The 144,179-nt window shown below is 43.4% G+C and overlaps 1 protein-coding gene and 1 pseudogene across 10 annotated transcripts; one reads left to right on the top strand and one right to left on the bottom strand.

Moving 5' to 3' along the window:
• The first annotated feature begins 3,818 nt into the window (after positions 1-3,818).
• LOC130295729 (putative N-acetylated-alpha-linked acidic dipeptidase) lies at positions 3,819-119,521 on the top strand. Of its 10 annotated transcripts, none has more exons than XM_056546777.1 (20): positions 3,870-4,214; positions 9,645-9,791; positions 10,322-10,444; positions 21,037-21,253; positions 29,485-29,773; positions 30,434-30,559; positions 30,640-30,823; positions 34,962-35,052; positions 35,947-36,042; positions 44,924-45,009; positions 50,819-50,938; positions 59,333-59,415; positions 62,413-62,476; positions 65,766-65,833; positions 80,256-80,356; positions 87,619-87,709; positions 96,870-97,122; positions 98,510-98,591; positions 104,705-104,797; positions 119,083-119,520. In XM_056546777.1, the coding sequence occupies exons 4-20, from the start codon at positions 21,060-21,062 to the stop codon at positions 119,297-119,299; spliced, it is 2,238 nt and encodes a 745-aa protein (XP_056402752.1). In that variant the 5' UTR covers positions 3,870-4,214; positions 9,645-9,791; positions 10,322-10,444; positions 21,037-21,059; the 3' UTR covers positions 119,300-119,520. The 10 variants fall into 10 exon arrangements, 9 of the variants coding, with proteins under 9 accessions (XP_056402754.1, XP_056402752.1, XP_056402757.1 ...); XR_008848974.1 differs by lacking the exons at positions 3,870-4,214; positions 9,645-9,791; positions 10,322-10,444 and adding exons at positions 14,951-14,987; positions 20,104-20,180; positions 117,991-118,067 and having other exon boundaries at positions 119,083-119,221; XM_056546782.1 differs by lacking the exon at positions 10,322-10,444 and having other exon boundaries at positions 9,645-9,770.
• Positions 19,627-19,734, bottom strand: LOC130296031 (U2 spliceosomal RNA; annotated as a pseudogene).
• Positions 119,522-144,179: the final 24,658 nt, after the last annotated feature.

Here is a 144,179-nt window from a genome sequence, read left to right on the forward strand (position 1 = left end):
CGTCACAATATAGGGATAATAAATACACTGATGTCACAGCACAGGGTACCGTAATAAACAAAGTAACATTTCAATATACAGATAATAAAGTAACATCACAACATAATGGTAAATAAACCAAGGTAAATAAATCCATTAATGTCATTATATAGGCATAGTAAATCAGTGATGTCACAATACAGGAATAAAATATGGATGTCACAGTTCAGGGATAATAAACTAGGCAATGTAACAAATATGTTTAGTAAATACACTGATGTCACAGTACAGGAATAATAAAAACAGTGATGTCACAATACAGGAATAAAATATGGATGTCACAGTTCAGGGATAATAAACTAGGCAATGTAACAAATATGTTTAGTAAATACACTGATGCACTGATGTCACAGTACAGGAATAATAAAAACAGTGATGTCACAGTAAAAGGATCAGAAACACAATGACATCACTGTACAAAAGTAACAAACACAGTGGTGTCATAGCACAGGGATAATAAATACAATGATGGCACAGTTTAGTATAACAAACCATGTGACGTCACAATACATGCATAGTAAACTCTGTCACCGCACAGGGGTAAGAAACATAGTGACATCACAAAGCAAGGATAATACTAACAAACTTTGATGCTACTATACATGTAAAGTAAATACAGCGAAAACACATTACAGGGATTATAAACACTGATGTTACAATCAATGTATGATAAACACAGTAATGTCACAGTACTTGGGTGATAAGCACAAATATGACATAGTGCAGATGAAATTAACATAGAAATACACAGATACTTTATACATGTTCCTGTAAAAGAATTAATAAAATCCTATAGGAATGTCAAAAGTTTTTATCGGCTGGGGTCTCAGCTCAGGCGCCAACCGATTATGCGAATGAGCCAGGAGAAAACCCCCTGGCAGTACGTTCCTCTGTCTCCTGTGTGTCTGAAACCTGGATGGCCCCACATATTCACATTGCAAGTCTGTCCAGGTCATGTGACACAAAGCCAGGAGAGAACATGCTAAGCACGCATTTCCCCTGGCTTGTTGTCGGGGTCTGAACATTCCGACTAATCAAAATTTTGGCATGCCTCTATGACATATCAAAGTTATTCAACATGAAAGTGCCTATGTCAAATTCTACTTAAACCTTCTTAGGACGATTCTTATACAGCAGGGGTGTCAAACTCAAATTCATCGGGGGCCGCTTCAGCAGTTTGGTCACCCTCAAAGGGCCGGTTGTATCTATAGGACAACTCCCCCCCCCCCCCCCACATACCATATATGCCGGCATATAAGACGACTGGGTGTATAAGACGACCCCCAACTTTTGCAGTTAAAATGTAGAGTTTGGGATATACTCGCCATGTAAGACTACCCCTCCTACCGCAATGTACAGTACCTTGTAGTTCCCCCCACATTAGGTAGGCAGCATGTTCCCCCACATTAGTAGGCAGCATGTTCCCCCACATTAGGTTGGCAGAATAGTTCCCCCCACATTAGGTAGGCAGTATAGTTCCCCCCACATTAGGTAGGCAGCATGTTCCCCCACATTAGGTTGGCAGTATAGTTCCCCCCACATTAGGTTAGCAGTATAGTTCCCCCCACATTAGGTAGGCAGCATGCTCCCCCACATTAGGTAGGCAGCATGTTCCCCCACATTAGTTGCCAGCATGTTCCCCCGCATAAGTTGGCAGTACAGTTCCCCCCACATTAGGTTGGCAGTATAGTTCCCCCCCACATTAGGTTGGCAGTATAGTTCCCCTCACATTAGGTTGGCAGTATAGTTCCCCCCACATTAGGTTGGCAGTATAGTTCCCCCCACATTAGGTAGGCAGCATACTCCCCCCACATTAGGTTGGCAGTATAGTTCCCCCCACATTAGGTAGGCAGCATGTTCCCCCACATTAGTTGCCAGCATGTTCCCCCACATTAGTTGGCAATATAGTTCCCCCCACATTAGATTGACAGTATAGTTCCCCCCACATTAGGTTCTCAGTATAGTTCCCCCACATTAGGTAGGCAGTATAGTTCCCCCGACATGACGTAGGCAGTATAGTTCCCCCCACATTAGGTAGGCCGTATAGTTCCCCCCCACATTAGGTAGGCAGCATGTTTCCCCACATTAGTTGCCAGCATGTTCCCCCAAATTAGTTGGCAGTATAGTTCCCCCCACATTAGGTTGGCAGCACCCCCCCCTCCCTCCCCACAGACATACAGCCTCCAGCCATATACAGTGGCTGGAGGCTGTATGTCTGTGTGCTGCCCCCACTGTGATCCAGTCACCGCTCCTCCAGACCGGGTCACATTTACTGCTATGGCCTATGGACCATAGCAGTAGGTGCCAGGACCGGTCGAGTGTTGACCGGAACACTGAAGAAGATAACGAGCCGCCGGTCACTTACCAGGGCCTGCGCGCATCCTCCTGCAATGATCCTGCCGTCCTCTTGTTCCTCCCGTGTCGGGACATCCCTGACGTACAACCATAGAGGCGGAGGACCAGGAGGTCCGAAGGAGGATCGCCGCGTATTCGCTGAAGAGGCGGCTTTCTTAAAAAAAAAAAAAAAACGAGATTAAAGGTGAAGGCTGGCGGCCGGCGGCGGGCCACATGACGAGGTCTGGCGGGCCGGGTGTTTGACACCCCTGTTATACAGGTACCTCTATACTCCTTCACAACTAAAGATATAGCAGTGTACTCCTTTTTATACTTGTTAATTATGTTCAAGTTTATTAATGTTTATGGTAAATGGTAATAACGCTGTTATAACCAGTTACACTGTGCTTGGCAGCCAGAGAAGTACCAGTTATTTGCTCTTACCACAATCACAACCCAGGAGAATTGCAGCCCCATCTAGTGGTAGCTTTTATTACTGTCTCCATTTTTACTTTTTTCTATATGCCCTGGTTATATCTGATTCATGCAGGTTGCAGGGTTTGCTATAGCAAAGTGTAAAAAAAAAAGTGTAAATCAGAGTATGATCTCAGGAATGTGGAGGCCAAGTCAACAATTATAACATAGTAACATAGTTTGTAAGGTTGAAAAAAGACAAGAGTTCAACCCAAAACCCTACTGTGTTGATCCAGAGGAAGGCAAAAAAAAACAGTGGAGAGCCACGGGGTGCGATGTGAGGTATTTGGGCAGATGGTGTTGCCCAGGGGTAGATGGTGTAAACCCCTTAGTGTTAGTGATGCCAGGGCGGTTTCAGCTTAGTAAATGAGGCCCTATGACTTTTTGGTGTACAACAAATTATATACATTTTATTATACTATAACAATTATAGTACAAGTCCGAAAATATTTCCCTTGTGCATAACTGTGGGCAAAATATATAACTATGGCATATTTACACAGATGTCCACGTATAGCTCAGTAGTCCAGATACACTATAGAGTTCAGGTTTCTGAAAATCATGGCCGAAGCCAGGCACAACACTTAAGAGATTGGTTACCACAAAATTTTCTTGACTAGTCCGTCAGGCACTGTGCTTAAACGTTGCTTGGAAACCTGGAACAACAAAAATTGTGTTTGCACACAGAAGTCAGTTAGTCTTACGACCAAGTTTGGTAAAGTAACTGTACACGAGTACACAAATAGAACATTTATTTTATGTAGGTACTCTTCCATTCCAACCTCATCGGTCAAGCTGCTTTCTAGGCTGTCACATATACCTAAGACCACGAGACTGGGTCTCCTCCATGGGGTTGACATGTGTGTTCCATGAGACATGGGACAAACAGGATTCAGTGATGGTCGGACTCATAGTGACCTCCACTTGTACAGCAGCAGCTTGCGCCACTAGTGGAATGACAGTTGGTGCCTGTTGGGCTGAGATACCCTGGGTGGTGATTCCCCACATGATGGCAAGTACCCAGGAACACTGCTGGGCACTAAGGGGTTAATGTGACTCACCACCGGTACTGGAGACTGACTTGCGAGCATTGGTGTCTGCGTCTCATTTGCCATCTGCATGTCACTTGCGACCGTTGGGTGTCTGCAGAGTTTGCACTGCAGCGGGCACCTGGTCGGAATTTTCGGAGCTGGACGCAGCCACCGGGATTCGCAATATGGCTGCGCCCAGGGAACTTCCTGTTTTTGTCCCCTCGGCAACGGGCTCCAGCAAAATGGCCACCGGCTGGAAACACGTCATCAGCGCAACACTGACTTCCGGTCCCCTGGCAACAAGAGGCGGATCTTCACAGTTCCACTTCGGACTGGGTACTGCAATGTGATTTCCAAGCCCAGGGGCGGGCAGACATTTTGGCGCATAACATGGCTTCAGTTCTGCTTTTGCACAGGCAGAAAAACTTTCTTCACCTCCCCCTCTACTTTATCAGCACCACAGTAAAAACACATTACAGTAACAAAGTCTCGTACACTTTTCTCGCGCAAACTTTTTCGCTTCGGCATGCGATTTCTCTTGGACACAGTTCAGACTCAGACTAGAGGACTAGTGGCACACACCCATATCCTGTTCCTGATGACAAAAAGATTGTGAAGAGCCACAGGGTGCGATGTGAGGTGTAGGGGCAGGGCAGATGGTGTTACCCAGGGGTAGATGGTGTTAACCCCTTAGTGTTTGTGACACCAGGGCGTGGTTTGCCTATGTAACCACCTGAAGGAAGTCCTGTTAGTCCTAGGTTAGGCAGGGGTAAATAATAGTCCAAGGCCAGGTTAAGGTTAATGGTAGCTTTTACTGATGTAGTCAGATGGTAACAGTCTTTACAGCTGGGCCAGGATCCCAGAGAGGTGACCAGTAAGACAGGGGACCTCGCAGCTTGCTGGGACTTGCAGTGACTTGACAGACTTTAACACAGCCACGCTAGCTATAATTGACTTGACTGAAGATAGTGACAGCAGACACAGATGACTTGACTTACTGACTTGTGGCTGCAATTTAGGCTTGAGGCCTCCAGATGTGTGGACACTGGCTCTGACACGTCTGGACTGGACTTGACCTCAGCAGAAAGTGTGTAGAAAGAGAGATTGTAGTACCTCCCCCTCTTATAAAGGGGGGCTGAGCAAGGAGCCCATAGGCTAGCTGCGGGTCATCTGGTCACCTGGTGCCCTCTGGGTAACAAAACATATGACTTAAACATATGACAACCCTTATGTGACTAACAACCATGTGACCATATCAAAGGTCCTTTACCCTTAGCACATAACTTATACACATTAGGGGGAACACTGCAGGTGAGCCCAGAGGACGTACAGGGACTCAAGCTAATAAGACTGAGGGATGAAATCCTGTACTGAGACATCACAGCCCCATGAGGCGGATACCAATTGCCGCATAACAGAGGAAAAATTCCTTCCCGACTCCAATATGGCGATCAGAATAAATCCCTGGATCAAAGTTCTATCCAAATAAATCTACTATCCATAACCTGTAATGTTATTACTTTATAGAAAAACATCCAGGACCCCCTTGAACTTGTTTATTACTAATTCTTATGTTCCTTAAACTATTTCTGAACAAGTTTTGCAGCGTGGCAATTATCCTGCGGAAAGTGGCACTGACAGTAGGAAATACCACAACTAGGAGGTAAACCTAGTCTGTGACAAAGTGAAAGTGTACCTGTCATTAAATTTTTTTTTATAAATAAAATAAAAAACTTTTATTATATCATATAGATATATCAAAAGTTTTTATTGGTCAGGGTCTTAATCAGTAGAACAAATCATGCTTATTGTGTTCTCTCCCTGCTCTGTGTCATGTGACCAGGATGGGATTGTCTCATGATGTAAGGCTATGGGACCGACAGTCTTGCTTACATAAACACAACGTGGGGAGACAAGTGCCCATCAGGACGGTTCACTCAGCCCCCAACTAATGACAAATGTTGTTATTATAATGACAGGTACATTTTAAGGTAGGGGGTATGTGTTGAAGTAAATCCACACTAATACGGGAACCCGAAATTTCCCAGTAGAATGTTGTACAGAGAATCAGATTGAATTAATCAAATTTACTCCTCCTTATAGTGCATACTGCTGCCATCTCTTTCCCAAGAAACGGACACAGGCCCAAGAACACTCAAATAGAAATGTCATTCATCCGACCAGGCTACTTCCAGGACTCCATGGTCCTTCTAGTATGTGCCCATTGTAGGCACTTATGACAGTGAAAAGCATAGTAAATGCACTGCGACGTATCTGCAATTATGCAGCCCTTTACTAAGCCAGCTGCTATAGCTTGTGTGTTCTGACTCCTATTATATCAAGTACACTGCTCAAAAAAATAAAGGGAACACTAAAATAACATATCCTAGATCTGATTGAATGAACTAATCGTATGAAATACTTTCGTCTTTACATAGTTGAATGTGCTGACAACAAAATCACACAAAAATTATCAATGGAAATCAAATTTATCAACCCATGGAGGTCTGGATATGGAGTCACACTCAAAATCAAAGTGGAAAACCCCACTACAGGCTGACCCAACTTTATGTAATGTCCTTAAAACAAGTCACAATGAGGCTCAGTAGTGTGTGTGGCCTCCACGTGCCCGTATGACCTCCCTACAATGAGGTGGCGGATGGTCTCCTGAGGGATGTCCTGGACAGTCTGTGGTGCAATGTGGTGTTGGTGGATGAAGCGAGACATGATGTCCCAGATGTGTTCAATCAGATTCAGGTCTGGGGAACGGCCGGGTCAGTCCATAGTATCAATGCCTTCCTCTTGCAGGAACTGCTGACACACTCCAGCCACATGAGGTCTAGTATTGTCTTGCATTAGGAGGAACCCAAGGCCAACCGCACCAGCATATGGTCGCACAAGGGGTTTGAGGATCTAATCTCGGTACCTAATGGCAGTCAGGCTACCTCTGGCAAGCACATTGAGGAGCACTGGAGGATGTTGCAGGCAGAAGAACATTCTCCATGGCGTCTCCAGACTCTGTCACATGTGCTCAGTGTGAACCTGCTTTCATCTGTGAGGAGCACAGGGTTCCAGTGGCGAATTTGACAATCTTGGTATCTCTGGCAAATGCCAAACGTCCTGTACAATGTTGGGCTATAAGTACAACCCCCACCTGTGGACGTCGGGCCCTCATACCACCCTCATGGCCTGCTGGAGGTCATTTTGCAGGGCTCTGGCAGTGCTCCTCCTTGCACAAAGGTGGAGGAAGTGGTCCTGCTGCTGGGTTGTTGCCCTCCTACGGCCTCCTCCACATCTCCTGATGTACTGGCCTGTCTTCTGGTAGCGCCTCCATGCTCTGGACACTACACTGACAGACACAGCAAACCTTCTTGCCACAGCTCACATTGATATGCCATCCTGGATGAGCTGCAATACCTGAGCCACTTGTGTAGGTTGTAGACTCCATCTCAAGCTACCACTAGAGTGAAAGCACTACCAGCATTCAAAAGTGACCAAAACATCAGTCAGGAAGCATAGAAACTGAGAAGTAGTCTGTGGTCACCCCCTGCAGAACCACTCCTTTATTGGGGGTGTCATGCTAATTGCCTATAATTACCACCTGTTGTCTGTTCCATTTGCACAACAGCATGTGAAATTGATTGTCAATCAGTCTTGCTTCCTGAGTGGACAGTGTGATTTCACAGAAGTGTCATTGACTTGGAGTTACATTGTGTTGTTTAAGTGTTCCCTTTATTTTTTTGAGCAGTGTATTTACTTCATTAGTAATTTGTTCTACAATAGTTCTTCTGAAGGATTGCCTACGCTCTTAGAAATCATTGACCTGGTAATGGGCCACTGGTTGTCCTTCTTTGGACCACTTTAAATAGGGGCTAACTACAACATACCAGGAAACCCCACTAAACCTGCTATTTTGGAGATTCTGTGACCCAGATGTATAACCATCACAATTTGGTCCTTGTAAGAGTCACTCAGAACCCTACACTTGCCCATGGAGGCGTGAATGTCCGAAAAATTCCTTCTTGACACTTGAGCTTAGTGCATAATAAAAAATAATCCAGCTTTTGCCCTAAAAGGCTGCTCAAACTGTGATATGGGTGTTTAAATCCTCATTTCTACCATGTCCTTGGTATATCCCTGTATGCTAATAACTACAAAGTAGCTATTAGGGTGTAACTGGTCACAGGCCTTGTTAGTCATGATTTACAGGTAATGAGCAGCCAGTCAGCTTCAGGGTATCACTGCAGTTAAACACAGTTAAAGAAAACAACATCTTCCAGGACTTTGTGCTGGCCAGGTGTATATAATACCTATTCTGACCAACAAGGTGAAAGGCTGCCATGCCAGGGTGATCCCCGACTCCTAGAATGTGTCACAAGGTGATCCTCTTACATGCAGATGCAGTGATGCCCTGAAAGCTGACTGGCTGCTATGAGTGACATCGGAAGCTCCTAGCTTGTCAATCATGCTTGACCAGGCAAACACCGGTGACTTGTGATGGCCCCAATCATTACTTGGTAGTCATTAGCATATGGCGCAGGACTCGATCGAAGTCCTTTTTCTTTGGATTGCAAGAACGGCCTAATATAATTCGGACATGGTATGAAGGATGATGTAGTCATCAATAGAACAGTGTGAGCAGTCTTGGGGTAGGAGGGCATATAAAAAGAGAACAGGACAAATAGCGCTGCCTTGTGCCGTTACCTTTGGTAATACAGGCATTATGTGAGATATCACTATCTACGTACCTGATGGTGTTGGGCTCAGAGAGTCATATGATATGACTTGAAAAAGAGAGCAGGTGGCTCTCGAAATGCATTGTCGCCTTTTAACAATAAAATAACGTATTTATTTTATACGGAATTCCCAGTGAATTCCCTTACTGCGCCCGGAACAAACCTGATTTTTTCTTCTTTGGATGTCCTCCATCGGTTCCTAGAGATCAGTCTTAGGGTAGGGTCACACATAGGGTATACACAGCTAATTTCACAAGGGCTGCACAAAATCTGCTGCACAATGGGAATATGCTGCTTATTCTCCTATGAGCAGACACACAGGGCTATCCATTGCAGCCCTGTGTGCAGTACGTTTTGGAGGCAGGCTGAGTGCCCCATCCTGACTGTGACCCGAGGCCTCGTCTCCATGCCTCACGGCACACACAGGGCTGCCCTTAGGTAACTCTGTGTGTCGACTTACTGGAGAATAAGCAACGTATTTCCCACTTTGTGCAGCATGAAATACGCTGCTTATACGCTATGTGTAACTGTACCCTTATAGGGTAAAATCTGGTGACAGGTTCCCTTTCAAGAGGTTGTCCGGGGTTAGAAAAACATGGCTCCTGTCTTTCAAAATCAGAGCCATACCAGCCCACAGCTTGTGAACTCAGAGACAGGTGAACATTCTGTTTAAATTGTCATATTGATGTGACATACTAATCTCTCCACATATTGTATTATCTTGGATTTTCTTTTTTATGCATAGTTCTTCACAACTGCAGTTTTCTTTGCTTTTCCTTCCCCCTTGAGAAGGTCTTTTGAATGAAGCCGGTGCTTTCGGGGTGGAGTTCTTTACTATAAACAATTACTGGCAACTTTGCCCATAGCGTTATTGCAAAATTTGGCAATGAGAATATTTCCTTCTCTTTTACTAATCCACTTGGCTCTTCACCTGCCCTTTCTGTTACTTATCAACGCTGCAATGTATCATCATTCAATGAAGTCTGAATAATAGTAAATTGTTGACAGTAAGTCATATGTGAAAATACAGAGATCCATAAAACAATAACCAGGAGATAAACAGAGCAACTCCAGGAGAGAGCGAGGAGAGTGTCCACAGCTTAAAGGCATCAGAAGGCTGAATATACGAGACCTCGACAGATTGCTGGATCAGAAAGTAACAACGCTTTACTGGACGGTATATTATATTTGCAACGTAATGTGTTTTTTTCTTTTACTGTAAGTTTTTGGTAAAACATTATAGAGGCAGAGCACTCAATTTTAAACAATTTTGCCTCAACAGGATATACTTTTTTTTTGTCACTTTTTTGTCATTTAAAATAAAACATTTTTTTTTATTTAACGTCAGAAGTTTAACTCAGTTAGGGTCTGAGTGCTGAGACCCCCAACCATCTGAGACCCCCGACCAAAAATAAGCAGGGAGAAGAGTCCAGCTAAGCGCTTCTCTTCCCATCTCTTCCCTCACTGCAGGAGATTGATTCTATAAAAAAAAATCTCCTGCAGCAGGGAGAGAAGCACTTAGCATGCACTTCTCCTAGCTCCTTTTTAAGATGGTTGGGCATCTTAACACCAAGACCCCGACCTATCAAAACTTTTATCTTTAAAGTTTCTGATACAGAACTCAAGATCTCAATTGACACTAAGTTTCCTTAGTGGTAGAAGAAGACATCCAGCGTGTCATCTTTTAAATCAGTCTTTTCCAAACAGGGTGTCTCCAGCTGTTGCAAAACTACAACTCCCAGCATACCCAGACGCTTTGGCTGTCCAGGATTGGATGCAAGTGTGGAAGATCAAAAGCAAAAACCGCATCCCTCTTGTCTCTGGGCTGTGGTTGGTATTGTAGCTCAGCACCTCTTATTTGCTTTCTTCAAAAATAGCACCACACCTGTCCTCAGGTTGTGTGTGGTATTGCAGCTCAGTTCCATTGAAGTGAAAGGAGCCAAGTTGTAATACCAAACAGAACCTGAGCACAGGTTTATGGAAGACATTTGCTTAATTCTTCTGATAGCCCCTTTAATTCTAATCCCAGGCAACTCCTTTAATGCAATTTTTACTTTTTAATAGCATCTATAGAAAATAGATAATACAGCATTGTAATAGCACATTGCATACAGCTACTTAGAACAATTATTCATTGTGTCAAGGTTTTTATAGTATAGTATAGTTAGTATAATATGAAGATTGTAGATCAACTAGCATTGGAGAAAAGCAGCTACACAGCGTGGCCTATTATTACTGCTTATAATACCCCCCCCCCCCCCCTTATTATTCTATAGTGATAAATATGATGAATGGTAAAGGAAAGAGATACAATATATACAATATAGCACGGCGGAAAATTACTATGGAGTATGAAGTGAGCCTCCTACACCTTCCTTTATCTTGGATTATAGACAAAATGGATTGGATGTGGGAAACAACGCACATATGGGAACAAGCCCTTACTGTGCAGAAGTAATCTATATTTTCATCCCAGTTGCACAAAGGATTTTATTGTTTGTTACGGTACACCGGGGCGAACAATGTGTTCTTGTTGATCGCATGGCCCGGGGTAATGACTAGTGATATGGTGTCAGAGTAAACTAACACGATGCGTTCAGACAGGAAGACACCCGTCATGCAGTACATTATACCAAAGCAAAAAAAGGAAGAAGTACACCATGTAGCGCACACCCAATCAATGTACAAAATGCATAAATCACTTTAGACAACAAGAAACTAGTGTTGAGCGGCATAGGCCATATTCGAATTCGCGAATATTCGCGAATATATGGACGAATATTCGTATATATTCGCGAATATTCGCATATTCGTTATACTCTCGTTTTATTTTTGCATACGCGAAGATTCGCGTATACGAAAATTAAAATATGTGAAAATTCGCATACACAAAATTAGTACGTGCGAAAATTCGCATATGCGAAAAGTAGCATATGCTAATTTTCGCATATTTGAATTTTCGCACGCCAGTCTCACACAGTAGTATTACAGCCTTCTTTACACCACACAAGCTGGAAGCAGAGAGGGGTGATCACTGTGATGTGTACTGTGAAGGAAAAAAAAAAAAAAAAAAACGAATATTCGTAATTACGAATATATAGCGCTATATTCGCGAAATTCGCGAATTCGCGAATATGCGATATTCGCGAATAATATTCGAATTGCGAATATTCGCGAGCAACACTACAAGAAACCCCCATAAAAACATTTAAAAGAGGCATAAACATGCCCTCCCACAACAGGGGGGAGCCCGTAGGACCCCTCCCAGGACACCTGTATAAATATATAAGTTCTAACACCACCTCTGAATATACATCCAAATAACAAGATAGTTCAATATCTATACAATCTGCATATGTTACCACAGACTCCCTGCCAAATATAATATACAATATACAACCTGATTAAAGGGAAATCCCCATGTATAGCAGACAGGAGGCTGGGAAAGGCAAGAATCAAGAAGCAATGTAATGCAAGATCCCTATACAGGCGTCCCCCTGAACCCCACGCGTTCTGTCACCTACTGGTGACTTCCTCAGGCGTTAACACGTTATCACGTAGGTGACGGAACGCGTGGGGTTCAGGGGGACGCCTGTATAGGGATCATTCATTACATTGCTTCTTAATTCTTGCATTTCCCAGCCTCCTGTCTGCTATACTTGGGGATTTGCCTTTAATCAGGTTGTATATTGTATATTATATTTGGCCGGGAGTCTGTGGTAACATGTGCAGATTGTATAGATATTGAACTATCTTGTTATTTGGATGTATATTCAGAGGTGGTGTTAGAACTTATATACAATGGGGATCAAAAGTTTGGGCACCCCAGGTAAAAATTTGTATTTATGTGCATAAAGAAGCCAAGGAAAGATGGAAAAATCTCCAAAAGGCATCAAATTACAGATTAGACATTCTTATAATATGTCAACAAAAGTTAGATTTTATTTCCATCATTTACACTTTCAAAATAACAGAAAACAAAAAAATGGCGTCTGCAAAAGTTTGGGCACCCTGCAGAGTTAATATCTTGTACTGCCCCCTTGTACTACCACAGCTTGTAAACGCTTTTTGTAGCCAGCCAAGAGTCTTTCAATTCTTGTTTGAGGTATCTTTGCCCATTCTTCCTTACAAAAGTCTTCCAGTTCTTTGAGATTTCTGGGCTGTCTGTCACGCACTGCTCTTTTAAGGTCTATCCATAGATTTTCAATTATGTTGCGGTCAGGAGATTGTGAAGGCCATGGAAAAACCTTCGGTTTACGCCTCTTTATCCCCCGTGGATTTCGAGGTGTGTTTAGAATCATCCATTTGTAGAAGCCACCCTCTCTTTAACTTCAGCTTTTTCACAGATGGCGTCAAGTTAGCATCCAAAATTTGCTGAAATTTTATTGTATCCATTTTTCCTTCTACACGTGAGATGTTCCCTGTGCCACTGGCTGCAATACAACCCCAAAGCATGATTTATCAACCCTCATGCTTAACAGTTGGACAGAGGTTCTTTTCATAAAATTCTGTTCCCCTTCTTCTCCAAACGTACCTTTGTTCATTTCGGCCAAAAAGTTCCATTTTAACCTCATCGGTCCACAGAACTTGTTTCCAAAATGCATCAGGCTTGTCTATATGTTCATTTGCAAAGTTCAAATGCTGATTTTTGTGTTGAGGACGTAGAAGAGGTTTTCTTCTGATGACTCTTCCATGAAGACCATATTTGTACAAGTATCTCTTTATAGTGGAATAGTGTACCACAACTCCAGTGTCTGCCAGATCTTGCTGGAGGGATTGTGCAGTCAAACATGGGTTTTGAATTGTTTTTCTCACAATCCTGCGAGCTGTTCTGTCTGATATTTTTCTTGGTCTTCCAGATCTTGCTTTAACTTCCACTGTTCCTGATGACTGCCATTTCTTAATTACATTCCGAACAGAGGATATTGACATCTGAAAACATTTTGCTATCTTCTTATAGCCTTCTCCAGCTTTGTGAGCGTCAACTATTTTCAGTTTCAGATTTCTAGACAACTGCTTAGAAGAACCCATGTTGCTGATTGTTGGGGCAAGGTCAGATGTGTCTGGGCATTTAAAACCTTTGAGATTGACATCACCTGGTCTTCCCAGATGATGATTGAGAACAATCCATGACACTGGCAGGTCTCAGCTTTGCAAGGGGGGCAGTGTATGTTATAAATTCTGCAGGGTGCCCAAACTTTTGTTGACATATTATAAGAATGTCTAATCTGTAATTTGATGCCTTTTGGAGATTTTTCCATCTTTCCTTGGCTTCTTTATGCACATTAAAACAAATTTTTACCTGGGGTGCCCAAACTTTTGATCCCCACTGTATTTATACAGGTGTCCTGGGAGGGGTCCTACAGCCTCCCCCCTGTTGTGGGAGGGCATGTTTATGCCCCTTTTAAATGTTTTTATGGGGGTTTCTTGTTGTCTAAAGTGATTTATGCATTTTCTAATAAAGATTTTTTTGTACATTGATTGGGTGTGCGCTACATGGTGTACTTCTTCCTTTTTTTTGCTTTGACTATTACATGGTACACATGGTAGCACCCCTGTTTACTATTAAGAACATTATATATATATATATATTACACACATATATATATATATATATATATATATATATATATATATATATATAGCTGAGCCTGCTAGTGTTTTAGTGTTGCATTACATTATACCAACACATAACCAACTTCAAGTGACAGCTGCTCTATGCCGTACTGTGTATGACATAGAGAATCACCTCCATCCCTGCTCTGGGCTGTGATAGTCTATGGAAAGTGTGAAGATTAGATGTGACAATACTGAAAGCTGTGCCAAGAGGTAACAGAGGATTTCTGGTCATAGACAAATATTACATATCTAACAAGTACATGATTAGGAAGAAAAGAGGTCAATCCAGAAAATGTATAAAAAGGGCAAAAAAATGGCAATTGTACTAAAAACGGCATTAAAATGAGAAATGTACAATGTGTACAACAGTCAGATTACAAGACATAGTTTGCCCCCATGGCAGGTGCCATAGTGATCCCTTCCATAAAGTAGCCAGGCATTGGTACATCGCTCAGTGCAAATAAGAGGTGCTAACAGCTTTTGCAAAACTACAACTCCCATCATGCCCGGACAGCCTTTGGCTGTCCGGGCATGCTGGGAGTTGTAGTTTTGCAACAGCTGGAAGCACACTGAATGAGAAACACTGATTAGAACATCTACTCACCTCCTCTGTGTTTTCTGCAGGCTCACTTTCCTTCCTCAATCCCAAAGACAAGGCACATCTATATCTCTGGATAACATATGAGGGCTTTAGAAAAAAAAAAAAAAAAACAAGAATAAACATTATAATTGATCAAATGGGATCTACAGTAAGGTTTGTGCTACATCTGGGTGTTTCTTGGACTATTATACACGTTGCACAAGTTATGATACTAGACCAGTGTTTCCCAAGCGCGGTCCTCAAGTCCACCCCAACAAGCCATGTTTTCAGGATTTCCTTTGTTTTTCACAGATTATATAATCATGGTCAGTGCATCAGGCATCACCACAATGATATCACCTGAAAGACTATGGAAATACTTCAAACATGACCTGTTGGGAGGACTTGAGGATCACGCTTGGGAAACACTATACTAGATAAGAAGAATATGGTATGGTCAAATGAAGTCAAAACATAAATCACTAGGTTTCTAGGGAGATTGATAGGGACTGCCTGACTTGCAGTAAATGCTATTTTTAAATCTTGTTACTGAAAAGATGACTAGATGATCTGCCATCTAACCTTGGGTCTCTGCAGCAGAGTATACGACATGTATTTTGCTGTGCTCTATCTGTACTGCCCTGCCTTCTACTTGTGCTACATGTACTGCCCTGCCATCTACTTGTGCTACATGTACTGCCCTGCCTTCTACTTGTGCTACATGTACTGCCCTGCCCTCTACTTGTGCTACATGTACTGCCCTGCCCTCTACTTGTGCTACATGTACTGCCCTGCCTTCTACTTGTGCTACATGTACTGCCCTGCCTTCTACTTGTGCTACATGTACTGCCCTGCCATCTACTTGTGCTACATGTACTGCCCTGCCTTCTACTTGTGCTACATGTACTGCCCTGCCCTCTACTTGTGCTACATGTACTGCCCTGCCTTCTACTTGTGCTACATGTACTGCCTTGCCATCTACTTGTGCTACATGTACTGCCCTGCCATCTACTTGTGCTACATGTACTGCCCTGCCATCTACTTGTGCTACATGTACGGCATGCCCTCTACTTGTGCTACATGTACTGCCCTGCCCCCTACTTGTGCTACATGTACTGCCATGCCATCTACTTGTGCTACATGTACTGCACTGCCCTCTACTTGTGCTACATATACTGCCCTGCCCTCTACTTGTGCTATATGTACTGCCCTGCCATCTACTTGTGCTACATGTACTGCCCTGCCATCTACTTGTGCTACATGTACTGCCCTGCCATCTACTTGTGCTACATGTACTGCCCTGCCCTCTACTTGTGCTACATGTACTGCCCTGCCCCCTACTTGTGCTACATGTACTGCCATGCCATCTACTTGTGCTACATGTACTGCACTGCCCTCTACTTGTGCTACATATACTGCCCTGCCCTCTACTTGTGCTACATGTACTGCCCTGCCCTCTACTTGTGCTACATGTACTGCCCTGCCTTCTACTTGTGCTACATGTACTGCCCTGCCATCTACTTGTGCTACATGTACTGCCCTGCCCTCTACTTGGGCTACATGTACTGCCCTGCCATCTACTTGTGCTACATGTACTGCCCTGCCCTCTACTTGTGCTACATGTACTGCCCTGCCTTCTACTTGTGCTACATGTACTGCCCTGCCCTCTACTTGTGCTACATGTACTGCCCTGCCTTCTACTTGTGCTACATGTACTGCCCTGCCATCTACTTGTGCTACATGTACTGCCCTGCCTTCTACTTGTGCTACATGTACTGCCCTGCCCTCTACTTGTGCTACATGTACTGCCCTGCCTTCTACTTGTGCTACATGTACTGCCTTGCCATCTACTTGTGCTACATGTACTGCCCTGCCATCTACTTGTGCTACATGTACTGCCCTGCCATCTACTTGTGCTACATGTACGGCATGCCCTCTACTTGTGCTACATGTACTGCCCTGCCCCCTACTTGTGCTACATGTACTGCCATGCCATCTACTTGTGCTACATGTACTGCACTGCCCTCTACTTGTGCTACATATACTGCCCTGCCCTCTACTTGTGCTATATGTACTGCCCTGCCATCTACTTGTGCTACATGTACTGCCCTGCCATCTACTTGTGCTACATGTACTGCCCTGCCATCTACTTGTGCTACATGTACTGCCCTGCCCTCTACTTGTGCTACATGTACTGCCCTGCCCCCTACTTGTGCAACATGTACTGCCATGCCATCTACTTGTGCTACATGTACTGCACTGCCCTCTACTTGTGCTACATATACTGCCCTGCCCTCTACTTGTGCTACATGCACTGCCCTGCCCTCTACTTGTGCTACATGTACTGCCCTGCCTTCTACTTGTGCTACATGTACTGCCCTGCCATCTACTTGTGCTACATGTACTGCCCTGCCCTCTACTTGGGCTACATGTACTGCCCTGCCATCTACTTGTGCTACATGTACTGCCCTGCCCTCTACTTGTGCTACATGTACTGCCCTGCCTTCTACTTGTGCTACCTGTACTGCCCTGCCCTCTACTTGTGCTACATGTACTGCCCTGCCCTCTACTTGTGCTACATGTACTGCCCTGCCCTCTACTTGTGCTACATGTACTGCCCTGCCCTCTTCTTGTGCTACATGTACTGCCCTGCCCTCTTCTTGTGCTACATGTACTGCCCTGCCATCTACTTGTGCTGCATGTACTGCCCTGCCATCTACTTGTGCTACATGTACTGCCCTGCCATCTACTTGTGCTACATGTACTGCCCTGCCATCTACTTGTGCTACATGTACTGCCCTGCCATCTACTTGTGCTACATGTACTGCCCTGTTCTCTACTTGTGTTACATGTACTGCCCTGCCCTCTATTTGTGCAACATGTACTGCCCTGCCCTCTACTTGTGCTACATGTACTGCCCTGCCCTCTTCTTGTGCTATATGTACTGCCCTGCCATCTACTTGTGCTACATGTACTGCCCTGCCATCTACTTGTGCTACATGTACTGCCCTGCCATCTACTTGTGCTACATGTACTGCCCTGCCATCTACTTGTGCTACATGTACTGCCCTGCCATCTACTTGTGCTACATGTACTGCCCTGCCATCTACTTGTGCTACATGTACTGCCCTGCCATCTACTTGTGCTACATGTACTGCCCTGCCATCTACTTGTGCTACATGTACTGCCCTGCCATCTACTTGTGCTACATGTACTGCCCTGCCATCTACTTGTGCTACATGTACTGCCCTGCCATCTACTTGTGCTACATGTACTGCCCTGCCATCTACTTGTGCTACATGTACTGCCCTGCCATCTACTTGTGCTACATGTACTGCCCTGTCCTCTACTTGTGCTACATGTACGGCATGCCCTCTACTTGTGCTACATGTACTGCCCTGCCATCTACTTGTGCTACATGTACTGCCCTGCCCTCTACTTGTGCTACATGTACTGCCCTGCCCTCTACTTGTGCTACATGTACTGCCCTGTCATCTACTTGTGCTACATGTACTGCCCTGCCATCTACTTGTGCTACATGTACTGCCCTGCCATCTACTTGTGCTACATGTACTGCCCTGCCATCTACTTGTGCTACATGTACTGCCCTGCCCTCTACTTGTGCTACATGTACTGCCCTGCCATCTACTTGTGCTACATGTACTGCCATGCCATCTACTTGTGCTACATGTACTGCACTGCCCTCTACTTGTGCTACATATACTGCCCTGCCCTCTACTTGTGCTACATGTACTGCCCTGCCCTCTACTTGTGCTACATTTACTGCACTGCCATTCAACTCTGCCACATGTACTGTACTACTCTCTGTGTGTACTATTCTCTACACTACATACAATAAAGTACTGTATTCTCTGTGCAAACGTGCACGTCTACTTATCTATCTCCTTTACTGCTATCTACATGTACTGCACAACATACAAGTACATCCATCTACCTATACTATAACTGTATATACACGCACTGTACTGCACTATGCCTTATGTACTGTCCTGCCATGTGTCTACAGTACTGGCATCTACTTTTTTTTTTTTTTATCTAAAGCCAAGGAACGTGCTCTCGATTCACCCAAAGTGCAAGAAAAAGTGCAAACGTGTTACACTAAAAAAACGTGCACAAAGGATGCGGTCTATCGCAAGCCCTTCTCCGATAGGAGAGAGGCCCCCCAACAAACCTTACCCTTCGCCTCTGGACCAAAAGGTACCTGCGAGGTTCCAGGTTCGATGTCCCTTTTCGCCGAAGCTACTAGGGGACCACAAATGCTCCCGGCATCCCCCTTGGCGTTAGCCAAGGTATCTGCCCGCAGAGCCGATAACGGTAGGTACCCTGCCAGTACCCGGAGTGTTTGCAGGGAGGTGCGGAACCTAATGGCCACACACACCTCCCCTAGACCGCCAGGAGGGACACCCAGAAGGGCTACCGCATCCTGATAAATCCTGTGAACACACAACACGCAAAAAATGACACAGTGAGACAAAAAGAAATAAATAAGTGAATGTGTGCAGATATACTGCCCGGACATCTGTCCGGATCTATAAAAATTTCTCTGATCCTAGCCAGAAGGCCGGGAAGGTGAGTGCCACAAGGTGAAGAGATTATGGTGCCCGTGCTTCAACTCAGTGAGCCCATCCTCCCAGTGAGTTTCGGCACCTCAGGGTCACCACTCCCCGAGGCACAAAAGTACCTCGGCTCTAGACCCTCTCAGCCTCATGGCGAGACCCGGAGGGAACAGGTCACATCGGGGCAGCCGTCAAGCTGATTCCTCAGAACCAGCCCCGGTACACCTGCATCCTCCATGCAGCACCCATCCCCACCAGCCCCATACCGGCGTAGTGTACACCAGCATGAAAACTGATAAGAACAGATACTACACTTGATCTTAGCCAAAAGGCCGAGAAGCGAAGTACTGCCATCTACCTTACTGTACCACATGTACTATACTGCTCTCCACTTATACTGTCCTCTATCTGTACTACATGTACCGTACTGCTTCAGCTGTGCCACTTAAAACACCAAGTGAGAGTAATGCCCTTTTATTATTACTACACACTGGGTACTCCTGTCTTGAATATACAATTTACACCATACCACAGATGTAACTAGCTTGTATATGTAAGAACTTACAATACCTCTATTAGTTATTAGTGTTGCTCGCGAATATTCGCAATGCAAATTTTATTCGCGAATATTCGCGAATATTTGCGAATATAGCACTATATATTCGTAATTACGAATATTCTTTTTTTTTTCTTTATTTTTTTTTTCTTCACAGTACACATCACAGTGATCACCCCTCTCTGCTTCCAGCTTGTGTGGTAAAGAAGGCTCTAATACTACTGTGTGAGACTGGTGCGTGAATTTGCATATGCTAATTTCCGCATTTGCGAATTTTCACTTATGCTAATTTTTTATATGCTAATTTTCGGATATGCTAATTTTCGCATATGCGAAAATACCTCTATTAGTTATTAGCATATGCGAAAATAAAACGCAAATATTACGAATATGCGAATTTAGCGAATATATGACGAATAGTCGTCCATATATTCGTGAAATATCGCGAATTCGAATATGGCCTATGCTGCTCAACACTATTAGTTATCTACTTAATTGTGCTTAATGATGATTTTTTTTATTATTTTAGGTGACATCGTTATATTGAAAGTTAAAGCCATAATTCTAAGTTACAATAGTCATTGTTGAACAAATGTTTTGTGTAATTTTAGGAACTACAGTATAATGTTATAGCTACAGAAAAGACAATGTCAAACCAACAATATATATTTCTATATATTGGCTGAATGACCGGTCATCTAAGTGACCAGCTCTCCGTTAATAAAGTTCTAATGGTTGTTTGTTAACCCCAATGGTGTAAATCAGCAGCGCACATTATATGTGGTTGGGAGCGCCTACTTGGTAAGATGCACATAACCTAAGCCTGGGATCATAAGTGTTCAAGACAAATGATTACCCACATGGCTAATGGATAACTTCTTAGATGAAGAATAACTAAAGAAAATAATTTTTTTTTAAGTTTACATTTAATTTGATTTGCTCTGTTACGTATATTAGAAGCTGCTCCAGCTCAGATCTCTTTAATGGACACTATTTTTAAGAAGATGCATTATACATCTTTACACATGCATACTATGAAAATGTACATCCCAAAAGTTATCCATGACCATTGATAAACTTACTCTTTTAGGTCAGGAAACATTGCTAGATACAATGCACCGGATGAAAATTCTGGGACTGATCTCTTTAGCAGTGGCCTCCCTGGTAATTGGGATTTTGATCGGACATTTTGCAATTATTCCTCCACAACTTTCATGGCTGAGGAAAACAAGCAAAGATGGTGATCCCAAGTACAGTCAACAGCTTCATGAAGAGATCAAGGCGGAGGAGATCCACAAAAACTTAAAGTAAGACTACAGATTTACAACATACTGTCCCAGAGTCATTTATGTTAGGTAGAGTAACAGCAGTGCCCCAGACTCTTAAAGGGGCATTCCGCCCCTAGACATTTTATCCCCTATCCAAAGGATAGGGTATAAGATGTCAGATCGCCGCGGTCCCGCTGCTGGGGACCCCTGGGATCCCCGCTGCGGCACCCCGCCATCATTACAGCACAGAGCGAGTTCGCTCTGCGCGTAATGACGGGCGATACAGGGAACGGAGCCGCGTGACGTCATGGCGCCGCCCCTCGTGACATCACGTCCCGTCCCCTTAATGCAAGTCTATGGGAGGGGGAGTGACGACCGCCACGCCCCCTCCCATAGACTTGTATCGAAAGGGGCGGGCCGTGACATCAAGAGGGGCGGGGCCGTGATGTAACAATGCTCCGGCCCCTGTACCGCCCATCATTACGTGCAGAGCGAACTCGCTCTGTGCTGTAATGATGGCGGGGTGCCGCAGCGGGGATCCCAGGGGTCCCCAGCAGCGGGACCGCGGCGATCTGACATCTTATCCCCTATCCTTTGGATAGGGGATAAAATGTCTAGGGGCGGAATACCCCTTTAAAAACCTCTCCTTGGTCATGCACCCTGCCTGACCATAAGTTTACATTTATTTTTACTTCCTTAATCGTAATCTGTATAGGGCTGAATGTAATTTCAAGGGCTGCAGACGGATTCCCTGTAACAAACTAGAAAACATCTAAAGACACAAAAATAATACTATATGAAATATGTGTATTATTATAATCATCACAAAAAATAAAATCAAAAATAGAAAATGGAATAGAAAAGAGGCCAGAATATGTGTACAAGGGTGGATAGGTAGAAAAAATAGTAAATACAGCGATCCCTCAACTTACAATGGCCTCAACATACAATAGTTTCAACATACAATGTTTTTTTCTGGACCATCGTAACTTGAAAGCAGACTCAACATACAATGCTACAGACAGTCCAGATCTGTGATACCTGTCACAACTGGAGGAACTGACCAATCAGAATGGGCATTTTACTGTTAAATCACCTCTATTACTGAAGTACATGCACTGACCGGCTGTGTGGTAGCGCCCCCTACATTACAGGGAGGAACTACAAGTTCTGTACTACTCCTTACCTGTGCCAGGGTTATCTGCTCTTTTGGACACCAAGTAAGGTCGGCTCCATTTGGGACACTGTGTGTACTGTATAGGACCCTGAAGAAGCTCCTGTCCTCTACATAATCTATTGTTTCCCAACCAGGATGCCTCCAGTTGTTGCAAAACTACAACTCCCAGCATGCCCGGACAGCCAACGGCTGTCCGGGCATGCTGGAAGTTGTAGTTTTGCAACAGCTGGAGGCACCCTGGTTGGGAAACACTGACATAGACAGTGATTTACAGCTCCCAGCAGATCTTTCTTACTTTTATATGTAAGGATTTGCTTTATCTATATTAGTTATCTACTTATTTATCTTTAATCCTCACTTTTTCCTATTTTTGAATGACATTTTGGTGGCTTCAGAACCAATTACCAGGTTTCCATAGAGTTATGGTCTCAACATACAATGGTTTCAACATACAATGGTTTCAACATACAATGGTCATCCTGGAACCAATTAATATTGTAACTTGAGGGACCACTGTATAAAAGTTTAGTGTCACAAATAGAGATGAGCGAACTTACAGTAAATTCGATTCGTCACGAACTTCTTGGCTCGGCAGTTGATGACTTTTCCTGCGTAAATTAGTTCAGCTTTCAGGTGCTCCGGTGGGCTGGAAAAGGTGGATACATTCCTAGGAAAGAGTCTCCTAGGACTGTATCCACCTTTTCCAGCCCACGGGAGCACCGGAAAGCTGAACTAATTTATGCAGGAAAAGACATCAACTGCCGAGCAGAGAAGTTCGTGACGAATCGAATTTACTGTAAGGTCGCTCATTTCTAGTCACAAACAGAAGAATAAATATGTATAAAAGAGTTAACTGCAATGAAAGTCCAGGTGCCAACTGCATTTTATGTATATATATATATATATATATATATATATATATATATATATATATATATACATACATACGACTAATGAAGATGTGGATAAAGATGGATATATGGAGGATACAAGTTCACAAATAAAGCTGCCACACAAGTGAAACAAGCCAAATAGGAAAAAAATCAATCACAGACCATGGTCAAAGAGACAGCAACCACACTGTCCCAATACCCACCACTGGTGTACTCACCCCTATGCCATTTCACTTCTGTTTTGCACATTGATATACATAGAATGCCATTGGCAGCTTGACTTTCATTGTAGTGCACTGCAGTGAACTCGTATGCACATTTTTGTACATGTTTTTTTGCTTGGGATTCTAGACTGTGCTTGGGATTCTAGACTTCTACTCTGTTTTATAGATTTTATTCCTTGTGATGAAAAAAACAATAAAAACATTTCATATATTATGCTTTTGTATCTATGATGATGCTTTTTGGTAGTTGTTTTAAACTTGAAGACATAGGGGGGGTATTTATCAATTTTGCCTGTTGACAGTTACTTTTTACCCTTTTTTTTTCACTTTGGTTTTCGTGGACATGCACCAAATTTATAATTTGGTGCAAGTTGTTAGTCATTTTGGCGCAAATGTTGAAATCAGCTGTTCACAGCGCCTTTTACACAGAACTTACCCCCACAGAGGACGCGTATTTTACCCTGTAGAGCAGCCATTTCGGAGTCCCTCCTGCAGTATATCAGCAAGCGACGTGAGTTATTTTCTTTTGTGGGGTTTATAGTCACCATGTGAAATGGATTTTATTTTCAACTTGGGTATTTTTTTTTTGTTACTTTAGGGCAGTGGTCTTCAACCTGCGGACCTCCAGATGTTGCAAAACTACAATTCCCAGCATGCCCGGACAGCCGTTGGCTGTCCGGGCATGCTGGGAGTTGTAGTTGTGCAATATCTGGAGGTCCGCAGGTTGGAGACCACTGCTTTAGTGCTTTACCTTTCCTGAACCTGTGCGGCCATGTCCAATGCTGGCTCAACGGAGGGTGAAGGTTCCTCAGAGACAACTATGTCGCAGGATAGTATTGAGCAGCCCCGGAGGCGTCGCCGCTTTCACAAAAATTTTTTTTAAATGTATTTTGACGCCTTTACATTTTCTGACATTGGTAAGTGTGTTTTCCATGTGCAAAATTTCTTGGCGGGGATTTGCGCCAAAATTGCGCCAAAGATCAATTGGCGCAAATGATGAATTACTGAATAAAGTTGAAATCACACATAGGACCGTGTGATTTTGAGAAAGTTGTAAAAATGACAGTAGAGAAGATGCGCCAAACTTTGGCGCAAAAAGACACTGCGCCTAAATTATTGCGCCAAAGTTACGTGAAAAAAAACACACATAAATCCTTTGATAAATACCCCCCCTACAGTACAGGAACTTGTACACAAAAGGGAACATTAACCTTCTAGATTACCTTTAAACTTTCCTTTGTTTTTTATGATCTTCCACTGCTTAGCTACTTAAAAGATATTTCATTTCCAGAGGTGTTTGTCCATTCTTAGGATTTATACGCTTAGAATAACTATAATTATTATTTTTTTTATGTCATACATTCAACCCAGAAATATGGCTAAGGTATTTTACCCTAGAAGGGGAAATATGGTGCCCCAAGGAGGCATTAAATGGTAGAATCTTGCTCTTGCCAAACTGAAACATTCTCTTCTTGCAGCATGGACATTGCCAAGTTTACAATCTGTTGCATCAGTGTTTGTAAACAAAGCTGATTGGACCTTAAAGGGGTACTCCGGTGAAAACCTTTTTTCTTTTAAATCAACTGGTGGCAGAAAGTTAAACATATTTGTAAATTACTTCTATTAAAAAATCTTAATCCTTCCTGTACTTATTAGCTGCTGAATACTACAGAGGAAATTCTTTTCTTTTTGGAACGCTCTCTGATGACATCACGACCACAGTTCTCTCTGCTGACGTTATTATAATAATAATAACGCTTTTTTAATTGTTGTCCTTAGTGGGATTTGAACCCAAGTCCCCAGCGCTGCAAGGCAGCAGTGCTAACCACTGAGCCACCATGCTGCCCTCAGCATACATACCTTGCTAAAATGGACAGAGATGTCAGCAGAGAGCACTGTGCTCGTGATGTCATCAGTGTTCCAAAAAGAAAGGAATTTCCTCTGTAGCATTCAGCAGCTAATAAGTACTGGAAGGATTAAGATTTTTTAATAGAAGTAATTTACAAATATGTTTAACTTTCTGCCACCAGTTGATTTAAAAGAAAAAAGGTTTTCACCGGAGTACCCCTTTAATAAACAAAGAAAAAGTATAATGGCACTATTTCATTTCTAGTTTTGGCAAACAAAGATATAAAACACAGACCAACATTCTCCTGTGAGAAAGTGGCTTTATAAAAATAAAAATTTGGCTTTTAAAAGATTGTGAAACATCTTCTTGTTCCTTAGCATTTATTTGTAGACTATGGATTTTAGCACGTTCTTCCAGTTCGGCAACTTTCCCTGTTCCAATTTTTAAAGGGGTACTCCCACTGGAAAACATTTTCTTTTAAAATCAACTGGTGCAAGTTAAACAGATTTGTAAATTATTTCTAATTTATTTCAGCTGCTGTATAATACGCAGGAAGTTCTTTTCTTTTTGAATTTCCTTTCTGTCTGACCACATTGCTCTCTGCTGACACCTCTGTCCATGTCAGGAACTGTCCAGAGTAGGAGCAAATCCCCATAGCAAACCTATCCTCCAATGGACAGTTCCTGACATGGACAGAGGTGTCAGCAGAGAGCACTGTGGTCAGACAGAAAGGAAATTCAAAAAGAAAAGAACTTCCTGCGTATAATACAGCAGCTGAAATGTACTGGAAGGATTGGGATTGTTTAATAGAAATAATTTACAAATCTTTTTAACTTTCTGGCACCAGTTGATTTAGGAAAAATAAATGTTTTCCAGTGGAGTACCTGTTTAATGGTATTGTTCATTTGTTTACATTTCTAAATATCTGTTTAAAAAGTTTCCTCCCTTGAGATGGGATGTGATTTCCCAATTCAGTATGGAGAAACAGGTAAATATTATTTTAAGAATATATTTTACCATTCATTTGAAACATGTAAACATTAACATTGTGTTCACAGTTGATCTATTTATATAACTACTTTGGACTGGTTCCTACATGGCCATAGCTGGTAGATGATATTTACGCTTTGGGTTTCAAGGTCATAGTAGGTACATCTCACAGGAGTTCTTTCCGTTCTATTGATTATACTGCATTTTGCAGTGTTTGGATGAGCTATACATTAGGAGACTCCTCAATTTATACCTATTACCAGAAGCATGGCAAGGGGTTCAACACGGGGGAGAGTGATACTGCAACCATCACATTATGTACAGTATTTCCCATAAGTGAGTCCACCACACACATTTTAGTAAATATTTTCTCTCTTTTCATGTGACAACACTGAAGAAATGACACTCTACTACAATGTAAAGTAGTGAGTGCGCAGCCTGTTTAATGTTGAGTAGAGCAGTGGTCGGTAACCTAGAGAGCGAGCTGCCAACATGGGGGGGGGGGGGACGGAATAGTAATTTCAGGAGACAAGTTAGCTAAATGAACATATTTGCATAAATATTGAACTTGAAGTGCCCTACAAGTTTATCTATGTTAGTTGAGATGAGAATAGCCCTTTACGGGTACATTGATTGACTTAAAGGGGTACTCCAGTGGAATTATTTTTTTTTAAATCAACTGGTGGCAAAAAGTTAAACACATTTGTACATTACTTCTATTTAAAAACTCTTAATCCGTCCAGTATTTATCGGCTGCTGTATGCTGCACAGGAAGTTCTTTTCTTTTTGAGTTTCTTTTCTGTCTGGCCACAGTGCTCTCTGCTGACTCCTCTGTCCATGTCAGGAACTGTCCAGAGCAGGAGAGGTTTGCTATGGAAATTTGTTCCTGCTCTGGACAGTTCCTGACATGGACAGCGGTGTCAGCAGAGAGCACTGTAGACAGACAGAAAAGAAATTCAAACAGAAAAGAACTTTCTCTGTAGTAAACAGCAGCTGATAAGTACTGGACGGATTAATAATGTTTAATTGAAGTAATTTAAAAATCTGTTTAACTTTCTCTTTAACTAACCAACTCTAGATGCATTAATGGGAAAAGAAGTTTGCTATATATATCTATTTTTGGAGTATTTTTACATTTAGCAGTCCTTTCTAAGCAGATCATAGGTTATAGTGATCTAATGCCTGCTGGGTATACCAATATGCTCAGCATTAAAGATTTCTGTCCACAATCACAAATTGACAGTGTTATCAAGGGGGTGTCCCCACAGATCACTGGTAGAGGGGTCCAAAATCTCCCATTCCTCCTCACCAGCATGTGCTGCTCTCATTAGCTGTACCCATAACTTCCATAGAGTTTGTATCATACAATGGCACACATACTGGACCACAGCTGTGCTGGTGAGGAGGATAGAGACTTGGGACTTTGTACTAGTGACTGTGGGGCCCCAAGTGATCTAACATTTATTCCTTCTGGATGTTCTTTTTGGGAAACATCTTTATATACTCTATTACAAGGTGGTAAAACTCTTACTGGCAATACCATAGCTTGGTGCTTGTATAAAATATATAATTAAAATGATGTAACTTTGTAGCTTATATATAACTTTTAAAGTGTATTTACATATGGCAGATGCCCTTTATGTAAATCGCACCAGATAAAAACGAAAAAGCGGTGTCTCAAGGAGCACAACTGTAAACCAGTAGTTTCCCAAAAGGCAATTAATATTTATTTAGTCCAATATAAAACGTGCTTTTCAGAGGGTTTACCTCCTTCCTCATATAACAGGACTGAGAACATGCTTTCAAGCTGAAGTTCACAGTCACAAATAAAATAAGAGTAGCACATACTTACAATGAGGTTAATTGACGACACCTACCAATTACTTCTAATACAATAATTTAGTGTAAACAGGTAGTAATAACTTTCTTAACTTACCATCTGTAGTTATCTCAGAGGTTGCACCTGCCCGCCAGCATTGGCATTATGTTGCGGTCCGTATCCACAGCCAGAGTCACATCACCTCCTGCATAGGATGGAACACACAACCATCACTGGTGAACCACAAGCCAAAGAGAAGATATCCCCGGTTGTCATTACAGCACCCTGACGAGAGGTGCAGATTACAATAAACACTGGCAATAATTAAACATTGTGGGTGGCAATAACTATACCATGCACTACTTACACTATGTGAGAAGTAGTGTCAGGCAATGTTAATGCCCCCATCCCAAGGGGCAACAAGCAGTGGAAACAATAAATATAAAATACTATAAAATGGATGCCTAGATAGATTAGGGAAACAGAGATATAGTACATAAGAGGTGCTATAAAGTCAGTTGGGCATCTGTATAGAAAAATCCAGTAAACCATATAGTTGTGGCTACACCACAACCCACCCAGGTAAGTAGCTCTATTGCTAACTGGTATTTTTATCAGCTTCTGTGACGTTATTACCATATGTGCTTGGGCATCTGTATTGGACATGGGCTGATTGGGACACTTATCCCTCCTTCCTCCGTCTCTGGATCGTCCACTGTGTTTGTATATTAGTGTGCTGTGTTTTACATCCTTGCACCTGCTTCCCTGTCGCATTGTATCATTTATTATTTGGGGGCTGGCATGCACCGTTTGTTGACTGTCCACTACTTTTTTGTCATCCGAGTTTTATTGTTATTCATTTGGTGAGTGATAGGAGGGATCCCTTCCATTTTTCTTCCCATGTCCTGTGGTGACCACAATTGGTCCCACTGTTGTAGTGTGGCTCTTCTGAGCCTTTTTAAGTGTTTTTAGAGTGTTTTTCCTTGCTTTGTGCCATATGTGTTATAATAAAGCTTACATTTTCTTACATTATATGATACTGGGTGTGCATCCTTTATGGCTATTTAGTCTGGTTTCTATTGTGGTTATTACCCTATGTGGCGCTCCGCACGTGTGTCTCTTTATGTAAATGGAGTTCTTCCTGCACCAGGTGCATGAATTTCTGCAGATCCCATTCATATAAATAAAACAATCAAAGACATTACTTCAATGAATTTTCCACAGGAATTTAGCATACGCTGGATTATGATCTGTAGAGCAAGATGACTCTATGGGCATTAGTTACAGATGAGATAAGATTTAATTTTTTTCTCTGCAGGTTTTTTGCTAGCAGGCCTCATATAGCTGGAAGTGTCCAGGAGGAGGAGGTGCTTGTGAAGCATATACATGACACTTGGAAGTCAAGTCTCCATGGATCCAAGATATACAACTACAAAGTTCTTCTCTCTTACCCCAATGCAAGTGATCCCAATTATGTGTCGATCTTGTCTTCCGATGGGGTTGAAAGCGATATCGCTGCTAAAGTCGAAAAGATTCTCAGTCCTGACCAGAATGATTCTACAGTAGTAAATCCTTTCAATGCGTATTCACCATCCGGTGTTATTGTGGTAAGATGATGTGCTGTGGATATTTATTAAGAATTAGCATATCCCGAAAACAATTTAACAATTTAGAAATGACCCTAGTAAAGGGTTGCTGAGGAGTTTGTATTTTATAGATTTTTATTAAATAAGATAGGGTGCCCTGGTCAAACACCTTTTTACAGTTTCTTGATACGCCCTCCCGTTCCTAAGATATGGGCATTTATAGTTTGTCTGACAATTCAGGTGATGACCGGAATTAAACAAACAGTCAGGGGGTGTGAATGTTTTACATTGAGGGGCATGTATAATTTATTGACACCCCCTGATTGTATAATCCCGCTTATTAATTATCAAAAGTCACGCCTATCTGACGATATCCTGAATGACAAATAATAAATCCACATATTTTGGGATTGTACCTAAGGGGACCCAAAGAAAACTGGGGCAAAAAACGTATTTAGTCAGCCACCAATTGTGCAAGTTCTTTCACTTTAAAAGATGAGAGAGGCCTGTAATTTTCATCATAGGTATACCTCAACTATGAGAGACATAATGAGAAAAAAATCCATAAAATCACATTGTCTGATTTTTGAAGAATTTATTTGCAAATTATGGTGGAAAATAAGTATTTGGTCACCTACAAACAACCAAGATTTCTGGGCCGAGCAGACTTTCTTTCCATAGGGAGATCCAGTTTATGTGAACTATGGTACAGTTGAAGACTTCCAATACCTAACACGGAATCTCACAATGAATCTTACTGGGACTGTAGCAATTGCCAGATATGGTAAAGTTTTCAGAGGAGACAAGGTTAGTAAGTAAAATATATACAAACAGTAGTCATTTATTTACAAGTAGGATTATTGCTACTTCTCAATTTTTAACCTTAGGTGAACAATGGAGCGAAGTTTGGCTGCGCTGGAATGATTTTATATTCTGATCCAGCAGACTATGTGGTTGGTAGCCTTGACAGAGTATACCCTGTGGACTGGTGGCTGCCAGGAACGGGGGCACAGAGAGGAACTGTTCTTATACCTGATGGCGATCCCTTAACACCATTCTACCCATCTACTAGTAAGGAGCATGTAATCATAATAGTCTGTAGATGGAGATCACTGATGGTTTATATGTGATTTGTATTTTTAAAAAGTAGAAAATCAAACTTACATCTATAGTATCAGACGACTGATGCCTCACATAAATATCATACTTCAGTCCCACGGTTAGAAGTTATGGCCTTAAAGTGATCTGTGACCTCACTATACCCATTATATCTGTACTATGATATTCTTTTAAATATTATATGTGCACTATGACATCATTACATTGTTTTCTTTACTGTAATACAATATTATCCAGTATTATGAGAACATTGTGTTGATTATTCCTGTACTGTGACATAACTATTTTCCTTGTTCTGTGACATTACTGGGACATGTAGTGTACATTGTATGCAGGACAAGGGTTTCTTCTCGAATGACCCTTTTATTCTAGGGACCCTCTTTTAGGTCACAATATTCATGCTTAGGCCACTATCTCTTACAGTACTTATATAAATTCAGAATACAGGGGCTGCCACACCAAGCCAGCATTTCCTAACCTCAGGGTCCCTAACAGGCTCTTAAATGACCCCCGCACTGTTGCTAGTCAATTACTCGTCACTTGCTTCAGCTTCTAGATCACCACAATTCTTCAGCAGACAAACCCAGACCTTGTCTACGTCACAGGCCACATCAGGTCCTCTAGTCCTCACACACTCCCCTTCTGATTCCTTCTTACATCACAGGCCACACCAGGTCCTCTAGTCCTCACACACTCCCCTTCTGATTCCTTCTTACATCACAGGCCACACCAGGTCCTCTAGTCCTCACACACTCCCCTTCTGATTCCTTCTTACATCACAGGCCACATCAGGTCCTCTAGTCCTCACACACTCCCCTTCTGATTCCTTCTTACACCCCTTGCAGATGATTCTAAGTACATACACAAGTCTAAACATAGAAAAAAACCACACCTGCACTCACCGCAAGGGTACCGCAATTCCGGCCTCACTCAAACGGTGCCTACAATCCAAGATCGGGCATATCAGAAGTGATATCTGATATGCCCGATCTTGGATTGTAGGCACCGTTTGAGTGAGGCCGGAATTGCGGTACCCTTGCGGTGAGTGCAGGTGTGGTTTTTTTCTATGTTTGCTCTTTTACTGATATCGTTCTGTTTCACCTAGCACCTCCGATGGGACCCCATGTGCAAGTACCTATCTGTTGTATACCTCCAAAGTGTATCCTTTGTTTTTAGACCCTGTGGTTACTAGCAGTGCCACTTGTTCTTCTTCTACATTGGTTGACATACACAAGTCTACCTGTGAATATATGAGGCAAAAAAGGAATTTGGCTTGGTTCTTTAATGAGCCAATCTACTGTGAAGTGATATGACACAAGCTGTACAGTGGGGCAAAAAAGTATTTAGTCAGCCACCAATTATGCAAGTTCTTCCACTTAAAAAGATGAGAGGTCGATCTTTTTCATCATATGTGTACCTCAACTATGAGAGACATGATGAGAAAAAAAAATCCATAAAATCACATTGTCTGTCTGATTTTTAAAGAATTTATTTGCAAATTATGGTGGAAAATAAGTATGTGGTCACCTACAAACAAGCAAGATTTCTGGCTCTCACAGACCTGTAACAACTTCTTTAAGGGTCTCCTCTGTCCTCCACTCGTTACCTGTATTAATGGCACCTGTTTGAACTTGTTATCAGTATAAAAGACACCTGTCCACAACCTCAAACAGTGACACTCTAAACTCCACTATGGCCAAGACCAAAGAGCTGTCGAAGGACACCAGAAACAAAATTGTAGACCCGTACCAGGCTTGGAAGACTGTGTCTGATACAGGCAAGCAGCTTGGTGTGAAGAAATCAACTGTGGGAGCAAATATTAGAAAATGGAAGACATATAAGACAACATCATGCTTTGGGGCTGTTTTTCTGCAAAAGGACCAGGACGATTGATCCGTGTAAAGGAAAGAATGAATGGGCAGGGGCATTGAAGATGAAACGTGACTGGGTCTTTCAGCATGACAATGATCCCAAACACACCACCCGGGCAACGAAGGAGTGGCTTCGTAAGAAGCATTTTAAGGTCCTCGAGTGGCCTAGCCAGTCTCCAGATCTCAACTCCATAGAAAACCTTTGGAGGGAGTTGAAAGTCCATGTTGCACAGCAACAGCCCAAAACATCACTGCTCTAGAGGAGATCTACATGGAGGAATGGGCCAAAATACCAGCAACAGTGTGTGAAAACCTTGTGAAGACTTACAGAAAACATTTGACCTCTGGCTTTGCCAACAAGTATGGAGATGAACTTTTGTTATTGACCAAATACTTATTTTTCACCATAGTTTGCCAATAAATTCTTTAAATATCAGACAATGGCCCTCATTTACTATTGCAAACCCGACATGTTTTGTGGGGTTGTGTGCCAGATTCTGTCGCAATGCACCAGAAATTTTGTGCCAGAATTTGCGCCAGAATTGAAAAAAACCCTGACTCACTCTCCATTTTGCTAAGAAAATCCGAAAAAGGGGCGTGGCTGCAAGGGGCGTGGTCTCCAAAAAGGGGCGTGTTCCCGACATTTTCACAAAAACCCAACATATTTACTAAGGTTTCCACATAAAATGTGGTGGATTTCAGCTGAGGAAAACCCTACAGATCAGAGCATGTGTAAAAAAAAAAAAAGCAAAGTGTAGGGAAAGTGGGAAATGTAGGGAAACCTTAGTAAATACCGTGGAAAATAAATTGTAGGGAATTAAAACCCACAAAGAAACCAAAACTCCACTCTTCGTAAATAAGGGCCATTGTCTCACAATCAGACAGTTTTTCAACTCAGATTTCTGTTTCCAAAAAACATAGAAATGATGCACTAAGAGGAATTGCACCACATAAATCCACTGTGAATATTCATGATAATTTGTGACAGAAATCTACATCTGAACTTTGATGCCTGTTGCAGATTAGTGACTAAATTTACATATGGATAAGATCCATGGCAGAATTAAATCCACAGTAATGCATATACTCTGGATTTTAAAATCTGCAGCACATAGGGGGAGATTTATCAAAACCTGTGCAAAGGAAAAGTTACCCAGTTACCCATAGCAACCAATCAGATCGCTTCTTTCATTTTACAGAGGCCTTGTTAAAAATGAAAGAAGCGATCTGATTGGTTGCTATGGGCAACTGGGCAACAATTCCTCTGCACAGGTTTTCATAAATCTCCCCCATAGACTTTTTCTGGAGCATATAAAAAGGACATAACTAATGTCCCATTCACATGCATTGATGGAAGAATGTTAGCGGGCTTTGTCAGGATTCTGGGATGCACATGGCCTAAATGTGATAAATAAGCAAACACGTGTCAGGCTGGGTTCACACTACGTTTTTCAACTACGGTTCCCGCATACGTTTTCTATCAAAAACCGTATGGGAAAAAAACGGATGGAACAGTATGGGAAAAAGTAAACCGTATGTGTTTTTAAACAGTATACTGTTTTTAAAAGTGCATACAGTTCCGTCAGTTTTTATAGAAAAAAAACCCATATGTTTTTCCCGTATGGAACCGTATACATGTGCGTTTCCCATTGACGTCCATGTAAAAAAAAATGTATGCAGTTGGGTTTTTAAACCGGAGTCAAAACCGTGGTTGACCACGATTTTGTCTCCGGTTTAAAAACCGTACTGCAACCGCATACTTTTTTTTAACATGGATGTCAATGGGAAACGCACATGTAAACGGTTCCATACGGGAAAAACGTATACATTTTTACTTTGCACATGCGCATTTGAATCCTAAAGTCCCCACCCAAAACCCCTCCCATTAAAAATGGACCAAATTTTCAAAAACGTAGGGTTTTTTTTTTCTATAAAAACGGACGGAACAGTATGCACTTTTAAAAACAGTATACTGTTTAAAAACGCATACGATTTACTTTTTCCCATACTGTTCCATCCGTTTTCTTGCCATATGGTTTTCTTTAGAAAAACGGATTGAAAACAGTATGGTAAAAACGTGAAGATTGAACAGAACATAGAAGATTGTATGAAAAGATTTCTTTACTAGTCCACAGCTGTCAGATCTTTATATTACATGTAATTTTTATTTTATAAAATTGCCATTTAAATATAGTGGTTATTTTTTTTTTTACTTTTAGAGTCTGCATTTTTCTTAGATGAAAAGGATATCAAACTGCCCCAAATTCCAGTGACACCAATTGGTTACAATGATGCTGTCAAATATCTCAGGTATACTTAAAGGGTGTGTTCATCTAATATGACATCAGACCTGTGCATGAACATCTCTCTATGAATGACCCATGTGTACTCTTACCTTCCGAATGATACGACTAGTGCGCTTGAATCCAATGTGCTGTGTATGTAGAAGCTCCACAGCCAAAAACCGCAAAGCCATAATAAACTAACATTTTTCCCCACCAAACTATAAACTTTAGAGAGGTTTTCTGTGACTTTAATATACTGTAGAGGCCAATTTTTAGGATACCCAATATATCAAATAAATTCATTCCAATCCATTTATTCAGTTATTCCCATTCATTTGGAGAGGCTTCCAGAAATAGACCCTCACTATCAAATAACAATTGCCTATCCTGAGTGGCATTGTTTCTGGATAAAGATACCGCGCAGAACTTTTTGCAAATTTTTTTTTTATGTATAACGTAAATCTTATGTTAAAGGGGAACTCCGGTGGAAACAAGTGGAAAACAAATGTTTTCAAATCAACTGGTGCCAGAAAGTTAAACAGATTTGTAAATTACTTCTATTAAAAAATCTGAAGCCTTCCAGTACTTATCAGCTGCTGTATAATACCTCTGTCCGTGTCAGGCACTGTCCAGATTAGAAGCAAATCCCCATTGAATACCTCTCCAGCTCTGGAGTTCCTACCTGACACGGACAGAGGTGGCAGCAGAGAGCACTGTTGTCAGACTGGAAAAAAATTCACAAATTTCTCTGTAGTATATCTGTAGTTTAGGCAGCTGATAAGTACTGGAAGGGTTGATATTTTTAAATAGAAGTAATTTACAAATCTGTTTCATTTTCTGGAGCCAGTTGATTTGAATTTTTTTTTCCCCCACCGGAGTTCCCCTTTAATTTAATTTGACTTATATTTATGTCTTCTAGTAAGATGTCTGGAATGGAGGTGCCTAATACATGGAAAGGCAGACTGAATATCACATATAGGGTTGGACCAGGGTTCGTTCCACCTTATGAGGACAGGTATGGACGTTTTAAATCAGCATACAGACTAATAACAATATACTTGCATTCATTTTACAGTGGGTTTATTAAAGCACAATTTTATTCTGGCATATCAGCCTTGTAATGGAGCTAGGAGAGAGCTTTGCTCAGCTTTTTCTGAGAATAGTTTGTCGTTGGCTAGAATGAACTTTCTATGTAGGGGAAGCCGACAGGAAGCTGTCATACTGGTGAGTTCGTACATCAGCTGCAATTTTCATGAAAGCACAGCTAGATTACATAACATTGCCAAGAGTTAGAGTCAAATCACTGTTTTCACCACTGCAACTTTTTTTCTAGCAATTAGTAAAGGCAACATTGTAGGGAAATGAGTCAATCAGGTGATTAATGAAACTGCCTTAACATTTATGGCAAATGTGTGTGAGTGTGTATATATATGTGTATATATATATATATATATATATATATATATATATATATATATGTGTGTGTATATATATATATATATATATATATATATATATATACGCACACACACACACAGAACTTAATGTGTGTATATGTATGTTCCAGGATCACTTCTAAACTGATATTTCGACCAAACTTGTTACGCATGTTACTTATTTGTCAACTAAGAATATGGTATAGTTAAATTAACCCTAACCCACCTCGTTACGTGAGGGGGGCAAGTCCCTTGGCATCTCAGGGAGAATGAGTCAGTCCAGCTTTCAAGCCCTGCCCCTGCTGACAGCCACGCCATAAGCCATACCCTTTATATTTTCGGCTCTTTTTTTGTTTCTGCTCAAGGTCGAAAACACCATTTTGCCTGTTTTACCCACATCACAGGTCCTTCAACCACAATCTCTTCACAACAGCTCAGCCCCACCTTACTCCACAAGCTCCACATCTCTAGGTGAATATCTTGGTCTGGCTTAAAAGCCATGCCTCTTCCCAAAAGCCATACGCCCTTCTACTTTGGTCCTTTATGGTGCTTTGTTCTGGCTCGCACACCACGCATCTCTAAAAAAGCCATGCCCCCCTGCAAAGCCACACCCCCTACTATTTTCAACCCTTTTTGTGTGTTGGTCTGGCTTACAACTACAAGTCCCAGGATCCCTTGTTTGTAAGTGTGAGTTCAATTTTCTACCTCACACGCCTCAGTCACCCCACCCACTGCAGCACACCTGAGCTATGCATGCTGTTCATGGAACTACAATTCCCTGCAGCCTTGTAGAAAATGATCTCCTTACCACTCAGTGGTCACTCCCCCCCTCCCAATCGAAGCACTGCTATTTTCCTTTTCTACACCTGATGTAATGTCTCGGGCTGCACTGCAACCTGGGAAAACGAGACAACACTCATTTTGTATGCTGTTAAAAATAAACATTGGGGAAAAGATCACATAAAAATTGTGAGACTATCCATCAAATACAGGTACAGACACTATATTATGAACTGCACTAATTACACAGCCCCTGTAGCATAGTCAAATAAATAAAAAAAATCCTGGAATACTCCTTAAATAAAACAGATTTTGGGATGAAAAATGTTGGCAAGTATAAATTAGTTGGCTTATCCTAATATAGTGAAGAGCACCTCAGCTGTGACTCTAATGCTAAAGCAACCAAACAAAAAATATTCAGCAAGCGCCAAGATATCAAATACATTGATTATTTTATATTGCATGACAGCTTTATCCACTATAATTCTTAAAGTGCGCCTGTCGTCAAAAAAACTTTTTATATAATGTAGATAATAACATTATATGTATATTTGTAATATACAAGCATGAAAGAAGATGGGCTTCACTCACCGGTCTGAAGGTAAAGGAATTCTTTATTTCATAAGTGCAGATAAAACAGGGTGCAGACACGGACGGGACTACGGGAATGCCGCAGGTCAGCACCATGTCGGGTAACAGCTGTTTGCCTGTGCGTCCGCACGGTTCGTCAGGCCCATCAGACCCATCATGGGTCTGACAAAGCGTCTGGATGCATGCACAAACAGCTGTTAACCGACATGTTGCTGACCTGCGGCGTTCCCTGAGTCCCGTCCGTGTCTGCACTCTGTTTTATCTGCACTTATGAAATAAAGAATTCCTTCACCTTCAGACTGATGAGTGAAGCCCATCTTCTTTCATGCTTTCATATTGGAACTGTGTCTCTGGGGCTTTTGAACCACGGTCATCGGTTTAGGACAGTCAGGAGCTGTATGCTGTGTGAAATCTCCGCATTGCGGATAGTCTGCTGTAAGTGAGGAGTTGCTGGGGTAGGAGTGCCGACTACTATTATCTATTTTGCTGGATATTTGTAATATACATTGGTTAAAAAATATGTATATTTTTGGGTGAAAAAATGTTGTCCCTGCAGCTATTGCCTGTGTGTCTCTGTGAGGAGTCCAAATAAAGGAAGTGAGGGCAGGACAAGCAGGGCTCTGTGCAGGCTCCTGGCTTGTCAATCATTCTCATGTGTGCGCCGGGAGCATTTCACAGAGCCTCACTTCACAGAGCCCTGCTTGTCCTCAGTGCACAGAGCCCTGCTTGTCCTCAGTGTACAGAGCCCCGCTTCTCCTCAGTGTACAGAGCCCCGCTTGTCTTCAGTGTACAGAGCCCTGCTTGTCCTCACTGCACAGAGCCCCGCTGGTCCTCAGTGTACAGAGCCCCGCTGGTCCTCAGTGTACAGAGCCCTGCTTTTCCTCAGTGTACAGAGCCCCGCTTGTCCTCAGTGTATAGAGCCCCGCTTGTCCTCAGTGTACAGAGCCCCGCTTGTCCTCAGTGCACAGAGCCCTGCTTGTCCTCAGTGTACAGAGCCCCGCTTGTCCTCAGTGCACAGAGCCCTGCTTGTCCTCAGTGCACAGAGCCCTGCTTGTCATCAGTGTACAGAACCCTGCTTGTCCTCAGTGTACAGAACCCTGCTTGTCCTCAGTGTGCAGAGCCCTGATTGTCCGCCCTCACTTCCTGTATTTGGACTCCACATAGAGACACAGAGGCAATAGCTGCAGGGACAAACATATACATATTTTTTTAACCAATGTATATTACAAATATACATATAATGGTATTATCTACATTATATAAAAAGTTTTTGTTGACGACAGGTGGACTTTAAGAATTATAGTACATAAAGCTGTCATGCAATATAAAATAATCCATGTATAAAGGTGCACTTTAATGCATCCAGTCAGAATAGATCACATATATTTAAAAATAAATACATACGGAAAGCAGGGAAACAAAGGCTCCATAGAAATCAGAGGTAGGGGGGGGGCACACTAAAAGAAGGTTTGGCATTTACAAAGTGTAAGTAATGTAGCACATAGCTGGCACATCGATGGTTTGATGTTATTTCTACATTCTATATTTTCTATACATAAAGTGATTCATTTAGCCTTTATATAGCCTGTATTCATCTCTTGCTATTGGCACTTTACTTACTGGGAAGCAGAAATCTTCTTTTAGCCTGAAATCTCATACAATTTTTTCTCTCCCACGTGCTGCGGTGATATGTCCATTATTTCAGCCTCCAGAGAAGATTCAATTTCCCGCTTTGCTGCTGCCATCCTAAGGATCAGGGTTTATCGGTGACTTACTGCAATAGATATTTGAGCCTCATTTACGAAAAAGTAGAGAACCTCTTTGGCAAAGTAAAACTTTTGTTGAAATGCTCGGGAATAGTTTAATATTTTGTTTCGCCAGCAGAGAGAGTCCTAAAACCTTTGCTCCATAACATGACATGTTCGCCTCGGAAAACACAAATCCTTTAGTACAGTGGTCTCCAATTTGCGGCCCTCTAGATGTTGCAAAACTACAACTCCCAGCATGCCCGGACAGCCGTTGGCTGTCCGGGCATGCTGGGAGTTGTAGTTTTGCAACATCTAGAGGGCCGCAGTTTGGAGACCATTGCTTTAGTACATCCATTTTTAACTCTTCCTTTACATGTTGTTCATCTTTTGAATGGGGCTTTTGAATAAGACTGAATGTACACAGGCAGTTTTTAGTGTAGATTTTTATTAAAGGGTACCTCTCATCAAATAAACTTTTGATATATTTTAGATTAATGAATGTTGAATAACTTTCCAATAGCATGTTAATGAAAAATATGCTTCTTTCTATTGTATTTTTCCCGATCAGTCCTGTCAGCAAGCATTTCTGACTCATGCTGGAGTCCTAAACACTCAGAGCTGCCAGCCTGCTTTGTTCACAGCCAAACAGGCTGTGAACAAAGCAGGCTGGCAGCTCTGAGTGTTCCCCTTTGTGAACAAAGCAGACTGGCAGCTCGTAGTGTTTAGGACTCCAGCATGAGTCTGAAATGCTTGCTGCCAGGACTGGTAGGGAGACCCCTAGTGGTAATTTCTTCAAAGTGGAAAATTAAATAGAAAGTAGCATATTTTTTAATAACATGCAATTGTAAAGTTATTCTGCATTAATCTATAATATATCAAAAGTTTTTTTGATGAGAGGTATCCTTTAAGCCAAACACAGAAACAAACAAAAGAGAGCAGTGTAAGAATTAGAGGAAGGGGAGGATGTGGAGGGCATCTGTGTGAGAAAGGGGGCATCTAGATTTGAGAAAAAAGGGGCAAATTGTGAGAAAGTGGGGAGAGATTGATACAGTCTTTATAAGAAAAGATGGTTAGCTCCATAGAGATACCTGGAGGTACCTGGTTGCTGTAAGATGGTTGGTTGTGGTTTGGAGTGCTTTGTAAGGCATGATTAAAGCAATATTATTTCATGTTATTAAAAAAAATAATAAAATAAAAAAGCAATATTAGGCCGACTTCACACAACGGAATCTCCAGACGTCTATGGGGACGGTTCTAGCACAGACTGCTGTCTGCAACTTGGGATCTCCGGTCGGAGATTCCATTGTGCGAACCCAGCCTTACTGTATGAGGTCCAAAGGGGCTTTATTGATGTGTGGACCCCAAACAAAGGTACTTTTTTTTTTTGTGGGGTGCTAATTCGGTTTTGTTCACTATTGTTCTATCCCACTATATGCTAGTTATGCTAGGGCTACGCTTCAATTTTGGCCATAGGGGTTGCACAACCAAAGATCACTGCGTCGCTCTGAATCGCAACTAATGTTAGTGACCGGTTGTGACCCACAAGTGGCTGTGACCTGACACAACATAAAAAAAAAATACATCCATGGATTTCTTGAGACCGTCAGGTCATAGTCACTTGTGGGTCGCAAAGTGATCCTTTTTACTAACCATAGCCGTGATGCAACATGATCTAATGCCTATATTCAAATTGTTCTGTGACAAACATTCAACGCCCATACCTCCTGTGTATAGTACTGTGTATTGGCCCACATATTTGATCCCTCTAAAGTGGAATTTGGTATTCATTCTTTTATCATTTATCTTTTTGTGTCAATAACATTACAAAGTGTACATGAATTCATTACCATACTACACAAAACGTTACCAAATTAGTGGCACGATGCTTTGTGGGTACGGTGCTAGCATACATTGGGATACTGGCCAAAGGGTATTCCGATGTATTTCCAAAACTGGCCCAAGAATTAAATTCTGCGCCCCCCCCCCCCCCCCCCAAAAAAAAAAAAGAAAATTGACATCAACATTCAGAAGCACCTTGTCGGCAGGGCTCAGAAATATATAAGATTTATTGAAATGTGCATATATTTAATGTCATAGTAAAATTAAGTACAGCGACCCCCCGACCTACGATGTCCCCGACATCATACGATGGCCTCTCTGAGGCCATCGCATGTTGAAGGCAGCACGGGGCCATCGCATAAACGGCTATCTGGCAGCAAAGACTGCTTCAGTTGTCGCCGGATAGCCGTTTAATGTGCCCCGTGTGGTCCGGAGTGCCGGGGACAGGGGAGTGACCATCACCGGACCACACGGGGCACATTAAACGGCTATCCGGCGACAACATTCTCTACAGGATCCCCTGCATCGCCGTAGTTCTCTTACGTCGTCATCACATCGCCGCGCACGCCATACCGTCATCTAATAGGAGCGGCGTGCGCAGCGACATGATGACGGCGATGAAGAGTATAACTTCCTATACTTTACATTGCACAGATTCCTCAACATACGATGGTTTCAATCCTGTTGAGGGACCACTGTATATATAAATTGTGGTAGTGTCACAAATTTTTTTTGCCTGGAGGGCAAGCACACAGCTCTGGTCCATGTTTTTAACTCCATTTCCACATACAATGCACACAGGTAGTTACGTTGACCCAGTAAGTAGACAGGTCCCTTCACATAGTTTCTCCTATTACATAGTTGCCCGGAGTAGTGAGGTGCCCCATGTCGGTAGGGCCCCCTAGAAGTAGCAGATAGTTGCCCCCCAATAGTAATAGAGGATTGTCCCCTGTAGATAGTTTCTCCTAGTACGTAGGTTCCTCATAGAAAGTTGCGTCCTGTAGGTAGCTCCGCCTGTAGATAGTTGTTCCCTAGAAGTAGTAGATAATGTTCCCTATAGGTAGCAGCCCCATTTAGGTCATAGCCCTTCTGTAGGTATTAGCCACCCTTATAAGTAAAAGCTCCCTCCACATAATGTGGCATTTTTTTCATGTATGTACCTGTATATTGTATTTTTGTTTAGAAAATTGCTAATAAAAGGTACTATATATAATTATTATTATTATTATTATTATTATTAAGGATAATTTGGACAAATTGTAACAAAAAATTGTAGTCTAATATTTTGTAAATACAATTTAAGCAAAGACAATGTTAACATTGGGAACAGCAAAAGGTGAAAGAAATGGAACCAGCAACATTGTCATACAGCAATTAATTGTCCATGGAGGGGATTACTCATAAGGTGTTTTCGGCAGAGGCCTTTGGTAACCATGGCAATCGGTCGGAAGCCGATAAGAATTATCCCCTAATGACCCTATTGGCATGATGAGGAATATGAGATTCACTGTATGGTATTTGTGCAAAACGTGTTTCAAATTGTATGTGGTACATTACTTCCTAGACACTACACAAGCTACAAATAATTGTTAATTATTAGTAAGAGCCCATAACAAATGATCTTATTATTGTTCAATGTCTACAAAATAATTCAAATGACTGGTTTCTATGTAGTTTGTGATTTCCACTGTTTATCCTTTTTGAAAAACCTTATTAGGGTACGTCCCCACTGACTTTTAGATTACCGTATGTTTTTACATTAAAAATAATAATAATAATTTCCCAACTGAATTTAGTTTAAATAATGGGAAAATGTCACTTAGTTCCCACTGTTTCACATTATGCCCATAATTGGTACAGAGATAAAAAATAGGTGGCAGGGTCTTCTTTTTCTCCAATTATGTGCTAAAATGCATCTGTCTCAATTACAGAGACATTTTGGGGCTAGTGCTTTCGCTGTAACCCTTCCAAAAACAGCTGAAAAATCTGCCAAAAACTGTTTAACAAAAAATTAAAAAAAGATTTTCCCAATCTCCCAAATATAAAAAAAAAAAAAACGTGAAATGAGTTTGAAATTTGCATATGTTTTTTGCTTTTAAAGTTACCATTTTTTTGCAGCTTGTGAATAGCCTCGGGAGCACATGGGGGGAGATTTATCAAAACCTGTCCAGAGGAAAAGCTGCTGTGTTACCCATAGCACCCAGATCACTTCTTTCCTTTTTAACAAGGCCTCTGCAAAATGCGATCTGATTGGTTGCTATGGGCAACTCATCAACTTATCCTCTGAACAGGTTTTGATAAATCTCCACCATGGTGTTTAAAGAAGGTCGTCTCCCAATAAAGCCCTATGCTACTATTACCGTATATACTCGAGTATAAGCCGAGTTTTTCAGCACGATTTTTCGTGCTGAAAACGCCCCCCCCCCCCCCTCGGCTTATACTCGAGTGAACTCTCCGCCTGTCAATCCCTTCTCAGTGGTCTTCAACCTGCGGACCTCCAGATGTTGCAAAACTACAACTCCCAGCATGCCCGGACAGCCATCGGCTGTCCCGGCATGCTGGGAGTTGTAGTTTTGAAACCTCTGGAGGTCCGCAGGTCACTAGTCCGGCATGCTGGGAGTTGTAGTTTTGCAACATCTGGAGGTCCGCAGGTTGAAGACCACTGATGAAGGGATTGACAGGCGGTGATGATGAAGGGATTGACAGGTGGTGATGATGAAGGGGGGGGTGATGACGGGGGTCTGGATGATGACGGGGTCTGGATGATGACATGGGAGGATGATGTATTTCCCACCCTAGGCTTATAGTCGAGTCAATAACTTTTCCTGGGTGAAATTAGGAGCCTCGGCTTATATTCAGGTCGGCTTATACTCGAGTATATACGGTAGATTATATTCACACATCCTGTTCAAGTTGCAGATTTTATGCTGCTGGGTTTATGTGGCTGATTTTATGATGCAAATTTTATATTGCTTTTCCAGAATAACATCTGCAGCATATACAGTATGTGTAAGAATACCCTTAAAGGGATATTCTGGTATCAAAAATAGTATTTAAATAAAGCTATCACACCAAAACATATAACTTACAGATCTATTGTTATCACAAATTGTACTTGTTTTAGCAAAGCATGTTTTTGCTTGAAATACCCCTGACAGAAAGTTGTGTAGTTCTTTCATTGTCAGTGTAGGGTTGTCTCCAGATTCCTGGCTCCTCCCTTTCCTGCAAGACCAACAGAATATTTTTGGCCCCTGTCAGGTCAGGAAATGTCGGAATATTTTTTTCATACAGTGGGATATGTACCCTCTTGTGTTGTCGACCAAGGTCATGGATATACATTGTGAGCTCTTATTGTTATATAAAAACAAAAGGTGTAGCACTATGTATGGTGGTCACATAGCGACTGTCTTGAACTCCCTTTACATTCAAACTAACCTCTGATTGCTCAATAGACTAATTTGTATTAGCAAAGTCATTTCTCTTATTTGTTTCTTGTTCGCAGTAAAATAAAACTTCATGTGAAAACATATAATGTACAGAAAACTATCAGGAATGTGTTTGGATTTATTGAAGGACAATATGAGCCTGGTAGGTAAAACACTAAAAAGGACTTTATTGTCAATTTATTGGGACATTATGTCGTGTGTAAAGGTAAATTCGAATTTCCATAAAGCAATATGTCTTGGGCAGTCACTTCTCCTACAAGGGCAAACTTAAAGAGGCACTGCCATTATTAAAAACGTTTTATACTTTGTAGTTCTACTGATAAGATGACTTTTTAAATATACATTTATTAAAAAAAAAACATTTTTACTAAAAAAATAAAAATAGCCACTAGGGGTCATCATAGGGGTCATCATGAAGGGTGTTGGTATCCAGTATAGGAGATCATAAAAATTATATGTACAGGATTAGTTACTGAGTAACATCACTTATTTATTTTTTTGCACTATGACAAGTACGCTTTAAGGCCCCTTTACACAGGCTGCTTATCAGCTAAGGTGTCCGGCTTGTCATATTGGAACATTGCCACAATAAAAGAAAAACCCTATCAGGGCAACTGGAATCCATCAATGCTTGGGTAACTGAGTACAAACAAAAATCAGGAGCAAAACACTTTTAGCCCTTATTGAACTTATGCAGTGTGTCAGAAACTTTATGCGAATAAACACATTGTAGTCAATAAAACTTAAATGGGTACTGTCAGATATAAAAACTTTTTATATTTTAATATTTTATATTAGTTTTCTAATATACTTCCTTAAAAAATAATTCACATTTTATTAAAGAAAACTGCCTTTGAAAATCCCACCACCAGGGGTCCCCATACCTCCTGGGACACTGATGAGTCCCATAACAGCATGAGCGTAGCTGATTGACAAGGCTGCAGGTGGAACACAGCTTGCAGCAACACTGCCGTAACAGTTTACCAAACCAAACATTTGCATCCAGCTGTTGCAAAATTACAACTCCAAGCATGCCTGGACATTCAAAGGATGTCTGGGAATGCTGGGAGTTGTAGTTTTGCAAAAGCTGTAGGCACACAGCTGAAGGCAACACTGCTGTAAAAAGAGTTATCCAAACACTGTACCTCCAGCTTCCAAAAGTCCTAGCATGCCCAGACATCCTTTGACTGTCCAGGCATGCTTGGAGTTGTAGTTTTGCAGCCTAAGGATGATACACATGAATCACAAAAGGAAGATGTAAGTTATACACTCACCATTACGGCGTCCATTTTAGGACATTGTCAGTCATCAGCCGCATCTCCGTCCCGCGTCAGGTGAAACACCGTTCCGCCTCCTCCCCAGGCCTGTCACTACAGGACAGGCAAACCAAGCAATTGCTTGGGGCCCCGAGCTGGCCAGGGGCACCTTGCAGAGCTGGTGCTTGCCCATCCTGTAGCGACGGGGCAATTCCCCCCATCACTATTAAGGACATACCTGTGTCCCGAAAGATGTTTTCGGGACACAGGGATGCCCCCGTTAATGCTCTGCGGCCCCGCGTTAAGTTTAAAAATGCAGGGGCCGCCGGGTGATGTCCCGTGCGTGCGCCCATAGCAACGGAGGCGCAGAAGACCAGAGCATTGAGGAGGAGGAAGACTTGCGCTGGCCAGCTTGGTAAGTGACCAGCGGAACGTTATCTTCGGTGTTCCGATCACCGCTTCTCCGGTCCTGGAACTAATGCTATTGCCGGACCGGAGGAGCGGTGGTCGGAGCACTGAAGTGGGGCAGTACACAGGCATACACTGGATATGGCTGGAGGCTCTATGTCTGTGGGGAACACTGCCTGCCTAATGTGGGGGAACACTGCCTACCTGATCTGGGGGGAACACTGCCAGCCTAATGTGGGGGAACACTGCCAGCCTAATGTGGGGAACACTGCCAGCCTAATGTGGGGAACACTGCCAGCCTAATGTGGGGAACACTGCCTGCCTAATGTGGGGAGAACTATGCTGCACCTAATGTGGGGGGAACACTGCCAGCCTAATGTGGGGAGAACTATGCTGCACCTAATGTGGGGGGAACACTGCCAGCCTAATGTGGGGAGAACTATGCTGCACCTAATGTGGGGGGAACACTGCCTACCTAATGTGGGGAGAACTATGCTGCACCTAATGTGGGGGGAACACTGCCAGCCTAATGTGGGGAGAACTATGCTGCACCTAATGTGGGGGGAACACTGCCAGCCTAATGTGGGGGAACACTGCCAGCCTAATGTGAGGGGTACACTGCCAGCCTAATGTGGGGAGAACTATGATGCACCTAATGTGGGGGGAACACTGCCAGCCTAATGTGGGGGGAACTATGCTGCACCTAATGTGGGGGGAACACTGCCAGCCTAATGTGGGGAGAACTATGCTGCACCTAATGTGGGGGAAACACTGCCAGCCTAATGTGGGGAGAACTATGCTGCACCTAATGTGGGGGGAACACTGCCAGCCTAATGTGGGGAGAACTATGCTGCACCTAATGTGGGGGGAACTCTGCCAGCCTAATGTGGGGAGAACTATGCTGCACCTAATGTGGGGGGAACACTGCCTACCTAATGTGGGGAGAACTATGCTGCACCTAATGTGGGGGGAACACTGCCTACCTAATGTGGGGAGAACTATGCTGCACCTAATGTGGGGGGAACACTGCCAGCCTAATGTGGGGAGAACTATGCTGCACATAATGTGGGGGGAACACTGCCAGCCTAATGTGGGGGGAACTCTGCTGAACCTAATGTGGGGGGAACTCTGCTGCACCTAATGTGGGAGGAACTCTGCTGCACCTAATGTGGGAGGAACTCTGCTGCACCTAATGTGGGGGGGGGAACTCTGCTGCACCCAATGTGGGGGGGAACTCTGCTGCACCCAATGTAGGGGGGAACTCTGCTGCACCCAATGTGGGGGGGAACTCTGCTGCACCCAATGTGGGGGGAACTCTGCTGCACCCAATGTGGGGGGAACTCTGCTGCACCCAATGTGGGGGGAACTCTGCTGCACCTAATGTGGGGGGAACTCTGCTGCACCTAATGTGGGGGGAACTCTGCTGCACCTAATGTAGGGGGGAAATCTGCTGCACATGTAGGGGCCTCGTATCGACGTTCGCTCACGTTGCGCTCCCAGAATTCAAGAGCATGACGTGTGTGAACATCAAGTGGGGGGGGGGGGGCCTCCATGTCCATTTTGCTTGGGGCCCCCAAATTCCTTCAAATGGCCCTGCTCCTCCCTCACACCAGTCAGTCATCAGCCACAACTCCCTCCTCCCTCATCCAAAACTCTGTCATCCAAAACTCTGTAATCCCTCAGATGATGCTCCCTCAGACGAAACTTCCTGCCGTATAGCAGAGCAGACACTGCACAGCATGTATAGCAGAGTCAAAACTGAGAAACTTGCAGTGTGTACCACAGACACTACATGTTCTACAGAGTCTGTATAGCAGAGCCTTCACTGAATAACATGTATAGCACAACCTGTATAGCAAAGCAGACACTGAAAAGCATGTATAGCAGAGCAAACTGCACAACATGTACTACAGAGCCAGTCCAGTATAGCAGAGCCAACACTGCACAGCAAGTATAACAGACCAAGTATAGCAGAGCTTTGTAGTACATGCAGTTCAGTATAAGTTCTACCTTACAGGCTCAGCTATACATACTGTTCACTGTTGGCTCTGCTATACAGGCTCTGTAGCACATGTTGTGCAGTTGCACAGTTTTGGCTCTGCTATACAGCAGGAAGCTTTTTGTCTGAGGGATGGAGGAGTTTTGGATGATGGAGAAGGGAGGAGGGAGTTGTGGCTGATGACTAACGGAGATTGGTCTGAGGGAGGAGGCGTGACGGTGTTTCACCTTACGGGGGACAGAGTTGCGGCTGATGACTGACTATGCCCTAAAATGGACGCTATACACCATATTGTCTTTGGTGGTAGAGTACATGCAATCTCCAATAATCATTGTGTGTGTGTGTGTGTGTGTGTACAGCATAACACCAGAGAAGAAAGGGTTACACAGCAGGGATGCAGGGCTCCCGAGAGCAGCAGAGGGAGGGAGGGGGAGGAACCATCACAGTGCAGGCAAGAGAAGGACATGCCCCCTCCCTTTAATAAGATGGAAAAGACAGTGAGCAGCTGTAATATGCTATTTTTTTTGAGTGGAATATGGGTGATAGATACATAAAAATTAAATGTACATGATCAGTATGAGGTACTGAGCAACATAACAGTTTTTTTTTGTGGGATCTGACAGGTATGCTTTAATTTCATGTTTCTTAACATGTGATACAGTTAATCTGATTAAACTATAATTGTGTTTACTTTGAAGGGGTCTATTTTTATCACCAAAAATTCTCAGGAACTAAAACTTTAAAAAAAATTGTTGTCCAGTGTTATTGGCTGAATAAGCATTCGTAAGAACTGCACATTCACAATAATTGGACCTTAAATCATGGTGATTCACTTTCTGTTGAATTAACTAAACCCCTAGTGTCACATTAGCTTTTAAATTAGCAATGAAGTTGATGGATCTCGTGGTAATAAATCCATTTCTATTTAAATGAAATGATGACTCCCACGCCCATCTCTGCCATCCTGTGTTAGCTATAAAACAACACATATAATTAACAATACATACTAATACATTCATCAGTAAAAATGAGCTTAGCTACAAGATAATTACAGGTTAAAACTATACTGACTGTCTGTCTTAAGTTTAAGAATATACCTGAAGACAAAATAAGTGAGATGATGCCTGGAATATGAAGTACCGTATATACTCGAGTATTAGCCGACCCGAATATAAGCCGAGGCCCCTAATTTCACCCCAAAAACCCAGGAAAAGTTATTGACTCAGTTATAAGCCTAGGGTGGGAAATACATCAACCCCCCCCATGTAATCATCCAGACCCCCGTCGTTACCACCCTCATCATCATCATTACCCTGTCATCATCTCCCCCCTTCATCATCATTACCCTGTCATCATTCCCCCCTTCATCATCATTACCGTCATCATCCCCCTCTTCATCATCATTACCCTGTCATCATTACCCTGTCATCATCCCACACCACCCCTTTCATCATCACGCTTGTCAATGTCTGATTTAACAGTGGTCTTCAACCTGCGGACCTCCAGATGTTCCAAAACTACAACTCCCAGCATGCTCGGACAGCCATCGGCAGTACGGGCATGCTGGGAGTTGTACTTTTGAAACATCTGGAGGTCCGCAGGTTGAAGACCACTGCCCGGGCCTTCGTCGTTATCCAGACCCCCTCCCCCCTTTAGTTTTGTACTCCTCTCCGCTCGGCGGGACGTTAGGGTGAGCTGGTCCGGGCCATCTGTGCTGCAGGGACCGTCCGGTGGGGAGGGATAGTCGTTCCGGGCTGTCCATCTTCACCGGGGTTGCTGGGAGTTGTAGTTTTGAAATATCTGGAGGTCCACAGGTTGAAGACCACTGAGGGCGGAGAGTTCACTCGAGTATAAGTCGAGGGGGGTGTTTTCAGCACGAAAAATCGTGCAGAAAAACTCGGCTTATACTCGAGTATATACGGTAAAAACTATTGCAACCAGAGCTGAAGGAATCTATAATAAGAGTCGCCAAACCTAAGTCTTATGAATCGAACAATGATTCATTTAACGTGGTAAAAGTCCTTACATTTTTTAAATGATCTGATTCCCCTGATAATCTGCTATAAAGACTCTGGACTGTCATATTCCAGACTTCTCTGGGGATTTATAACACTTTAAAATCAGAATGACTTTTACAAGACTAAATAAATCAACAGCCGATTCATTACATTTGGGTTCAATGATTCATATTAACCCAAAACTTTTATTATAACACTGAGGTCCTTAACTGATCAATAAAGCTTAGAGATCACACTAACTCATAGTGCATTTATTCCTATTTGGCACAGATCGGTATGTGGTTTTGGGCAATCACAGAGATGCCTGGGTATTTGGTGCCATTGATCCATCCAGTGGTACAGCGACTATGATGGAAGTGAGCAGAGCTCTATCAAAGCTACTTCAAAAAGGTATGTTTTACGAGAGTTTACTATGAGCAATGCCTTACACTTTGTCTTCATTGCCTGGATGCAGGCACAGTTATCTAAAGGGGCACTATTACTGTGAGGGGCATTGTTACCATTGGGGGCACTATTGTTGGGGAATTTGTATAGAGGTGAGTAGCCTAAAATGTTTGTATGGACAATTCGGCAGAGATAAGTCATGCTGGAAGACATCTTCATGGTATTCTGGGCTTTATAGAAAAAGGAAGAGGACAACTCCAATCAGAGAAGACGTCCCCTGTGATTCACTGTATATAATTGCACTCAAGTTACTTGTATAGTATACAGATGCTGGACTGGTATCTACTACTATTATATAGGCATTATATGGTGGTATGGTCTATGTGTAATGTTTTATACTCAATAACAGCAGGGTGGGAATATGTGATGGTATTATTCAGTAATGGTGGTATAGTCCCCGTGTGATGGTAATATGTGGTCATGCTGTATTAGTATTATTTATCCTTTGTATCATGGTATTATTGATAAGGTCAGTCTTGGTGTACTCAGTAACAGTATGATGGTATTATTCAGTCATTAAGTAGTGGTAATATGTGATCATAGTTGGTATTTTTATTGGTAATGACTCTTATTTGGTCAGTAACTGCAATAGTAAAATTATGTATATATCATTTTAAATTTTTTTAAATACCGTATATAAAAAGTTATGGGGCCTCTAAACTTCTCCAGTCCGACACTGTGCCCAAGTGGTTTGTAGCCAATGCAGCCAGTGAGTAGTGGCTGCCGAGACTTGGGACGAGTCATAAGTGACGACCAGGACATCGCCTCCAGAGGACGTCTACATCTATAAGGGGGGACAGAGCCACCCTGGGGCCTATAAACTGTATATTATATGTATATAATTATATATCAGCCAACACAAGAGGTACCAAGAGGACCTGCAGCTGTGGCTACACCATGAGTAGGAGTGATGCTTCACTAGAGTAATAGGGCCATAATATTCACACATTTTCAAAATGAATAACAGATGAAAGAAAACATCTAAGAAAAGATTGTTTAAAAGGTTTCTTAACCTTATTACATAAATATGGTTTGTGCTTAAAAAAATGAAAAAAATAAATAAATAAAACCTACCTATGTATCAATGAATGTTGCTCTTATGCTGGGTTTCTGACTGCATTTATAGATCATCTGCTTCTTTTCTTTAACAGGTACTCCACTGGAAGAAAAAAAAATAATTCTTAATCAACTGGTGCAAGAAAGTTAAACAGATTTATAAATTACTTCTATTAAAAAATCTTAATCCGTTCAGTACTTATCAGCTGTTGTATGATCCACAGGAAGTTCTTTTCTTTTTGAACTTCCTTTCTGTTTGACCACAGTGCTCTCTGCTGACACCTCTGTCCATATCAGGAACTGTCCATTAAAATAAAACAGGAGAGCGCTCCATAGCGTAAAACCACCTATAGGTAAGCCACCAAATATGCGAGGAACTCTTACCATAGGTGGTTGTGTGGGCTCACACACAACAATGGTCAGCATGTATGAGTAATGTCTGGTCTGCAGCCTCCCCAACCGAATAGACAATGGTAAGCAGCGACTTCACAGGGTGGATAGGGGTTCAGTGGCGCTGACCAGGATGGACATGTCAGGTAAGATAAAGCAGATTTATCGGATAAAAATGTGACGCATTTCACAGCGCTTGCGCTGCTTCATCAGGCATGAAACTGTGCAAGCGCAGTGAAATGCGTCGCATTTTTATCCAATAAACCAGCTTTATATTACCTAAAGTGTCCATCCTGGTCAGCACCGCTGAACCCCTATCCACCCTGTGAAGTCGCTGCTTACCAAGAACTGTCCAGATAAGATAGGTTTGCTATGGGGATTTGCTTCTACTCTGGACAGTTCCTAAAATGGACAGAGGTGACAGCAGAGAGCACTGTGGTCAGACAGAAAGGAAATTTAAAAAGAAAATAACTTCCTATGGAGCATATAACAGCTGATAAGTACTGGAAGGATTAAGTTTTTTAATAGATTAAGATTGTTTAACTTTCTGGAACCAGTTGATTTAGAAAAAAGGGTTTTCCAGTGGAGTACCCCTTTAATAATTGCAGTGTTCTCAATTGTCCTTCAAGGTACTATAAAGTGCTCTACAAATGGGGACTTTAAAACAGACATATTCTGTGTACAATGCACTGTTAACCAACACATTATACAAAAGCAAAATCCACACAGGGCATCCACATCACAGCAAAGTGACAAGGAGACAAGCACATTATAGATTAAAGGGGTATTCCGGACAAATTTTTTTATCCCTTATCCAAAGTATAGGGGATAAGATGTCTGATCGTGGGGGGCCCGCCGCTGGGACCCCCCGCGATCTCCCTGAAGCACCCGCATTCTATGCGGGAGCTTCGTCTCCAGTTTTGGAAACCTCCGGGTCACCAAGCCCCCTCCCATAGACATGAATGGAGGGGGCGTGGCGTGACGTCACGCCCCCATCTCGGAAGCCCGGTGGTTTCCGAAACTTCAGACGCAGCTACGTATAGAATGCGGGCTGCAGCAGGGAGATCGCGGGGGGGGGTCCCAGCAGCGGGGCCCCCCGCGATCAGACATCTTATCCCCTATCCTTTCGATAGGGGATAAGATGTTTTTGCCCGGAATACCCCTTTAAGGGTGATTTCACATATGGCATTTTTTTCATGAAAATGTGGGGGGGGAAAAACGCCATTAAAAACATGTTGCATTTTAGAAGTGGAAAAGAATGCTGTGGCCAGATGTTAGCTAGAAGTCAATGGCAAAAATAAAACGATTTACCTACCTTTTATTTGTAACGTCTTTTCTAAAATACAGCAGACTCTAGGTGTAACGTTTTTAACCCAGTTTGTTTCATTTTTCCCTCATAGACCTCCATAGATCTTTTCTTTCTGCTCAAATAAAACATGTTCTAATGTTTTTTTTATTTTTTATTTTTTTACTTGTTTGGGAAATTTTTTTGTGGTGTTTCTTTCATGTTGTTCTTCTTCCATAAAAGAAACCCTTAAATCGAACGCTCAAAGAATCACATGACCTGCAATGAGAAAAACATAACTGAAAAAAATAAAATAAACTCCCACAAAATACATACTAAAGTACTGACATACGCTTTTTTTTTTTTTTTTTGGGGGGGGGGGGGGGGGGGGGGGAACTTCAGCAAAGCCTTACAACTTACAACATGGCATTGTGGCTACATGTAAACCTACACAAGTAATCGGAGTTGAAAGGTACAATCTTATTGCTAATTTATCTCCTGAAAGGTCTCTGGAGAAATGCGTAATAGACTCTATGGCAACTGTAAAGGCTGTCGGTGGGTATCGTTGTTACTATGAAGTTGCACAGTAATGGATAAAGTGAATAACAGAACAATAATTAGCTTCATACTAGAGGAGGGATCATATTTCTACTTCATTTTTCATTGATTGGAAAATGATCTTTCAATTGTTGAAGAGATAAAGCCATAGGTAATATTCCTGCAGGATAACATCAGTGCTAGACAGACTACATTATACAGTGGTCCCTCAAGTTACAATATTAATCAGTTCCAGGACGACCATTGTAGGTTGAAACCATTGTATGTTGAGACCATAACTCTATGGAAACCTGGTAATTGGTTCTGAAGCCCCAAAATATCATCCAAAAATAGGAAAAAGTGAGGATTATAGAAAAATAAGTAGATAACTAATATAGATAAAGCAAATCCTTACATATACAGGTAATAAAGATCTGCTGGCAGCTGTAAATCACTGTCTATTTTAGCGTTTTCCAACCAGGGTGCCTCCAGCTGTTGCAAAACTACAACTCCCAGCATGCAGAGATTTAATGCAGAGATTTAAGCTTTTTCACAGCCACTACAGTGGTCCCTCAAGTTACACTATTAATTGGTTCCAGGACGACCATTGTATGTTGAGACCATTGTATGTTGAGACCATAACTCTATGGGAACCTGGTAATTGGTTCTGAAGCCTCCAAAATGTTATCAAAAATAGGAAAAAGTGAGGATTAAAGAAAAAATAAGTAGATAACTAATATAGATAAAGCAAATCCTTACATATAAAAGTAATAAAGCTCTGCTGGGAGCTGTAATCAGTGTGTGTCAGTGTTTCCCAAGCAGGGAGCCTCCAGCTGTTGCAAAACTACAACTCCCAGCATGCCCGGACAGCCTTCGGCTGTCCGGGCATGCTGGGAGTTGTAGTTTTGCAACAGCTGGAGGCTCCCTGCTTGGGAAACACTGGTCTATGTAGAGGACAGGAGCTTCTTCGGGGTCCTGTACAGTACACGTAATGTCCTAAAAGAGTAAAATGGAGCCACCCTCACCTGTTGTCCAAAGGAGCAGCTAACCATGGCACAGGTTAAAAGAAGTACAGAACATGTAATACCTCCCTATACTGTAGGGGGCACTACCAGACACCAGTCAGTGCATACACTTCTGTACTACTGGGGTTTTACCAGTCAAATGTCCATTCTGATTGGTCAGCTCTTTTAGCCATTGGCACGTTTCACAGATCTGGACTGTCCCCATCATTGTATGTTGAGTCTGGTTTCAAGTTACAATGGGGGGAGATTTATCAAAACCTGTCCAGAGGAAAAGTTGCCCAGTTGCCCATAGCAACCAATCAGATCGCTTCTTTAATTTTGCAGAGGCCTTGTTAAAAATGAAAGAAGCGATCGGATTGGTCGCTATGGGCAACTGGGCAACTTTTCCTCTGGACAGGTTTTGATAAATCTCCCCCAATGTTCCAGAAAAGACCATTGTATGTTGAAACTATTGTATGTTGGGGCCATTGTAAGTTGAGGGATCACTGTACATGTATATTCCTCAGCTGAACAGAGATACTTGACATTGTAGTAAATCCTGGCTCCATTCATATCATGTTATCCTAGTTCTCTGCATTATTGGGATTGTAAATGAGCAGCTTTACAATAACAGCAGGTGGTGGTTGCGCTCTTCTTGGAATCTATGGTTAGAATGCTTTCTCCAACCCTCTGATGTCTGGTAATATCTACACAAAGGCAGCGTGGGACAACATGTGTAGGAATATTAGCTCATTTCTGAACAAACCAACATATTAAATTGTGATTTATTGGGAATCTCTTACATCTCACTGTTTGTACATTACTGATCTCTAGTATTGAGGATAGGATGCTAACCATCTCCAATGGAGATCAGACTGGGAAACTTGCTTGGGATATTTGCTACATTAGTTTGCAAGTCATGGAACTTATAGTATTTTGGAGGCAGGTTACTATTTGTCAAAATATTATTACATTTGACCGTAAATATTTGCAAACATCATAGAATCAGTGAGGGGGAGATTCATCAAAACCCGTGCAGAGGAATATTTGCCCTGTTGCCCATCACATCCAATCAGATCGCTTCTTTTATTTTTAACAAGGCCTCTGCAAAATGAAAGAAGCGATCTGATTGGTTGCTATGGGCAACTGGGCAATTTTCCTCTGCACAGGTTTTGATAAATCTCCTCCTATATGTATAAACAATGCAAAACAATGTAGCAATAACATAGCTTTCTAATATTTCCTTCAAGTGTATCAGGACAAGGATACCCAAACCTCTCTAGCTCTTGGGTCACAATGAAAATTAAAAAGGGATAAACTGTTTATCAAAAATACCTTCAAATTACCCACCAGTGGTTTTGGCCAGGGTTGTCATGTTTTAGTAATGCTTCAATAAAAAGCATAGCTTAAAGTTCTAGGGCTTCAATGCAGAATCTGTAAATACTAGAAGTTCCTTTAGGCCCCCTCATCCTCAATCCCTGGGTGCGGCTGTTACCCCTCCACCCCCTATAGCAGGGGTGCTCAACCGGTGTTTCGCTTATCCCTAGGGGTACGCCACCGGTTGTGCGGGGGTACGCAATGCGCTGACAAATATCAGCCATGCATTGGCCAGTATTTGTCAGCACATTGCGGGGAATGGCCACGGCAGCCCCGATTGCTGGGGAGACGTGTGACATCCTCTGAAGGCACGCGGAGGTGCCGCACAGCGCAGGAGGACGTCACCCTTCTGTGCGGCGTCGAACGGAACTCTGGGAGCGGTCCCCAAACAAGCCGGCTAATGTAAAATAAATGTAAAAACTAAGTGTATGGGAGGGAGAGATGTTATATATAAATATATTAGCCCGGGGGATCGGAGGGGGGATGGGTGGGGGTAGAGAAATAATGGCACAAGGGCATTAAGATGGAGGGGGAGAAGGGGATAATGACAAAAGGGGATCACAGGGAGGGGGGAATTATGGCACAGGGGGATTAAGATGGAGGGGAGGGGGTAATTATTATCCCCCCCCCCCCATCTTTATCCCCTTGTGCCATTATTCCCCCTCCCTCTGATCCCTTTTGCAATTATCACTACCCCCCCTCTATCTTTATCCCCTTGTGCCATAATTCCAACCCCTCCCTCTGATCCCCTTGTGCCATTATTCCCCCCCTCCCTCTGATTCCCTTTTGCCATATCAGATAATAATGGCACAAGGGGATTAAGATGGAGGAGGGAATAATGGCAAAAGGGGATCAGAGGGAGGGGGGAATAATGGCACAAGGGGACTAAGTATCGCATTAGTATAAAGGTAAGTACACGTCTTTTGTCCGTGGGTACCCCTCGCGCGTAAGTTCCGTACAAGGTGTACCTGCGGACATACTTTAATCCTTTGGGGGTACAGTCACCAAAAAGATTGAGAACCACTGCCCTATAGCTATGCCCCAATGTAAGAATTTGGTGCTAGTAAAGCATATAAGGGTCTCTGAAGATTCCAGAAGCTCTGCAGACACATGTGGAGCCCGACCAACACATTGCCTCCCATGGCACTGGTGGAGAAACACTGATTTACAGATGTAGCTGTGGCCTCTGACTGTCAGGCAGGTGTGATCCAGCTAGACAAGGGTATTTTAGTGTCAATGCATACATGTATCTTTTCTCACTACAGTTACCTGGCCAGGTGTATGGTGACCTGGAAGGTGAGAAGCCATGCTCTATGTAGCACTACTCACTTACTACATGTTAAGAGAACTTAGTGTACAGCAGCAGAAGTCCACTTTCTGTCCCAACTGCTGTATATTTTCCATAGAGTGCAATGCCAATGATTTAGCGTGCTACATTCCCTGCCATCTCAGGTCATCTGTTTTATTTTATTACTGTACTTGATCTCCAGTTTTTATCTCATAGATTGCTACACTCCATAAGGACAGCAGCATATCTTTATTTCTGAAATAATTCCTTACCTTTTATCTCAATGTGACTTCCCTGTTTTAGCTTCAGCTATCTTCAGCTATCGGCAAAATCATTTTGGCTTACAAAAGTTTATTGGATTAATACAGATCCTAAGTAAATTATTTACAAGACATCTCCAAATGGAAATAATGCTTTAAGATATTCCCATTTTTTGTACTGTATCTTAAAGAGTACCTGTCACCAAATAAAACTTTTAATATACTGTTCCTTGTGTAATTAGCAGACACTTTCCCATTTACTTGCTTTTAAAATTATCCTCATAAATTTGTTTAAAATGTAATATAAAAACGGCCACTAGGTGGCTCTGTTCTGGTCCCTGCCACAATTAATACAGTGAGTTTGGTCTCCTCCCGGCCTGCCAGGAGACCAAACTAAGGAAGTGCTTCTCTGCACTGAGCTTGATTGACAGCTCCACAGAAAGTGAAAGCTCCACAGTTTCTCACAGAAAGCCACACAGACTGACAGCTGAAGGAGAGTCTGACAGACTGAAACACGCACAGAGCCTGAGGTCTTCTATTCATCCCAGCACTGCAACGATGTGAGGGGGCGGAAGTGGTCCCCCAGCAGGCTTCAATGATGTCATTCCTGCTGGGAAACGCCCACTTTCTTCTGCTGGGAAATTGCACTATGTAAGCAAGAATAAAGGTATGATACACAGCTTTTTAAAGCTCTTACGTTTTTTTTAAGGGCTGAAGGGGTGTTAGGAGTAGTTAGGGAACATAGCCTGAGTTAGTTTAGAAAAGTTTATTTGGTGACAGGTACTTTTTAATCATGTGTAATGTTCTCATGCAAAATTGTGTTATTTGTGCCTTTCTTACATCCGATAACAGTTGAGAAAACAAATTATTTTTATATATTCATCATATGTAATGGAAAAAAAAGACCTATTTAAGAGACCACCCCCCTATTCCAGAACAAAGTTTGTGTAATGGATTTTTAGTCCACCATATGTTATTAATAGTGGCCATATAGTGGCCATTGTTTTTAAAAGATCATCCTCAGAGAAGACAACTATTCAATGCAATTTTGGATGGTCTTCTCATAGAGGTTTCTCTGTATAATAATATAGAGTAATCTCTTGTGCTTATATTACATAAAATGTCTGCATTGCTTTTCCACAGGTTGGCGCCCAAGAAGATCAATTCTTTTTTGCAGCTGGGGAGCTGAGGAATTCGGACTCATTGGCTCTACAGAAAGTGTAGAAGTAAGTTTCCTAGACCTTATGTTAATACTTCTACTTGTGTAAAATTCTGCCTCCATGCCCCTTTGCAAAATTAAAAAATGTCCTGTAAGTACTAGTAAATATCATCTTAGTATAAACCTTTATTGTCATAACTGAAGGGGAAGGGGCGTCCCGCAGGAGGAACCCCTCCACTATAAGCCAAAGCACTAAGCAGCTAAGAAATTCTTAGAGATTAAAGGGGTACTCCGGTGAAAACCTTTTTTCTTTTAAATCAACTGGTGCCAGAAAGTTAAACATCTTTGTAAATTACTTCTATTAAAAAATCTTAATCCTTCCAGTACTTATTAGCTGCTGAATGCTACAGAAGAAATTCCTTTCTTTTTGGAACACTGCTGACATCACGAGCACAGTGCTCTCTGCTGACATCTCTGTCCATTTTAGGAACCGTGCATAGCAGATGTATGCTAAGGGCAGCATGGTGGCTCACTGGTTAGCACTGCTGCCTTGCAGTGCTGGGGCCTTGGGTTCAAATCCCACAAGGACAACAATAAATAAAGAGTTATTATTATTATTATAAGGACGTCAGCAAAGAGAACTGTGCTCGTGATGTCATCAGAGAGAATTCCAAAAAGAAAAGAATTTCCTCTGTAGTATTCCACAGCTAAAAAGTACAGGAAGGATTAAGATTGTTTAATAGAAGTAATTTACAAATCTGTTTAACTCTTTGGCACCAGTTGATTTAAAAGAAAAAAGGTTTTCACCGGAGTACCCCTTTAATGGTCCTTCATGTACTCCTAAATTTTCCCTGCAGTAATTTCTGTAGAGGAAATGTATGGTTAGTAAACATTAGTAAAATTTATCAAAATTCATTTCAGGTCTGATTTGGTTTGAGACAAATAAATTGGGTCTAAAGCGCCCATATTGCCCTGAAACACTATGTATGACACTCTGATGCCTCCTAGGACTATGTCCAAGCCCTTTAACACCAAGACAGTGTAAACCTAACAAACCCCAAGTTAAGTCAGGTTAGTAGAGTTAGGATCCCTAATTCTAGCCTAATCCTTGTATTGATTGCTAAAATAGCACACACACTACAGTGATCCCTCAACTTACAATGGCCTTAACATACAATAGTTTCAACATACAATGTTTTTTCCTGGACCATCGTAACTTGAAACCAGACTCAACATACAATGCTACGGACAGTCCAGATCCTGTGAAACATGTCACAACTGGAGGAACTGACCAATCAGAATGGACATTTTACTGGTAAATCACCTGTATTACTGAGGTGCAAGCACTGACTGGCTGCCTGGTAGCGCCCCCTACAGTACAGGGAGGAACTACAAGTTCTGTACTACTCCTTACCTGTGCCAGGGATAGCTGCTCCTTTGGACACCAAGTAAGGGCGGCTCCATTTGGGACACTGTGTGTACTGTATAGGACCCTGAAGAAGCTCCTGTCCTCTACTTAAACCTTTGTTTCCCATGCAGGGTTCCTCCAGCTGTTGCAAAACTACAACTCCCAGCATGCCCGGACAGCCGTTGGCTGTCCGGGCATGCTGGGAGTTGTAGTTTTGCAACAGCTGGAGGCACCCTGGTTGGGAAACACTGACATAGACAGGGATTTACAGCTCCCAGCAGATCTTTCTTTGTTTTATATGTAAGGATTTGCTTTATCTGCATTAGTTATCTGCTTATTTTTCTTTAATCCTTACTTTTTCCTATTTTTTGGATGATATTTTGGGGCTTGAGAACCAATTACCAGGTTTCCATAGAGTTATGGTCTCAACATACAAGGGTTTCAACATACAATGGTCGTCCTGGAACCAATTAATATTGTAACTTGAGGGACCACTGTATTATGATGCAATTTACCTGAGACAAATCCCAAGAGTTTTAGATTCACTGAAATCTGATTCTTTTGGGAATTTCAAAACAAATTTGATTAGTTCTAGTCGGATTCATCTTTAATGGTCAGATATTACTTCCCCCATCAAAAATTTACTGTTGAATGGGAGAGGGGACTTTGAGGGCAAACAAGTAAAAGTCATCAAGTTTATTTAAGATTGAGAAGAGATTGAGTACAAAAGGTGCACAGACATTAAATGGACAGCAGCCATGAGATGGAAGGTTGGTCTTATGATTGTACTTTGGTGAGAAGACTATTAAAGGGGTACTCCGCCCCTAGACATCTTATCCCCTATCCAAAGGATAGGGGATAAGATGTCAGATCGCCGCGGTGCCGCTGCTGGGGAGCCCTGGGATCCCCGCTGCGGCACTGCGCTATCATTACAGCACAGAGCGAGTTCACTCTGCACGTAATGACGGGCAATAGAGGGGCCGGAGCATCGTTACGTCATGGCTCCGCCCCTCGTGACATCACGGTCCGCCCCTTTCAATACAAGTCTATGGGAGGGGGCGCGGCGGTCGTCACGTTCCCTGCCATAGACTTGCATTAAGGGGATGGGCCGTGATGTCATGAGGGGCGGAGCCATGACGTCATGCTGCTCCGTCCCCTGTATCGCCCGTCATTACGCACAGAGCAAACTCGCTCTGTGCTGTATTGATAGCGCAGTGCTGCAGCGGGGATCCCGGGGATCCCCAGCAGCGGCACCGCGGCGATCTGACATCTTATCCCCTATCCTTTGGATAGGGGATAAGATGTCTAGGGGCGGAGTACCCCTTTAAAGGGAACCTGCCATCAGTTTTATGCTGCCAAAACTGCAGGCGGACTAAAACTAGTGCAGGCACCAAGATTCCAGGACATTATGATTTATTCTGAAACAATGGGGTTTTTCAGAGTAATCCTAGTTTAAAAATGCAGCCAAGACCTGGTTAACAACCTTGGGGTGGGACTCGATTGCTGCTCCCTTCCCGGCCAATTTGAGTGACTCTTCTCTCCGTTGCAGTGTATAAGGAGAGAGTAATTCATAGTCTGCTAGGATCGAGCCCTCTACATAATGTAAGCATTTTATGTCAATAAATAGAAATAAAAACATACGGTATCTTCCAACAGGAATTGGGGAAAGTCTTAGGATCTCGGACTGTAGCTTACCTCAATGTGGATTTGGCTGTTTCAGGTAAAGAAGAATAAGCAACATTGATCAACAACTTGTTCTTTTAAGGGTACATTCCCACACGTCGTATTTGCTGCGTATTTGCTGCTGCGTATTTTATTTTCTCTGTTGAAGTCAATGGGTAGGAAAATACGCAGCACCAAATACGCAGCAAATAAGCAGCAAAATACGCCGTGTGGGAACGTACCCTAAAGGAGTTTATCAGATAAAAGAAAAAAAAGTGGCTTTAGAAATGCAGCTACATTTGTCCATAGCCTTTTCTAGTTTTGCAGTTCATCCACAAGCCATCAGTAGAAAGAGTATCTCTTCTGCAGACCACTTTTTCTTCTCTCATACAACTCTATAAAAACACAGATTGGTTATAACAGAGAGACTGGCTGGTTCTAGGTATACATCATACCCCATATACTATTATTGTCTGTCCTATATAGAACACATTAAAGGAGTACTCCGGCACGCGCTTTTTTCCTTTTATCCTGTCCGGGCTGCAAAATAAAAGAAAACATACGTTCTCTTACCAACGAGCCCCCGAAGCTCCGGTACACTCCGGTACAGGTGTTCGGTCCCCGGGCTGTATTCTTCTTACTTCCTGTTAGCCCGGCACATCACACGGAGCTTCAGCCTATCACCGGCCGAGGCGGGACATCGCTGCGGCTGGTGATAGGCTGAAGCTCCGTGTGATGTGCCGGGCTAACAGGAAGTAAGAAGAATACAGCCCGGGGACCGAACACCTGTACCGGAGTGTACCGGAGCACTGGGGGCTCGTTGGCAGGTAAGAGAAAGTGTGTTTTCTTTTATTTTGCAGCCCGGACGGGATAAAAGGAAAAAGGTGCGCGCCGGAGTACTCCTTTAAATGTTTAATGTCCGTTATAACCAAACATAAACCTTAGTATTGTAATTAACTCCTTAATGAAGATTGCTGTATATGTATGGCAGCTGCATTTTTACAAACAATGAAGTGAGCTCAGAAGGACAAATGTGGTGCCGTTTTAGAAGAAATCTAACACTTTTAAGGGGTTAATAGTTACATTTTTCTTTACTTATTTTCTTAATGTGAAAAATGTTACTATTTATTTTATATTAATTATTACTACATTATTTTACTATTAATAGCGATCTTTCAATTGTCATGAGTCATCTGTAAACAGAGAGCTACAGAGCTTCTGGGGGATGGTTAAATGGGTATTCCAGGTAAAAACTTATATATATATATATATCAACTGGCTCCGGAACGTTAAACAGATTTGTAAATGACTTCTATAAAAAAATCTTAATCCTTCCAATAGTTATTAGCGTCTGAAGTTTTCTGTCTAACTGCTCAATGATGATGTCACGTCCCGGGAGCTGTGCATGATGGGAGAATATCCCCATAGGAACTGCACAGCTCCCGGGACGTGACATCATCATTGAGCAGTTAGACAGAAAACAACAACTCAACTTCAGGATTAAGATTTTTTTTTATAGAAGTAATTTACAAATCTGTTTAACTTTCCAGAGCCAGTTGATATATAAAAAAAAGTTTTGGCCTGAAATACCCCTTTAACATATACAGTGATCCCTCAACTTACAATGGCCTCAACATACAATAGTTTCAACATACAATGGTCTTTTCTGGACCATTGTAACTTGAAACCAGACTCAACATACAATGCTACGGACAGTCCAGATCTGTGAAATGTGTCAATACCTGGAAGAACTGGCCAATCAGAATAGGCATTTACTGGTAAAACACCTGCATTACTGAAGTGCATGCACTGACTGGCTGGTAGCGCCCCCTACAGTACAGGGAGGTATTACATGTACATGTTCTGTACTCTTTACCTGTGCCAGGGTTAGCTGCTCGTTTGAACACCAGGTGAGGGCAGCTCCATGATACTGTTTTAGGACATTGGCCCTCATTTACTTAGAAAATCGGATTGTAAGTCTGTCTTGCTTTCTTACCCGACTGCTTTTTTCCCCTGGTATTTATTATTATGTCGCATCCTGTTTGTCGCACGTGGGTTTTGTTGGTTTTGGTTTCCAGCTCCTCTGAGCTGTCGGGAAAAAATCCACAACAATTCAACAAATTCGGGTTGGAAACCTTTATAAATACGTGGGAAAGCTCAGAAATGTCGGGTTACGCCCCTTTTTCGGGTTTGGGAGAATCCACATCGGGTCCGTCGGGAAAAAATGTCGCATCGTGTCGCAGACTGGCGCACGATGTCTGCGACATGGCGCAGACAAAGATGCGACAAAAAAAAACGACAAAAGAGGTCGGGTTTAGAATAGTAAATGAGGGCCATTGTGTATTTTGTAGAAAACCCTGAAGAAGCTCCTGTCCTCTACATAGACCAGCATTTCCCAACCAGGGTGCCTCCAGCCGTTGCAAAACTACAACTCCCAGCATGCCCGGACAGCCGAAGGCTGTCCGGACATGCTGGGAGTTGTAGTTTTGCAACAGCTGGAGACACCCTGGTTGGGAAACACTGACATAGACAGTGATTTACAGCTCCCAGCAGATCTTTCTTACTTTTATATGTAAGGATTTGCTTTATCTATATTAGTCATTTACTTATCTACTTATTTTTCTTTAATCCTCACTTTCTCCTATTTTTGATAACATTTTGGAGGCTTCAGAACCAATTACCAGGTTTCCATAGAGTTATGGTCTCAACATACAATGGTCGTCCAGGAACCAATTAATATTGTAACTTGAGGGACCACTGTAGTGGCTGTGAAAAAAGCTTAAAATCTCTGCATTTGTATATGCAATAGATTTTTTGTAAGACTACCCCTTTAATCTAACGCGTACTAAAAAAACTGAACTAGTTAATGGTACGGTTGGCCTAATGACAGCATGCACTAAAAATGCTCTATGATTTGAAAAAAAAAAAATGCAGTCAATTTGCTATTCTGACTCACGGGATTGTTAAACTACCAGTTTCTAGCTCACGGCAGATGGTAAGTAATGGAGCAAATAGCAGTTAATGTAGGATTTTATAGGCTGAAAAAGACTGGCAGCCTGGCTGCTGCTTACTGGAGAGGTTTAATTCTATACATTGCCCTCATCTATTTTACTATTCTTTCTGGGACCGAAAGTACTTTGTTGAACAATTTTGCCTTTTTTATTTATTTATTTATTTATTTTTTTGCTATGGCTTTTAGAATGGCAGAGATGAAGATAACATTACCTATGCCTGTAACTTCATGCTGCCATAGCGTTATCTTGCTAACATTTAGGTTGTGTTTATCTTTGTCTTATTTGTTCTGGGGAAAACACTTCTTGATTCATGATGAAATCTCTTCCTTACAGGAAATTCCACCCTCCGCGCACTTGCTACTCCCATCCTGCATAAACTCCTGTTTGCATCTGCCAAAAAGGTACATCCATCGGAGCAGTACAATAGCATTCATCCAACGCAGCGTTGTAGGATTTCTTAGTATATCTTCAATCTCTACATTTCTACTATGGCTCATCAAAGCTTTTCATGACAACTTTAAAGGGGTATTCCAGGCAAATATATATATATATATATATATATATATATATATATATATATATATCTCAACTGGCTCCGGAAAGTTAAACAGATTTGTAAATGACTTCTATTAAAAAATCTTACTCCTTCCAATAGTTATTAGCTTCTGAAGTTTTCTGTCTAACTGCTCAATGATAATGTCACGTCCCGGGAGCTGTGCATGATGGGAGAATATCCCTTGCATGATGGGAGAATATCCCCATAGGAACTGCACTGCTCCCGAGACGCGAGTCATCAGACAGCAGTTAGACAGAAAGCAGCAACTCAACTTCAGAAGCTAATAACTATTGGAAGGATTAAGATTTTTTTAATAGAAGTAATTTACAAATCTGTTCAACTTTCCGGAGCCAGTTGATATATAAAAAAAAAAAAGTTTTGGCCTGGAATACCCCTTTAAGTCTCATTTCATTACTGAGGTCAGGTTCACCCAGGATGCCTCATTGTTGGTCTGCAGTAGAGATGAGCGTATTTACAGTAAATTTGATTCGTCACGAACTTCTCGGCTCGGCAGTTGATGACTTATCCTGCGTAAATTAGTTCAGCTTTCAGGTGCTCCGGTGGGCTGGAAAAGGTGGATACAGTCCTAGGAGACTCTCTCCTAGGACTGTATCCACCTTTTCCAGCCCACCGGAGCACCGGAAAGCTGAACTAATTTATGCAGGATAAGTTATCAACTGCCGAGCAGAGAAGTTCGTGACAAATCGAATTTACTGTAAGTTCGCTCATCTCTAGTCTGCAGTAAGCAATGTGGTTGTGATTTTTCGGATAGGACGTGAATGCATCATTCATGCATACATAAATAAATATTCTTGCTGTTCAAATGACTCATCGTTCTAGAAATACAATCATAAAGTCCAAGGGATTGCCAGCCCCCTATGGCCTCCTCAACTGATGAGTTTATTACCAGGTAAATAAGGACAACTGGAGAGTTCCTAATCATCCGTCCACATCATAATTCCCTTCTTTCTGTGAACATATCAGTGACAAAGTAGTACAAACTAATAAGTTATATGGATTACACCAACACAATTATAGTAAACAACAATTGAATGGGCAGCCTACAGAGAAAATATCTTATGAAATGGCGCAAATAGACATACCGTATTTTTCGCCGTATAAGACGCTCTTTTTTCCCCCCAAAACTGGGGGGGAAAAGTTGGTGTGTCTTATACGGCAAATACACATTAAAACCCTGTCATATCACGGTGGTCCCGGCGGCCATCAACGTCCGGGACCCGCGGCTAATACAGGACATCACCGATCGTGGTGATGCCCTGTATTAACCCTTCAAACGCAGCGATCAAAGCTGACCACCGCGTCTGAAGCGAAAGTGAAACTATCCTGGCTGCTCAGTCGGGCGGTTCGGGACTGCCGCGGTGAAATCGCGGTGTCCCGAACAGCTTACAGGACAGCGGGAGGGAACTTAACTGCCTCCTCGATGTCCGATCGATGAATGACTGCTCTGTGCTGGGATCCCGTGCATGACCAGTGCTCTCCTTCCTCGTCATCACGTCGTCGCGCATGCCGTCCCGTCATCCAATAGGAACTGCGTGCGTAGCGACGTGATGGCGGCGACGGAGAGCGAGGATCCCGGGCAGCAGAGATGTTCCTGAGCGACGGGGACACCCCGGGGACGCGGCGACAGCGATGGAGGGCGACATTCAGGGCAGCTGTGACGGGTCCGGAGCGGCGGGGACACACGAGTATTACCTCCTATGCCAGTGGTCTTCAACCTGCGGACCTCCAGATGTTGCAAAACTACAACTCCCGGGATGCCCGGACAGCCAACGGCTGTCCGGGCATCCCGGGAGTTGTAGTTTTGCAACATCTGGAAGTCCGCAGGTTGAAGATCACTATCCTATACTTTACATTGTATTTGGTTCAGAATCTTTTTGTTCTAGATTTTCCTCCTTTACAATTGGGTGCGTCTTATATGCCGAAGCGTCTTATACGGCGAAAAATACGGTACCCAAGGCATTGGAGAGTTGCTATGTAAGAGTGTTGGACGTGGCTCAGCAGTCTTCACGTCTAGCTCATACATACGGTTTCCAGGATAACACCAAACTGCCAGACCACAGGGACAGGAAGTGTTGTCATGGACACACAGTGATACTCACACCATGATAGTTCAATATAGGATTATATACACTAAGGAGGCTCAACCCTCTATATAAAGGGCCGTATATGAAAAAAACCAAACTTTTTAAATGCATTTTGTTATGTTGTGGCCTTGTACTATAAATATGCTTGTTTTCCCCCATCAATCTTCACTCAATACCCTATAATGAAAATGTGAAAATGGAATTTTAGAATTTTTTTTGCAAATGTATTAAAAATGAAAAATTTCACATGGACAAGTATTTATTCCCTTTGCTATGACACTTGAAATTTTGCCCTACAGGCCTCCCATTCCTCTTGTCAGGCAATTGGACATGATTTGTAAAGACACAGTCCTGTCTACATAAAAGGAAACAATGCAAATAAAAGCAAAAACCAAGCCATGAGGTAGAAAGAACTGCCTGTAGATCTCAGGCAGATTTGTTGGGAAGCACAGATCTGGAGTACAGGGAGACTGGTCAGGGTAAAGAGAAAGCTAAATGGAGCAAAGTACAAACAAATTCTTAATAAAAACCTGATCCAGAGTGCTCTAGACCTCAGATTGGGCAAAGATTCACCTAAAACAAGGCAATGACTGTAAGCACACAGCCAAGACAATGCACAAGCGGCTTAGATATACCTCTGTGAATGTCCTTGAGTGGCCCAGGCAGAGCCCTGACTTGAACCCAAGCGCATATCTCTGGGAAAAACTTGAAATGGCTGTACACTGAGGGTCCCCATTATACCTGATGGAACTCAAGAGGATTGAAATTTGAAAATCCCCAAATCAAGGTGTACACAAACATGTAACATTATGACATCATCTCTAAGAAGACTGGAAACTGTAATAGCTCTTAAAAGGAGTAAAGTGTCTAAATACCTGTGTTAATGCAGTATTGTAGTTCATTTTAGTTTTAGTTTTATTAAATTAGCAAGGATTTCTAACATTCTTTTTCCACTTTAAGATCTAGGCACTGGAGGGGACATTTAATGACAGAGTTTAAAAATACATGCAGATTGTGCTTTGGAGCCCAGTGGGCATTGCCCTCAGCTTCTAAAGCCCTGTATGACCCCCTTCAGTCAGTCACTCCCCTGGCCACCTCCTCTACCCCCCCGATTGATAGCCAATAAGCTGTAATGTAATCTGACCATCCCAGACCCTGCACTATCTTTGCACGTTGTCATCTTTTTGAGTTTGTATACTTCTCTATATGCATTTTGCACATGGCACTTTGTATATAGGCATTTAGCATTTGAACTCCATTGTCTGAATGCCCCAAGTGCCAATTGTACCCTACCATTAGCAAACAAATTTGTGCCAGTATATGGATTAATTTAGGAAGCTGTTTAATGTTCTAGCATTACTTTGTATGATATTATAGTGTGATTTGCTTAATTAAGATTTATTATTTTGTTATTCTCTACAAGTAACTCAGTTTTCTCTTTTTTGGTTGTATAGTCTGTATGTTCACAATATAGTGTTGATCATATATACAGGGGCCTCTGTGCTATAAGAAATGTTATAGCCATATCATGCATCCCTTTTCCCGTTTCGGGTTATCTTATGGTGTAAATAGCCGGAGATGACGCATAGATAACACCTTCTAATGTCTTCCTGAGTCAGAATATAGCCGGTCTTACATGCAGTAGAATTTGCAATCCACTATCTTTTCACATCAACATTTTAAAGGCTAAGTGGATTGTGACATATTTATCCATGACACTTCAAATACCAATATCTGGAGTGATGTGGAAAGACAAATATTGTCATTTCATTATGATCAGAGTGCTATAAAAGAAGCATGACTAGTCAGATAATTCATCCATTGTGAGAGGTTACTTTCGTTGCGAATATGAAATATGGATTTGTAGAGCGTCACACATGCTGTAATCTGCAACAAAAGAATTGTAGGAGGAGTACAATGCATGTGTTATTATTCTAAGGTCTACAGTGGTGATGCATTTCAGTAGGACCAGGCATATTACCATATATAATCTTGTGATGAATGCTAAAATGTAATTACTAATATTCTTTCTTTTTTGCGAATATGCAAATATTAGCGAATATTGTCACTTCCAGTCAGAGGACACTGGTCCCTCCATTCTTTTAGGTGAAAGATATAATCGTGCATGCGCACTATGCAAATTTCATTAAAAATTTTCGCCAAAAAAAAAAAAAAAAGAGAACGAACATAGCAAATTTTGCAAACATAGGATGAATATTCATCCATATATTCGCAAAATATTGCAATTTCGAATATGGCCCCCTGTCGCTCATCACTAGTTTTGTGTATTGTGCTTTAAATTTGTGGTGCTATGCTATGGGATTATACTTGAACAGAAAAATTGTATTTGGAACATGTATCCTTTTTGCATAAAAATTTCTGTATGATTCTGGTTTGCTTTCATATGAAAATGTTGGTTTGCAGAGGTACAATATGGCCCTTCTATGGACACTGTATTATAGCTCTACAATCCTAGACCACCATGGATGTTACCATTACTCCTTGTGCCATTCTAGATTACCAGGGATGTTACCATTCATTTTTGTACTGTCCTAGACCCCATAGATGTTACCATAACTGTTTACACTGTTCTAAACCTCCAGGGAATTTACTGTTAATGTTTACACTGTTCTAGACCACAATAGGTGTTACAAGTACAGTAATCTTTACACTGTCCTAGATTACCATAGATGGTTATAATTAATGCTTGCATTGTCCATGACCACCATAGATTTTACCATTACTCCTAGCACTGGAACACCAGGTATATTATCCAAGGAATTCTAAATGTAGCCTACTACAAAAAACTGGAATTAAAAAACTAAAAACGCTGCATAAAAATTATACTTAAAGTGAATAATAAAAGCAATTGACAAAGGCGAGCATTGTAAAGCAGTACTACTAGATTAAAAGCCTATGAGAAGCATGTGGAGAATATAAAAGAGGTTTAATATTTCAGCTTTCAAAGGACAAATTACAGGCGCATTGACCACACAAAAGGCAAACCTATTGAACAAGCCGAGGGTAACAGTCTGGAAAATCATGTGGGTATGTGTCAGGTAGAGAGAAAAGTGCTTGCAAATTGCAGCTTACCAAATGAATTCATCTATAGTTTAACACTAGAGATGAACAAATTTTTTAAAAATTTGATTGGGATGATTCGCCAAATAAAAAAAATGTTTTTTTGATTTGATCCAAATAAAGTCTTGGCGAATTTTTATTAGTGATGTATTTTAATAATGTGTTTAATGATTTGTGTGTTTCACTTTTTTTCTCTATTTCTTTTTACATTTTTAAGGTAGTAATATGATGATGGGAATAGTAGTACCTTTGCTAATAGACAGATCGACCCGGGTGTCACTCCTGACACCCGCTGCGATTGTCCTGTATAATGTATAGATGCGGGCAGTTTTCTAGATAGGACGATCGTCTCGGGTGTCAGGAGTGATACCTGCTGTCCTTAAATACAGGTACTACTGCTCCCAACATGGAGCACACTCTGCTCCATGCTGGGAGCTGTAGTACCTGCATTAATAGACAGATTGCAGCGAGTGTCACTTCTGACACCCGATGTGATCATTCTGTATAATGTATAGATGCGGACGGGCGGACGCTCTTCTCTAGTCCCACTGTAGTTGCCGTAAATATACATATTATTCATATTTCCCGCAGAGAGCTGTGAGTGGCTGGAACCATCTGGCCAATCACAGCTCACTGCGGGAAATATGAATAAGTTATGTGAATTCTATTCACATCACTGGCCGGCTGGAGTATAGTGCAGTGATGCAAGTGCAGGAGAAAGCTGCTACATCTCTGCAATAGATAGGACAATCGCATCAGTGAGACCTGCTGTGATCTGTCTATTAGTTCAGGTACTACAGCTCCCATCATGGAACAGTCTGTTCCATGCTGGGAGTAGTAGTACTACCTTAAAAATGTAAAAAAAAAAAAAATAGAGAAAAACACACATACACACACAAGTGTTTATAAAAAATATATTATTTTTGCATTTAAATGGCCCCTTTCTACATTTTTATTATTGTCTGCTACATTTTTAGGTCCCTCCCCGCCCACATAAATTAATCCCTGTTTCAAAATTAACATTAAAACATTTTTTTTTGTCTTTCAATTTTTGGGAGCAGGCAGGGACCATAAAATTCAGCGCTCAATATTAAAAATGGGGCTAAAAAGTAAAGTGAAAATAAAAAAAATTATAGATTTAGAACGAAAACTAGAAAAAAAAATTATGAAATTCACTCCTCATTAATTTTTAATATTGAGCGCTGAATTTTCTGGTCCCTGCCCCCTCCCGAAAATTGAAAGACAAAAAAAAAAAAAATGTTAATGTTAATTTTTAAACAGGGATCAATTTATGTGGGCTGGCAGGGACCTAAAAATGTAGCCGGAAATAATAAATATGTAGTGTATGTGTGTGTTTCACTTTTTTTTCTTTTTTTAAATATTTTTAAGGTAGTACTACTACTCCCAGAATGGAACACACTGTTCCATGATGGGAGTAGTAGTTTCTGTACTAATAGATCGCCCTGGGTGTCACTCCTGACACCTGATGCGATCGTCCATAATATAGCAGAGATGCGGAGCGGCTCTATACAGCGCTCGCACCTCTGCATTATACTCCAGGCACTATCACTGATTCATATTTTCCACCTAGAGTGAGAATTGGCCAGATGGTGGCAGCCAATCCTCGCTTCCAGCGGGAAATATGAATGGTGAGTGGCCGGCCGGAGTAGAGAGCAAAGATGAGAAGGCAGGAGAAAGCCGCTCCACATCTCAGGGATGAAGTATGATCGCAGCGGGTGTCAGGAGTGACACCCGCTATGATCTTTCCTTAACTGCAGATACTACTGCTCCCAATATGGAGAACACTCTGCTCCATGTTCGGAGCTGTAGTACCTGCAGTTAAGGAAAGATCACAGCGGGTTTCACTCCTGACACCCGCTGTGATCCTCCTGTATAATGTATAGATGCGGCCGGCCGCTCTTCTATGGTCCCCTGCGCTGACTTATATATACAGTTGGCACTAACTGTGAATCAACACAGTATCTAGTTCAAAGACTAGAGGTTCTCCTTTCCAAGAAGCATATTCTGCACTGATAAATGGAAGGACTAAAAAATTTTCTTTATTAGTATTTGTTAAAATATAGTGCACACAAACTCTATCTAAATGGCCGCCATCTCTCTCCTTACAGGTACGAGTACATGCATAAGCCCCCTGCGATCTCCTGTATGGGGCCACGACAGTCCGCAGGAGGGGGCGTGTTGACCACCGAACAAAGCGGCAGCTGACACGCCCCCTCAATACAACTCTATGGCAGAGCCGGAACGCTGCCTTCTGCAATCTCCAGCTCTGCCATAGAGTTGTATTGAGGGGGTGTGTCGGCCGCCCCTTCATGTGATGGTCAACATGCGCTACTTGGCCAGCCAGCCAGGGCCCCGCACAGGAGATCTCGGGCGGCCCCATCGGTCAGACCCCCAGTGATCTGAAACGTATCCCCTATCCTTTGGATAGGGGATACGTTTTTCAACACTGGTTTACCCCTTTAACGAAATCATTCAGCAGGCACCCCGTGCAAACCCCTGTGGGGGACCTGAGACCCCCCCCCCCATGTCAATGTCAATCAATGTAAATTCAGACCGGTGATCTGGGGCGATTCCAGGTCATACAGGTCTCCTGGTGACCCAGAAAATAAGGGGGATCGGGCCTGTCCAAGACATCCACAATCCCCCTGAAGGGATATGAGTGAGGAGGTAGGGGTGCCACCCCTCCTATTGGTCGGTCAGGTAATCCAGGCAGAACGGGGGGAACTGTGATGTGACCAGCAGTCACTTACCGGAGGTGGTGGTCGGCGATTAGGTGCGGCTCCATGGTGCACACTACGGAACTCAGTGAGTTGTTGCCTTGCAAGATCTGGAGGGCTACAGTTCTGAGACCACTATACAGTGGTCTCTAAACTGTAGCCCTCCAGATGTGGCAAAACTACAACTCCCAGCATGACCAGACCGCTGTTTGGGCATGCTGGGATTTGTAGTTTTGCAATATTTGAAGGGCTACCGTTTGTAGATCACTGTGCGTTGGTTTCTAAACCGTGGCCCTCTAAATCTTGCAAAACTACAACTCCCAGCATGCCCAGACAGCAAATGGCTGTCTCACCATGCTGGGAATTGTAGTTGCGTGCCTCCACTTGTTGAATAACTACATCTCCCAGCATGCCCTTCGGCGATCAGTACATGCTGGGAGGAACACTGCAACAGCTGGAGGAACACTGGTTGGAAAATGCAGAGTTAGGTAACAGAACCTAACTCAAGGTTTTCCAACCAGTGTGCCTCGTGCTGTTGCAAAAGCACAACTCCCAGCATGCACGGTCTGTCTGTCACCTACAAACTCCTAGTGGGAAACTCACCGTAAACCCCCACCAGTGCGAATGTACCCTAAAAACACTACACTACCCTACACTAATACACAATAAAGGGTAAAACACTACATGTATACACATGTACACTCCCCCCCCCCCCCCACTAAAAATGAAAAACGTATTGTACGGCAGTGCTTCCAAAATGAAGCCTCCAACTGTTGCAAAACAACAACTCCCAGCATTTCCGGACAGCCACTGACTGTCCAGGCATGCTGGGAGTTTAGCAACAGCTGGAGGCACCCTGTTTGGGAATCACTGGTGTAGAATACCCCTATGTCCACCCCAATGCAATCCCTAATTTAGTCTTCAAATGGGCATGGCGCTCTTTCATTTCGGAGACCTGTCGTATTTAAAGGAAACAGTTTAGGGCCACATATGGGGTATTTCGGTACTCGGGAGCAATTGCGTTACAAATTTTGGGGGTCTTTTTCACCTTTTACCCCTTATGAAAAGGAAAAGTTGGGGTCTACACCAGCCTGTTATTGTAAAAAAAAAAAAAAAAAATCTGTAACACAATTTCTCCTGAGTACGGAAATACCCCATATGTGGGTGTAAAGTGATCTGTGTACGCACGAAAAGGCTTAAGAGTGAGAGCGCACTATGTACATTTGAGACCTAAATTTGTGATTTGCACAGGGGTGGCTGACTTTACATTGGTTCTGACATAAACATAAAAAAATAAACACCCACATGTGAACCCATTTTGGAAACTACACCCCTCACGGAACGTAACAAGGGGTATAGTGAGCCTTAACACCCCACGTATTTTCGTTAAAAGAACATTTTTTTATTTTCACAAGGGAAAATAGGGAAAAAAAGCCCTCCAAAATTTTTAAACCCATTTCTTCTGAGTAAGAACATACCCCATATGTGGTTGTAAAGTGCTCTGCGGGTAAACTACAATGCTCAGAAGAGAAGGAGCGCTTTTGGGCTTTTGGAGAGAAATTATGTCCGGAATTGAAGGCCACGTGTGTTTACAAAGCCCCCATAGTGCCAGAACAGTGGACCCCCCCCCCAACATGTGACCCCATTTTGGAAACTACACTCCTCACGTAATGTAATAAGGGGTGCAGTGAGCATTTACCCCCCACAGGTGTCTGACAGATTTTTGGAACAGTGGTCTGTGAAAATGAAAAATTAAATTTTTCATTTGCACAGCCCACTGTTCCAAAGATCTGTCAAACACCAGTGGGGTGGAAATGCTCACTGCACCCCTTATTAAATTCTGTGAGGGGTGTAGTTTCCAAAATGGGGTCACATGTGGGGGGGGGGGGGGTCCACTGTTCTGGCACCACGGGGGGCTTTGCAAACGCACATGGCCCCCGACTTCCATTCCAAACAAATCCTCTCTCCAAAAGTTCAATGGCGCTCTTCCTCTTCTGGGCATTGTAGTGTCCCAGCAGAGTACTTGATGTCCACACATGGGAACTGTCCAGAGCAGCATATGTTTTCTATGGGGATTTTCACCTACTCTTCTGGACAGTTCTTAAAATGGACAGAGGTGTCAGCAGAGAGCTCTGGGTTCCAAAAAGAAAAGAATGTCCTCTGTAGTATTCAGCAGCTAATAAGTACTGGAAGAATTAAGATTTGTAATAGAAGTCATTTACACATCTGTTTAACTTTCTGGCACCAGTTGATTAAAAAAAAAATAATAATAATGTTTTCCACCAGAGTACCCCTTTAAGGTGAAAATGAGCTTGGTCCTTAAGGGGTTAAGCTGCATCACATATTGCACTTTGTAGAGAGTCCTGTGTTGTTGCTGCTATGCACGGGCACTTTCTTTGTACACCAGCATGCTGATTACCATACGATCTGCTCCTGCAATGACATATAGGGCGCAATACATTATGTGGACTTTGAGTAATAATGACTTATGCACTTTAAGGGGAGCATTGGATTCTCAGCAGTATTACCCCAGCATCGGTGGACATATGGATGTAAGAGAGATACACTCACATATGGTTACGCATGTACCGAGATCTCCTACCATTGTTTGTGAACTGCCTGCACCTTGGAGATATTATGAAGTGTTTACATTTTGGAGACCCTTTTGCTGGGATAGTGCAATTAATACATATCTAACCATACATAGAGCCCTCTACTGCTATCAATGTGAGTGATATCTGTGAATTGTTTGCACTCTGAAGATATTAGTGAATTGTTTACAGCCTGGAGACAATTCTGCTGGGACAGTGCAATTGCTATATATTCAATCATACATAGAGCACTCTCCCGTTATCATTGTGGGTGATAGCTGTGAGACACTGCTTATGCATGTACTAATACCTGTAAGGAGAGAGATGGCGGCCGTTTAGATAGAGTTTGTGTATTTGTTATATTTTAACAAATACTAATCAGTGCAGGACATATATATACACCTATTCATATTTCCCACAGAGAGTTGTGATTGGTTGGAACCATCTGGCCAATCACAGCTCTCTGCGGGAAATATGAATATGTGTATATATACGGCAGTGCAGGGATCCATAGAAGAGCGACCGGGCGCATCTTTACATTATACAGGAGGATCGCAACTAGTGTCAGAAGTGACACGGGCGATCTGTCGGGTACTACTACTCACATCATGGAACAGCGTGTTCCATGCTTGGAGTAGTAGTACTACCTAAAAAAATTAAAAAAAAGAAAAAAGTGAAACACACACACTACATTTTTATTATTGTCGACTACATTTTTAGTGCCCTGCCCGCCCACATAAATTGATCCCTGTTTAAAAATTAATTAAAATTTCGTTATAATAAAGATACATTTCGTTAAATAAAAAAAATTTCCATCACTACTGTATCTTTTTTAATATATTTTTTTTAATGGTACCCTACAAAATTTTTGTAAAAAAGGTATCTCCATCACTTTTTGGGATTGCTAAAGTTCATATTTTCTCAGTTATTGCCTCCTAAATGGACCATTCTAATAACAGATGCAAAGGGATGCCATTTAGAGGCATCCATTTGCATCAGGTTTCCATCCGTTATAACTGCTGATCGCATCGGGTCTCAGAAGTGAGACCCGATGCGATCAATCCCTTATTCCCTGTACTACTACCCCCAACATGGAACATACTCTGTTCTATGATGGGAGTAGTAGTACATACACTAATGTAGCCTCTCCAGCCACCTGCAGAAAACGCAGCAGGGGAACTACTACTCCCATCATGGAAAGAAGTCTGTTCCATGATGAGAGTAGTTGTATACCTGGCTGCGGGAGTCTGCCGACGGCTGTTACTAGTGTATGAAAAACTGATGCAAATGGTTGCCACTAAATGGCATCCCTTTGCATCAGTTTGCATCCGTTATTAGAATGTTCCATTTAGGAGGCAATAACTGAGAAAATATGAACTTTAGCGATCAAATTTAGTTTGTGTGTGTTTTTCACTTATTTATTTTTTAGGTAGTACTACTACTCCCAGCATGGAACACACTGTTCCATGATGGGAGTAGTAGTAACTGTACTAATTGACAGATCGCCCGTGTCCCTCCTGACACCCGTTGCAATCCTCCTGTATAATGTATAGATGCAGCGGCAGCTCTTCTATGGCCCCCTGCACTGCCTTATATATACACCTATTCATATTCAACGCAGAGAGCTGTGATTGGCCAGATGGTTCCAGACAATCACAACTCTCTGCGGGAAATATGAATAGGTGTATATATACGGCATATACTCATACTACAGTGGGACCAGAGAAGAGTGTCCGGCCACCCGCATCTATACATTATACAGGACGATCGCATGGGGTGTTAGAAGTGATGCTCGCTGCGATCTGTCTATTAATGCAGGTACCACAGCTCCCAGCATGGAGCAGAGTGTGCTCCATGTTGGGAGCAGTAGAACCTGCAGTTGAGGACAGATCACAGCAAGTGTCACTCCTGACACCCGCTGCGATCGTCCTTTCTATTGCAGAGATGCGAGCACAGGAGAAAGCTGCTCGCATCTATACATTATACAGGATGATTGCAGGGGAGTCTCTAATGAAGAAATTCGTTATTTAGAATTGAGTCGAAGTTCGGATTTGGTCCGAATAGAATTTTTCATGAAATTCGGAACAAATTCGACTATGTCAGATTTGATTCACTCATCTCTATTTCACACCACAAATTTACTGGGATTTACCAGGATGCTTATTAGTGAAACGCTGAGAAGCATAATACACTGCAATACAGAAGCAATAGGGCACTTAACAGAGTGTTTGCGGAAAAAATTCAAGAAAAATGGTTATTGTGAAGAGAATGTTTTAAAATGTGAAAAGAAAGAAAAAAAACAACTAAATAACTGGGAATCTGTGTCTTCAGTTCTTAGCAGCCGTAATCTGTATTCATGACCTTTAGTTTTTGTTGAGGATTCACAGCATGAAAATACTGAGCTAAATGGCACATTTCACTAACATGGACTTTGGAATGATCTCTAACTGAGATGATCGATCAGTAATGACCATGATTAACCTGGACGGCAAAGCCTCACCCAGAGGGTCCCAACAGAGATCTCTACTGTTTATTATATAATGGGTCATTAGGATCTTGTAAATCTTAATATTTCATCAGTTGTTTAAAGGGCACAAAACATTATTTACTGTATCTCTTCTGCTGTTGTCCATACAAAGGGTGGGCAGGGGAGGTAACCATTAAAATATCCCAATCCTCAAATTGGACATTTGTAAAACCATTTGCTCTTCATGTAAAAGGGGTATGAGCTTTCAAGACTACTGACTCCTGAGAAGGCTCATACAGTGACTTATTAAGACTGTGTAGACATTTTGCAATTTTGACTCTCTTTCTTTCATGTTTCTTGTTTTTGTATACTTGTATGTCTACTTAAAAGGTCTGCTAATACAATCTACAGGAAATAGGAAGGACGAGACTGGTCTAGGAGGCGCTGCTCAAGGTAGGTCGCAGATTGAAGACACAGGCCAGCACAGGAAAAATAATAATTTTACTTCTGGCAATTCAGACAATGCGTTTCGGCACGCTAACAGTGCCTTCTTCAGGTCCAACAATATATAGCAATCCTGTGACGATCTTTAGCTTAGGGATGCTGTTAGGGAATCCTGTATGTGCGGTGTGCTGGCATGGCCAATGCGAAACACGTTGTCCGAATTGCCAGAAATAAAATATTTTTCCTGTGCTGGCCTGTGTCTTCAATCTGTGACCTACCTTGAGCAGCCACTCCCAGACCGTTTTTTTTTCCTTCCTATTTCCTGTGCATCCATACTGGTTCCCTAAGGGAGTCCGGTACCGGCCTGAGTGCAGCAGCTCATTTTCTACTCCAACTTTGCCTCACCACATACTATCAGGATATTTTGACTCGCAAGAACCGTGTATCAGGGTACTCTACAGGTTAGTATATCACTTAGAAGTGGTGGAGGGCTCATACCAGGTTGATATACGATACAAAAAGGGAGCGCCCCGTGTTTCTGTTTTTCTCCCTCACAAGATTGCTAATACAATCTAGAATTCCTAGGAAGGTGGTGTGTGGATGGGAAGTAAACAATGCCCAGTATGTTATCTGCTTAATTTGTATGACATGAAGGTCTTGATTATGTATTATAGAACTAGAGGGCCATTACAAGTTGGGCCTAGAAGGCATATTTTGGGGTCATACTGGATTAACCAATTCCTTCATACCTTGCCTATACCTGTACATGTTGCCTGCTAGACACAATATGAAACAAAACAAAATTCAACATTATCCCAAAGAATTGTCTTTTTCTACACAGATAGAAAACCCTAATCCAGAGGAGGTACGGGCAGGACGTAGGTCTGTGTATGACACATGGGTGAAGAATCAGCCATCGTCGCATGATCCAAACATTCCACGGTATGCCTTATGGTAGCTAAGCATCTTAAAAAGAACACAAAATATGAGAAATGTGGTCATGTAATGTCATTGCATGCTTCTGTTTGATTATGATTATATAGATTTACCAGGGCTCGGGTCGTCTAACAGTGATTTGGACCCTCAAGACATTATACATCACATGTACTTACCAACTACTGAAGCCATGATACACTTAGGTTGACACATTGGATATGTAGCATTCATCACTTACTTTTGTGGAGCCTTGCACTTAAACTTCATGAAGTGATCTGAGATGTGGAGTCATGAGCCCTTGGGCACTGCCCTGATTCCTAGATAGTCAGTTCACCTATGTAAAATAGTTTACAGTAGAGAATTACATTGTATTAATCCAGATGTTTCTGGATAAAAATAAAATGCCTAGTTTTCTAGTGATACTAAGTGGTTTATTACTTCCAGTTCTTCTAAAAGCCTTTTCATCAACATATATAAGGGCATCCTTCTGCACACAGCATGTAGAAAAATAAACTGGTAATACCTCTTTAACCTACTGCAGAAACACATTTGCAGATATTAATCAACTCTTATGGCTTCTTACAATGCATAAAAATACAAGAAAATTCACATAAACCTGTTGATATAAAAACAAACCCTAAAACTTCTCTCCCTGCCTACTTGCCCAGTCACCCTAAACGGTGAGTCAACAACTTGGAGCCGGTCCCTTCCTGCGCTAAAGTGCAGTGGTGTAAAAATAATAAACATAGTCGTCACAGGCCAGAAACAGAAACCTACTAGACAATACAAATACTAACAGGGCAGAATATAAACTCACAAACACAACAGAATATATTGAATTAACAAACAGTTCACTAAACCAGATATCAGATAAATGGCAGATATGATAAAATTAACAAGACTAGGCATGATAGGAGTATACAGCAGAATCCAGGAGATGAAGGGGATAGCGGAAGAACTGAGAGCCAAGACACTAAACTTAACAGGTAAGTTACTAAGAACTATCACAAGCAGGTACAAGTACAAAGGATCGGATCAACCAAACAAACAGGATATAAATATAAGACACTGTTCACACTGGGACACAGAACCAGGATACCAAACAGGAATATAAAATACAGAACACAGGGAACAAGCAAGAATCAGACATAGTGTGAACACCGACAAATCTGAACAGACATAATACTAAAACCTAATATAACACAGACTAAAATCAACAATAAACAAGACTATTTAACCATGGCTAAAACTCAGGTGATATCATAGGATAAATACAAGGTGCATGCTCAAGCAAACTTGGAAGTGTATTGCACAAACAGACATACTCAATAACCAGCCCAGACTGCAGAGAAGTCTGGCTTAAAATAGACACACCCTAGTTCCTATGCAGAGCATTAGCTATTCCCTATCCAGGTGGAATAGCCAACTGCTCTGAACAAACTAGTGTGTGAATACAAAACTAAACAGAAAAATGCAAAAACAAATAAACAGACATTACACCTGGAATACAAAATATTGAGATGAAGATCGCTTTTAATCTAAAGGATGGTGAAACTTAAGGTAGCCAGATCAAAGTAGGCTGATGGTTAAAAATCCATTGAACAAACAATCAACTGATGAACTATGGTTTCTCAAATGCAGCTATAGTGTATACATTTTAGTCTATATTGGCTGTTAAAGATGCTCAAACTGGCCATACAAGGTCAATAACATTGTCCGGAGGCCAAAATCTTTCTGGCAATAATTTGGGGAACGAAAAAACATTCGTCCAACAATTGCCCGAAAATTTTCAACATGTCCAATTTCTTTTCAGCTAAAACCATTGTTCTTTGTTACATTTTACCTGTTGAATGATCGTTTTAGGTAAAATTGTCCACTTTCAATAACCTTAAAGGGGTACTCCACTGAAAAACATTTTTTGTTAAATCAACTGGTGCCAGAAAGTTAAACAGATTTGTAAATTACTTCTATTAAAAAATCGTAATCCTTCCAGTATTTATCAGCTGCTGTTATGATCCAAAGGAATTTATTTTCTTTTTGAATTTCCTTTCTGCTTGACCACAGTGCTCTCTGCTGATACCTCTGTCCATTTTAGGAACTGTCCAGAGCAGGAGAGTTTTTCTATGGGGATTTGCTCCTACTCTGTACAGTTCCTAGAATGGATAGAAGTGTCAGCAGAGAGCACTGTGGTCAGGCAGAAAGGAAATTCAAAATGAAAATAACTTCCTGTGTATAACAGCAGGATTAAGATTTTTTAATAGAAGTCATTTACAACTGTGTTTAACTTTCTGGCACCAGTTGATAAAAAAAAAAATGTTTTCCAGTGGAGTACCCCTTTAAAGAGTACCTGTTACCAAACTAAACTTTGAATATATTGTTCTTGTTACGCCTAGCGCTCCGGGTCCCCGCTCCTCCCCGGAGCGCGTACGGCGTCTCTCTCTCCGCAGCGCCCCGGTCGGTCCCGCTGACCAGGAGCGCTGCACTGTCATGGCCGTCGGGGATGCGATTCGCACAGTGGGACGCGCCCGCTCGCGAATCGCATCCAAGGTCACTTACCCGTTCCCGTCCCCTGCTGTCATGTGCTGGCGCGCGCGGCTCCGCTCTCTAGGGCGCGCGCGCGCCAGCTCCCTGAGACTTAAAGGGCCAGTGCACCAATGATTGGTGCCTGGCCCAATTAGCTTAATTGGCTTCCATCTGCTCCCTGCCTTTATCTGACCTCCTCCCATGCACTCCCTTGCCGGATCTTGTTGCCTTGTGCCAGTGAAAGCGTTTTGTGTGTCCAAAGCCTGTGTACCTGAACTTCTGCTATCACCCTGACTACGAACCTTGCCGCCTGCCCCCGACCTTCTGCTACGTCTGACCTTGCCTCTGTCTACTCCCTTGTACCTCGCCTATCTTCAGTATCTTCAGCAGCCAGAGAGGTGAGCCGTTGCTAGTGGATACGACCTGGTCACTACCGCCGCAGCAAGACCATCCCGCTTTGCGGCGGGCTCTGGTGAAAACCAGTAGTGACTTAGAACCGGTCCACTAGCACGGTCCACGCCAATCCCTCTCTGGCACAGAGGATCCACCTCCTGCCAGCCGGCATCGTGACAGTAGATCCGGCCATGGATCCCGCTGAAGTTCCTCTGCCTGTTGTCGCCGACCTCCCCACACTGGTCGCCCAGCAAGCCCGACAGATTGCCCAACAAGATCACCAGCTGTCGTACTTGACCACCATGACACAGCAACTCCAGTCGCAGCTACAGCAGCTTCAGTCTCAGCTACAGCAGCAGCAATCATCTCCGCCGCCAGCTCCTGCACCTCCTCCGCAGCGAGTGGCCACTCCTAGCCTCCGCCTGTCCTTGCCGGATAAATTTGATGGGGACTCTAAGTTTTGCCGTGGCTTTCTTTCCCAATGTTCCCTGCACTTGGAGATGATGTCGGACCAGTTTCCTACTGAAAGGTCTAAGGTGGCTTTCGTAGTCAGCCTTCTGTCTGGAAAAGCCCTGTCATGGGCCACACCGCTCTGGGACCGCAATGACCCCGTCACTGCCTCTGTACACTCCTTCTTCTCGGAAATTCGAAGTGTCTTTGAGGAACCTGCCCGAGCCTCTTCTGCTGAGACTGCCCTGCTGAACCTGGTCCAGGGTAATTCTTCCGTTGGCGAGTACGCCATACAATTCCGTACTCTTGCTTCTGAACTTCCCTGGAATAACGAGGCCCTCTGCGCGACCTTTAAAAAAGGCCTATCCAGCAACATTAAAGATGTTCTGGCCGCACGAGAGACTCCTGCTAATCTGCATGAACTCATTCATCTAGCCACTCGCATTGACATGCGTTTTTCTGAGAGGCATCAAGAGCTCCGCCAGGAAAAAGACTTAGATCTCTGGCCACCTCTCCCACAGTCTCCATTGCAATCTGCGCCTAGGCCTCCCGCCGAGGAAGCCATGCAAGTGGATCGGTCTCGCCTGACCCTGGAAGAGAGGAATCGCCGTAAGGAAGAGAATCTTTGTCTGTACTGTGCCAGTACCGAACATTTTTTGGTGGATTGCCCAATCCGTCCTCCACGTCTGGGAAACGCACGCTCGCACTCAGCTCTCGTGGGTGTGGCGTCTCTTGATGCTAAGTCGGCTTCTCCACGTCTCACGGTGCCTGTACGGATTTCTTCTTCAGCCAGCTCTTCCCTCTCAGCCGTGGCCTGCCTGGACTCTGGTGCCTCTGGGAATTTTATTCGGGAGTCCTTGGTGAATAAATTCCGCATCCCGGTGACCCGTCTCGTCAAGCCACTCTACATTTCCGCGGTCAACGGAGCCAGGTTGGATTGCACCGTGCGTTTCCGCACGGAGCCCCTCCTAATGTGCATCGGACCTCATCATGAGAAAATTGAGTTTTTGGTCCTCTCCAATTGCACTTCCGAAATTCTCCTTGGACTACCCTGGCTTCAACACCATTCCCCAACCCTGGATTGGTCCACAGGGGAGATCAAGAGCTGGGGTACCTCTTGCTTCAAGGACTGCCTTAAACCGGTTACCAGTACTCCCTGCCGTGACCCTGTGGTTCCTCCTGTATCCGGTCTCCCTAAGGTCGTTATGGACTCTGCCCGCCTTAAGAAGTGCCTCTCCCCCCCTCCCAGTCCAGTCAGGCAAGCCTCGGTGCCTCCTCATGGCCCTCGTCCTGGTGTCACACTGCCCCGTGCCAGGCCTCGCCCTCTGCCCTCCCTCCCCATTCCCACTCCTGCTGTACTGCCTGCCGTTGAGGAATCCCTCCATCCTTTCCCGGTGTCCTCATCCCAGGGGAGGCAGTTACCGGACAAAGAGAAGGGGAGACCTAAGGGGGGGGGTACTGTTACGCCTAGCGCTCCGGGTCCCCGCTCCTCCCCGGAGCGCGTACGGCGTCTCTCTCTCCGCAGCGCCCCGGTCGGTCCCGCTGACCAGGAGCGCTGCACTGTCATGGCCGTCGGGGATGCGATTCGCACAGTGGGACGCGCCCGCTCGCGAATCGCATCCAAGGTCACTTACCCGTTCCCGTCCCCTGCTGTCATGTGCTGGCGCGCGCGGCTCCGCTCTCTAGGGCGCGCGCGCGCCAGCTCCCTGAGACTTAAAGGGCCAGTGCACCAATGATTGGTGCCTGGCCCAATTAGCTTAATTGGCTTCCATCTGCTCCCTGCCTTTATCTGACCTCCTCCCATGCACTCCCTTGCCGGATCTTGTTGCCTTGTGCCAGTGAAAGCGTTTTGTGTGTCCAAAGCCTGTGTACCTGAACTTCTGCTATCACCCTGACTACGAACCTTGCCGCCTGCCCCCGACCTTCTGCTACGTCTGACCTTGCCTCTGTCTACTCCCTTGTACCTCGCCTATCTTCAGTATCTTCAGCAGCCAGAGAGGTGAGCCGTTGCTAGTGGATACGACCTGGTCACTACCGCCGCAGCAAGACCATCCCGCTTTGCGGCGGGCTCTGGTGAAAACCAGTAGTGACTTAGAACCGGTCCACTAGCACGGTCCACGCCAATCCCTCTCTGGCACAGAGGATCCACCTCCTGCCAGCCGGCATCGTGACAGTTCTTTATGTAATTATAAGACACTTTGCTATCTACTTGCTGTTAAAATTCTCATCCTTTATATGTTTTTAATGTGATTGAAAAAAAATGTCCACTAGGTGGCTCTGTTCTGTCCCCTGTTCAAGTCAAACAGTTAGTTTGGTATCCTCCCGGCCTGGCAGTAGAGCAAACTCAGGAAGTGCATTTGCGGGATGTTGAGGCACAGCTCTCGCAGGCTTCAGTGATATCGCGCCTGCTGGTTGGGAACGCCCACTTTCTCCTACCAGGAGCTCACACAATGTGAGAAAGGGGAAATGTATGATACAGAGCTTTTTAAAGCTCTGAACATTTTTTAAGGGCAGGGTTAGTTTAGAAAATATGTTTTGATGACAGGTACTCTTTAAGGGCTATGGGCACCTTTACATCTTGGTAGTTGAGAATGCACAATAGGCACCTGGCTATTTGGGAACCTTTGAAAAATTTCATCAAATACCTTCTCCTTGACTTGACTTTGTGCTATTAATAAACAGGATATGCTTATAACTAAAAATGTGCGATGGCCACTATTGAGTCAAGACCTTATTTGTGAAATGCTCTTTTTCCTTTGTTTATCTGTCCACTTATTTTATTATGGTTTCCAATTTTCACCTCATATCTACTTTATAATACACCATATGCGTTTACATATTTCAAGGAAGAAAGGCTATGCTAAGCAGAAGGATATCCATCTTAGGCAGTGGCTCTCTCACCACTTTTCCCAAATGGCTTTCCCCTAATTCCAATTAGGAGTCTTGGAAACTGACTGGGAATGTACACCAGAAGCAAAGAATACTATAGATAGACAGCACACTGCTCTGTACTGAAGAGGGGCAAAACCCTGAAACAGCTAAATGCAGATGGGTCTTCTTTCTCTGGTCAAGCTACAATTCCAGTCAGTTTCCAAGACTGACTAGCTGGAATGAAACACTGACATTAAGGGAAAGCCACTTGGAAAAATGGTGTAAGAGCAGATTTGCATATTCTTTCTTCTCTGAATTCCCAGTGGAGCATAACTGGCCAATAAGTCTCCACACGTCTTTATAATGCTCTCCTCCAGGAGAAACATTTTCCCTTTTGTTCTGCATATTTTAAGTTACACTTATTGATTCGGGTGCTTCAATGTTTTTTCACACCCTAGACCCATAAAGGATGGTGTTTTTGATACTTGCTTTAAAGGGGTATTCCAGGAAAAAACTTTTTTTTTTATAATCAACTGGCTCCAGAAAGTTAAACAGATTTGTAAATTACTTCTATTAAAAAATCTTAATCCTTCCTACAATTATCAGCTGCTGAAGTTGACTTGTTCTTGACAGTCTCTGCTTGTCTCGGGAACTGCATTGAGTAGAAGAGGTTTGCTATGGGGATTTGCTTCTACTCTGGACAGTTCCTGAGATAGGTGTCATCAAAGAGAACTTAGACAGAAAATAACAACTCAACTTCAGCAGCTCATAAGTACTGAAAGGATTAAGATTTTTTTTATAGAAGTAATTTACAAATGGGTTTAACTTTCTGGAGCCAGTTGATATATATAAAAAAAGTTTTTTCCTGGATAACCCCTTTAACATGTGACCCGGGTATATATTAGAACTACATACCTACATGGCTTGCATGCCCAACATTTGAACTTTCTATTGTTTATTTACTATAATAAATAGATTTTAGGAAATAAACATTATTATAGATATTTCACATTTTTTTCTTGGTTTTACAGTGTTGGGGAGTTAGGGTCAGGAAGTGACTATGCACCATTTCTGCAAATTATTGGAGTATCCGCAGCAGATCTCAGCTACAGACATGACCAGGTACTGTGCCAAGACATGCATACTAAAGCTATCTTTTTTATGCAAAGTCAAGGCAGAAACTATAAAATTAATGTATGTAATTTATGGAACTTCATCAACCCATTGTTTTTATTTGTTAATATCTATTCTAACCAGGATTCATTTTTTTTGTCTGTTTTTAGTTTATAATTTTATATTAGAACTTTTTTTTTTTTTTACATGATTTTGGGGACGCCCATCTTGTTTAAAGGGGTTGCCCAGACAGAATTCACTAAAAAGACCCAAGTAAAGCACTCGGGCATCTCAGGTGCTACCATACAAATTAAAGGAATGCGTGCCGTCCACCACACACGCTCCTCAATGAGAGCCAGGGTCCCGTTCTGGATATTGTGGGGGTCCCAGTGGTCGGACCCCCGCAATCTGCAACTTATTCCCTATCCACAAGTTCATTTTGACTGGACAACCTCTTTAAGCTGCTACAAGAGAAAAAATAATTTGTGTATTTGAAATATGCAGATAGGGGAAGGTTTTGCCGAGTGGTTCATTTTACCTATTGTCAAAGGTAGATCCTCTGCCTTCAGTTTATAATGTAGGCCATACCTAATATTTTAATCATGCTTCTGAAGGAAACTGTTGTTCATGCCTTATAAATGGAATATTCTTAACTGATTTGTTTGTGATTTTTTTTTTTTACAAAATACATAGGGCATATTTACTAGAATAGGGGTTGAAGTACTCTAGGGGAGTACAAAAAATCAAGTAGACTTACCTTTTTTCATATGCTTCATTAGCCGTAATGGAATGTATATGGATTTATTGTCACTTGCAGGATAAAGTCACATAGCTTATTTGGCTTATTTGTCTTGTCGGTATTGACCCAATAAAGAAGAAGCTGTTTTTACCTGCAAACCAGTGCTGGACCGTTTTCTTTCTTTGTAAAGTCACATAGCGGTCAGCCTACAGATTTTTCATGAAATGTTCTCAATGCCTGCTGAGATACAACATAGACACACTTAAATCCCAAGCCATGTGTCAAATATATTACAACATAACAATATAAATTACATAAGTCAACACTAAAATATAACCATTAAGTTTACATACTAAAAATGTTCCTAAAAATTAAAAGAAATCACACCTATTATTAAATCCCAAGGATCAGAGGAATGTTTGCTTTTCCTGACGAATGGTAAATACACTTTTTGTAATTCTGTTAAAAATAGGGACCTCAGATCACTTACTTAATTATAAATAATCAACCTAGGATATGCTTTTCGTTTACTTAAAGAAATATGTTATCAGAATCTTCAACAATAAGCGGATTGTCTTCATATGATACTGTACAAAATCCTTTATATGAGGTGTATACTGTACAATGCTGGACAAGATATATAGCTGATGCTTTCAGGGATGTGGAAATTGTATCGCCCGATGCCCGGGACATGCAGTTCTGGGCAGGAAATTCTTCAGACATTTAGCCCTGCTTCGGGCAAGCAGGGCTAAATGCCTGAGGAATTCACTTATAGCGGGGCAATACATTTTGCCCTGTAACTAATCTCCTATAGACTGCAGCTGTGTGCTGCAGTCTATAGCGAGCCGCACAGGACGACAGCCTCACGGCGTAGGTGCGTGTGATGCATCACTCGTCATGCACACCTCCGTCCAGACCGAGGATGCGGTCCAGTAACAACAGTGACCGCCGAAGACCCTGAGCCTGCTGGAGAGCACATTGGGTCGTAGGACAGGTAGCAGGGGATCAGATAGGAAGGGAGGTTTGGTAAATAATGTGGTACAGGAGAGGAGAGGGGGGTTGGGCTGAAATATAATGACACGGAGGGCATCAGAGTGGGGGTATAATGACACAGGAGTCATCAGAGGGGGGAGGGGTATAATGACACAGGGAGCATTAGGGAGGGGGGGAAGAATATAATGGAACATGGAGCTTAAGAGGGGGGGGGATATAATGGCACAGGGGCATAAGAAGGGGGAATATCTCTATGGGATACATGGGGGGGGGGGGGTGGAGGGAGGGCGTGTCGGCTGCCACGCCATGCGGACAAAGCCCCTTCCTGCATGTCCCCTTACAAGGGACTGTAGGGAGGGGTTTCCCAGTCAGAATAAGTTATTTTGCACTGCAGTATTCGTTTAATGGGGCGGACTTACTTATCAGGGGTCCTGGCCACCTAATCGGGTGACATACTGGTCCTGCCTATCAAGTTTTTATTAATAAAGACCTTATTTCCAGACTATTTTGGTTACAATTATTTTGTATCAGGACAAGTGGATCGTTATGAGGGACAAGTAGATTCTGCTCCGTTTTAGTCCCTTGGACAAGTTTTTTTATTTTTTTATTTCCACACCCCTGAGCTTTTATTATATGGTCAGGGAGAGAGGAAAAACTTTATATATTCATTCATGTCATACAATAATACCATCAATCTAAATATCGGGTTTACAACAAATTTTGAGGGTGATCGTAGTTACTAGGGATGAGCGAATCAAATCTGACGAATCCAAATTCGTTACGATTTTCAGGAAAAATTTGCTTTGCAACAAATGCAAATATCGCGCGAATCGCTTCATTAAACTCCATTAAGTGCGGTTCAGGCTCCAGAACATCTAAAATGGTTGATCCACATGTGAGGACATGGGGCAAGGAACTATGGGAAGGCGGCAAGGTGCGTAGGAGGGAGGACCCTGAATCACATACAGCATGCAGCCTATCAGCAGCCAGCCACCCCTGTGATGTCACAGCCCTATATAATCGGCAGCCATATTGCGGCCAGTCACTTCAGCAATCTATTGCAGAGAGAGAGGGACAGAGAGCAGTGTGTTGCACAGAAAAGCATTTTTACAGCTCAAGCCCAAATCCAGCCTAGAAGCACTGATAAGGAAGGGTGAGAGATTGAGAGAGAAAGTGCAATTGTGGGTGTAGTACACAGAGACTTTGTGCTGCAGCACTGGTGTGTACAACAAATGAAAAGCTAATAGTAGCCAGCCAGTTAGGGTGAGCAGAGCACTAAAACCGTATTGTCCTCTATTAAGTGTAACCTGTGAGTACATCTAAGTGGTGTACCATTTTGTTCCTGTTAAAGCCTTAAAGGGGTATTCTTGGCAAAAACATCTTATCCCCTATCGAAAGGATAGGGGATAAGATGTCTGCTCGCGGGGAGCCCGCCACTGGGACCCCATCCCCCCCCCCCCGCGATCTCCCTGCAGCAGCCCGCGTTCTTTGCTTAGCTCTGTCTAAAGTTTCGGAAACCACCGAGCTTCCTAGATGGGAATGTGACGTCACGCCACGCCCCCTCCATTCATGTCTATGGGATGGGGTGTTGCGGCCGTTAGTTACGCCCCCTCCCATAGAAATGAATGGAGGGGGCGTGGCGTGATGTCACATACCCGTCTCGGAAGCTCGTTAGTTTTCGAAACTTCAGACACAGCTACGCATAGAATGTAGGCTTCTGCAGGGAGATCGTGGGGGGCCCCCCGCGATCAGACATCTTATCCCCTATCCTTTCGATAGGGGATGTTTTTGCCCAGAATACCCCTTTAAGGGCCTAATTACTGTGAAAGGTCAGCCAAAAGTACACACCTGCTGCTGTTCTAGACAAATACTGTTTTAAGCATAGTGGAGCGCATTGTACTCCCCTCATAAGTGCATACCACATACGTAAATCTAAGTGGTGTACCATTTTGTTCCTGTTAAAGTCTTATGGGCCTAGTTACTGTGAAATGCCAGCCAAAAGTACACACCTGCTGCAGTTCTAGACAAATACTGTTTTAAGCATAATGGAGTGCATTGTACTCCCCTCATATTTGCATTAAGTATGTCAGGCAGAGAAGTGCCAGGATGTGCACAGACGAGTGGCAGAGGCCTAAATTCATCAGGCGCAGGCAGAGGTCACAGCAGACTAGGGATGAGTGGCAGCAGAAGTCACAGCGAGAGGCTTGAGCTCCCGGTATCAGCTAGCGGTCGTGTCTCGACCAGCAACCCATCTGCTCTGCTGTCATTGACTGGTTAACTCGGTCATTCACTTCATCACAAGTTACAGCTGACACCCCCTCAGACACAACCATCAGTTGGCATGGCCCAGAAGCAGTCCCTGTCCTCCAATTGCCTCTGTCCTATGCTGTTCCCTCAACCATAGAAGTATCCTATGCTGTGGGTTCCGCTCCACTTTTTAGTCAGGACGATCTACTAGAGGACAGTCATCAGCTACTGCCCAGCCAAGTGGCATCCCCCTCTTCCTTTGCTAGGCAAGCAAGTAGTGATGAGGAGAGTGGCGTAATAGATGGTGTTGGGAGCGTTCAGGCTTCTGAAGCACACACTGTTGAGGAACCTGAGAAGGACATCAGTGACGTGCTGACACAACTCGATGATGACAAGTCCAGAAGGGGCTTCATCATCCTCAGAAGAAGAGGGTGGCAGGTTGCCCTTGAGGCAGAAGTTGAGCCAGCAAGGTGGAAACATGCTAGGGAGTCAGCATGGTAGCAGCAGTGGGAAGTCTGGAGCCAAACATGCCCGGGGTAGACCACCTGCTTCGCGGCAGCCTACCTGCCCGGGAGGTAGTGGAACAAGGGTCCCTGGAGTCGGTGGCATTAGCAGTCAGTCAGTGCAGACTGGTGGGGCGAAAATCAGCTACTCTGCGGTGTGGCAGTTTTTCATCAAGTATCCGGAGGATGTTAACATGCAATTTGAAGAAAATATATCTTTAATCTTTTTAATTGTGAGGCCCTTTTGTCTGGTCAGGCTGCCGCCACCTCCAGCCTGTGTCATTCTGTCACCATATAGTCTCCTCTTGCTGCTGCCACCTGCAGGCTTGGTCATTCTGCCACATTTTGGTCTCCTCATGCTGGTGCCACCTCCAGGTTGTGTCATTGTGCCGCCATGTGGTCTCCTCATGCTGCTGGAACATTACATAAAAATTTTAAATAATAAATAATTAGAATTTTAATTATTTAATTTTAATTACGAATAATGCCCCTCCAGCATACCCTGTGGGCAGGGCATGGCGGTGTCACTCTGTTCTTCACATGGTTTGCCTTGGCGAACAGAGCCACACGGGAAGTAACTCCACAAAAATGGAAATGGGAACCATGGTGACTGACAACGGGACGAACATCTTGTGTGCGCTGCTTCAAGGAAGCCTGAGCCATGCGCCCTGGATAGCACTTGTATTCAATCTGGTTGTCAAGCGATTCTGAAGTGTTACCCCCATCTGCAACACATCCTAACAATGGGAAGAAAACTTTGCATGCACTTCAGCCAGTCGTACACCGCAAAGTACACCCTCCTTGAGCTGCGCCGTCAGAACAGTATCCCCAACATAGTCTGATTTGCGACGTTTCTACACGTTGGAATTCCACCCTCCATATGTTGGACCAACAGAGAAAAGCCATCACCGATTTTTTGATGATCCAAGCGGATAGGGGGACTTGGCGCCTATATCTCGAGGCCATATGAGCCCTGTGGGGGCTGAACTGGAGGAGGAGGGGGACAGTGGAGCACATTATTTTTGCATAATGGGTGGTTTTTATAGTCATCTGATAGGAGAGGAGGAGCAGGAGCAGGCTGTGGAGCTACAGGATGAGGAGGAAGACAAGACAGATGACCCAGAAACATCATGTTTATGTTAATCTATTTGAAATCTTCAATTAAAATTTTTAAAAATATCTTTAATATTTTTGATTATGAGGATCTATGGTCAGGCTTTTGCCACCTCCAGGCTTGGTTGTTCTGCCACTATATCCTCCAGGCTGTGTCATTGTGCCACCATATGGTCTCATGCAGTTGGCCCCCTAAATTAACATTTTAAAATGTAAATTTATCTAAAATCTTCAATTAAAATTTTACAAAATCTCTTTAATCTTTTATATTGTGAGGCGCTATGGTCTCGTCGGGCTGCTGCCACCTCTAGGCTCTGTCATTGTGCCGCCATGTGACTCCTTGCTATATTGGGTTTTGTGGTCATACAGTATTAGTTCAAAGTAAACGCTTTAAGCACCGGGGACATTACACTTGAGATTCTAATCAAAATCTTAAATTTAAATAAATAAAAAAATCTATGCAATCTTTTCAAGACTGAGGCCCTATGATCGTCGATGTCATATATTACCTGTGGAATTACCACAAGAATCCAATGATGCAGGTTGGAGCGATAACAATGAACCATAACTGATTAAATGAAACATTCGCACTTTCACAATCTAGGGGCTTCTGAGAGGCAGGGGCTGGAACAGGTGGTAGCTCGCCTGGCGGAGGACTGCCAGCTTGATTTTAAGATACAACTAGGAGCTTTTCCATAGTTTACACTGCAGCAATTATACACTATTGGAGCTGGAATTACGACGGCTGCTGGCACCAGACTTGCCCTCCAATGGGTCCTCAATAGAGATGAGCAAATCAAATTGGACGAATTAAATTTTAAAAAATTCACTCCTCTCTAGTCATCATCATATATTACCTCTGGAATTACCACAAGAATCCAATGAAACAGTTTGGAGCAATAACAGTGAATCATAACTGACTAAATGAAACATTCGCAGTTCCACACAGAGTAAGACAGTCAGGGGGAGGGGGCTGGGACAGGTGGTAGCTCACCTCATACCGGATCGCCAGTTCGATGCTCACCAGAAAGAGTCCTCAAAAAAGGATTTTTTAATTTTTTAATAAATTCAAATAAAATAAAATAAAAATTACATAAAAATATCTCTTTAATCTCTTCAATTGTGACCCCATATGGTCTCCCGATCCTGCTGCCACATCCAGACGCTCTGTGGCAGTGATTCTAATAGCAATGTCTGTAATCTGCATTTCATACTGAATAACAGTATTATTTCACTAACACAGCACACTCCCTATGCGTGTTACGACAAGGCAAAGTGTTCTACACCCCTTTTGAGGCTCTCTGTAGGCCAGAAATATCTGTTTATAATTGAGATTCACCACAAATAAATTCGGACTGAACCAAAAATGTGCTCATCTCTAGTAGTTACCAACCACCATATGTGAAGCAGTCATTCCTCTACGATTTCTGCAATGGTGGAGCATTTATAGTGATTACAGACAGTTTTTTGAACAAGCACTTGAGCTCATGGATTGATCAAGCACTAGAGGCTATGACCTAGGGTATATCACTATCATTTACTATGGCAATAGATCAAGATCAATTTTGTTTTCTTGTATCCCTAAAAGGCCTTACTGTAATTGCACGCATACCGGACCATCTGTACAGATCAATACTATATACTGTGTCTAATATAATTTTTGGCAGATCTTATTTTATTGTCCCTGCAACTTTTATTATATTAAAAAGGTACTCTGCCCCATGTTTCGAGGCCCCGAGAACATATTTTTTTCTGTAAATACAGACAAGGCATATCATAGGTTGATAAATATATACAAGAAGTACATACTGAAGATCTGAGGCCCCTATTGTATCAAAGAGTTTTTATTTTTCAGATAGAATGAAAAAAAATACTGTAGACAGTAAGCTGTTACAGGTTGAAATTGCTTGACTAATCTGGGCACTAGGACCCTTGAGATTGAATGATAGGAACAGTTTTTATTTCTATATATTTGCACATCTAGTATTTAACCCTTGGGTGATGCTTTGTATCTAATTGCTTATAATTTACCAAATAATCTTAAAGTGTGATGTATTTGACTCATAGCTGGTGATTTAAGTGGGAATGCACTGTATCACAGAAGGTCTTGAGAAAATGTCTAAGCGATGCAAAACAGAAGGTTGTGTACTGTGTTTGTGTTCTGGCTTCGTACCTGCATGAACATGTTGTAATAAAGAAGGATTACTACCGTATATACTCGAGTATAAGCCGACCCGAGTATAAGCCGAGACCCCTAATTTCAACCCAAAATCCCAGGAAAAGTTATTGACTCGAGTATAAGCCTAGGGTGGGAAATACATCATCCCCCCCTGTCATCATCCAGACCCGTCATTAACATCCTCATCATCATCCCCTTATCATCCCACACATCCCCCCTTCATCATCCCCTTGTCAACATCCCACACATCCCCCCTTCATCATCCCCTTATCATCCCACACATCCCCCCTTCATCATCCCCTTATCATCCCACACATCCCCCCCTTCATCATCCCCTTGTCATCATCCCACACATCCCCCCTTCATCATCCCCTTGTCATCATCCCACACATCCCCCCTTCATCATCCCACCCCCCCCCCCCTTCATCATCCTCTTCTCATCATTCGCCCTCAGTGTTCTTCAACCTGCGGACCTCCAGAGGTTTCAAAACTACAACTCCCAGCAAGCCCGGGCAGCCATCGGCTGTCCGGGCTTGCTGGGAGTTGTAGTTTTGAAACCTCCGAAGGTCCGCAGGTTGAAGACCACTGCGGCCTTCGACATCATCCAGCCCCCTCTCACCCCCTTTAGTTCTGAGTACTCACCTCCGCTCGGCGCTGGTCCGGTCCTGCAGGGCTGTCCGGAGAGGAGGTGGTCCGGTGGGATAGTGGTTCCGGGCTGCTATCTTCACCGGGGGCGCCTCTTCTCCGCGCTTCCGGCCCGGAATAGAGGCGTTGCCTTGACAATGACGCAGAAGTACGTTGGCAATGAACGCACCTCTGCGTCGTTGTCAAGGCAACGTGACTATTCTGAGGCCGGGCCCGAAGCGCTTAGAAGAGGCCTCCCCGGTGAAGATAGCAGCCCGGAACCACTATCCCACCGGACCACCTCCTCACCGGACAGTCCTGCAGGACCGGACCAGCGCCGAGCGGAGGTGAGTACTGTACAGAACTAAAGGGGGGTGAGAGGGGGCTGGATGATGTCGAAGGCCGCAGTGGTCTTCAACCTGCGGACCTCCGGAGGTTTCAAAACTACAACTCCCAGCAAGCCCGGACAGCCGATGGCTGCCCGGGCTTGCTGGGAGTTGTAGTTTTGAAACCTCTGGAGGTCCGCAGGTTGAAGACCACTGCGGGTGGGGGAGTTCACTCGAGTATAAGCCGAGGGGGGTGTTTTCAGCACGAAAAATCGTGCTGAAAAACTCGGCTTATACTCGAGTATATACGGTACTTTTAAATGGGGGAATGGGATTTTTCTCTACATTCCATACCATATCTTATGATACATGGGGTTTGGCCACCATACACTTAATATGTTTTCTGATTGTTCTCAAACATTTAGCACGTTTCTATTTTTTTCAGAAGTATTCCATCGCTTCATACCCCATGTATCATTCTGTGTATGAAACAGTGGATCTTGTCTCTCGTCTTATGGACCGAGGTTTTTACTATCATCAAGCTGTAGCGAGGCTGTGGGGTGAAATGGCCCTGCGTCTAGCAGATGATGTTATCCTATATTTTGACTGTGTGTCATATGCAGAGACACTGAAAACAGTAGTCAATGACGTGCAAAACTCATATGGTGCTAAGTTTCTGGAACATAACATCACCCTGAGTAAGTAAGAAAAGATCTCAGTTAGATCTAAATATTCTCAATGATTGTAGAAGATTCCGGTGCTAAGTAATGTATCAGCAGGAGAGAAGGTAAATGTCTGATTGCAAGGGGTCTGACCACGGGGACCCTCCCGCGATCTCCCGTACGGGGCCCTGACTTGGCCCTGGCTGAGCTGCTGTGTGAAATGTTTCGCACACAGCAGGTCAGCTGTTGCTGTGTCTCCATCTCTTCCATAGAGATGAATGGAGGGGGTGTGTTTAGACAAGCTAGGAACAGAACACGCTCTAGCAGCGTCTGGGCCCCAGCGGTCGGGACTAGGGATCGACCGATTATCAGTTTGGCCGATATTATCGGCCGATATTCACGATTTTGGGCGTTATCGGTATCGGCAATTACCTTGCCGATAATCCGACAATGCATCGCCCCCCCGCCCCGCCCCCACCACGCCGCACCCCCACCGCGCCGCACCCCCCACTGCACAGCGACCGCCCCCCTCACCGACCCACCCCACCGCACCGCGTTGCACCACCGCACCGCGGGCTCCTGCTGCGTCCTGCGTTACACTGTGCGCAATGACGAGTGACGTCCTCAATGCGACGTCACCGTCAGTGCGCACAGTGACAGCTCAGGAGGACGCCACCGATGGGGGGGTGTGATGGGGGGCGCTTGCGGTGGCAGTGATAGGACTCAGGAGGACCCCCAGACAGGCAGGGGGAGAGAAGTGGGTGGTGGCGGCGGCCTATGGCACCGCAAAAGCCGCTGCAGTTGATTGATATAAAGCGCCCGCTTTAAATCAATGATCTGCAGCGGTGTCACGGGGGGGGGGGGGAGGGATAAATAGCCGATAACTTATACCGGAATATCGGTATAAGTTATCGGCTATCGGCCCTAACCTCCACAGATTATCGGTATCGGCCCTAAAAAATCGATATCTGTTGATCCCTAGTCAGGACCCCCTTGATCAGAATAGGAGTTGTATATGGAAATAAGAAAACAATATAAGGGCTGACTAGATGGACCAGATGGTACTTATTTGCAGCCAACTGGTTAGTCTTTTTTATTGTAGGCAAAGTTGGGGTATAACTGTAGGAAATCATTAAATTGATAACAGGAAAATTCCACGAATAGGGCTTCCAGTTTTCCAAATGTTCTGCTGATCGAGCACACAAATAATACTACGTCATTGGTGCATATATTGGGCTAATATCTCTGGAAACTGACTCTCTGTGTTTTGGAAGTGTATGTAGGGGTAACAACTAACTGTTTGAGAATTCTGATCATCTGGTATCTTGTCACCACTTCATGCACACAAATAATTACATATAGTTTTCTAAATAATATATGTCAGATACCAGTGCGTTACAAGCTCTGAATCTTTCATTTCCAGGTTCAGTTGAGGAGGCAGTGGGTGAATTTCTTCAAGCAGCTAAGGTCTTGCAATCACGTGCAGAGAAAGTCAATAGAGAAAAGTAAGTAGAAGTTAAGTATAGATGGATTCCTTAAATCATAGAAAATTGAAAGAGAACAAATGGTAAGTGCGGCCGTAATATTTTATTCCCCATTACCGATACAATTGTCCAGGACTCCACATAGACTTCTCTTCCAAAAAAGATTCAAAGTCTTAAAATTTCATTCAATTTTTTTTTACTTTACCATTAGAGATGAGTGAACTTTTGAAAAATTTAATTCAGCCGATTTGTCGAGCTCTCCAAAAAAATTTGTTTCGGGTCGAATTTATTTGCGGTGAATCTATATTAAAAACAGCTATTTCTGGCCTACAAAGAGTCTCGATAGGGGTGTAGAACACTTTGCTTTGTTCTAACACGCATATGGAGTGTGCTGGGGTAGTGAAATAATACTGTTATTCAGTATAACATGCAGATTACAGGCATCGCTATTAGAATCACTTCCGCAGAGAGGCACAATGACAGAGCCTGGAGGTGGCATCAGTATAAGGAGACCATATTGTGGCTGAATGGCACAGCCTGGAGTTGGCTGAAGCATGAGGATACCATATAGTGGCTGAATGGCAAAGCCTGGAGGTTGCTCAGGCATGAGGAGACCATATAGTGGCTGAATGAGACAGCCTGGTGGTGGCGGCAGCAGCAGCATCAGGAATCCTGAAAGTGACCAGGTGATAGAGTGGTGCGGTGGGTGGCAATACCAGTACCCGGTGACGAAGGTGGGTGAAAAAAGGTCTGATGTGGAGAAATGTTTGTAACTGGGGAGCAGCGCCTTAAATATGTTTGGCACTATCCATATTTGTGAAGTGTTGGTATGGCCCCATGGTCAATCTACTCTCATGCATCAGGCATTGGTGGGTGGAAATCCTGGCTGATCCATGCCTGATTCATCTTCACAAAGGACAGTCTCTCCACATTTTTCATGGATAGAAGAGTTCTCCATGGGGTGACTATGGCCCCCCTGCCGCACTAAACACCGGCTCTGATGGCACACTACTGGCCGGGCAGGACAGCTTTTCCAGGGCAAACTCTGCTAGTTGCGGCCACAAAGTTTGGCTGCCCAGAAGTCCAGCAGAACTTCAAGGTGTGTTGGCCTGGACATGTCAAGGTATGCCACCACCTGCTGGTTCAGGTCCTGCTCAAGGTCTACCTGCTGATGATGAGTTGCTTCACTATGCGGGTGAAGAAAGGTACTCAACAGTGACTGTAGACTCGGGCTGCTGCTGATGGGGCTGATACTGTTCCTGCCACCCCACCCCTCCCCAGCAGACATGGCAGTGGAAAGTGAGTGTAGGGGGCCCCCTGATTCAGACCTGCGAGAGGATGGACAATGGCGGTAATAGGCATCAGCCAACTGACTACATAGGATGCCTCTGTAGTAGGTCAGTTTGTCCCCCCTCTCAGTGGGTGTAAAAAAAGCCCCTATTTTGTGGCTGTAGCGAGGGTCCAATAAGGTGGAGATTCAGAAGCCATCTCGTTGCTGAATGGGGACACCTCGGCTGTCACTACACAAGAAAGTGAGCATGCATCGTGCAATTTGTGCAAGTGACTCGGAGGGACTCCCTGCCTCCATGTCCACTGTATACTGCCACGGTGTGTCTGGGTCCTCTGTCTCACCTTCCTCATAACCCTCTAGCTCCTCTGGCTGCTCCAGCTCCTCCTCTCCTTTCAGATTACTAGAAAAAACACCCATTTGGTGAAACCTAAACTCTGCTCCACTGTGCCCCTCCTCCTCCTCCTCCAGGTCAGCCCCCACAGGGCTCATGTGGCCGTGAGACGTCTCCAGTGCCCTGACCAGCCATCATTTCCAACACGTGTTGTAAGAAATGAAGCAGTGGAATGACGTTGTTCATCCCATAATCCTGGCAACTTACTAATAATGTGGCTTCCTCAAAGGGCCTGAGCAAACAGCAGGTGTCACGTATGAGCTGCCACTGGTTCACAATGAAGTTACACAGGGGAGTACCCCTATCTGCTTGGATCATCAAGAAATCGGTGATGACTTTTCTCTGTTCATACAGTCGGTCCAACATATGGAGGGTGGAATTCCAACGCGTGGCAACGTCACAAATCAGACTATGTTGTGGTATACCGTTCTGAAGCTGCAGCTCAAGGAGGGTGTGCTTTGCGGTGTACGAGTGGCTGAAGTGCATGCAAAGTTTCCTTCCCTTTTTAGAATGTCTTTGGGGGTGGGGGAACACTTCAGGAACCGCTTAACAAACAGATTGAACACGTGTGCCATGCAGGGCGCATTGCTCAGCCTTCCCAGTCGCAGCGCATGCAAGATGTTCTTCTCGTTGTCAGTCACCATGGTTCCCATTTCCTGTTTTCGTGGAGTAAGCCATGCTCCGGTTTCTTTACGAATGACTTTTAGCAGTTCCTCCCCGTGTCACTCAGTTCGCCAAGGCAAACCATGTGCAGAACAGCGTGACACTGCCGTGCCCTGCACACATGGTATGCTGAAGGGCCACTGAGACTTGTCTGGGCAGTGGAGGATGAGGAGGCAGAGTTGCACACTGTCACAGGACCAAAGGCCTGAGAGCATGGAAGAGGAAGTGGCGTGACCTGTCCAAGTTGCTGTTGTGGCTGTGCTGGAACTACATTCACCCAGTGAGCCGTAAGGGACATGTCTTGTCCCTGACCATAGTTACAGCTCCAGATGTATGTGCTGCTGTGCACTTTGGTACACACCGACAGGCTCAAGAACTGGCCCACCTTCTCTTCCACAAAATTGTGTAGGGCTGGTACTGCCTTCTCTGCAAAGAAATGACAGCTTGGCACTCTCCACCTCTGCTTGGCAAAAACCATCAGTTCTCTGAAAGGTGCAGAGTCCACCACTTGAAAAGGGAGGGACTGCAGAACCAGCAACTTAGGCAGGAGCACATTCAGCTTCTGCACCATTGGATGAGTGGGCACATACTGTTGTCTCTTGGACATGGCTTTGCCGATGGATTGTTGGCAGAATGGCTGACTAAAAGTAGGAGGTGCAGGAGCATCTGGAGTGACAGAAGGAGGGAATGACACACAGCTCCCTAGGCCCTTGAAAGATTAACAGGTACAAAATAGAACACCACTTAGATGTAGGTATGTGGTATGCACTTATGAGGGCAGAAAAATGCGCTAGTGGCTGGCTGCTGATAGGCTGAATCCTGCATGCGATTCAGGGTCATCCCACCTACCTGCCTTTCCTTCCCAGCGTTCCTTGCCCCATGTACTGACAAGTGGTTTCGCCATTTTAGATGCCCTGGAGCCTGGACTGCAGTAAATGGAGTTTAATGAAGCGATTTGCGCGATAGAATTGCTACGATATTTGCATTCATTGCGAATCGAATTCTTCATGAAATTCATAATGAATTTGGGTTCGTCAGCTTCGATTCGCTCATCTCTATTTACCATCTCTATGTATGTTCACAAAAGTAAGAGAAAGAAAAGATGAAGTATGACCAGGAGCATAATAAGTAACCAAGGGGCCCCATAGAAAATGTTTGAATAGGGCCACTCTCCACTAAGGCCACTGCAGCAGCAAATTTAGAATATGGAATGAGTAATGATTTTGGTCACTCTGATACATGGGGATAATATTCTATGTGACTTCACAGTATAGGAATTCTGCTGTCAGGAATACTGCTTACAGTGATATTACAATACAAGGATGTTCCAGTACATGTATAATGCACACAGTACAAGGATAATGCGCACGCTGATGTCCCATAGTGAAATAATATACGCAATAATGTCACAGCATAAGGTTTATGTACACAGTTATATCACAATATAGGAATAATGCTCAGTGTTTTTACAGTACAACTGTGTTTCTCAAGATTTTTTCTGAGCAGGATACCCCTCTGAAAAAGCTTTTCACCAGGAGACGAAAAATAGCCAAAAAGCAGCATTGCACAATACCTATAGCTGTTGACTATGTAGATCACAGTGCTGCTTTATGCAGAGACTTACGGTGCGTTCACGGCCATCTGTCCCCGTTCTTTTTCTCCACGTTTAGGTTCTGTTGTTGCTGCTGTAAACGAATTACAAACAGTTGTTAAATAATCCATTGATGTCAATGGGATTTTTTTTACAATCCTTTCACATCCGTTTGCACCCGTCTGTGATCATTTCCGGGTTTTTTTTTTAAGGGAGAAAAGACTGTGCATGCAGTATTTTTTCTCCTGTCAAAAAAAACAAAAAAAAATTATTTATTTTTTTGTGGTTTAACTGAACAATAATGGATCCAAACGGATAACATCTGTTTGCATCAGTTATTGTCCATTTTTTTTAAAGTCGGTTAAAATTTTTGATGGGAGAAGAAGAATGGGACAAGACGGGTCTAGACGGCCGTGTGAATGCAGCCTTACAGGTGACGCCGTCTCGGATCATAGTCGTTCACTTTCCTTTTTGCATATCCATCGGGTCCAGGCAATCATGATGATTTCTTCAAAAATTCATTGCTGCAGAACCTGCCAAACAAACATATTAGACTCCAAAATTTTCCAGCATCCTCATCCCCTTTTCCCCACATATAGGGTCCAAAACAGTAATAACTCCATATGGTACCATGCATTGTAAAGTGGTAAGTGGGTTGGTGGGAAGGTGCAGGCCAGTTGGATTGGAGTAAGCTGGGTAGATCCCCCACTACTGGTTGATAGGTAGTTTTTCTCATTAAGTATTTGCTTTTGTATATACGTGAACCCAGTATGTGGTTTTGCTTAGTAAGCTGGCACCCACAGTAGGTAGGTTTCTCCAGAATGCTTGTGTCCCCCTGTAGGTAGTTTCCCCAGTATGTAAAAAGTAGGTGGTTTTCCCACTCTAGGTAGGAGCCCCTGCAGATAGTCCCCCCACCCCATTCATATATAGTATTCTCCACGTTGGTAGGACTCACCAGTAGGAAATTTGAATGTAGAATCCCCCCCAGCTAGGACTGCCCCTTGTAGGTAGGAAGTCCTTGTTGGAAACTTGTCCCCAGTAGGACCTTCATGCACAAAGCTTGTCCTAGGTAGAACCCCCTTGTGGGAAGTTTTGTCACATGTAGGTAAGACCCTGTTGTAGAAATTTTGGTTGGAAGGTAGGCTGGTATTTTGGTAGGTAGGTAGGCGGGAAACTAATAGAAAATTCAAATGCCATTTTTCCACCTAAATATTGCGGCTTTCTGGTTCGGAGTCACTGCAGTACGTGCTGTTAAAAGCACATCAATCCATATTATAATGACATATCCTCCACATGAATGATTTAAATAAAATGCGTCCAAAATCAAATGTACAGATAAAAATTTTCCTAAAGGAATAACTTATAAAACACATAACCCCTTTACGCTCTGCTTATCAAAAAATTGCAGGCACAGAACAATTTCCACTTCATAGAATCATAACATTTTCTTACACTAAGGAACATAAGAAAATGTCAAGGCTGTTAGTGAATGTTACTTTCTCCCCAATTCCTTACTCCAGGGAGCGATTTCCCTTTCGGGAAGCATTCTCCAACCAAAATTAGATTAACCTTTGTTTTCAGTGTGTCTTCATCCTTTATGATGGCCGACATCCTCATTTTTAAACAGATGTTATATGCACTTTGGTAGGACAGTGTGTCAACATCATTGTTACTGAACCCTTTACCAATTTTACTGCATTTTTACAAAAATGTATTAAAATTGTGACTAAATACTGAATATCAACAATGAGTAGCATGTCTGCTGGGATCCATGCACTGTCACAGCCTATATATGAAGTAGACATGCTGCTTGTCCTATAGTTAAAGGACATCTGCAGTGTTAATACACTTATCCCCTATCCACAGGATAGGGGATAAGAGTTTGATCGCGGGGGCCCAAACGCTGGGACCCCACGCGATCTCCTGCATGGGGCCCCGAATCTGCGGTACAGGAAGCGTGCCGGCCGCAGCATGACACCAAGGGCGACACACCTCCTCCATGTAGTTCTATGGGAGAGGTGGGGATGCAAAAAAAGTTTCAACTGAACAAACATGGTACCAACAAAAACTAGAGATCTTGGCTCAAAAAGAAAAAAAGAAAGAGCCCTCAAACAGCCTTGTCTTACCCTAGATACCCTGGAGTGCAAATAATAAAAAAAAAATGTATGTAATCGTTTTCTCCTGTTGTTCCACTTTAGTCCACTAGAGGTGAGAGAGATTAACGATCAACTGATGCAACTTGAGAGATCCTTCATCGATCCTCTTGGAGTAGCTGGCAACTTACAATATAGGTAACGTAAAGTGAGTCTTCATGGAAAAGTTAATAAAATCTTAAATATAAAATATTTATTTTTAGGGAAGGGTCACAAGGGGCGCAACCGCAGTGTATTTCACAATGCGGATGCGGTGATTGCAGTCGGATTGAGTATGGAGAGCTAAATCCTGGCTGCAGTCGGGTAGCTCTGTGTGTCCGCTCGTAGCAGGGAATTTCCACAGTCGGAAATCTGCCACTTTGAGCACAGAGCTACCCCATCAAAGCAGAAGCTCGCTCTGCAGACCTTCTATGACTGCCGTCGGCGCAGCCGCAGTGTGAAATACACTGCAGATGTGCCCCTTTGTGACCCTGCCCTAAATCAGAACTACCCAATTTATGTGATAGATAGTGATACTATTTAATGTTAAATAGGAGAACAAGACAACTGGCAAGCTGTAAGTACAATACGCTATTAAGGCTGTCTGATCGAATGGGCAGACTGTGAACTCAGAAAAAATTCCATGAAAAAATTCTGAATCCCCAGCTGCTGTTTTTTTTTAAATGGTGGTCGGATATAGGTAACAAGAAGAGGAGGAGCGGGGTGGTGTTCGAGGCAAAATCATCACGTTACTGCACCCTTAATTCCAAGCCAGGGGATCAAATCCTACCGTGTTTCCCCGAAAATAAACCCTCCCCCGAAAGTAAGCCCTACCAGGATTATGGGGTAGGCAAGCAATAAGCCCTAACCCGAAAATAAGACCTAGTCCAGGGGTAATCTGCTGATCCGGACCGCGGCCGCCAGTAATGCCCGCAGACCCCACATGGCCACCACAGTAATGCCCGCAGACTCCACACACCTCCCCCCCCCCCCCCCCCCGGCCGCCACAGTAATGTCCGCAGACCCGACACCGCACCTGACCACCACAGTGCGGTAATGCCGCAGATTCCACATCCCCCCGGCCATCCCAGTAATGCCCGCAGACCCCACAGCCCCCCCACAGCCAAAGGCTGTCCGGGCATGCTGGAAGTGGTAGTTTTGCAACAGCTGGAGGACATTGGTTGGGGAAACACTGCTGTAGGGTACGGTAGGAGTGTGGAGGACGACAGGGGAAGGGGAGGATGGGGGGCTGAAGGAGTATGAGGGGCTGCAGGAGTGTGGAGGATGCCCCCTATCCTCCACACTTCTGCAGCCCCCCATCCTCCACACTCCTGCAGCCCCCCATCCTCCACTCCTGCAGCCCCCCATCCTCCACACTCCTGCAGCCCCCCATACCGTAAATAAATAAGCCCTACCCTGAAAATAAGCCCTAGTGTGTTTTTTGTGACTAAAATTAATATAAGACCCGGTCTTATTTTCGGAGAAACACGGTATAGAATTTACAGGAAGTCTGACATTTCAGGCTTCCTATTACACCTATGCGGCTGCACATCCATGATAAGCTGCTGCTGAGCAGTCAGGTTTCTTCTAAATTTCAGAAAGCCTGACATTTTCAAAGAAACAGATACACCCCTTTGCAGCCCAGCCTCAACAAACAGAATCGCCAGCCTGGCTGGGTCCCTTCTAGTTAGCCTAGGAAGACGGACATTTTATCAGGCTTCTAGGCTCACAAGTGTGCATCACAGCTGTGCTATTTAACCTTTGGGCGGATGTCGCAAGTGCCACGGACCAGCTGCAGGAAAGCCTGGCAACACTGGTGCATGGAGACAGCCAGTAGGAGGAGAGCAGGATGCGACATGCTGTGTCAAGCATCAGCCAAGCCTAGGCCAGAAAGTATATACAATTATTATTAATTTTTTATGTAGAACATTAATGTATTTATGCAAAACAAAACTCTATTAAACCTTTGGTTAAACAGTCACCCTACTTTGTATCACTTTCTACTATTAGTGTAAAATAATTTTCCATATATGGAATTTGCTACAGATTAAGTGTCAGAAGCTCTGCCAAAAAATGTGTCATCATGAATCTGGAATATCATGAAATTTTATGACGAACTTAATTTTTTTAAAAGATGAAAAAATCTAAAATCATTTTCTCACTTGGAGGTCAGGAGACTCTTATAGAAGTAAAGTTTAATATACAGTGGTCCCTCAAGTTACAATATTAATCGGTTCCAGAACGACCATTGTATGTTGAAACCATTGTATGTTGAGACCATAACTCTATCGAAACCTGGTAATTGGTTCTGAAGCCCCAAAATATCATCCAAAAATAGGAAAAAGTGAGAATTAAAGAAAAATAAGTAGATAACTAATAGAGATAAAGCAAATCCTTACATATAAAAGTAAGAAAGATCTGCTGGGAGCTGTAAATCACTGTCTATTTCAGTGTTTCCCAACCAGGGTGCCTCCAGCTGTTGCAAAACTACAACTCCCAGCATGCCCGGACAGCCAAAGGCTGTCCGGGCATGCTGGGAGTTGTAATTTTGCAACAGCTGGAGGCAACCTCTTTGGGAAACACTGGTCTATGTAGAGGACAGAAGCTTCTTCAGGGTCCTGTAAAGAACACTCAATGTCCTGAAAAAAGGAAAATGGAGCCGCCCTCACCTGATGTCCAAAGAAGAAGCTAACCCTGGCACAGGTAAAGAGTACAGAACATGTAATACCTCCCTGTACTGTAGGGGGCACTACCAGACACCAGTCAGTGCATGCACTTTAGGAACACAGGGGCTTTACCAGTGAAATATCCATTCTGATTGGTCGGTTCTTCCAGCCATTGACACGTTTCGCAGATTCCATAGCATTGTATGTTGAGTCTGGTTTCAAGTTACAATGGTCCAGAAAAGACCATTGTATGTTGAAACTATTGTATGTTGAGGCCATTGTAAGTTGAAGGATCACTGTATACTGTGTATAACCATAGAATCATTTACTATATACAGTATATAACCCCAGAATAATTTATATGCACGGTATATAAGTCCAAGTCAAGGGTAGAAAGAACAGGTCTTTGATGGAGGAGCAGCTAATGTTTGTACAGTTACCAAAGATACAATATAATTGAGCCGTTTACTTTAGTAGTACTAATATAAAAGGGACAACGTGTTTTGGCAATACTTACACCTTCCTCAGGCCCATATAAAAGCATGGTGATCCGATCAAAAATTGCATCCCTTCCCAATAGTTGAGCGTGTGTGGATTTCTGTGGAGGAGACCCCCATTATTCTCCTTTATGTTGGTATCTGTCTCTGTGGTATCTGTACAAAAGACAAAAAAACAGCAGCACCTCCTTTAAAGAACAGTTATTTCTAACCGTTGACTTGTGATCTGAAACACTACATGTCAGTGAGTAGATAGGGTCAGGAGTGCAGCAGCTATCCAATCTCTAGTAGAGTCATGTCTGTCTAGACTAGCCTGATCACCACTAAACAGAGTGCGGCTCTCCTCTCACCCTAGGTAGGAATCACTGTAATGTACACATGCTTCTCAAACACTGGATGCATCACACTGTTGTTGACACTTGCCCATTTCAGCAGTCCCTCATAAATACATCTTTGTTTTGTGTCGATCTCTCAGCAGTCCAATATATAACCTGCGTTTCAACAGATTCCTTTATGTCCTGCAGAAACATCTCTCCATTCAGCACAGCATTCAGTTACTTCCTTTGGTACAGTGGGGCAAAAAAGTATTTAGTCAGCCACCAATTGTGCAAGATCTCCACAAGACCTGTAATTTTCATCATAGGTACACCTCAACTATGCGAGACAGAATGAGAAAAAAAAATACGTAAAATCCCATGGTCTGATTTTTAAAGAATTTATTTGCAAATTATGGTGGAAAATAAGTATTTGGTCAATAACAAAAGTTCATCTCAATACTTTGTTATATACCCTTTGTTGGCAATGACCGAGGTCAAACGTTTTCTGTAAGTCTTCCCAAGGTTTTCACACACTGTTTCTGGTATTTTGGTATTACATTCCATCATGCAGATCTCCTCTAGAGCAGTGATGTTTTGGGGCTGTCACTGGGCAACACAGACTTTCAACTCCTTCCAAAGGTTTTCTATGGGGTTGAGATCTGGAGACTGGCTAGGCCACTCAAGGACCTTGAAAAGCTCAAGCTCCTTACAAAGCCACTCCTTCATTGACCGAGCGGTGTGTTTAGGATAGTCATGCTGAAAGATCCAGCCATGTTTCATCTTCAATGCCCTTGCTGATGGAAGGTGGTTTTCACTCAAAATCTCATGATACATGGCCCCATTCATTCTTTCCTTCACACGGATCAGTCATCCTGGTGCCTTAGCAGAAAAGCAGCCCCAAAGCATGATGCTTCCACCCCCATGCTTCACAGTAGGTATGGTGTTCTTTGGATGCAACTCAGCATTCTTTCTCCTCCAATCAAGACGAGTTGAGTTTTTACCAAAAAGTTCTACTTTGGTTACATCTGCCCATATGACATCCTCCTAATATTCTTCTGGATCATCCAAATGCTCTCTAGCAAACATCAGATGGGCCCGGACATGCACTGGCTTAAGCACGTCTGGCACTGTATGATTTGAGTCCCTGGGGGCGTAGTGTGTTATTGATGGAAGTCTTCGTTACTTTGGCCCCAGCTCTCAGCAGGTCATTTACTAGGTCCCCCAGTGTGGTTCTGGGATTTTTTCTCACCGTTCTTGTGATCATTTTGACACCACGGGGTGAGATTTTGCGTGGAGTACCATATGGAGGGAGATTATCAGTGGTCTTGTATGTCTTCCATTTTCTAATAATTGCTCCCACAGTTGATTTCTTCACACCAAGCTGCTTGCCTATTGCAGATTCAGTCTTCCCAGCTTGGTGCAGGTTCACAATTTTGTTTCTGGTGTCCTTCGACAGCTCTTTGGTCTTGGCCATAGTGGAGTTTGGATTGTGACTGTTTGAGGTTGTGGACAGGTGTCTTTTATACTGATTAGTTCAAAAAGGTGCCATTAATACATGTAACGAGTAGAGGACAGAGGAGACTTTTAACCCCTTAAGGACCGAGCCATTTTATACCTTAAGGACCGGAGCGTTTTTTGCAATTCTGACCACTGTCACTTTAAACATTAATAACTCTGGGATGCTTTTAGTTATCATTCTGATTCCGAGATTGTTTTTTCGTGACATATTCAACTTTAACTTAGTGGTAAAATTTTATGGTAACTTGCATCCTTTCTTGGTGAAAAATCCCAAAATTTGATGAAAAAAATGAAAATTTAGCATTTTTCTAACTTTGAAGCTCTCTGCTTGTAAGGAAAATGGATATTCAAAATATATATTTTTTGGGTTCACATATACAATATGTCTACTTTATGTTTGCATCATAAAATTTATGAGTTTTTACTTTTGGAAGACACCAGAGGGCTTCAAAGTTCAGCAGCAATTTTGAAATTTTTCACAAAATTTTCAAACTCACTATTTTTCAGGGACCAGTTCAGTTTTGAAGTGGATTTGAAGGGTCTTCATATTAGAAATACCCCATAAAAGACCCCATTATAAAAACTACACCCCCTAAAGTATTCAAAAAAACATTCAGTAAGTGTATTAACCCTTTAGGTGTTTCACAGGAATAGTAGCAAAGTGAAGGAGAAAATTCAAAATCTTCATTTTTTACACTCGCATGTTCTTGTAGACCCAATTTTTGAATTTTTGCAAGGGATAAAAAGGAGAAAATTTTTACTTGTATTTGAAACCCAATTTCTCTCGAGTAAGCACATACCTCATATGTCTATGTTAATTGTTCGGCGGGCGCAGTAGAGGGCTCAGAAGGGAAGGAGCGACAAATGGTTTTTGGGGGGCATGCCGCATTTAGGAAGCCCCTATGGTGCCAGGACAGCAAAAAAAAAACACATGGCATACCATTTTGGAAACTAGACCCCTCAGGGAACGTAACAAGGGGTAAAGTGAACCTTAATACCCTACAGGTGATTCACGACTTTTGCATATGTAAAAAAAATATATATTTTTTTTACCTAAAATGCTTGGTTTCCCAAAAATTTTACATTTTTAAAAAGGGTAATAGCAGAAAATACCCCCCAAAATTTGAAGCCCAATTTCTCCCGATACAGAAAACACCTTGCATGGGGGTGAAAAGTTCTCTGCTGGCGCACTACAGGTCTCAGAAGAGAAGGAGTCACATTTGGCTTTTTGAAAGCAAATTTTGCTCTGGGGGCATGCCGCATTTAGGAAGCCCCTATGGTGCCAGAACAGCAAAAAAAAAACACATGGCATACCATTTTGGAAACTAGACCCCTCGGGGAACGTAACAAGGGGTAACGTGAACCTTAATGCCCTACAGGTGTTTCACAACTTTTGCATATGTAAAAAAAAAAAAAAATTTTTACCTAAAATGCTTGTTTTCCCAAAATGTTTACATTTTTAAAAAGGGTAATAGCGGAAAATACCCCCCAAAATTTGAAGCCCAATTTCTCCCGATTCAGAAAACACCCCATATGGGTGTGAAAAGTGCTCTGCTGGCGCACTACAGGTCTCAGAAGAGAAGGAGTAACATTTGGCTTTTTGAAAGCAAATTTTGCTCTGGGGGCATGCCGCATTTAGGAAGCCCCTATGGTGCCAGAACAGCAAAAAAAAAAACACATGGCATACCATTTTGGAAACTAGACCCCTCGGGGAACGTAACATGGGGTAATGTGAACCTTAATACCCTACAGGTGTTTCACGACTTTTGCATATGTAAAAAAATATATATTTTTTTTACCTAAAATGCTTGGTTTCCCAAAATTTTTACAATTTTAAAAAGGGTAATAGCAGAAAATACCCCCCAAAATTTGAAGCCCAATTTCTCCCGATTCAGAAAACACCCCATATGGGTGTGAAAAGTGCTCTGCTGGCGCACTACAGGTCTCAGAAGAGAAGGAGTCACATTTGGCTTTTTGAAAGCGAATTTTGCTCTGGGGGCATGCCGCATTTAGGAAGCCCCTATGGTGCCAGGACAGCAAAAAAAAAACACATGGCATACCATTTTGGAAACTAGACCCCTCGGGGAACGTAACAAGGGGTAATTTGAACCTTAATACCCTACAGGTGTTTCACGACTTTTGCATATGTAAAAAAAATATATTTTTTTTACCTAAAATGCTTGTTTTCCCAAAAATTTTACATTTTTTAAAAGGGTAATAGCAGAAAATACCCACCAAAATTTGAAGCCCAATTTCTCCCGAGTACGGCGATACCCCATATGTGACCCTAAACTGTTGCCTTGAAATACGACAGGGCTCCAAAGTGAGAGCGCCATGCGCATTTGAGGCCCAAATTAGGGACTTGCATAGGGGTGGACATAGGGGTATTCTACGCCAGTGATTCCCAAACAGGGTGCCTCCAGCATGCCTGGACAGTCAACGGCTATCTGGCAATACTGGGAGTAGTTGTTTTGCAACAGCTGGAGGCTCCGTTTTGGAAACAGTGGCGTACCAGACGTTTTTCATTTTTATTGGGGAGGGGGTTGTATAGGGGTATGTGTATATGTAGTGTTTTTTTACTTTTTATTTTATTTTGTGTTAGTGTAGTGTAGTGTTTTTAGGGTACAGTCGCACGGGCGGGGGTTCACAGTTTCTCGCTGGCAGTTTGAGCTACGGCAGAAAATTTGACGCAGCTCAAACTTGCAGCCGGATACTTACTGTAATCCTCCGCCCATGTGAGTGTACCCTGTACGTTCACATTGGGGGGGGGGGGGGGGAACATCCAGCTGTTGCAAAACTACAACTTCCAGCATGTACGGTCTATCAGTGCATGCTGGGAGTTGTAGTTTTGCAACCGCTGGAGGCTCCGTTTTGGAAACAGTGGCGTACCAGACGTTTTTCATTTTTATTGGGGAGGGGGGCTGTGTAGGGGTATGTGTATATGTAGTGTTTTTTACTTTTTATTTTATTGTGTGTTAGTGTAGTGTAGTGTTTTTAGGGTACAGTCACACGGGCGGGGGGTTCACAGTAGTTTCTCGCTGGCAGTTTGAGCTGCGGCAGAAATTTTGCCGCACCTCAAACTTGCAGCCGGATACTTACTGTAATCCTCCGCCCATGTGAGTGTACCCTGTACATTCACATTGGGGGGGGGGGGGGGGGGGGAACATCCAGCTGTTGCAAAACTACAACTCCCAGCATGTACAATCTATCAGTGCATGCTGGGAGTTGTAGTTTTGCAACAGCTGGAGGCACACTGGTTGTGAAACACCGAGTTTGGTAACAAACTCAGTGTTTTGCAACCAGTGTGCCTTCAGCTGTTGCAAAAGCTACAACCCCCAGCATGTACGGACAGCGGAAGGGCATGCTGGGTGTTGTAGTTATGCAACAGCTGAAGGCATACTACTTTGGCTGGGGATGCTGGGGATTGTAGTTATGAAACAGCTGGAGACACACTGGTTTGCTACTTAACTCAGTGTGCCTTCAGCTGTTGCAAAACTACAACTCTCAGCAGTCACCGACAGCCAACAGGCATGCTGGGAGTTGTAGTTATGCAACCACCAGATGCACCACTACAACTCCCAGCATGCACTTTAGCTGATTGTGCAAGCTGGGAGTTGTAGTTACACAACAGCTGAAGGTACACTTTTCCATAGAAAGAATGTGCCTCCAGCTGTTGCAAAACTACAAGTCCCAGCATGCCCATAAGGGCATGCTGGGAGTTGTGGTGGTCTGCCTCCTGCTGTTGCATAACTACAGCTCCCAGCATGCCCTTTTTGCATGCTGGGAGCTTTTGCTAAGCAACAGCAGGAGGCTGTCACTCACCTCCAACGATCCAGCCGCACAGGTCAGTCCCTCGTCGTCTCCGCCGCCGCCGCTGCTCCTGGGGCCCCGATCCCAACAGGGGCGCCGGGGATCGGGGTCCCCAGCACCCGGGGTGCACGTCCCGCACCCGCTCACGTCCTCCGGAAGAGGGGCGGAGCGGGTTGCGGGAGTGACACCCGCAGCAGGCGCCCTGATTGGTCGGCCGGTAATCCGGCCGACGAATCAGGGCGATCGTGAGTTGGCACCAGTGCCACCTCACCCCTGCAGGCTCTGGCTGTTCGGGGACGTCTCTGACCGTGTCACTGGAGACCCGATTGACCCGGAATCCGCCGCAGATCGCTGGACTGAATTGTCCAGCGATCTGCGGCCATCGCCGACATGGGGGGTCATAATGACCCCCCTGGGCGATATGCCCCGATGCCTGCTGAACGATTTCAGCAGGCATCGGGGACCGGCTCCGCTCCAGATGGTTGCGGGGGGCCGGTAAAACACATGACGTTCTCATACGTCATGTGTCCTTAAGGACTCGGAAATGGAGACGTATGAGAACGTCATGTGTCCTTAAGGGGTTAAAGAAGTTACCGGTCTGTGAGAGCCAGAAATCTTGCTTGTTTGTAGGTGACCAAATACTTATTTTCCACCATAATTTGCAAATAAATTCTTTAAAAATCAGACAATGTGATTTTATGGATTTTTTTTCTTATTAGGTCTCTCATAGTTGAGGTATACCTATGATGAAAATTACAGCCTATCATCTTTTTAAGTAGGAGAACTTGCACAATTGGTGGCTGACTAAATACTTTTTTGCCCCACTGTTTATCTCCCTAATGTTGTATTGTAGGGGTAAGTAACCACATGAGATGAGAGAGAAGGCTGGTGTGGCAGCGATCAATCATTTAGGTGACCAATGTTTCTCATGTACATAATATTTATTGTGGTGAATTACTATATGTATAATTTGGCTCCCCTGCTTGATGGGAGATACAGCCTTTATACATTTAAATTGTTTCATCAGATAGTGTCTGCTGGCTTCTGCACATTGGCACATGCATCACATGGCTCCCCTGGTTGGAGGGAGATAGAGAAGTGATACATGAAGATCACTATGCCAGAGTCTCATGATTTGAGTAATCTCTATCCTGGTCACATAAACGGTGACAGACTGCTCGCATAATGTACAGGACTTAATGTATGGCCGTCACGCCCCCTCCCATAGACATGAATGGAGGGGGCAAGGCGGAGGCGTGGTATGAACTCACGACCCCCGCCGTGGGAACCCAGCATTCTACTGTTTAGAATGCCAGATGCTGCATGGAGATCGGCTCCAACTGCTGGACCCCTGCGATCAGACATCTTATCCCCTGTCCTTTGAATAGGGGATAATATGTCTAGGGGCGAAGTACCCCTTTATGGGCTTAAAGTCTTTCCTCCTAATAGGAACTGGGAATTCTTTTTCTTTCCAATTTTGCATATGGCTTCAGATGTCACCAGATTTTGGTACAGTTGATGTCAACAAATAGTTGGTCTAAACTTAGACTAGACTAAACAGCCTGTACCACTCTGATAAATCTGGTGCATTCTTAGACTGTCTAGTCTAAGTTCATAGTATAAATGAACACTATCCTAGACCACTAGGAAAGCAGATATTATCTACTACGGCCAGATAAGGAGTATACACCACAAAAATGCATCCATTACCTCCTCCACTACCCTAGACCACCAAACCTGGTTTTGTTAGAATTCCAACACTGTATTATTAGTCCTGGTGGTCTGTGGAATTGTACGTGTATATAATCTCTATACAAGAAGTAGATCAGAACTTTTGAAAGTGACAGGCCTGGCTTTGTGTCTACCAGATTTTGAAGACTATTTATGACATCTCCCAGCCTTGTAAAAATAGCTATCTTGCTAAGCAAAGCTGTAATTTTAATAGCTCCCCGGGCTTTTATGTGAGCCAGATAACAGACAACTGCATTGTACTTTTTTTGTGCGTTTTATAATGCATTCATTTTCATTCTATTTTTATATAGCGGTGTTTCTTTCAGGCTTGGCAAACAAGAAACATCATTAGTATCCCCAGCAATTGTGTGGCAGTGGCACACCAGTCTATTCTAACTACACCATAGAGAATAATACAGTACCGAGGGCAAATGTATCATTTGTATGTGTCACTATGATTGTATCCAATTGTACTCCCTGAAAGCAATATCCTGAAAAACAGACAGGAACAAAGGGGAACTTTCAGCATAAAAACACAAAATGTTTATAGGATTGTAAAATAGGGATTCTGCTTATCGGCAAACAGTATATATAGATATATATATATATATATATATATATATATATATATATATATATAGTATATTGTACAAATAGACCAATATATTATATACTAAGTTATGGAGCGTCTTTGTATAACCTTGTTGCAAATTCTGAACTATTGGAACAAAAATGTTGCATACAAAAAAAAAAAAAAAAAAAAAAAAAAAAAGCACCCTTTCCAAAACTACTATCCTAGCCCTCAAATCCACCTTTAGTACCGTGGTCTCCAACCTGCAGACCTCCAGATGTTGCAAAACTACAATTCCCAGCATGCCCGGACAGCCAACGGCTGTCCGGGCATCCTGGGAGTTGTAGTTTTGCAACATCTGGAGGTCCGCAGGTTGGAGACCACTGCTCTAGTATTTATCTCAGGTATTGTGTCAACTTCATGAGCAGCTAAGATTTAGGAGTATATGATTTAAAGGGGATGTCCTGGAATAGGAAAATATGGCTGCTTGCTTCCAAAAAATAGCACCAGATCTGACCATAGGCACCAACAAGTATGAGCACCACAAATAAATATACTGAAAGTTTGGGTGCAACAACCTTGCAACTACAGTTTATAATCATAAAAAGAAAAAGATTGCAATGAAAAAAAGTGCTCAATTGCAAATGTACATAAAATGTATAAAAATGAAATGGCCTTTATTAGAAATACATCAAGCAAAAACACACCACATCACATGGATATAACAAGTACCGTATATGCTATCGCACCCTCCTAGAAACCATTAAAACTGAATAGGGATAAATGTAATAAACCTGTAATTAAAGGAGGAGAACTCCAGAATTTAAAAATTGGCCCCCATACTGCCGGCAGTAAAAAAAAAAATATATACCTTCCTTCGCTCCTCCGGGGCCTCCGGTAAGCGGCTCGGGTCTCCGCCGCGATCCTCTTCCTGGTTGCTGGTGGTCGGCGAGTCATACTGCGCTCAGCCAATCACCGGCTGCAGTGAAGTCCCGACTCGGCTGGTGATAGGCCGAGCGGCAGTGTGACGTTTTCGGCCCCGGCAGCAGGTGCCGATGTAGTGAAGAATTTTGTGTCTTGAAGCATCCTCACATTGCCGCTCAGCCTATCGCCGGCCGAGTCGGGACTTCACTGCGGCCGGTGATTGGCTGAGCGCAGTATGACTCGCCGACCACCGGCAACCAGGAAGAGGATCGTGGCGGAGACCGGAGCCGGTTACCGAAGGCCCCGGGGGAGCGAAGGAAGGTATGTACCTCTTTATTTATTTTCTGCCGGCAGTATGGAGGACAATTTTTATATTCTGGAGTTCTCCTTTAATACACAAATAATAGTTTGTGCATCAGTTCAATATCAACACACAGTTTAAATACTAGGCAGGTTATAAAGTATAAATAGTAACAATAATAACTGCTACTTAAATGCCAGGTAGTATGAGCAAAAAAGCTAACTAAATATCCTGTATAACACAGATATACAAACAATTACACATATCAATTACTCAAGATCGATCCAAAATAAAAGCTCAGTCACCAAACCACACTAAAGGCAGCCCAAAGTCTAGGAGGAAGGAGGCCCCACGTGTTATGTCCCATAGTGGGACTTCCTCAAAGGTAAAGAAGGTCTCTCTCTTTTTAAAATGAAATTGCAACTCAACCCGATTCCCTGGTGCTAAGCTGCAATATCAGACAATCATGAACTGTTAGGCTAGGTTTCCACTTGTGTTTTTTTCTGGCAGTTTTGGAAAAACTACCACTGCAGTTTTTGATCCAAAGTCAGAAGTGGATCCATAAGGGAGGAGAAGTGTAAGTTCTTCCTTTATATTTCCTATTCCTTTTGAATACACTTCTGGCTTTGGCTCAAAAACTGCAGTGGTAGTATTCCAAAAACTGGCAGAAAAAAAAACAAGTGGAAACCTAGCCTTATGGAACAATTTTTTTTAGATAACCAGCCATGTTTTTTTTCTGAAAAGCCCCTTCTATTATAGCCACTACCATATTTTCTACCAAATTATCGCATTTTTCCTTAAAGGAAAAAAAAAAGTTCTCCATTGCAACTTCAGCACGGATTTACTGCAGTTGTGTACCGTCTCTTTAAATCCTAAAGGCATGACCTCTCACTTTTTGTTCTCGGCAGCTATTAATGACACAGTTTTAATTATTCCTAATAACAATACTAGGATGTGTCTAGGTCTACATGTATCTGCGATATGTAGCACGCAATGTGTGACTTTCCACATTTCCAGCTTTTTTAGGTGTGACTCATGATAGATAGGAAGGAAGAATCCGCTCTGCTTCATACAGTGTTCCCACAGAATCCAGTGTATGTTTTACTTTGTGTTTTGCCCTTATGAATAAGAGTTATATGAATTTAGCAAATGTTAAAGAAACCATAAAGTTCATAAAGGTTCAAAAATAGTCCATTAACCCCTATATCCCTACTGTGTTGATCCAGAAGGCGGCAAAAAACCCTTATGAGGCTGATGCCAATTGCCCCATACCATGGAGAAAAATGCCTTCCAGACTCCAAATATGGCATCAGAATAAATCTTTAAATCTCTGGATCAGGTTCTGTCCTTATAAATCTAGTATCCATAACCTGTAATGTTATTAATCTCCAGAAACACTTCCAGGTCTCTTTTGATCTCTTGTACTGAGTTCACAATGCCCACATCCTCTGGCAGAGAGTTCCACAGTCTCACTGCTCTTACAGTAAAGAACCCCGGTCTGTGCTGGTGTAGAAACCTTCTTTCCTCTAGCTGTAGAGGATGCCCCCTTGTTATAGATACAGTCCTGGGTATAAATGGATCATGGGAGAGATATCTGTACTGTCCCCTGATATATTTATACATAGTTATTAGGTCCTCCCATTCCCCGTTTTACTCTGGTTGCCAGTCTTTGAATCCTCTCCAGCTCCACTATATCTTTCTTGTACACTGGTGCCCAGTACTGTACACAGTATTCTATGTGTGGTCTGACTAGTGATTTGTACAGTGGTAGAATTATTTCCTTGTCGTGAGCATCTATGCCCCTATTGATGCACCCCATGATTTTATTTGCCTTGGCAGCAGCTGCCTGACACTGGTCACTGGGCCCGATATCAGGTACTATCACTATCTGTCCCTTTCATATAGAACTAACAAGAAAAGTAAAACAACATTCTGCTTAAATATATATTATAAAATGTATTGCAAATCATATTGGTTATTCCCTACAGTTACAGCTTAACAAGGTATATATAATACAGCAATGTTCATTGTATAGCTTAACCCTGTATGTAACTCTCCTTTGTCAGTTTATCCTACCTCCGGTGACAGATTTTTTTCTCCTCTCCCCAGGCATGTGATTTATGCCCCTAACCAGCACAATCTGTATGCCGCCTCCAGTTTTCCAGGGTTGGCCTCTGCAACGTTTGATATTGAACACGATCCAAACCAGGAAAGACGCTGGCAACAAGTTAAAAAGGAAATTTCAATAATTGCTCACACTATAGCCTCTGCTGCTAGCACCATTCAGGACCCCAGAAATATAGGTGGAGGCAGCACCAAGAACTAAAGTCAGATCCTTTACATATCAAGAATCATCTAATGAACCAAAGTCTCTTGTAATGACTTGTGATTTCTTTGCAGAATATAAGTGATTTATGTTTTGCCTGGTGTTTTGCTGTTGCAACGTACACAGTTAACTGGAATAAGGTTTGGGGGTTTACGTTTTGGACTAAAGTTAATAAATTAAGGTCATTCCCCAATGCTTTTTTTTATGGATTCTAAAAGTGAAATTTTAAAGGGGCACAACATTATTAAAGGGGTTATCAAGCTTTATAAAATTGAAGGCCTATATTCAGGATAGGTCATCATCAATACCTCATTGGCAGTCTGACTCGCAACACCCCTGCCGATAAGTTGTATGAAGAGGCCTAGGCGCATATAGGACTGCTACAGCCTTTTCATGGATTACCTGCAACACCATACCGAAGGTAGGCTACCCAAAGCTCGATAACCCTCCTTTAAAAGGAAAACTGTCAGCTTGCTGGCCCCACACTAACCATCGGTACTGCCTGGTAGTGCGGGGGACGCTGATCAGTTTGATGCCTACCATGGCCGGATCCGCCACGCCGTTTGCCTGTTATCTTCTTTCTTCTTGATTTGCAAATTAGCTGCTAACTGGCAAGGGCGGGGTTACTGCCTTCATCTGGCACTGTGACGTAAGCACCGCCCGGCTTATGAATATTCATGTTCCCCTCATCATCTCCCTCTCCTCCCCGCTGATTTCAGGACTCCACTGCGTATGTGCTGGCTTCCTGTCTACACCCGGAAGCTGCTTCAGCGCAGCTTCATTCCAGCGGAGCTGAGCTTCAGTAAGGGTGTAGGCAGGTTCATGCCTGCCTTCATTTAATAATCTGTCATTATATAGCCCATAAATAAAACAAAATACTGTATAGTATTGTACATTGTACGCTGGAATGAAGCGGGCAAACGGTGCGGCAGATCCGGGCATGGTAAGCATGAAACTGATCAGTGTCCCCCACATTACGAGGCAGTACCGCTGGTTAGCGCGGGGGGAGCAAGCTGACAGCTTTCCTTTAAGGTACATGCTCTTAGGATTTTAGTCCTAAGTTTAGACCTTTCTTCTAATAGTTATGACAGACTACCTTACAACTGAGGCCACAAGGTGGCAATTGGTCATGGTAAAACTTTTTTTTTTTTTTTTTAAGATTTATGAGAGGATATTCCCAAATAGGCTTTAAAACTTTATTTTTTGTCTGTACTAACTGGTGGTGCACTAAAGAAGAGGCTAAAACAGACTGGAGTCACAAAATCAACCCAGCAAAATCAAACCTGGGCACCCCAGGTAAAAATTTGTATTAATGTGCATAAAGAAGCCAAGGAAAGATGGAAAAATCTCCAAAAGGCTTCAAATTACAGATTAGACATTCTTATAATATGTCAACAAAAGTTAGATTTCATTTCCATTATTTACACTTTCAAAATAACAGGAAACAAAAAAATGGCGTCTGCAAAAGTTTGGGCACCCTGCAGAATTTATAGCATGCACTGCCCCCTTTGCAAAGGTGAGACCTGCCAGTGTCATGGATTGTTCTCAATCATCATCTGGGAAGACCAGGTGATGTCAATCTCAAAAGGTTTTAAATGCCCAGACTCATCTGACCTTGCCCCAGCAATCAGCACCATGGGTGTCACGATGCCGGCTGGCAGGTAGTGGACCCTCTGTGCCAGAGAGGGATTGGCGTGGACCGTGCTAGTGGACCGGTTCTAAGCCACTACTGGTTTTCACCAGAGCCCGCCGCAAAGCGGGATGGTCTTGCTGCGGCGGTAGTGACCAGGTCGTATCCACTAGCAACGGCTCACCTCTCTGGCTGCTGAAGATAGGCGCGGTACAAGGGAGTAGGCAGAAGCAAGGTCGGACGTAGCAGAAGGTCGGGGCAGGCAGCAAGGATCGTAGTCAGGGGCAACGGCAGAAGGTCTGGAAACACAGGCAAGGAACACACAAGGAACGCTTTCACTGGCACTAAGGCAACAAGATCCGGCAAGGGAGTGCAAGGGAAGTGAGGTAATATAGGGAAGTGCACAGGTGAAAACCCTAATTGGAACCACTGCGCCAATCAGCGGCGCAGTGGCCCTTTAAATCGCAGAGACCCGGCGCGCGCGCGCCCTAGGGAGCGGGGCCGCGCGCGCCGGGACAGAACAGACGGGGAGCGAGTCAGGTAGGGGAGCCGGGGTGCGCATCGCGAGCGGGCGCTACCCGCATCGCGAATCGCATCCCGGCTGGCAGCAGGATCGCAGCGCCCCGGGTCAGAGGACGTGACCGGAGCGCTGCAGCGGAGGGAGTGAAGCGAGCGCTCCGGGGAGGAGCGGGGACCCGGAGCGCTCGGCGTAACAGTACCCCCCCCCTTGGGTCTCCCCCTCTTCTTGGAGCCTGAGAACCTGAGGAGCAGACTTTTGTCAAGGATGTTGTCCTCAGGTTCCCAGGATCTCTCTTCAGGACCACAACCCTCCCAGTCTACTAAAAAAAAATTTTTCCCTCTGACCTTTTTGGCAGCCAAAATTTCCTTGACCGAGAAGACGTCCGAGGAGCCGGAAACAGGAGTGGGAGGAACAGATTTGGGAGAAAAACGGTTGAGGATGAGTGGTTTGAGAAGAGAGACGTGAAAGGCATTAGGGATACGAAGAGAAGGAGGAAGAAGAAGTTTATAAGAGACAGGATTAATTTGACACAAAATTTTGAAAGGACCAAGATAGCGTGGTCCCAACTTGTAGCTAGGGACACGGAAGCGGACATATTTAGCGGAGAGCCATACCTTGTCTCCAGGGGAAAAAACGGGGGGAGCTCTTCTTTTCTTATCCGCGAACCTCTTCATGCGTGAAGAAGCCTGTAAGAGAGAATTTTGGGTCTCTCTCCATATAATGGAAAGGTCACGAGAAATTTCATCCACAGCGGGCAGACCAGAGGGCAAGGGGGTAGGGAGGGGGGGAAGAGGGTGACGGCCGTACACCACGAAAAATGGGGATTTGGAGGAAGATTCAGAGACCCTGAAGTTATACGAAAATTCGGCCCATGGAAGGAGATCTGCCCAGTCATCCTGGCGGGAGGAAACAAAATGTCGCAAATAATCACCCAGGATCTGGTTAATTCTTTCTACTTGTCCATTGGACTGGGGATGATATGCAGAGGAAAAATTTAATTTAATCTTGAGTTGTTTACAGAGAGCCCTCCAGAATTTAGACACGAATTGGACCCCTCTATCCGAGACAATCTGCGTAGGCAACCCGTGAAGACGAAAAATGTGTACAAAAAATTGTTTAGCCAACTGAGGCGCAGAAGGAAGACCAGGAAGAGGGATGAAATGTGCCATTTTGGAGAATCGATCAACGACCACCCAAATAACGGTGTTGCCACGGGAAGGGGGTAAATCAGTAATAAAATCCATACCAATCAGAGACCAAGGCTGTTCGGGGACAGGCAGAGGATGAAGAAAACCAGCGGGCTTCTGGCGAGGAGTCTTATCCCGGGCACAGATAGTGCAGGCTCGCACAAAGTCCCCAACATCCGTCTCCAGAGTCGGCCACCAATAGAAGCGGGAGATGAGTTGCACAGATTTCTTGATGCCCGCATGACCTGCGAGATGGGAGGAGTGACCCCATTTGAGGATTCCGAGGCGTTGGCGTGGAGAAACAAAGGTCTTTCCTGGAGGAGTCTGCCTGATGGAGGCAGGAGAAGTGGAGATCAGGCAGTCAGGTGGAATGATGTGTTGCGGAGGGAGATCAACTTCTGAGGCATCCGAGGAACGAGAGAGAGCATCGGCCCTAATGTTCTTATCGGCAGGACGAAAGTGAATCTCAAAATTAAATCGGGCAAAGAACAGAGACCACCGGGCCTGGCGAGGATTCAGCCGTTGGGCCGACTGGAGGTAGGAGAGGTTCTTGTGGTCGGTGTAGATAATAACAGGAAATCTTGATCCCTCCAGCAGATGCCTCCATTCCTCAAGTGCTAATTTAATGGCTAGAAGCTCTCGATCCCCGATGGAGTAGTTCCTCTCCGCTGGAGAGAAGGTCCTAGAGAAAAAACCACAAGTGACAGCATGCCCGGAAGGATTTTTTTGTAGAAGAACAGCTCCAGCTCCTACTGAGGAGGCATCAACCTCCAATAGGAAGGGTTTGGAAGGGTCAGGTCTGGAGAGCACGGGAGCCGAAGAAAAGGCAGACTTGAGTCGTTTAAAGGAGTCTTCTGCTTGAGGAGGCCAGGACTTGGGATCAGCATTTTTCTTGGTTAAAGCCACGATAGGAGCCACAATGGTAGAAAAATGTGGAATAAATTGCCTGTAATAATTGGCGAACCCCAAAAAGCGTTGGATAGCACGGAGTCCGGAGGGGCGTGGCCAATTTAAGACGGCAGAGAGTTTGTCTGGATCCATCTGTAGTCCCTGGCCAGAGACCAAATATCCTAGAAAAGGAAGAGATTGGCATTCAAACAGACATTTCTCAATTTTGGCATAGAGTTGGTTGTCACGAAGTCTCTGAAGAACCATACGGACATGCTGGCGGTGTTCTTCTAGATTGGCAGAAAAAATTAGGATATCGTCCAGATATACCACAACACAGGAGTATAACAGATCACGAAAAATTTCATTGACAAAGTCTTGGAAGACGGCAGGGGCATTGCACAGTCCAAAGGGCATGACCAGATACTCAAAGTGTCCATCTCTGGTGTTAAAAGCCGTTTTCCACTCGTCCCCCTCTCTGATGCGGATGAGGTTATAGGCGCCTCTTAAGTCCAATTTAGTGAAGATGTGGGCACCTTGGAGGCGATCAAAGAGTTCAGAGATGAGGGGTAAGGGGTAGCGGTTCTTAACCGTGATTTTATTAAGACCGCGGTAGTCAATGCAAGGACGTAGGGAGCCATCTTTTTTGGACACAAAGAAAAATCCGGCTCCGGCAGGAGAGGAGGATTTACGGATAAAGCCCTTTTTTAGATTCTCCTGGACGTATTCGGACATGGCAAGAGTCTCTGGGGCAGAGAGAGGATAAATTCTGCCCCGGGGTGGAGTAGTACCCGGGAGGAGGTCGATAGGGCAATCATAAGGCCTGTGAGGAGGTAGAGTCTCAGCTTGTTTTTTGCAGAAAACATCCGCGAAGTCCATATAGGCCTTAGGGAGACCGGTTACTGGAGGAACCACAGAGTTACGGCAAGGGTTACTGGGAACCGGTTTTAGACAGTTCTTGGAACAAGAGGACCCCCAACTCTTGATCTCCCCAGTGGACCAATCCAGGGTTGGGGAATGAAGTTGAAGCCAGGGAAGTCCAAGGAGAATCTCCGAGGTGCAATTGGGGAGGACCAAAAGTTCAATCCTCTCATGATGAGATCCGATGCTCATAAGAAGGGGCTCCGTGCGGAAACGTATGGTACAGTCCAATCTTTCATTATTTACACAATTGATGTAGAGGGGTCTGGCGAGACTGGTCACTGGGATGTTGAACCTGTTGACGAGAGAGGCCAAAATAAAATTTCCTGCAGATCCAGAGTCCAAGAAGGCCACTGTAGAGAAGGAGAAGGCAGAGGCAGACATCCGCACAGGCACAGTAAGACGTGGAGAAGCAGAGTAGACATCAAGGACTGTCTCACCTTTGTGCGGAGTCAGCGTACGTCTTTCCAGGCGGGGAGGACGGATAGGACAATCCCTCAGGAAGTGTTCGGTACTAGCACAGTACAGGCAGAGGTTCTCCATACGGCGTCGTGTCCTCTCTTGAGGTGTCAGGCGAGACCGGTCGACCTGCATAGCCTCCACGGCGGGAGGCACAGGAACAGATTGCAGGGGACCAGAGGAGAGAGGAGCCGAGGAGACGAAACGCCTCGTGCGAACAGAGTCCATATCTTGGCGGAGTTCCTGACGCCTTTCAGAAAAACGCATGTCAATGCGAGTGGCTAGGTGAATAAGTTCATGTAGATTAGCAGGAATTTCTCGTGCGGCCAGAACATCTTTAATGTTGCTGGATAGGCCTTTTTTGAAGGTCGCGCAGAGGGCCTCATTATTCCAGGACAATTCTGAAGCAAGTGTACGGAATTGTACGGCTTACTCGCCAACGGAAGAATTACCCTGGACCAGGTTCAACAGGGCAGTCTCAGCAGAAGAGGCTCGGGCAGGTTCCTCAAAGACACTTCGGATTTCCGAGAAGAAGGAGTGTACAGAGGCAGTGACGGGGTCATTGCGGTCCCAGAGCGGTGTGGCCCATGACAGGGCTTTTCCGGACAGAAGACTGACTACGAAAGCCACCTTAGACCTTTCAGTGGGAAACAGGTCCGACATCATCTCCAGATGCAGGGAACATTGGGAAAGAAAGCCACGGCAAAACTTAGAGTCCCCATCAAATTTATCCGGCAAGGATAAGCGTATCCCAGGAGCGGCCACTCGCTGCGGAGGAGGTGCAGGAGCTGGCGGAGGAGATGACTGCTGAAGCTGTGGTAGCAACTGTTGTAGCATAACGGTCAGTTGAGACAGCTGTTGGCCTTGTTGCGCTATCTGTTGTGACTGCTGGGCGACCACCGTGGTGAGGTCAGCGACAACTGGCAGAGGAACTTCAGCGGGATCCATGGCCGGATCTACTGTCACGATGCCGGCTGGCAGGTAGTGGACCCTCTGTGCCAGAGAGGGATTGGCGTGGACCGTGCTAGTGGACCGGTTCTAAGCCACTACTGGTTTTCACCAGAGCCCGCCGCAAAGCGGGATGGTCTTGCTGTGGCGGTAGTGACCAGGTCGTATCCACTAGCAACGGCTCACCTCTCTGGCTGCTGAAGATAGGCGCGGTACAAGGGAGTAGGCAGAAGCAAGGTCGGACGTAGCAGAAGGTCGGGGCAGGCAGCAAGGATCGTAGTCAGGGGCAACGGCAGAAGGTCTGGAAACACAGGCAAGGAACACACAAGGAACGCTTTCACTGGCACTAAGGCAACAAGATCCGGCAAGGGAGTGCAAGGGAAGTGAGGTAATATAGGGAAGTGCACAGGTGAAAACCCTAATTGGAACCACTGCGCCAATCAGCGGCGCAGTGGCCCTTTAAATCGCAGAGACCCGGCGCGCGCGCGCCCTAGGGAGCGGGGCCGCGCGCGCCGGGACAGAACAGACGGGGAGCGAGTCAGGTAGGGGAGCCGGGGTGCGCATCGCGAGCGGGCGCTACCCGCATCGCGAATCGCATCCCGGCTGGCAGCAGGATCGCAGCGCCCCGGGTCAGAGGACGTGACCGGAGCGCTGCAGCGGAGGGAGTGAAGCGAGCGCTCCGGGGAGGAGCGGGGACCCGGAGCGCTCGGCGTAACAATGGGTTCTTCTAAGCAGTTGTCTAGAAATCTGAAACTGAAAATAGTTGACGCTCACAAAGCTGGAGAAGGCTATAAGAAGATAGCAAAATGTTTTCAGATGTCAATATCCTCTGTTCGGAATGTAATTAAGAAATTGCAGTCATCAGGAACAGTGGAAGTTAAAGTAAAATCTGGAAGACCAAGAAAAATATCAGACAGAACAGCTCGCAGGATTGTGAGAAAAACAATTCAAAACCCACATTTGACTGCACAATCCCTCCAGAAATATCTGGCACACACTGGAGTTGTGGTACACTATTCCACTATAAAGAGATACTTGTACAAAAATGGTCTTCATGAAAGAGTCATCAGAAGAAAACCTCTTCTACGTCCACACCATAAAAATCAGCGTTTGAACTTTGCAAATGAACATATAGACAAGCCTGATGCATTTTGGAAACAAGTTATGTGGACCAATTAGGTTAAAATTGAACTTTTTGTCCGGAATGAGCAAAGGTACGTTTGGAGAAGAAGGGGAACAGAATGTAATTAAAAGAACCTCTGTCCAACTGTTAAGCATGGGGGTGGATCAATCATGCATTGGGATTGTATTGCAGCCAGTGGCACAGGGAACATCTCACGAGTAGAAGGAAAAATGGATTCAATAAAATTTCAGCAAATTTTGTATGCTAACTTGATGCCATCTGTGAAAAAGCTGAAGTTAAAGAGAGGATGGCTTCTACAAATGGATAATGGTCCTAAACACACCTCGAAATCCACGGGGGATTACATCAAGAGGCGTAAACTAAAGGTTTTGCCATGGCCTTCACAATCTCCTGACCTCAACATAATTGAAAATCTATGGATAGACCTTAAAAGAGCAGTGCGTGACAGACAGCCCAGAAATCTCAAAGAACTGGAAGACTTTTGTAAGGAAGAATGGGCAAAGATACCTCAAACAAGAATTGAAAGATTCTTGGCTGGCTACAAAAAGCATTTACAAGCTGTGATACTTGCCAAAGGGGGCAGTACAAGATATTAATTCTGCAGGGTGCACAAACTTTTGCAGATGCCATTTTCTTGTTCTCTGTTATTTTGAAAGTGTAAATGATGGAAATAAAATCTAACTTTTGTTGACATATTATAAGAATGTCTAATCTGTAATTTGATGCCTTTTGGAGATTTTTCCATCTTTCCTTGGCTTCTTTATGCACATTAATACAAATTTTTACCTGGGATGCCCAAACTTTTGATCCCCACTGTACATGCTATTTATGAAAGCAAACATAATTGAGTTTAAAAAAGTGTTTAAGCTTTCTGCTACAAGAGATAAAAATATATAAAAATACTAAATAATGAATAATAAAAAAGACTTTTTTTTTTTTTTTTTTTTTTAAAGGGGTACTCAGGTGGAAAACATTTTTTTTTTTAATCAACTGGTACCAGAATGTTAAATAGATTTGTAAATTATTTCTATTTAAAAATCTTAATTCTTCCAGTACTTATCAGCTGCTGTATACAGAGGAAGTTCTTTTCTGCTGACACCTCTGTCCATGTCAGGAACTGTCCAGAGCAGGAACAATTTCCCACAGCAAACCTAGCCTACTCTTGACAGTTCCTGACATGGACAGAGGTGTCAGCAGAGATCACTGTGGTCAGACAGAAAAGAAATTAAAAAAGAAAAGAACTTCTTGTGGAGCATACATCAGCTGATAAGTACTGGAAGGGTTAAGATTTTTAAGTAGAAGTAATTTACCAATCTGTTTAACTTTCTGGCACAAGTTGATTTAAAAAAAAATTGTATTCCACCGGAGTACCCCTTTAAACTCTGTCCCCATATCGCAAAACAAAAAATTGCTAGTATAAAAATGACAAAGCCCTATGGATCACAAAAAATTCTCGGCAATCTCTCCTGCAGCCCTACCCCCCTGACCCCCCCCCCCCCCCCCCCCCCCCGGAATCATCACAGCATGGAGCTAAATTTGCTTATACGATACAGGGGCCGGAGTCTTGTGACATCACGGCTCTGCCCCCTCGTGCCGTCACGCCCCACCCCCTCAATGCAAGCCTATGGGAGGGGGCATGGCGGCCATCACACCCCCCTCCCATAGACTTGCAATGAAGGGGCGGGGTGTGGCATCACAAGGGGGTGGAGCTGTGACATCATGAGACTCTGACCCCTGTATCTTGAGTCATCATGCATGGAGCAAACTTAGCTCCATGCAGTGATGACTTGGGGGGGGGGGGGGGCTGCAGGAGAGATTGCGGGGGTCCCCAGCGGCGGGACCCCCGCCATCAGACATGTTATCCTCTATCCTTTGGATAGGGGACAAGATGTCTGGGGCGGAGTACCCCTTTAACTGAAGTTTGGCGGCATACAATAGTTTTTTTTTATTGCTGCTTCCATTTCATTATCCCTTGATGCTTTTTTAATAAAATATAGCTTTAAGCAACAATTGTTTAACAGTCTAGAGCTGCATTCATCCCAGTGACAAAATCGTAAGTGTAGCACAAGAGAGTAGGAAAGCAAAACAAAGCAAAGCAATCAGTGTAAGAACACACTGTTAAAATAGGCCATATAATCTATGTTTGTGGGCATGTTATCTGCAGTAAAATCAAGATCAGGAAAGACTTGGGAAATTAACAATACAAATAATACTTGGAGGATGCAGTTGAGTCACATTTTCCCTACAAGATGGCAAACAAGTGTGGTTCTTTAGACACACTGTACATCAAACAGCATTGCTCAAAATGGACTCCCAGTTTTGAGTATATACAGTATACTCCAATCAATCATAACATTAAAACCACTGACAGGTGAAGTAGATTTCTTTTTTGACAATGTCAGGGCACCCATGAAGGGTTGGGAAAGGCAGTAAGGGTACGTTCACACGCGCAGATTTTTGAAGCGTATTTAGCTGCGGATCCCCTGGTGAAGGCCCGCTCTATGCTGGCTTTACATGTACCTGCTGGTAGAGGCAATACGCCGCTACCAGCAGACACACTGCAGCAATTTGCACGGCGTACTCGCACATCGCGGCCACTCTCCCTGCTCTGAGCTAGGCAGAGACCTCCCGCGATGTGCAAGTATACTGCAACTCGCACATCGCAGTGTGTCTGCTGGTATCGACGTATTGCCACTACGAGCAGGCACATGTAAAGCCAGCATAGAGCGGGGCCTTCACCAGCGGATCTGCAGCATAAAATACTCTGAAAATCCGCACGTGTGAACATACCCTTAGTGACCCATCAGTCCCTGAAGCAGATGTGTTGGAGGCAGAAAAATAGGCAAGTCTAAGAATGTGTGTGACGTTGACCAAATTGTGATGGTTAGAAGACTGGGTCACAGCATCTCCAAAATAGAAAGGTTTATAGGTGTCCCTAGTATGCAGAGACTAGTACCTACCAAAAGTGCTTTAACCCCTTAAGGACTCAGCATTTTTCAGTTTTGTGCATTGTTGTTTTTTTCTCCTTAGCTTTTGAAAATCATAACCCTTTAAATTTTCCACCTAAAAATCCATATTAGGGCATATTTTTTGCGCCATCAATTCTACTTTGCAGTGGCATTAGTCATTTTACCCAAAAATCTACGGCGAAACGAAAAAAAATAAATCATTTACCAACAAAACTGAAGAAAAAAGCTGTTTCTACGCAGTGCATATTTCGGTAAAAATGCATATTTCGGTAAAAATGACACCCTATTATTATTCTGTAGGTCCATAGGGTTAAAATGATACCCTACTTATATAGGTTTTATTTTGTCGTACTTCTAACGTCATCTTCTAACCCCTATAACTTTTTATTTTTCTGCATATGGCGATGTATGAGGGCTAATTTTTTGCGCTGTGATCTGAAGTTTTTATCGGTACCATTTTTGTTTTGATCAGACTTTTGGATCAGTATAAAAAGCGGCCAAAAATACGCTATTATGAAATTTGTAATTTTTTTTTACGTGTACGCCATTGACTGTACGGTTTAATTAACAATATATTTTTATAGTTTGGACATTTACCCACGCGGTGATACCACATGTTATATTTTATTTACATAGTTTTTTTTAAAATGGGAAAAGGGGGTATGTGATTCTGACTTTTATTAGGGAAGGGGTTAAATCACATTTATTAACACGTTTTTTTTTACTTTTTTTTTTTGCAATGTTATAGCTCCCATAGGGGACTATAACATTGCATACACTGATTTCCTACACTGATCACTGCCATGCATTAACATGGCACTGGTCAGTTTTATCATCGCTCGACTGCTCCTGCCTGTATTTCAGGCACTGAGCAGTCATTCGGCGATCGGACACACAGGAGGCAGGTAGAGATCCTCCTGGTGTCCTACAAGCTGTTCGGGACACTGCGATTTCACCGCGGCGGTTCCAAACAGCACCACTGAGCTGCCAGGATGCTTTCGGTTTTTACTAGACGCGGCGGTCAACTTTGATCGCCGCATCTGAAAGGTTAATACTGGGCATCACTGCAATCGGTGGCCGCGGGAGCCGGCGCAGGACGTAAATATACGTCCTGCGTTGTTAAGGAGTTAAAAGGGTACTCCGGTGGAAAACATTTTTTTATTTTTTTTATTTTTTTATTAACTGGTGCCAAAAAGTTAAACAGATTTGTAAATTACTTCTATTACAAAATCTTAATCTTTCCAGTACTTATGAGCTGCTGTATGCTCCAGAGGAAGTTATTTTCTTTTCAAAATTCTGGCCAACGGTGCTCTCTGCTGACACCTCATGTCAGAAACGGTCCAGGAAAAAATCCCCATAGCATACCTCTCTTGCTCTGGACAGTTCCTGACATGGACAGAGGTGTCAGCAGAGAGCACTGTGGTCAGACAGAAAATAAATTAAAAAAGAAAAGAACTAAATAGAAGTAATTTACAAATATGTTTAACATTCTGGCACCAGTTGATTTAAAAAATGTTTTTTTCCCCCACAGGAGTACCCCTTTAAAGGAGAACTCCAAAATATAAAAATTGTCCCCCATACTGCCGGCAGTAAAAAAATAAAGATGTACATAGCTTCCTCCGCTCCCCCGGGGACTCTCCGACCACCGGCAACCAGGAAGAGGATCACGGTGGAGACCGGAGCCGGTTATCGGAGGCCTTGGGGGAGTGGAGGAAGGTATGTACATCTTTATTTTTTTTACTGCCGGCAGTATGGGGGACAATTTTTATATTCTGGAGTTTTCCTTTAAAGAAGGAATATCTGAAGAACAGTTCTTGAATACCAAGGCTCACTGTTGTGTGGGCAGTGAAGGCTTAGTCCTCTGGTCTCATCCCTTATAAAAGTACTGTAGCACAAAATGTTGAAAACATTACTGATTAATTTCTGCCAGAGATTCCAAGGGTTGCCACCGTGGCCTCCCCCATAGACATCAATGGATTTTGTGCCGATTCCGCCACAAGATCATTCTTCTGGTGGAAGAATTTCAGTGGTGGGAGATTCTGCTGCTGAAATTTCGTAGTGTGCACTGTCCAGAGGAATCGCTTAGACAGCAATGAGATTCTGCTGAACCAGGATTTCAGAGCGGAATTTTAAAACGGAATTCCGCTCGGAAATTCCGTAGACTGCACCTAGACTAACATGTGCCATCGACCTCAACACTGTTTGAGACCCATTCCCTCCGCTACTTCATGGTAAAAGTAGTGACCTCCTTCAGCAGAATAATGTGCACTACCACAAGGAATGGTTTACTGAAAAATATGATCCATGGAAATTTAGGGTTCCCAAAAGGCTACCAAAACTGAAACAGACTGTTTTCAGTAATATCTGTATATTGGAAAAGATTTACTGAAAGAGTAGAGTATAAAGCTAACAATAATAATAGTCGCAATGATGATTAATTTATGTTGCTATATCAACATATAAAATTCATTTATATGGAAATGAATAATCTAATAAAATAAACAAAAATCATTTACTGTAATTGAACCGAAGATTTATTTGTTCTTGTCCTCAGAATGGAATTGTTTTTCACATTTCAGGGAAGTTTTTCTTTTTGTAGCTACATTTTCTAAGTACTGCAGTCTGACTCATGTCCTCAAAAGTGCCAAAAGTCACCAACACCCCCCAGGTACTCAATTCACTCAGTCCATTCAAACATGGGTAAAGTGATCTATCTCGTTTCAAATGTATTTTGGTGTTGTCCCTTCTACTTTGTCAACAATAAGGCAGGTTGCATACACAATATTGTGTAATTTCATGTTAGGCGGTAGCAGAGGCCATTCTATGATGCATGAAGAGTGCGTGGGCCTTAAAGGGGTATTCCAGGATTTTTTTTATTTGACTATGCTACAGGGGCTGTAAAGTTATTGTAGTTCATAATATAGTGTCTGTACCTGTGTGTGACGGTTTTCTTACAATTCTTCTGTGATTTTCACCCCAATATTTATTTTTAACAGCATACAAAATTACTGTTGTCTTGGATTTTTCCCAGCTTGCAATGCGGCTGAGACCTGACTCACTAGTCAGCTGATGACAGGGAGCCTGTCTGATGACAGGGATGGATCGCTTGGTGGGAGAGAGATCAACTGCAAGTAATGCAACAGCTGTAGGCACCCTGATTAAAAACCATAGGTCTTGTGAATGGATGCAGCTCATTTATGTTTCAATGGGTGGGGTGGCTGATGTATGGGAGGGAGGAAAATGGAATTGTGGGATTTGTAGTCAAAAAAAGAAAAGTCAAACAGGAAATACCAGTTCACAAAAAGCTATCCACAGCATAATGGTAATCTCATAACATAGCCATTTAGCCCCAAGACAAGTGCAGATCCTTCCTAAGCATGTCCATTACTGTCTGCCGGGTACGTACTAAAATCACCTTATGCTGGATAACCCCTTTAATTAAAAATCTCAGCAATTGAACTACAAAGTGTTCAGTAGCCTCTCTCCCTCACCCGATATTGCTGTATGCGACAGGGGATTCTTAACAGATCGAGCTTCTGCACTGGACAATTTAATTTCACAGCTAATTGGAACAACTGACAAGCCAACAAACCCTGCAACAACTACAGAGAATGTTTTGTTCACTGAACAGGATTTAAAAATCATGGTAGATTTATTTCGTGAATATGAAAAACTTTGTAAATTAGAAATGCAGCACAGTATTGATGCTTTATTCTTGCAGAGATATTTAACGGATAATTTTGCACCACAAGGATTACACCTGCCGTTTGATTCCTCTTTCCCTGAAGATATTGTTTTTTCTAGGGAGTGGGATGAATTTACTGAACAGTGTTCCCGAGGTCTTATGGAATGCTTGATAGCCAAAAGAAGGTCCTTGGCTATTGCTTATACACAGCAGGCATGAATACTCCTGACTATAGAAAAGTGGATAGTTCTATTTATAATAGGTTGCATAAATTAGAGATCGATACGATGAACAAAAAGGTTCACAAATTTAACAGAGATAAACATGATTATTCATGCGGCCAAATACACAAGTGGCCGAAAGGTAATACATCCAATATAAGAAAAAATACTAATCTTGTACATTCTGCTGAAAAATCTGTAGAATTTACAACATACGATGGGAATCCGTTCCAAATGAACCATCGTTTGTTGAAACCATCGTATGTTGAGGGATCCGTGCAATGTAAAGTATAGGACAGTGGTCTATAACAAGCGGACCTTCAGATGTTGCAAAACTACAACACCCAGCATGCCCGGACAGCCAACGGCTGTCCGGGCATGCTGGGAGTTGTAATTTTGGAACATCTGGAGGTCCGCAGGTTGAAGACCACTGGTATTGGAGGTTATACTCACGTGTCCCCGCCGCTCCGGACCGTCACCGCTCGTCACCGCTGCCCTGGATGTCGCCTTCCATCGCTGTCGCCGCATTCCCGGGGTGTCCCCGACGCTCTGGCAAGGCCTCTGCTTCCTCGGCATCCTCGCTCTCACGTCGCCACCATCACGTCACTATGCACGCCGCTCCTATTGGATGACAGGACGGCGTGCGCAGCGACATGATGATGACGATGGAAAGCGACGACAATGCAGAGGATCCCGAAGAGGACACGCCGGAGCCCCGAGGACAGGTAAGGGATAGTCAGCGAACCACGGGGCACCGTAAATGGCTATCCGGTGGCAGCTGAAGCAGTCTGCGCTGCCGGATAGCCGTTAATGCGATGGCCTCGACCTACAAAAGCATCGTATGTTGAAGCTGCCTTCAACATGCGATGGCCTCTGAGAGGCCATCGTATGTTGAAATTATCGTATGTCGGGGCCATCGTAGGTCGGGGGGGGGGTCACTGTATACACCTTTGGATAATCCCCGTGTGAGGGGTTCCTCTGGTTGGAATAGTAATAATAATAATGATATTAACCAAGGGGGTTTACCTGTACCTGTAACTTCTTGTGTTATTAGAAATTCTACTCGGAAAATGGGTACTAAATTTTCTACTCCAACATCCCCTGCCTTAAAGGCAAAAAGGAGTGCTGTTATTGCAGTAGATAAAACGCATATGTTAATAGTAGTACAAGTGGAACTATTACCACAAAAAGATTCACACAAAATTAGGTCTGATAAATTGCCACATGTGTGACGATTTTATTTTATTACCATCTGCTAGTTCTAATCTTAGGGGTCCGGACTTTGATTTGTCTATGTATCGTTTGGATAGTAATGTGGTGTCCCGGTACCGTATTGTATACGTTACCAATATAGAGGTCCCCATAGTCAGAGTCCCTAGGATGTCGGGGTCCCTCTTTTGTAGTTTTCCCCTTGTCACCTCTCACTTAGTCGATGGCCATATAGCAGTTCTTATTAATATAAGGATAAGTATAAATATGTAAATATTTAGTTATCTACCTGTTCGGAGCGTAGCAGGACCTGTGGGTCATGTGAATAGGTAAGAACTCTATGGTTTTGCTACAGGAACTTTGGAGGTTCCCATGACGTGTTCACCCACAATGCACTGTAACGGTGAGTGACAGTCGTTACGGACCAATCCAAAACGGCCAGCCCCTACCCATAAAAGGGACCCATATGATCTTTCCTCTATTCCCACCATTATTTACACCGCAATCCTCGACAGCTCATATTGATACACATCATCATCGCTCTGATTTTGATATCTCCTTATTCACAGTTCATTCATCTCCCCCTCTGTCCCATTCAAATACATCTATTAGTTCTCTCAGTTCCACACTCACTCCTGGTTTCAATTCTCACTTTAGTTCCCCTCTTTTTTAGGATCTGCTCACCCTCCTGTTCACACTGCACGGCTTCCCTCATCCCCCCCCATCAGTTGCCAACCATCGGATTCCTCAGTATTTCCCCCTCTGACCAAGACCACATTAAAAAGAAAAGAAAACCCAAGGTTGTAGAGGAGGAAAAACTAATAAATCACATAAAACTGCCTCACAACCAAGAGTTGAAAAAGAAAAAATATAACTATTTAATTTATCTTCATATATACTCTCTGAAAGTGAAATTAGCCTTCTAGCCAAAGGTCTTTCTTTTTGTCCAGTTAAGCACCCGAATGACTTTCAGTTACTTCTTGAACTTAATCATTAGATAAGAAAATTAAACATTTGCACAGCATTTTTCAATTTTAGCTAGAACACCGACTAATCAAAACAGATAATTGTAATTCCTCTGTTTCTAGTATCACAAATTTTGATACTTGTTCACACTTTTCAACACTAATACTACTTCTATTGTAGCTGAGGTTAAACATGTAGAAGTGAGACCTCATTCATAGTGATCCCGTTTTGAGAGATATTGTGCCTGTCACCCCTGGAGTGACATTCAGGCGGTCTAGAAATTTACATAGTCTGGTGGCCCCTAATGGATTAAAATGCATTAATGATAATATTCAAGCATCCTCTGATTTAATGGCGGCAGGTTGTTATCCCTGTAAGAAGGTTCATTATCTGTGCTGCTCCATGATTGGCAACACCTAATACTACATTTGAGTCTTTTTAAACTAACAAAACATTCTCTATTGCTTGTAGACCAAGTTGTGATACTCAATTTGCTGTATATCTTTTATACTGCAATTGCCGTTTGCAGTACGTGGGCCGCACCATCCAAACGGTGCGGTCACTTATGTGCAAACATAGATCCAATATTAAAAATAATTTTTTATGACATAGTGTGTCCCGTCATTTCTCCAGGGTACATGATAATAATATTAATGATTTGCATCTTATTATTTTAGAAACTATACCTGAAAACACTCCTAATCGTTATCAAAAAATTGAGTAATCGAGAATCTTATTGGATTTTTAAGTTGGCCATGTTAGTTCCCCAGGGGCTTAATGAAGCAATAGAAAAGGTTCGGTGACTGTTTGTAAAATTGTTTTTATTTTTTAAGGTATGTTATTAATATCTGGGTTTATGATTGCATGTACTTTATTGGAATCATTTCTGTTTATAATAACTTATTTTATATATATATATTTTGGTAATTACATATACTTTGGTAATTTTATATATAGATTTAATATATTAATTATGTCAAGTGCATGTGGCGATCTGCCACAGCAGTTACATTTAGTGACTAGTTGTGGCGGCTTGCGATATGTGTTAGAGTAGGTATATAAGGGGTTAAACTCCTTTGTTTTTATTTTCTGTGAATTAAGGGGTTAACTTACCTTTAAAAGCTGGCTGTATCCTTTTTGTCATGCTTGAAGAAGCTGCGCATGCGCAGCGAAACGCGTTGCACCTTGGTTATTAAAGTCCATTTGTATCCTCCCTACTGTGTCCTGGTCGGTCAGCGCCATGTGAGCCGGATCCTTCTATTGCAGCCATTCCCTCCTATTGTACCCTCACCAATGTCAGATGGGTGGGGGGGGGGGGGGAAAAAAAAGAGACCTGTGAAAACATCAAATGTTCTCTGATCTTAGTGCTTCTAAGACTTAAATGGGCACTGCCAGATTCATCTTTGTAAAACACTAACTTTTCTAATATACTTCATAAGAAATTGTTGTCTATGGTTTATGGGGCCTGCTGTAAAGCATCTCTCTAATTGCTGTTTAGAAAATATGAACCTGTTTCTGTATCCAGATGGTAAAAAAAATTGTGCATAAATTGGGTTCTAGGGTGCTTTTCAAATGCTGTTTTGCTGCTGTTAAACCAGTGACAGGTGCATGATAAAGGGAGGGAAAGCATATAGGAAATACTGTATTTATCTCTTTATAAATCCTAGTTTTGAATTCTAAAAGTGTGAAAACTACCTCACTAGTGATGAGCAGCAGGGGCCATATTCGAATTTTAGATATTTTACGAATATTTGTCCTATGTTCATGAAATTCGCATAGTGCAAGTGCGCAATTATATCACCTAAAAGAAGGGAGGGATCAGTGTCCAGTCTGGAAGTGTCGATATTTGCATAAATATTCACACAAATTTGCATTATAAAAAATCGTAAAAAAACTGAATATTCGTCATTACGACTATATATCTGTGGTGTCCCAGTACCGCATTCTATACGGTACTTGTTTATTTATGGGTCCCCATTAGAGATGAGCGAACTTACAGTAAATTCGATTCGTCACGAACTTCTCAGCTCGGCGGTTGCTGACTTTTCCTGCATAAATTAGTTCAGCTTTCCGGTGCTCCGGTGGGCTGGAAAAGGTGGATACAGTCCTAGGAAAGAGTCTCCTAGGACTGTATCCACCTTTTCCAGCCCACGGGAGCACCTGAAAGCTGAACTATCTTATGCAGGAAAAGTCAGCAACCGCCGAGCCGAGAAGTTTGTGACGAATCGAATTTACTGTAAGTTCGCTCATCTCTAGTCCCCATAGCCAGAGTCCCTAGGACGTAGGGATTCCTATTAATCCAGTCTACCCCTGGTCGCCTCTATTCTAGTACATCATTAGTAATTTTTGCATAGGTTAATGTAAATAGCATAATATATGTAAATAAATGGTTAATTACTTGTTTCTATGGCGTCGCAGTGCCTTCGGGTCATGTGATGCGTTCCAAGCCTCACTCTGGATGCGTTCCAGGCCTCACTTTGGTAATTCTAGCCTCGCTTTGGTTTTATTATGTGTATAGGAAATGAGATGATCACCCAGAAGCCTGTGTGACGGTGAGTGACAGCTGACCTTGGGCCTATCAAATTAGGCTCCGCCCCCTGTCCATATAAGGGACGCGGCAGCCATTTTTGTTCTCTTGCTCCTATGCTCTTGATGAGAGAAGACCTGTACAGCAGTAATCGCAGTGAGTTAGGCCTGAGCCTTGCGGCAACGGCTGAACAATTATAGTTATAGAGTGTATCAATCCCCAAAAACTCTGCGGGACTACCGGACCTAATCTACCCCTAAATCCGGACGGATCCTGCAAAAGACTAAAGGTCCACAGCAACTGTCAATCATTGAAGTCTATACAAGTGTATTACAGAGACTGTTATTGTATTCAGAATGTACGGCAAGTTCAAGAGTAAAGTTTACTTCAGTTAAAGTTTAACTCCAGTGTGGACCTTCAGTCATTATCTGCATATGCCTGTCGTTTCTCGGAAGGGCGGAGATAGGCCGAAGCTATACCTCAATAATACCAGCCCTCACCCTGGCGTCACGCGTGACAGGGTTAATATTAACCCCTCATATACCGTTACCATACCACCACTACCATACACCCCCCAAGGGCTACCACATATCACTATATTCTAAATATTCGCGAAATCATGAAGTGCCGATATTTGTGGTATAAATTCACATTTCGATTATTTGCGCTCAACACTAGTCATCACAGAATTATTCCTGTCTTTTGTGACTGTTTGACCACTTGTTTTAGTCAGTCATTTTCACCATTTCTGTTTACCAGATTTTTTTTTCCGATAACTTTGCTCCTATCATATCCCATCAATATAAAACAAGAATGAAATCCCAGGTGTTATTTATGCTATGACCTTCATTTCATTAATAGATTTTCCTGTGAACAAAGGATACACGTTTGGTCATTGCCAATTCATTACAATTAGTTTTGGGAAACGGAGTGTGTTTATGTTCTGTAGGCGTAATTTTTTCTACTACTAAACTGTAAGCAGCTGCAAATGCGAATAGCAATGCGGACATGGAAAGACATTGGCAAAACTTGAGAAATTTATGAAAACATGTTATACTTATAGTTAGGAGATTGATATTGTAACTTTAGCTTTTGTAAAAATTGTAAATAGACAATCATGCTTTAGATTCCCATTTTGTCCCTGAAACAATGTAGTTTAAGTAGCAAACTAAAAATCCCAGCATGCCATGACAGTATATAAAAATCTTCAAGTTTCCAATGAGTACCCACCAACAACTCCAGTGGGTACAAATCCTTGGATGTCCAGAGTCATAGAACGGCCTTTGAGTCCCAACTCTTCCAGGAATTATGCCAATTCCATGCCTGTTCGAAGCTCAGGAAAACTGCTTATCACCCTCAAGGGAATGGACTCTGTGAAAGGATCAACCAAGTCTTCATTCACATGCTGCGAGCAGCGTCTGTGTCCAGACATGAAGAGTGGCCTCGGCTGTTGCCAGAACTGTTATAGATCTACAACAACACTGTACATTGCTCCACTGGATACACTCCATTCTATCTGATGATGGGCCGACATGGCCAGCTACCCAAGGATATAACCTTTGGACTTCAAGCACCTTTCAACAATTCTCCATAAGCCTCTATGGAATGGGTCTCTAAACACCAGAAGAGGATCCCAGAGGAAATCATCAACAGGAAAATGGGTGAGGCACAGTATAGGCAACAGCAAGACTATAATAGTCATGCCTCTGCTAAGCCATTTCAAATCGGTGATAAAGTCTGGTTGAAGAAATTCCCGAGAACCCATAAATTGGATTCCATCTGGGAAACGGGGCTCTATACGGTGACCGCCGTACCCTATCCTGATACCGATGTCTATGCAATTCAAAGGTCAGGGTACGAGCCCCAAGTTGTTCACCGTAACCGGATCAAGTTGTGCCACAAAGAAGATTTGCCAGTGAAGTGAACCTCCTGCCAGTCAAGAGTCGTCACCTGTTCCAGCTGTTGAGGGAGAAGAAGCTGTTGTCAGCCCAACAGAGTCAAGAGCTCCTTAAGAGGTTGCTGTTCCAGAGTCTCTGGAAATGGTGCTGTGTAGGTCCCAATGGTCCACATTGGGGCAGATTCCTGCTGGATACAAGGACTAGTACAAACAAATGTAAATAGTTACATAGTTAGTACAGTCGAAAAAAGACATACGTCCATCAAGTTCAACCAGGGAATTGAAGGGTAGGGGTGTGGTGGGATATTGGGGGAAGGGATGGGATTTTATATTTCTGCATAAGCATTAATGTTCTTTTAAATTTATTAATCGTTCCTGCTGTGACTAGTTCCTGAGGTAGACTGTTCCATAAATTCAAAGTTCTTATGGTAAAGAAGGCGTGTCGCCCCTTGAGACTAAACCTTTTCTTCTCCAAACGGAGGGAGTGCCCCCTTGTCCTTTGAGGGGGCTTAACCTGTAACAGTTTTTCTCCATATATTTTGTGTGGGCCATTAATATATTTATATACGTTTATCATATCCCCCCCTTAAACGTATGTGTAAATAGACTACAGTACACATAGTCTAGTAAACAAAAGTCAAATATACTTCTGTCACAGCTACTTTGTGTATCACTCACATTATACAGTCTACTAACAGTAACATGTCTAATGTATTTAATGTCAAATATCATCCTGTTCGCGCACAGGAAACTTTCTTGGCCAGTAAGTATTCCTGAAACTAACCTAAAGCACGTAAACAGTGAAGGTAACATGAATGTCAAAGTGTTATCTGGATTAAATGTCTAGCATAGAAATGTCTAGCATAAAGTAATAATAGTGTTCTGGGGAGAAGTGTTTTATTCCAAGGGACCCCTGTAGCCAAGGCATTGGGTAGAAAGCCTCTGGCAACCCAATCTGCAACTATAAGACTACAGTCATAAGTCTAGTCATGTTTACAAAGTCATGTATCTAAAGTCTAGTCATGTACAGTAATATAATGTCTAGTAATATAATGTCTAGTCGTGTACAGTGAACAGTTGTGCAAGTCTGTAAATGCATAATCAAAAGTATCAAGTTATGTATAGTGTATTATATGCATAGTCCAGTTATAAAAGTGCATAGAGAAGGTCATAAAGAGAAAAAAAATATCCTATCCAAAATATCCTGTTCACAAATCCTGTTCGTAAATCCAATTCATAAAATCCTGTTCGCAATCCTGTTGTCACAGCGAGCGCTCCGGTCTCCACCTTCGGACCGGAGCACCCGCTGCCTGTGTCCTCCGTGCTGGGGTCCCAGCGTCTCCCGGTCAAACACACTGACCGGGAGCGCGGCTCTCACTCTGGCAGGGACGCGGCTAGTCTGGCGGCTTGTCCCCGCTCACGTGCCGCGTCCCCGTTCATCTCACCTGCTCCCCGCGCGGCGTTCCTGGGTCCGGGCGCGCGCCGGCTTCAGTTAATTTAAAGGGCCAGCGCACCGGTAATTACCGGTGCGCTGGTTCCACACATTCCTTTGTGATTTCCCAATAAAAGGCACCTGCCCCTTCCTGCCCTTGCCAGATCTTTGTGCCTTGTGCCTCTGAGAAAGCGTTCCCTGCAGTGATTATTGCCTTACCAGTTGCCATACCCATTGCTACCGTATACTCGCCTGTGAACCCTTGTTGCCTGCCCTGACCTCTGCTACGTCCGACTATGCTCTTGCCTGCTCTCTGTGTACCACGCCATATCAGCCACCAAAGAGGTTGAGTTGCTACTGGAGGATACAACCTAGTGGTTACCGCCGCAGCAAGTCCATCCCGCCTTGCGGCGGGCTCTGGTGAAAACCAGTAACCACTTAGAACCGGTCCTCTGGTACAAACCGCGTCATCGCCTCTCAGGTCCAGAGGATCCACTACCAGTCCTGCCAGTACGTGACAGTAAGATCCGGCCGTGGATCCCGCTGATGTTCCTCTGCCAAGTCTTGCGGACCTCACCTCCATTGTGGCCCAGCAAGGTCAGCAGCTGGCCCAGTTGACCGCCATGACCTCCTGCCTGCTCAGCAACAGCCTGCACCTCCACCTGCACCTGCTGCATCACCTCCGCCTGCGGTTGCCACTGGAGCCAGAATCCGTTTGTCTCTTCCAGAGTAATACGACGTCGGTAGCATACAGCGGTTAGTAAACTCAGGACTGTATTCTGCAGAGATGTGCTGTTTTTTTTTTTTGTTTTTTTTTTTTGGGGGGGGGGGGGGGGGGCGCAGGCAGAATATGCCTTGGGGCTCTGGGCCCTGTTTCTTCTTAGATCCTAGCAGCACCCCATATTACAGGTGCAGCAAGGTAGTGAACTCTGACATATTGGGTTGTGGAGGATAGCAACAAGGATGAAGACCACCCCCCCCCCCCCCCCCTTATCTGTAGTACACAGTTATGAACAGAGGACTGAGGGGCTTAGTACTGAGTGATGCATATGGAAATGCTGATGCACTGCACCACCACACTAAGGGGAAGAGTAAAGTGATAAAAAAAAAAAAAAGCAGGGCTCTTGGCACCAAAGAATGAGAAGACAGCATTAGAGATACAATGAAAGAACATTTGGCCTGTGTGCATGTAAACGTAGGCATTTGCCATTAAAGTGCTTGGCTTGCCCCTCCTGCAGGAGACACTGGGGAACTGGAGGATGAGGAGTTGCTGGTGTTTTGGAGGCCGGGAGAAATGGAGGTCAGTGTGGAGTGATCGGGAAGGTCACCTATTCAGTGAAGGCAATTAGGACAGCTCTGTATGCCTATGTAAGGGGCTAGGCCTGGCAGACAGTGGAAGATTAAGCTAAATTAACCCTCAGCCCAGCAAATCCCCCACCTTCCAATGTTCATCTTATAATACCCGGTCCTGTCAGAGCATTGGGGGTAGGGTCAGTAAAAATGTTTTGTTTTGTTTGTTTGTCAGACAACCCTATTAAGGATGTCCTCACTTGTACAGCATTTGCTGAATATTTTCTGCAGCTGATTTTGCTTCCCATTGACTTTACTGAAGTGGATACCAAAATCAGCTGCAGAGAATATGCAGCAGATACTGTACGAGTGAACCTACCCTATAGGTTTTAGCACTTTAAGCCTGGGGGAGTCACATAACCAGTTTATGATTTAAGATTAAATTGAAAATGTATTATCTGCTAAAATCATTTCTCTGAATATCATGATTATTACATCTAAAACAATCTCACTAAACCGTAGCAGTGTTTCTTTTGTTGTTGTTTTCTTTTTTGTGAGAAACCTTTTTTTTCATGCAAAACTGTTCTCATAATTGTAAATGATCTTTGTTCCTAAAAGCAGACCGAGGGGGCTTTCAAGTGATCTACACTGTTATGAGTATAGGAAGCTTGATATAATTTCATTTCCACCACAGTCAGATATATTGGGAAAGCTTAGTTTGTTTTTATAGCCTTAGGACAATATAAGCAAAGCTGGTGTAATTTCTTCCAATTTCTGTAACCTTATCGCTTCAAAGTAAGGTTGCTTTTCTTCCCTGCATGATGGAAAATAATATATTGTAGTGCTGTGTGACCGCACAGCCGGAATATGGGCAAGTAGTGTTTACTGGCAAAAATCTATGTAATTCCCACTGATACAGCCTGCATGAAATGAACTTGGTGAGACAATGGAATAAAAAGCAAGGAAGCAAGATAAGAGCAATAGTGT

This window comes from Hyla sarda, chromosome 11 (genome assembly GCF_029499605.1).
Source record: "Hyla sarda isolate aHylSar1 chromosome 11, aHylSar1.hap1, whole genome shotgun sequence".
Classification (NCBI taxonomy): Eukaryota; Metazoa; Chordata; class Amphibia; order Anura; family Hylidae; genus Hyla; species Hyla sarda.

Coding starts and splice junctions, on each gene's coding strand:
- LOC130295729 (XM_056546775.1), top strand. Junction 59,416..62,412: donor GCTCTACAGAAAGTGTAGAA/GTAAGTTTCCTA, acceptor ATCTTCCAACAG/GAATTGGGGAAAGTCTTAGG. Junction 65,834..80,255: donor TGTTTGCATCTGCCAAAAAG/GTACATCCATCG, acceptor TTTTCTACACAG/ATAGAAAACCCTAATCCAGA.